Genomic DNA, 144,179 nt, shown 5'->3' on the forward strand with positions numbered 1-144,179 from the left:
CTCCACTTCTGACAGTTGTCCAGGCATCTAGGCGACCCAGGTTTCAGGAATCAGTGGTGCAAGCACCCCGCTGGCTATATAAATGCGGCTTTTAATTTGGAGTTGCCACCTAGCACCCAATATAAAAGCATTACTACAAAAGGAAAATACTGCGGATGCTGGAATTCTGAAACAAAAGCAGAAAATCCTGGAAATATTCAACAGGTCAGGCAGCATCTGTGGAGAGAAAAACAGGGTTAACTTTTCAGCTCTGTTTAGCATTTGTGGAGAGAAAAACAGAGTTAAAGTTTCAGGTCTGTGACCTTTCATCAAGAAAGGTCACAGACCTGGAACGTTAACTCTGTTTTCTGCTCCACGGATGCTGCCTGACCTGCTGAGTATTTCCAGCATTTTCTGTTTTTGTTGCAATATAAAAGCATCTTTCATTGAGGAGTTATTGTGAGTTTATTGTGGAGCCACGTAGCACCCAACTAAAAGCAGACGGCTTAGCCAAGCCCCATTTCATACAGCTCATCCAATTACCATGATGACCTATTTTCCAGTAATATATCAGTAGTTAATCAAGAACCAAAGGTGAGAATTCCAAAATACACAAAACAGCCTCCCCAGGCACTTCAGAGTAACCAGATGCTTGGTCTGTGTCAGTCAATTATTCAAACAGTAATTATCTAGAGGCCCTGCAAGGTAGATTCCTTTTGTTTGCTATTCACTTTGCAAATGCTTTCAAAATAAAGCATTGATGCTGTCTAAAGTCCAGATGTATTTGTAAAGAATTACTGTCAATTATGGAACAAGTTAGCATTACTATGGAATGTCTTGCACTTTTTTGCAGTTGCAGACCAACACACAAATTCGTCAGTGATTCAGTATTTGTTTGGCATAGTAGAAGACGTCCCATGTATTTCATCAAGTTTCTAGGGCAGGTGGCCCTATTTTTTAAAAGATAGAAAATACCAGGCTGCATTACAAACAAAAAGTAGTGTGTATAATTTACTGATTTAAAACATCAACAGAGTTTTAAATATTTTCCGTTATAACAGAAAGATGGGACAGCAAATCAATGACACTTGTGGGATGAAATCTCACTGTGACATATCAGTAACAGCTGTGTTAATATAGTCAGATGAAGTTCCTGTCTGCTATTTAAACAAAAGTATTAACTAATTTAAAATAAACAGGTTAATGCGCTGTTAAAAAGGTGGGTAATGGAATTTCATAAGTGAAAAAAGAAAACTCTTGCCTTTTACAGGCTTCAGACATCCCAAAGTGCTTCTCAGCTAATGAATTACTTTTGAAATGTAGTCACAGTTGTTATGTAGGGAAACTTGCCAATTTACAGACATTAAATTCCCGCAATTACCCCTGAAATAATCAAGAGTGCCAAGCCTGCTATACTCTCAGCACTACATGAACTGCTATGCCTGTGCTGGGACGAGGGAGCAGTACCCCAGGACATGCGCGATGCCAACATCATCACCCTCTATAAAAACAAAGGTGACCGCGGTGACTGCAACAACTACCGTGGAATCTCCCTGCTCAGCATAGTGGGGAAAGTCTTTGCTCGAGTCGCTCTGAACAGGCTCCAGAAGCTGGCCGAGCGCGTCTACCCTGAGGCACAGTGTGGCTTTCGTGCAGAGAGATCGACTATTGACATGCTGTTCTCCCTTCGTCAGATACAGGAGAAATGCCGTGAACAACAGATGCCCCTCTACATTGCTTTCATTGATCTCACCAAAGCCTTTGACCTCGTCAGCAGACGTGGTCTCTTCAGACTACTAGAAAAGATCGGATGTCCACCAAAGCTACTAAGTATCATCACCTCATTCCATGACAATATGAAAGGCACAATTCAACATGGTGGCTCCTCATCAGAGCCCTTTCCTATCCTGAGTGGTGTGAAACAGGGCTGTGTTCTCGCACCCACACTTTTTGGGATTTTCTTCTCCCTGCTGCTTTCACACGCGTTCAAATCCTCTGAAGAAGGAATTTTCCTCCACACAAGATCAGGGGGCAGGTTGTTCAACCTTGCCCGTCTAAGAGCGAAGTCCAAAGTACGGAAAGTCCTCATCAGAGAACTCCTCTTTGCTGACGATGCTGCTTTAACATCTCACACTGAAGAATGCCTGGAGAGTCTCATCGACAGGTTTGCGTCTGCCTGCAATGAATTTGGCCTAACCATCAGCCTCAAGAAAACGAACATCATGGGGCAGGATGTCAGAAATGCTCCATCCATCAATATTGGCGACCACGCTCTGGAAGTGGTTCAAGAGTTCACCTACCTAGGCTCAACTATCACCAGTAACCTGTCTCTAGATGCAGAAATCAACAAGCGCATGGGTAAGGCTTCCACTGCTATGTTCAGACTGGCCAAGAGAGTGTGGGAAAATGGCGCACTGACACGGAACACAAAAGTCCGAGTGTATCAGGCCTGTGTCCTCAGTACCTTGCTCTACGGCAGCGAGGCCTGGACAACGTATGCCAGCCAAGAGCGACGTCTCAATTCATTCCATCTTCGCTGCCTTCGGAGAATACTTGGCATCAGGTGGCAGGACTATATCTCCAACACAGAAGTCCTTGAAGCGGCCAACACCCCCAGCTTATACACACTACTGAGTCAGCGGCGCTTGAGATGGCTTGGCCATGTGAGCCGCATGGAAGATGGCAGGATCCCCAAAGACACATTGTACAGCGAGCTCGCCACTGGTATCAGACCCACCGGCCGTCCATGTCTCCGTTATAAAGACGTCTGCAAACGCGACATGAAATCGTGTGACATTGATCACAAGTCGTGGGAGTCAGTTGCCAGCATTCGCCAGAGCTGGCGGGCAGCCATAAAGACAGGGCTAAATTGTGGCGAGTCGAAGAGACTTAGTAGTTGGCAGGAAAAAAGACAGAGGCGCAAGGGGAGAGCCAACTGTGCAACAGCCCCAACCAACAAATTTCTCTGCAGCACCTGTGGAAGAGCCTGTCACTCCAGAATTGGCCTTTATAGCCACTCCAGGCGCTGCTTCACAAACCACTGACCACCTCCAGGCGCGTATCCATTGTCTCTCGAGATAAGGAGGCCCAAAAGAAAAGAAAATTCCCGCAAACAGAACTGAAGTAAAAGACCAGATAATCTGTTTCAGTGATGTTGGTTGAGGGATAAACATTCTTTCAATAGTTCTGTGAGATCTTTTACCTCAACCTGAGAGGGCAGGCAGGGCCTTGGTTTAACATCACATCTGAAAGACCGCACCTCTGTACTGTACAGAAGTCTTCTTTGGCCTCCTTATCTCGCGAGACAATGGATACGTGCCTGGAGGTGGTCAGTGGTTTGTGAAGCAGCGCCTGGAGTGGCTATAAAGGCCAATTCTAGAGTGACAGGCTCTTCCACAGGTGCTGCAGAGAAATTTGTTTGTCGGGGCTGTTGCACAGTTGGCTCTCCCCTTGCTCCTCTGTCTTTTTTCCTGCCAACTACTAAGTCTCTTCGACTCGCCACATTTTAGCCCCGTCTTTATGGCTGCCCGCCAGCTACAGAAGTGATAACCTAGATTATATGCTCACATTGTTGGAGCGAGACTTGAATCCACAATCTTCTGACTCAAAGCCAAGAGTGTTATCACTGAGCCAAGGTAACCAATAATGCAGTGTAATTTCAAACCATTGATATTCATATTCAGGTTATCAACCTTTCTCAGTGTATTGGCAATAACAAAAACCACAAATGCTGGAAATGTGAAATAACAACACAAAATGCTGCTAATGGTTGACCAGCATCTGAGACCAAAACTAACATTTTGGATGTTCTAAAAAAAATCACATATACTATCCATCACCAAGACCACTTTCTGCTTTTCCACAACATCACTCAATACCTTCATACGTTACCCCCATCACTGTTAAAACTCCAATCCATACTATTGTTACCTCCAAACTCAACTTCTTCAGTGTCATCCTAACTACCCTCTTGAGCCACACCCTACACAAATTTCAACTCATCCAAAACCACACACCAGGCACACTGTTTCAAACTAAGTCTTTTTTCACCACTATCCTCATTCACCATCACTGTTGTTCCATCCTCCAATTGATTGCATTCAAATTCTTTATTTGTCCACTGCATGGCCTCATCCCAGCCTATCTTGCAACCTTTCCTACCCTACACCTGACCTATACCCTTTAGTTCTCCAACTCTGATCTCTTGTGCATTGGCTCCTCCTATCATTTCATCATTTGTGGCAGAGCCACAAGCCATCTAACAGCCTACTTTCTGGGACTCTTTCCCGAAAACCTTCCACCTAAATTTCTCTCTTCACCCTTAAACACCTCCTCAAAACCTATTTCTTCAACCATACTTCATGTCATCTCTCCTACCTCTTCTATCACTTCCTACTGTTATTTATCTTCTGTGAAGTCCACTGGATCATTTATTACATTAAAGGCACTAAACAAATATAAGTTGTTGTTATGTCATCCTTCATCAGAACGTTTTAATAAAAGTTTCTGGTCAACACAGGTCCAAATATATGATTTGAATCTTATCTATTTGGAATTATAGCAAGTGATTCTGTAAACTTTTCTGTCAGATTCAACCCTAACCCCAACCCAAACCCTTCCTATCTTCAGACTTAGCTAGCCCCCAGAACCCTAAGATTAAACAAGCTACCACCAACCCCCAAGCCAATTTGCTCATCAGCATGAGCACAGTCATGTCAAGAAGCCTGAATGTGTTGATGCATTCCTCCCACAGGCTAAGTGCAGTTAGGATGTGTAACGACTTTATGAAATATGTATGGAAATATATGTATACCCAAATGTGCTATGGCCTCATACAATATTTATGGGAAGATGCACTAAATTGCACTTAATAGCTTTATAAAATAGATTTGTGAATGTACACCATTAGGTATTATAGTTTCATACATATAGAATACATATGGAAATGTATTTTCTGCAGATTTTCCTGAAAAATCCTCTCTGTCAACGGTAGCTTCTGAAACAAAACACTAATATCTATTGGGCTCTTAACAGTTTTACTGTGAGTCTCAGGTGGTAGATCAGTGGAAATTGGATTTATTGGTAAGCAGAGGAAAGCATGTAAACTAATGTACCTCTTTCCTGTCAGAGCAATTGTCTTCATCTTTTGAGGATTGAAGTATTATTTCCGCACACAACAAAAATGTAACAAACTTGCAATCTTACATTCAGAGAATGCAAAAAAAAATCAATAAATATTTTATGGTCAGCACATTGCTTTCCAAATTTATTTAGCTTGCTTTCCATTTTATTTACTTTGCTGCCACTTTAGATCCCCTTGTGCTCAGCATCGACCCAACCAAAAATTATTTCTGGGGCTGTTACATAAAGAAAAGGATAATTTTGAACACTTGAAAAGACTTTCAATAAATTCGAAGAATGGAAGTAAACATTGTAGCTATCATCCTCGGGTAACAGTATATACAATATTTGTTATTACTGTATTAAGATTGAGCAAACAGTCTGCATTAGTAGCTTGGTGCAATCCAACCTGGGTCCTGCTCAGACTTCCTGACTTTACCTGATTCCTGTTCTATTCCCTCCACCATCTCCTAATTTAAGCTTCTTTCCTGTGTTTCCACCTCATTTGAAACAATTAAAATGAAATACAAATCCTTGAAAACTCAAATCAAAGAAGGCATTTTCTTGGCTTGATTACATTGAGCAAAGTTTGTGATCTTTGCTTGAGAGGGGTCTGATTTATATAGAGAGTAATGATTTAGTTAATTCCAATAGTTTTACAGTGTTTGAATGATTCTGATTGCACAGCATTAAATGTAGGTTTCAGAAATTGTGGAGATTTTTTTAATGCATCTCTGATTGGTGTAAATAGTGGTCGGAACATGACCTTGGGTCACTTACCACCCCATTACACTTGATGCTGCAACAGCTGCCATCTTGGATAGGGTTCTAAGAAGGGCGGCCAGAGCACCTGCCTGTTTAAAGTGCAAAACCACTCGTAATATGATGTATTTAGCACCCCGATTGCAATTTTAAGGTACAAATAGGTAGAGTATTCGCTGTCAATCCACATGCTCCATCCATTTGCACTGGCATTGAGCAGCCTAACTACTGGTCCTTAAAGGGACTGCTGGAGGGAGCTGAAAAAAAAGCCGATGATATTTTTAACTTTTATCTTTATGAGCTAATTGGAGCAGGAGTGCAAAATAGATCATTGTGCCATTTTGGCTGTGCAGTGTCAGCATCAAGCACTCCCAAGTCAGGTATAGTGCAGTTTCACTATAAAAGTCTCTAAGCTGCAACACAGTACTTTAGCCTCAATATAAGAAGTGCAGCCAGTTCATACACCAGTTATTTTAATGGCTTTGTGAGATCGTCAATTTAGTACCAAATCAAAGACAATTTTCTGCTGTGAGCCTATGTCCACTGTGAACTGCAGTGGAAACTCCCCAATTTAGTTTAATATGAGATGCTTATCTTCAATTCAAAGATCATCCAGGAAGGCAAAGATAACACCTGGCTTCTCTTCATCACTAGCTGTCCTCTTAAACCACCCTCCCCTGACTCCTCCACCCTCACTTCCAACAACAAGTGCAATGAGCTTATGGACATTTTTGTTACAAAAATTAAGACCACCTGATACACAGCCTCTGCTGCTTCCCTCCCTTCCCTTAGCCCACCAGGCCTAACTTCCTCTAAGGTTCCCCTTGCCCTTACCCTGAATTTGCATCTTTCTCTAGTTTCTCTCCTATCCCCCTTCATGCCCTCTCTGAACTCACCTTGTCGATGAAACCCACCTCTTGCTTTCTGGACTCCATTCCCACTAAACTATTGACCACTCAACTTCCCTTCCTGGCTCCTATGTTAGCTGACATTATTAACGGTTCCCTCTCCTCAGGTTCTGTCCCCGTCTCCTTCAAATCTGCTATCATCACCACTCTCCTAAAAAAAAACAACCCTTGACCCCTCTGTCCTTGCAAAACTACCACTCTATCTCAAACCTCCCTTTCCTTTCAAACTGGTTTCTGCACTTTTATACGTACCAAGACTGCTCATACCAAAGTCACAAATAACATCCTAGTTGACTGAGACAAAGCTAACCGATTCCTCCTTGTCCTACTTGTCCCGCTTGGTTGACCATTAAATTCTACTCCAACGCCTCTTCACCATTGTCCGGCTGGGTGGGACTGCACTTACCTGGTTTCATTCATATCCATCCTGTTGTAGCACAGAATCACCTGCAATGGCTTCTCTTCTCACTCCTGTACTGTTACATCTGGTCTTCCTCAAGGATCTACCGTTGGTCCTCTCCTTTTTCTCGACATGTTCTGGGTGTTGCCCGTCAACAACATCATGTGAAATCATGACATCAGTTTCCATATGTATGCTTACGATACCCAGCTCTACCTCTCCTCTATCTCTTGGCCCCACTTTCATCTCCAACTCATCTGATTGCTTGTCCAAAATCCAGTATTAAATGAGCAGAAATTTCCTCCAATTAAGTATTGGGAAGACAGAAGCCATTTTTTTGGCCCCTGTCACAAGCTCCATGCCCTAGCCAGTGACTCCATCCCCCATCCGGCAACTGTTGGAGGCTGAACCAGACTGTTCATAACCTTAGTGTCATCTTTGACCCGGAGATGAGCTTCTTACCAAACATCTGCCATCATTAAGACTACCTATTTCCACCTTCATAACATTGCCTAACTCTGCCCTCAGTTTATCTGCTGCTGAAAACTTCATCCATGCCTTTGTTACCTTTAGACTTGATTAGTCCAATGTACTTCTGGCGTGTCTCCCTTTTCCGCTCTTCGCAAAAATGAGTTTATTCAAAACTCTGCTGCCCATGTCCTAACTTGTACCAAGTCCTGCTCACCTATGTCACTTGTGTTCGCTGACCAACATTGGCTCCCGATTAAGCAACACATCAATTTTAAAATTCTCATCCTTGTTTTCAAATCGCCGCTCCCTATCTATCTAATTTCCTTCAGTCGTACAGTGTCTGCACTGTACAAATTCTGGCCTATTGTGCATTCCTGATTTTGATCGCTCCACCATTGGCAACCATGCCTTCAGCTGCCTAGGCCCTAAGTGATGGAATTTCCTCCCTATATCTCTCTGCTTCTGTTCTCCTCTTTCCTCCTTTAAGTGGCTCCTTAAAACCTACCCTTTTGACCAAGCTTTTGTTCAACTGGTCTAATATGTCCTTATATAGCTCAATGTCTAATTTTGTTCCATAATGCTCCTGTGAAGCATCTTGGGCCGTTTTATTACACCAAAAGTGTTGGATAAATGCAAGTTGTTGTTGTTGAGATGCTTATAGGCTATAAAAGACAAGACTTTTATCCCATCAATCTGCACCGGATTCAAGCAATTCATTGTCGACCTCACTCCACCATCAGTTTCCATCATAATGTTGGTGAGGCTACCTTTCCTCTGGACTGGTACAGTGACATAAATGTCTTTCAAGTAAACGTGATTAAACATTCAGAATATGTGTTTCATAAAAAATCCAATAAATAAGCAGGAATAATACCAATGTGGTCAAAATAACTTAAGATGTTTTACTACTTTAAAGGTGCTATACAAATGCAAGTTGTTGTTGTTATCTGGAGCAAGATTTTAATTTTACCATTATTTTGATGCATAAAGCAATGTTTTATAAATCAGAACAGATGCTATTTCTATTACAACAGCTAGAGGTAGGGTAAAGTTGATTGTAAAAGCAGTGCTCAGCCTTTCTAAAATACCCGAAACTTATAACTGTTTTTCTACGATAAATTTTTGCATGATTTACGAAACACATTGATGCTTGAGCATTTAAATTGGGCATGCAATCACAATAATGAAAAATGAACCAAATAATTGCTTCTATTTGAATTCCTTCCCATAACAAATCAAGGCATTGATGCCCGGAACTACTGTCAGGTCTACATTGATATGCAGAAATTTATTACTAATGCCAAATGGACCTTTAAAAATAAATGTTACAACAGAGACATTCTGTATGCCCGCGGCTACTGTATTTATCAATGTCATTACAGGACATTGTCAGCACTGCAGTATCATACTGGCCAAAATGCTGAAATTGGGTCAAACCCAATCTAAAAGTATCAAAAATCGTGCCAAAAGAGATTTATAAAGCTGGCTTGAATGAAAGATCTTTATTACAGTTGTCCTTCAAGATTTCAATGTACTTGTACTAACCTGTGCCTGAAAATTTAAATATTAGGTGTAAAGACTTGTTGGAGCATCACTATGACTCTGTGCTTGCAGTTTAGTGAACAGGCTGTTGCCACAGGTAGATTGTAGCAGTGATGAATATTTCAAACAGGAACAACAGTATTATAAATAAGGATGAATCTCCTTCACAGGACCAGTCAGCAAAGATACCACACAGTGTGCTACAAACCTATACAGGACAGGACATTCCAGTTCGGATCTATAGTATGTATTGTGTTAGCTAAGCTCAACTTGAGTACTAAAATGGATCTCAGTATCCCTGCACTAGGAAGGGAAAACAGATCAGCGAGGGTGCCCAATTATCTTTCCAGCAGCTCCTACTATAAAGTTTATGTCTGTGGACATTAAATTAAAACAGGATTGAGGTTGGCTGCCAGGGTGCCTTCCATGGTGAATTGTCATCCAACACCTTCCATTGAAACTCACTCTGTAAGTTGGGCGGCACAGTGGCGCAGTGGTTAGCACCACAGCCTCACAGCTCCAGCGACCTGGGTTCAATTCTGGGTACTGCCGGTGTGGAGTTTGCAAGTTCTACCTGTGAATGGGTGGGTTTTTTGCCAGGTGCTCCGGTTTCCTCCCACAGCCAAAGACTTGCATATTGATAGGTAAATTGGCCATTATAAATTTCCCCTAGTGGTGGTAGGGGAAAGTGGGGATGTGGTTGGATATGGGATTAGTGCAGGATTAGTATAAATGGGTGGTTGATGGTCAGCACAGACTCGGTGGGCCAAAGGGCCTGTTACAGTGCTGTATCTCAAAAAATAAATAAAAAGTGGCCATTTGGACAATAGCCCAAATGGCTTGGACTATTGGCAATTTGAGTGTTCTTTAAAGCTGGTTCAAAGTCATTAGGACTAATGACTAGATGAGAATAACCCACTCTGTGTTGATCCCATCCTCTAGAAACTGGGATCAGGCTAATTCTGCAAGATCATGATTAGAGCTAGACACCTGTGTGGTTAAGTCAAACGTCCATGTTGTACCTGGCATACAAGAGCTTTCCAGCTGTAGATCTTAATACTGCATGAATCCAAAAGGGCTGCAATAAATACCAGCAAAGAAGGCTTACACATCAACTCACTTCAGTCTGTGGAACTATTCCAGACATTGTTGCTCACTGATATTCTTTCCTTTATATGCAGAAGTTTAAATACTGAACCAGGGTTAATGGAAAGTGCATTAAGTCACAAGTATGCTCCTGGCTTGTCTGCTAAAATAAAGAACAAGTTTTTTCAAGTTTTTCTACGCTAACAGCAGCTATCAGCATCAACATTATGAGACAGCAGCTTCTGATGGAGTTGCTTCTGGTTACATTATATTGCTATGCCATTGAATATATAAAAGAAACTGATAGTGGGACAACAGCAAAAAAAAACCCTTATAACCAATGGCAACTTCTTGCAGCATTTGAACAAATGAGGCATCAAGGAGCCCTAGCAAAATTGAAATCAATGGGAATTAGGAGGAAAATTCTCCAAAGATTTGAGCCATACCTAGCACGAAGGAAGATTGTTTTGGTTGCTGGAACCAATCATTTCAGCCCAAGGACATTGCTGCAGGAGGTGCTTAGGCTAGTATCCTAGGCCCAACCATCTCAGCTCCTTCATCCATGACCTCTTCCTTCCAACATAAGGTCAGAAGTGGGGATGTTCACTGATGATTGCAGTGTTCAGTTTCATTTGCAACTCCTCAGATAATGAAGCTGTCCATGCCTGCAAACAGCAAGACCTGGAGAACATTCAGGCTTGGGCTGATAAGTGGAAAGCAACATTCACATCACCCAAGTGCCATGCAATGACTATCTCCAACAAGAGCAAATCTAATTTTTTTTTATTCATTCATGCGATGTGGGCATCGCTGGCCAGGCCAGCATTTATTGCCCATCTCTAATTGCCCTTGAGAAGGTGGTGGTGAGCTGCCTTCTTGAACTGCTGCAGGACTTGGGATGTAGGTACACCCACAGTGCTGTTAGGAAGGGAGTTCCAGGATTTTGTCCCAGCGACAGTGAAGGAACAGCGATATAGTTCCAAGTCAGGGTGATGTGTGACTTGGAGGTGAACTTGCAGGTGGTGATGTCCCCATGCATTTGCTGCTCTTGTCCTTCTAGTTAGTAGAGGTCGCGGATTTGGAAGGTGCTGTCTCAGGAGCCTTGGTGCTTTGCTGCAATGCATCTTGTAGATGGTACACACTGCTGCCACTGTGCATCGGTGGTGGAGGAAGTGAAAGGCTTGTAGATGGGGTGCCAATAAAGCGGGCTGCTTTGTCCTGGATGGTGTCAAGCTTCTTGAGTGTTGTTGGAGCTGCACCCATCCAGGCAAGTGGAGAGTATTCCATCACACTCCTGACTTGTGCCTTGTAGATGGTGGACAGGCTTTGGAGGGTCAGGAGGCGAGTTTCTTGCCGCAGGATTCCTAGCCTCTGACCTGCTCTTGTAGCCACGGTATTTACATGGCTACTTCAGTTCAGTTTCTGGTCAATGGTAGCCCCAAGGATGTTGATAGTGGGGGATTCAGCGATGGTAATGCCATTGAATATCAAGGGGAGATGGTTAGATTCTCTCTTGTTGGAGATGGTCATTGCCTGGCACTTGTGTGGCACGAATGTTACTTGCCACTTATCAGCCCAAGCCTGGATATTGTCCAAATCTTGCTGCATTTCTACACGGATTGCTTCAGTATCTGAGGATTTACGAATGGTGCTTAACATTGTGCAATCATCTGCGCACATCGCCACTTCTGACCTTATGATTGAAGGAAGATCATTGACGAAGCAGCTGAAGATGGTTGGGCCTAGGACATCATCCCCTCTTGACATTCAACAGCATTACCATTGCTGAATCTCACCCCCCCCACCCCCCCTCATCAACATCCTGGGGGGTTACCATTAACCAGAAACTTAACTGGACCAGCAACATAAATACTGTGCCTACAAGAGGAAGTCAGAGGCTGGGTATTCTATGATGAGTAACTCACCTCCTGACTCTCCAAATCCTGTCGACCACCTACAAGGCACAAGTTAGGCTTGTGATGGAATACTCTCCACTTACCTGGATGAGTGCATCTACAACAACACAGAAGAAGTTCAACACCATCCGGGACAAAGCAGCCCACTTGATTGGCACCCCATTTACCACCTTAAACATTCACTCCTTCTACCACCAACACACAGTGGCAGCAATGTGTACCATCTACAAGATGCACTGCAGCAATTTGCCAAGCCTCCTTCAACAGTACCTTCCAAACCCACGACCTCTACCACATAGAAGAACAAGGGCAGCAGATGCATAGGAACGCCACCACCTGTAAGATCCCCCCCCAAACCATCCTGACTTAGAACTATATCACCGTTCCTGAATCCTGGAACTCCCTTCATAACAGCACTGTGGATGTACCTGCACTACATGAACTGCAGCGGGTCAAGAAGGCAGCTCACCAGCTTCTCAAGATCAATTAGGGATGGGCAATAAATGATGGCCTTGCCAGCGACACTCACATCAAATGAATGAATAAAAAAATGAACCAAGCAAAGAACACCCTATACTTGTAAAATGCCAGTACATTCTGATTATGCCACTGTAATATGGTGAGAAATGTAGAGGTCGTGTTTGCACCCCTATGAATAGATAACTCTAATGCCAAGAAAACTGAGATCATTTCAAATCCTTTGATTTCATTGATCAAAGTGGTTGTCTTTGGTCATCCTTGTCATAACAGGAAGTTGTGAGCACTGTAGCATCATTCTACCCACAGAATTGGCATGATACAAAAAAAAACTGCTTATAGTTACAAAAATTGGTCACACCAATCTAGAAATGCTAAAATGCTGCCAAAAAGAGATTAATGAATGCAGCCAGAACCCACATATGAAAGAAACATCTACATTGCCATTGTTTAAGTCTGCTTCCCCTTCTTTGTGCTATTTTATAAGCGACAGAGCCTTTGTTATAGCATATCTTTGTATGTGCTTGCACTCACAAAAAAATGTGAATTTGCATACCTCATGAGAGGGAGATAACCCCATAAACGTGAATTTCTGCAATATAAATAACCTAACAACATAAAGCAGAATCATTAAAAAATCCAGTAAAATTTACAAATATTTGTATACAATAACAATTAGAATGTATTATAAATAAATCATTATCTGAATAACTCAGGCAGATTTATTTATTCACTTGTGCTTGCAATTCCTTAATCCAAAAACTGTATCTTGACCTATTTCATTTTTCTATTTCGTAAACTATTTACTGCTTTCAGGAAGATGGTAATTTTGCTAAGCACTCAAACTAGGCGCAATGACAAAATAAATGAATAGAAATTAGGAACAAGATTTCAATTCGTCAGAGAGGGTGGGAACGGGGCAGTCGGTCACTTAAACCCGCCCCTCAGGTAGGCATGACAGTTTCCCGATGAACAGACTCCACAGTCCACTGTCAACGAAGGAAGGGCATGAGAGGAAATGGGATCATGCTTCTCCGAGCTTGACCCAACCAGCAATGAGGATCAGCAACTGCTGGAGCAAAGGCAGACCCCTGCGCAGCAGGGGCACAGGGGCGAAGAAAGAGGGGAAGGAAAGCTCCAGAACTTGCACCTAACACAAACCTCACCAGCACACTCCATTGCTCTGCCAACCCTCACTTCCTATTCTCCTGCTTTTGGCCAACATGAAATGGAAAAACACAAGTCAGCCTTAGTGCTACAACTTTCCCAGTGCTTTATTGCTTATTATTTACATCATAAACACCCAAGTGATCCACAAAGTGACATTACCAACATGGTGGCCTCTGCTAATGGTCACTCCTACGAGGTGCTCTCCCTGTGCCTGAAGTTGAGGTGGAGGCAGACTGCTCACATGTGCCTTTCGGGGACTGAGATGCCTGTGAATGTCGTTCTCATCGTGGCAGTGCCATAGGGGCCACCTCCAAAGGATGCTGCACTGGCAACGCTGCGGGTACAGCCTATGTCACAGGGCACGACTCCACAGATGCCTTGTCTATCAGAGGGACCATGGGGGTGGATGTAGATGAAGGTGCCCCATGAGAGTGGCCCTCTCATCACCATCTTCGCCTTCTGAGCCCTTTCATCACTGGAGGACAGCACCAGCTGGAGTGCAGCTGGCATCCACTCCATGCTTCTCTGCATCATTTGCACCACTGTCTGGTCAATGGCATGTATCCTGTGCATGTTAGTGTGCTGTTCCTGCATCCACTCTGAGTAATGTCACACATGGTTGTCCAAGAGGTTGGCCACTCTCTCAAGGGAGGACCTCACGCACTCAAAACACTGAGTCATTGTAGAGATCATGGGATGAATGGACTCCTCAATTCTCATCCCATGACCCCACAGAACCTCAGGTAACACCAACATGTGGGCACACATCTCACGTGTATTCTCCAGGTAGAGCTGCCAGTTTCGTGACTCTCGAGGCAATGCATCTCCACCCTGCTGAGCAAGGAGGTGACTATCCTCCATCCTATGAGGGATACTGGCCACAGACAACTCTGCCTCGCCCGAGTCCGCCTGCTCTGATGTGTGATGCGCATTATCTGTGTCATCTTCTCCAACAACAAGTGACGATCCACCGATGTGTAAGTGTCTGCGCTGATAAAGGGTGTGCTACTAAGATGTAATGTTGCAGGCTCCGAGGTCTCTTCCTCCTCTTATTTCTTGGGAACCTGCTCTCGGAGTGTGGTCTGCTGCCCCTCTGGAGCTGGCCCTGTGAGAGACGTAAGAGAAGATGGTGATGAGTGATCGGGACAGTCAACAGATGCATCTGCTGCTTAAAACAATGAGATTGCAGCTTATACATTGACAGTTGGTTGCACGGGGTACATTGCTTTGCATCCCCTGAACCTGGAGATGTTGAGATGTCTTGACCCTTGTCTGCAGCAGACTCCAGATTCTCTGTCTCCAGCGTCCCTGGGGCTGCACACTCTGACCACATCAAGGGGCCGCTCCTCAAATTGCATCAGTACCGCAAGCTGGAGTACCATGCAGGCATGTCGTCTCATTTTCTTGAGCCTTCAACTCCCTTTTGGCCTGCAAGCTGAAGATCAATCGGACAATATTAGGATAACGTTCATTAGGTCAATGCCTCCCTCCCTCTCCACTTGCAGCTTCTCATTCATAGATGATATTGCAGTCTGCACTCCAGCCTGCTGACCAGCAACACTAGGTTCTGAAATATGCCTGTGGGTCAACAAGACTGCTGAGCACACTCCTCTCCCATGGTCACGAGAACTCTATGCAGCCGGAGGATGTTCCTCTTGTTTGCACTCAGGGTCTCTTTTGGCACTCACCTTTCCAGACTTAATTGAAATGTTTCTGGCACTGCACTCAGTTCCTCCTCACCGCTCCTCTACTGCTGACCTCATGTGCCACCTTCAGCCATGCCTTCTTGCTGAGTCTCATGGGCCTTCTGTGCCACGGGCATGAAAGAGAATGTTCCTGTGTGCAGTCACCGCCTCCAGCAGCACCTTAATGAGTTGTCCGCAAAACAGGGAGTTGCCCTGGCATGGGGGACCTCCCGTCCTACTGCCCTCTGCTCAGGTTGTGCTTCCCTTTTTTGGATGAATGGCAGTCTCAGCAAAGGCTGCCAGCCGCCCTTTAAATCAGGCCTGCTGCTGCCTCAGTTCTGCTTCCTTCCTGCGTCCATTGCTGCTAATTGAGCGGCGAAGACGACTTGTCAGTGTGGGATTGGGACCCAGAGGTCATCATGACATCGGGGTTCCAACCCATGATTTGAAATCCCACCTTAGAATTCATACAACAGAAGCCTGGTGACATAGGAAAGTGATGAACTAATAAATATTGGTCATTGTGGTGTAGTAAAGGTTTAGCCCGCTGGTAGCTCAATGAGGAAAATTCCTTATCTTTGCTGGAACATATGAATTAGGAGCAGGAATAGGCCACTTGACCCTTCCAGCCTGCTCTGCCATTCAATATGTTAATGGCTGAACTGATTACTCCACATTTCCATCTACCCCTGATAACCTTCCATTAAAGGTTGATAACCTTGCTTATCAACGTGTAATGGGAAGCAATATCAAAGGTGAAAGTAGATGCACAAACACTGCTACTCTGCAATGTAATCTGAATATTATTTTGGAATTAAGTGTATTATCTGCCTCTAGGATCCAGCATCATCAACAACAACTTGCATTTACATATAATCTTTTATGTGGAAAAACATCATAATGAGCCTCACAGAGGCAAAAATGGATGTTGAAACACAAAAGGACATATTAGGAGGGGTAATGGAAAACCGGTCTAAGCAGTGGGTTTTAAGGAAGTACTTAAAGAGAAGGAAATGGACAGACAGAGGGGTTTGGTGAGCAATTCTAAAGGATGAAACAACTTCATTCCTCCCTCCCCGGAAAATGGACACATACTCAGCATTAACTTCCAGGGATCAGCTTCCTCATTCCCCAGTCAGGAATAGGGTTGCATATTTATCATTAAGCTAGTGAGGATCAGGCAGTCGCACTACACAAACATTGAACAAACTATTCTTGCTCGTTCATCAGCAATCATTACAATACATATAAACAGTGAAACATCACTAGCTGTTCATGGGAGTGAGATGGGGAGTTTCAAAAACCAAGTGGGAATTGCAAAATGAGCCAGGGAAAATGACTGAAGACATGGTTGAAAGGGTAGTTTATGTGGAGTCTTTTGAAGGTGAGAAGAGAAGCAGAAGGGTTTTGGAAGATAATTCCAAAGCACAAGGGCATGTTAGTTGATGACTCTGCTATGGTGAAGTGCAGGGAACTACTATGCACAGTAGTCAGAATAACAGATGATGAAAACTGGGACACAATGTGATCTGGGACACAATGTTGGGGAAGATAAGGTGCCATTTAAAAGATAAGGGCTCATAATAATATATTAGAATGGATCGAAGATTGGCTAACTAACAGGAAACTGAGTTGGGATAAATAGGGCATTTTAAGGTTGGCAAACTGTAACTAGTGGACTGCCGCAAGAATCAGTGCTGGGGCCTTAACTATTTACCATCTATATTAATGACTTGGATGAAGAAACAGAGTATATTGTAACCAAATTTGTTGACAATACAAAGATAGGTGGGAAAGCAAGTTATGAGAACACAAAGAGTCTGAAAAGGGATATAGATAGGTTAAGTGAAGGGGGAAAAATTTGGTAGATGGAGTATAATGTGGAAAAATGTGAGGTTGTCCACTTTGGCAGGAAGAGTAGAAAAACAGAATATTATGTAAATGGAGAGAGACTGCAGAATGTTGCAGTACAAAATGAACAGGCTGGCTATCCTTGTAGAATTATAGAAAAGTTACAGCACTGAAGGAGGCCATTCAGCCCATCGTGTCTGCACCGGCCGAAGAAACTAGCCGCCCAATCTAATCCCACCTTCCAGCACCTGGTCCATAGCCTTGTACGTGAATCACAAAAGTTAGCATGCAGGTAAAGCAAGCAAGGCAAATAGAATGTTGGCCTTTATTGCAAGGGGGGTGGAGTATAAAAGTAAGGAAGTCTTGTTACAACTGTACGGGACATTGGTGAGATGCACCTAGAGTACTGCATACAATTTTGTTCTCCTTATTTAAGGAGGGATATACTTGCATTGGAGACAGTTCAGAGAAGGTCCACTAGGCTGAATCCTGGGATTAAGGGGCTTTCTTAAGAGGAAAGGATGCGAAGGTTGGGTCTATACTCATTGGAGTTTAGAAGAATGAGAGGTGATTTTATTGAAACATATAAGATTCTGAGGGAGCTTGGCAGGGTAGATGCTGGGAGGATGTTTCCCCTCATGGGGGAATCTAGAACTAGGGGGCACAGTTTCAGAATTAGGGATCTCTCATTTAAGACAGAAATTAGAAGGAATTTCTTCTCTCGGAGGGTCGTTAATCTTTTCTAACCCAGAGAGCAGTGGAGGCTGGATCATTGTATATGTTCAAGGTTGAGTTAGACAGATTTTTGCTCTACAAAGGAATCAAGGGTTATGGGGGGAGGGGAGGGGGGCACAGGCAAGAAAGTGGAGTTGAGGCCACAATCAGATCAGCTATGATCTTATTGAATGGCAGAGCAGGCTCGATGGGCCAAATGGCCTACTCCTGTTCCTATTTCTTATGTTCTAATTATGTTCTTAAGAATGCAGAGATTGGGTTAGACAGATCTGTAGCTGAAGACAAGAACCTTTAAATCAATGCAGTATTTATGAATAGGATGTGTGTGACAGAGTTCTGGATGAGTCAGTTTGCATAAATTGGAGTTCAGGTGATTGGCAAGTAGAGATTGGAGAATTTGAGTTTTGAGGAGATAAAGGTATACATGAGGACTTAAATAGTGATAGGGATTAGGTAGTGTTGGGTGCTGTTTGGAAAATGTAGATGCCTTAGTGATGGACTACTTATCGGATTTGAAACTGAGCACCGGGTTCAGCAGAATACGGTTGTATACCATTGGATTCCGCCTAAGTAAACAACCAGGAAGAGGGAACAAATCCAAGGTAAGGTGTAGAGCTTCTGGGAGGAATTATACAGGAATGGCATCATTCTGGCCAATGTTTGATTGGAGGAAGTTCTGGCTAACCCACAATTTGATGTCAGACAGGCAGTATTCAGCATAGAAGTAGTCAAAGGGGAATCTTAATCCAACTTGTCTTGTGATCTGTTAATTCTATCACTCAGACACAAGGACTGTATTTCACAATTGAATTTTTAGTGTTTTGCCAAGAGCTGAAGCCGATGGCATAAAACCATGAGAAACAATCACCTTTCCAGGACCACATTTGTCCTTTTTCTATGTAGCATTGACTTCATAGAAAGAAAAGAAAGTTCTCTTGTCTTGCAATATCTTTTCTTCCACACTTTTTTTAATTTACAACCTACTTTCCCCATTTTCCTATTTTTTGGTCTACCTCAGTCAGGCATCACTACAGTCAGGAGGTCAGGTAGTTGATCCACTCTCAAAGCTCCATCAATGTCACCCTCAACCAACTGGCAGGAGGTGCATATGAGAAGTTCACAAATGACTTTCCTGAGACTTTTCCCTTCTTCCCTGGAGAGAATCTCCTTTGTCCCACCCATTGTAATGCACTGAAATTACAAGAATGTCATTACACTAGTGTGCTAATTTGCTGCCTTTTTTAAAAAAAATGGCATTATAGAGTTGATTTTCCAGAATACACACCATCCCAGTTACACTGTTCATAATTTTCTGTCTATTAATTTTGATGAATGGAAAATCATTGATAGTGCTCCTGCAATTTCCTGTTATGCATGGAGAGCAGGAAGGGTCCCTCCTGGTAACATGGACTGAGAAAATCTGTACATAAGTTCCTTGATTATATTGATACATAATACATTATTTAGGATAGTCATATCAGATCTGCAAGGGTAGACTGAGAGAGAGTTTGACTGGATGGTCTGAGTGTGAGAACACCACTGATAAAGTCTTCCTTTTTCATTAACTCAATCTATGTGCATGAATGCTTACTACAGATATCTATATTTTATTTTGTTTAAATATTTTGCTGAAATGAAGCAAAGAACTACCTGAAATAGGTAGGGGCTGCCGGTGGCATTGTGGTAATGTCACTAGACAAGTAACCTAAAGCCCCAGGCTTATGCTTATGTGGTGGGTTCGAATCCCACCACAGCAGAAGGTGGAATTTGAATTCAATTAATAAATCTGGAATATAAAAAAAAGCTAGTCTAATGATGGCCATGAAACGATTGTCGTAAAAACCCATTTGGTTCACTAATGATCTTTAGGGAAGGCCCAGGTATGTCCTGTACACAAAAGCCAGAATAAGTCCAACCCAACCAATTACCACCCCATCAGTCCACTCTCGATCATCAGTAAAGTGATGGGCAGTGTTGTCGACAGCGCTATCAAGCGGCACTTACTTAGCAATAACCTGCTCAGTGACGCTCTGTTTAGGTTCTGCCAAGGCCACTCAGCTCCTGACCTCATTACAGCCTTGGCTCAAACATGGACAAAACAGCTGAACTCAAGAGGTGAGGTGAGGGTGACTGCCCTTGACATCAAGGCAGCATTTGACCGAGTATGGCATCAAGGAGCCCTAACAAAACTGGAATCAATGGGAATCAGGGGGAAAATTCTCCGCTGGTTGGAGTCATACCTAGCGCAAATGAAGATGGTTGTGGTTGTTGGCGGTCAATCATCTCAGCTCAAGGACATCACTGCAGGAGTTCCTCAGAGTAGTGTCCTAGGCCCAACCATCTTCAGCTGTTTCATCAATGACCTTCCTTCAAGCATAAGGTCAGAAGTGGGGATGTTTGCTGATGATTGCACAATGTTCAGCACCACTCATGACTCCTCAGATACTGAAGCAGTCCGTGTAGAAATGCAGCAAGACCTGGACAATATCCAAGATTGGGCTGATAAGTGGCAAGTAACATTTGTGCCAGGCAATGACCATCTCCAACAAGAGAGAATCTAACCATCTCCCCTTGACATTCAATGGCATTACGATCGCTGAATCCCCCACTATCAACATCCTGCGGGTTACCATTGACCAGAAACTGAACTGGAGTAGCTACATAAATACAGTGGCTACAATAACAGGCCAGAGGCTAGGAATCCTGCAGAGAGTAACTCATCTCCTGATTCCCCAAAGCCTGTCCACCATGTACAAGGCACAAGTCAGGAGTGTGTGGAATACTCTCCACTTGCCTGGATGGGTGCAGCTCCAATAACACTCAAGAAGCTCAATAACGTCCAGGACAAAGCAGCCTGCTTAATTGGCACCCCATGCACAAACATTCACTCCCTGTACCACCGATGCACAGTGGCAGCAGTGTGTACCATGTGCATGATGCACTGCCGCAATGCACCAAGGCTCCTTAGATAGCAACTTCCAAACCCGCGACCTCTACCACCTGGAAGGACAAGGGTAGCAGACGCATGGGAACTCTATCACCTGCATGTTTCCCTCCAAGCGACACACCGGCCTGACTTGGAACTATATCGCCGTTCCTTCACTGTCGCTGGGTCAAAATCCTGGAACTCCCTTCCTAACAGCACTGTGGACGTACCTATCCCACATGGACTGCAGCAGTTGAAGAAGACAGCTCACTACCACCTTCTCAAGGGCAATTAGGGATGGGCAATAAATGCTGTCCTAGCAGCGACGCCCACATCCCATGAATGAATGAAAAAAAAATAGCTGCTGTGGGCATAAAAACCCTTTGCTCATTGGGATATGTCTGAAACTGCACTATCTTCAAATCAGGCCCTGGTGCTGGTCTGATTTACACTGTCACTGACTTGATGTGTATAAATGGCTTAAATATTCTGAATTTCAGTGAAATGGTCCACCATATTTACAGGGAGTGTAGGGAGGCTGCAATGGAGACTGAAAATGGCCAAAGAACCGAGAAAAGCCAGGGATAGGGAGAACGTGTCGAGTTTAATGGCAGAACAGTATTGTCATTATTTTAGTTCTATTCCCTTCTTGGCAATCAACCAAATTGACATTCTGGCCAGCTTCTGGGAGAGAAAACAAAGGAACAGAGGAGCAGAAATAGGCCATTCAGCCCATTGAGCCTGCTCCACCATTCAATTAGATCATGGCTGATCATCTACCTCAATGCCGCTTTCCCGCACTATTCCCATATCCTTGATGCCATTAGTATCCAGATATTTATTGATTTCTGTCTTGAACATGCTCCCAACCAAGACCAGATGTAACAGTGCAGGAGTGAGAAGAGAAGCCATTGCAGGTGATTCTGTGGCTGCAACAGGATGGATACAAATGACCCTGGATACAAATGACCCTATCAACCTGCAAGTCTTTGGCTGTGGGAGGAAACCAGAGCACCTGGCGAAAACCCACACAGTCACAGGGAGAACTTGCAAACTCCGCACAGGCAGTACCCAGAATCGAACCTGGGTCCCTGGAGCTGTGAGGCTGTGGTGTTAACCACTGCACCACTGTGCCGCCCCTACTTAGGAGAGGAAAGGGAGGTTTGAGATGGAGCAGTAGTTTGCAAGAGCAGAGGGATCAAGGGTTTTTTTTTGAGGAGAGTGGTGATGATAGCAGATTTGAAGGAGAGGGGAACAGAACTTGAGGAGAGGGAACTGTGGCTGCAGGATGACAAGGATTGGGTCCTGAATATTGAGGGGTATATGACATTCAAGAAGAATAAGAGCTAGGTAAAGGTGGAGGGGTGCACTGTTAATCAAGGATGGCATTGGTGCAATAGTTGGAGATGACCTTGGTTCAGGAGATCAGGATGTAGAATCGGTTTGGGTGGAGATGAGGAATAGTAGAGGAAAGAAGTCACTAGTGGGAGTGGTCTAAAGGCCCCCTAACAGTAATCACAATGTAGGACCAAGTATACAAGAAGAAATATTGGGTGCTTGTGATAAAGGGATAGCAATAATCATGGGTGATTTTAATCTACAAATAAACTGGAAAAATCAGATTGGCAATTACAGCCTGGATGAGGAGTTCATAGAATATTTTTGAGATAGTTTCTTAGGCAGCACGTTCTGGAACCAACCAGAGAGCAGGTTACATTAGATTTGGTATTGTGTCATGTGACAGGATTAATTAATAACCTCAGAGTAAAAGCACCCCTAGGTAGCAGAGAAAACAATATGATTGAATTTTGCATCCAGTTTGAAAGACAGAAGAGAGGTTCTAAGGCTAGTATTTTAAACTTAAATAAGGGCAACGATGTGGGCATGAAAGCTGAGCTAGCTGAAGTGAACTGGGTTATTAGGCTAGGAGATAGATCAATAGAGAAGCAGTGGCAGACATTTAAGGGATATTTCAGAATGTTCACTATATTCCTACCATAAAGAAAAATTCTAACAGGAAGACCCACCATCCGTGGTTAACTAAAGAAGTAAAAGAAAGCATCAAATTTAAAGAAAAAGCATATAATTGTGCAAAGATGAGTGGCAGGACAGATGATTTGTCAGAATATAAACAACAGCAGAGAATGACTAAAAGGTTAATCAGGAGAAAGAAATTCGAATATGAGACGAAGCTAGCTAGAATTGTAAAAACAGGTATTCAGTGTTTCTACAGATATTTAAAAAGGAAAAGTGTAAGTAAAGTGAGTGTTGGTCCTCTAGAGAGTGAGAGTGGGAATTAATAGTAGATAATAAGGAAATGGCGGATGAAATGAACAAATATTTTGCTTCTGTCTTCACTATAGAGGATACAAAAAACATTCCAGTAATAGATGTAAAACAGGAGGTGGAACGAAAAGAGGAACTTGGTGAAATTACAATCACCAGGGGAGTGGTACCTACCAAACTCATGGAGCTGCGGGCTGACAAGTCCTCGGGTCCTGATGGGCTTCGTCCTAGGGTCTTAAAAGAGGTGGTAATGAGGTAGTAGATGCGTTGGTATTAATTTTTCAAAATTTGCTTGATTCTGGAAAGGTTCCATCAGACTGGAAAGTAGCAAACATAACCCCTCTATTTAAGAAGGAGGCAGAACACAGTTATAGCCTCCTTAATAATCGATAATAACAGAGTTAGCTTGACGTCTGTCGTGGGGAAGGTGTTAGATTCGATCATTAAGGAAGCTATAGGTGGGCAGTTAGAAAAACTCAAGGTAATCGGGAATAGTCAGCATGGCTTTGTGAAACAGAAATCATGTTTAACCAATTTACTGGAGTTTTTTGAATGAAGGGGATAAAGGGGAGCCCATAGAAGTACTGTACCTGGATTTCCAGAAGGCATTTGACAAGGTGCCAAATAAAAGGTTATTGCGCAAAGTAGGAGCTCATGGTGTAGGGGGTAACACATTAGCATGGATAGAAGATTGGCAGAAAACAGAGAGTATGCATAAATGGGTCCTTTTCTGATTGGCAGAATGTGACGAGTGGAGTCCCGCCGGGGTCTGTGCTGGGGCCTCAACATTTTACAATTTATATCGATGACTTAGATGAGGGGAGCAATGGCATGGTAGCTACATTTGCAGATGACACAAAGATAGGTAGGAAAGTGTGTTGTTAAGAGGACATAAGGAGGTTGCAGACTGATAGGCAGATGGAGTATAATGTGGGAAAATGTGAAGTTGCTCACTTTGACAGGAAGAATAAAAAAGCAAAGTGTTACTTAAACGGAGAATGACTGCAGAATTCCCATGTATGGAGGGATCTAGGTGTTCTAGTGTATACGTCACAAAAAGTTAGTATGCAGGTACAGCAGGTAATAAAGAACGGTAATGGAATGCTAGCCTTTATTATGAGAGGAATTGAAAATAAAAGTCAGGATGTTATGCTTCAGTTATGCAGGGCATTGGTGAGACCACATCTCAAATACCATGTGCAGTTTTAGTCTTGTTATTTAAGGAAGGATGTAAGTGCATTGGAGGCGATTCAGAGGAGGTTTACTAGATTGATACCTGGTATGAGCGCGTTGTCTTATGAGGAAAGGTTGGACAGACTGGGCCAGGTTTCACTGGAGTTTAGAAGAGTGAGGGGAGACTTGATTGAAGCTTATAAGATCCTGAACGGTCTTTACAAGGTGGATGTGGAAAGGATGTTTCCTTTTGTGGGTGAGTCCAGAACTAGGGGCCACAGTTTTAAAATTAGGGGTCGCCCTTTTAGGACAGAGATGAGGAGAAATTTTTTCTCTCAGAGGAACATTCTGCCTCAGAAGGTGGTGGAGGCGGGGTCATCGAATATTTTTAAGGCAGAGGTAGATAAATTCTTATTAGGCAAGGGAATAAAGGGTTATCGGGGGTAGATTAGAGTGTGGAATTCGAGACACAAACAGATCAGCCATTATCTTATTGAATGGCAGAGCAGGCTCGAAGGGCCGAAAGGCCTATGTCTGCTCCTAATTTGTATGTTCGTATAATGTCAGTTAACATAGGAACCAGGAAGGGAAGTTGAGCGGTCAATACATTAGTGCAAGGGGGAGACCAAAGGATTCCTTGAAGGGCTCAGGAGACAACACTTGCTCCTCCTGGCTCACAATCAGTGCTGGAAAAGTCTATTAACTTGTGGAGCCAGCAGTTCCTGCTTCCCTTTCACCGGCAGGTTTCCTGACCCCTGGAAATCCCATGCAACAACAGTGCATTTTAAATCAGGATCCCAATTGCACTGTGGGAGCCTGATTTAAATATGATAGTGAAATATTCCATCTCTCCACGGTGGGCCACTTGGACAGCACAATAGTCGCTGCCGGTAGACTCATGTGCGCTTTCTGTTGCCCCTATTTAAGTCTTTAACTGCCTCCCTTGACCCTCTGCCACATATCGTTTCAGGGTTGGGGGGGCACGGGACGGAGGTGGTGTTGGTGTTCATACTGAGGCTAAGTTTTCAACCAATTTAAGAATCAGTATGATCTCTGAAATCCTATCAAGGGAAAAACCATTCATTGTGAGCCAACAACAGAAAGTTCAGGTTTTGACATCTCTGTCCATGTTTAATTAGAATTTATTGTTAATTGCAGTCCCAGCTTTTGCAGTTGAACTGTAATAGTGGCTGGAATTTTACCGACATGCCATGGGTTCCACCACCAGGACCAAATGCAGGTCCTGAGACCATGCAGACGAGTGGTGGGACTATGGAAGGGGTTTTACCAGCAGTGGCGAATTAAGAGGCAACTGCCAGGACCACAGTCCCATTAAGGATGGCAGCCTGCCTCTCTGAACTGCCGGCCCTGTCAGAGGGGCGTAACAGCAGCCTTGGCAGTCCCACTTATAGAGGTGGCCACTGCTGAGGCTGCAGGGAGAAGAGAGGGCGCCTCCATGTTTAGGCACCCTCGAAGGGCAGGAGAGAGTTTTTTTTTAATGTGCCAGGGCAAGGAAAGCAGGTCCAGCAATAGGAGGGGTGAACCCTCCTGTGGCAACATCAGAGCTGCAGAAGTGGCCCCTCTATGGTACATGGAGCCTCCAGGAAGGAAAGCTCCCACCATCAGGAAGCCACTGGGAAGCCACCTCGATGTACCTAGCAGTCTCCCCACACACTGTTTCAACACCAGTAAAATGCCACCAGGGGCATAAAATAGGCCAGTTAATTACCTTAATTGGCCACCCGCTGCTGTCTCCGCCTTTTGCAATATCCGGTGGCCACAGGAAGCCATATTACTAGCCCTCCCACCTCCCAGTCTGTCTCCAGAGGGCAGGTACAATCTCGACCACTCACTCTGTGTGAGAGGGACCTCCTGCAAATATTAACATTCTGCTAGAGAGTCTTCCCCTGCCCTAACTTTTAAAAGACAGTGTCAGTCATCCTTAGGAAAATAATGGTACATTGCAGAAAATATGTTTTATTCTTATATAGCAACTGAAATAACACACTCAGCATGTGACATCCTGAGGCTTTGCCTTAGAATACCGGAGGAGTGGCTGTGAACATATGCAGCCGCTGGCTTTTGCCACCAGCTACCAATTTTTAGAGTAGAGGATTCTCCACATCTGTGCAGGCCAACAATTCAGTTTCCCTATCACTGGTCAGTTTGGATTTTCCTCGGCCAATGACGGCAGCGGTTAGTGGGCTTGCAATCACAAATAAAATTCAGAATTGTAAAATTCACAACTGTACTTTGAAATTCACTACAAGATGGAGAGGGGACAGATTCCATGTCAATTTGCAGATCTACATCAAGTAGAGGCAGCTTGGCAATGCCAAGGGGATAGCAGAATGAAGTAATTTCAATAAAGACTTTGATGTTTATTCTCTTCATATTCAAAGCAGGGTTCTCGCTGTCCATGCACTCTACCTTCATTGAAACATGATGATAATTAAAAGCACAATTTTTATTGACCACATCCATTCAAGCAATGCCTTTGTTGTTAAAAATACGTTTATCTTCACAGCCTAGCCTTTATGGATGTTGATTCTGTAATTACCTCTATCCTCAAATACCCGATGTTTCGTGGTGAGAACACGTGTGGCACATAACTTGAAGATATTTTTTAAACTGGAAATATCTTAGGTTATTTATTTATTTTCTTTTAATTCAAAGAAACACACTTTTGCATTTCAACTTAAGTTAACAGAATTTAAATTTGCTTTGCCCTAGGCAGGACGTGCACTGAAAGTTCATATGGTTCTGCTGTTTGCAATCACAGCATTCAAATTATGCATAATTTAGTTGCCATAGTTTCAGTCTGGGATCACGTAAAGTCAAGCATAATTGTTACCAATGAGAGAACCTCTACGTGTACCTTGGGACATCCAGCATGTGTTTGTAACACACCAGAAAAGGACCAGAATTAGTCGGAAATTACTTAAGTACACTCTACTGTTTCCTTCAAAGGCACATGGAAGCATAATGAATGATAACAGGAACTTCTGTAAATGAACATCGGGTTTTAGGAATATTTTAAAGTGAAACAATTTACCATAATGATATGGTACATTTGAAAATATTCAGTTAATTGGTCTTTTGTCAATAAAATTCCAGAGGTATATTCCCATACTGTTTTTTGTCCTTAAATGGAACTGGAAATAAAACAAAGAATCTTGGAATCCTGCTCTCTTTTTATAAAAGGTCACCAGATATATTTAGAAAATATACAAAATCAACAAACCATGTTTTCAGGGTATTAAAGCTTCTCGAGGTCTTCTTGCACCATCAGCCCAAACAGAATTTAATCTGAAGATGTGATGTTACAATAGTAAATTTTATGTCCACATTCTGTAAATTAGAAATGCTTGCAAAAATCACCCATAGTGTTGATAGAAAAATCAGTGGAAATCATCAAACAATCTTGAGAAGTAAATACCAACATTTACATAGAATCACAGAATGTTACAGCACAGAAAGAGGCCATTCAGCCCATCATGCCTATCCTGGATCTCTGCAGGAGCAATTTACCTCGTGCCACTCCTCCACCTTCTCCCCGTAACCCTGCACATTTTTCCTTTTCAGATAACAATTCAATTCCTTCTTGAATGCCTCAATTGAACCTGCCTCCACCACACTCTCAGGCACTGCATTCCAGATCCTAATCACTCGCTGCGTGAAAGGGTTCTTCCTCATGTCACCATTGCTTCTTTTGCCAAATATCTTAAATTTGTGTCCTCTTGTTCTCGATCCTTCCACTAATGGGAACAGTTTTTCCCTATCAACTCTGTCCAGACCACTCATGATTTTGAATACCTCTATCAAATCTCCTCTCAACCTTCTCTTCTGCAAGGAAAACAGTCCCACTTCTCCAATCTATCTACCTAACTGAAGTTCTTCACCCCTGGAACCATTCTCGTGAATCTTTTCTGCACTGTTTCAAATGCCTTCATATCTTCCCTAAAGTATGGCGCCCAGAACTGGATACAATACTGGCCGAACTAATGTTCAATACAAGTTTAACGTATCTTCTAAAATAAAAGCAAAATACTGCAGCTGCTGGAAATCTGAAATAAAAACAGAAAATGGTGGAAATACTCAGCAGGTCGAGCAGCATCTGTGGAGAGAAAAGCAGAGTTAACGTTTCAGGTCTGGGACCTTCCATCAGAAAGCTGAATATTCCCAGCATTTTCTGTTTTTATTTTGAATGTAACTTCCGTGCTTTTGTACTCTTTTCCCCTATTAATAAAGCCTAGGACGCTGTATGCTGTATTAACTGCGCTCTCAACCTGTCCTGCCACCGTCAATGATTTATGCACATATACACCGAGGTCCCTCTGTTCCTGCACCCCCTTTAGAATTGTACCCATTATTTTATATTGTCTCTTCACGTTCCACCTATGAAAATGAATCACTTCACACTTCTCTGCATTAAATTTCATCTGCCACTTGTTTATTTATTTATTATTTACATCAAGCTGAAAATCTAAGCTTTTCTTGTCCAACCCTTTTCAAACTGCATGTTGAGTACTTAGTTAAATGCATACGTTGAAAGTCCCTTGTTTCAATGGAATTCCAACTTTCCATGGTGGTATGTTGTAAAAGGGTAAGTTTTAGTTCTGTAGTCACCAGCAGCTAGTTCAAGTGTCCCAGAATCTGAATTAAACAAGAGGCCACTGTTATCTTGAGTCTTTCTCGCCACTAACCTTAGTGAATAGATCAGGTTTACTCTGGAACTGTTGCTGGCAATGGAAGACAAACGTGTTGGGAACCAGCATCCCTGTCAGCTTATTAAATCCTATGTAAAAGTAACTAAACTGTGAGTTGCTTTATCTCTGTCACCTTTCCCTTCTCTCCAACAAAAGAGAAAAATGATTTTTTTCAACTTTAAGAACTAACACAAGTGTTTGAAAGATTATTATTCTAGGCATCTACCATTGTAGCTCTTCAGCAAAGGTAGAAGTATCTGGGATCTCAATGACGCAGAGATGAAGAACAGAAAGTATCTATCCTAAATCTGTGATGAGTTTGCAGGGATAGTAGTAAGGGTGGTAAAATTGGCTGCAGTTACTCAAGATCGGGGAAAGCAAGATCATGTTCTCCCTCCTGATCACGAAACAGTGATCCCTAATGAATGTGCATGGGTTTGGCAGCTAGGGCTATGGTGGATAGGATCAGATTTAACTGTGATGTCTTCCTTGGTTAGAAAACACGCAAGCACCCTTAATCTAGGGCCTAGGCTCATTGCTGAATAATCACCACTTGAGCAAGTCACTGGAGAGTGACTGTACCCCATGGAACTGAAATCTGATGAGCCTGTCAACCAGGCGAGAGGAGAAAACGGGAGCAAATATTGGGAGAAATGTTTAGGAATGTACATTGAGGCAGAAATAATCTATTATTAATCCAGCACTCCTGGCTGTTCTACCACATTCTACCCTCCATAAACCTGAGGTTATCCAAAACTCTGCTGTTGCCTGTTCATCCATCACTCCTGTGCTCGCTGAGCAACATTGGCTCCTGGTTAAACAAAGCCTTGATTTTAAAATTCTCATCCTTGTTTTCAAATTCCTTCATGGCCTCACACTTCCCTATCTCTGTAATCTCCTGCAGCCCTCTGAGATAGCTGCCTTCCTCTAATTCCAGCCTCTTGAGCATCCCCGATTTTAATCGTTTCACCATGGGTGGCCATGCCTTCAGTTGCCTAGGCCCTAAGCTCTGAAATTCCCTCCCTAAATCTCTGTGCCTCTTTTACCTTGTTTTTCTCCTTTAAGATACTCCTTAAAACCGACCTCTTTGGCCAAGCTTTTGGTCATCTGCCCTAATATCTCTTTATGTGGCTCGGTGTCGTACTTATAATGCTCCTGTGAAGTGCCTTGGGATATTTTATTAATGTAAAGGTGCTATATAAATACAAGTTGTTGTTGTTATTAAAAGCTTCACCTTATGTTGAAAAGCCATTCACGTTTCAATCCATTTTGAAACTATCTGAACCCTTTGATGTATTGCTTCTTTTTGTCATTTTTCTTTATTCTATCTAAATGTTATGAATCTAAATTGCCCTTATTTGGCACCTTAAAAGTTATAATTTCCAAGTTTTTGTTGCTTAAGGATTGGTATGATTCTTTGAAGTTACCACCTTCTAATTAGCAGAATTCTTAAAGATTACAATAATCTACAAGGTTGCTAGGAAATGGAGAGCTGATTGAGTAATATCCAAATGCCTTCTTGCAGTTATTGTTACAGGATTATATTTAAATATAGTTATGATTTTCACAAATCTTAATTCAATGTATTTTGGATAAATAAAATATACTTTATTCTTAAAACATAATTAGATTCTTTTGCTGGTTCACTAATTATGTCCTCCTTGCCAGAAGCCACTGACTCTTGATTGGGGTATGGTTCCATTGGTATTACCTGGTTCTTTGCTGGAATAGCTTTTATTCACATCTGAGCTTTAGCTGTAAGCATTGACAGGCAATTTAATTTTAATCGGGGGGAGATGGGGGGGGGCGCATCATTGTCAAGCCCAATCTGATAATCAAGTAGTGTCCACATACATACATGCACTTACAGCAGAAGTCACTGGATAGCAATCAGAAGCAGAAACCCAGGCTGATTTTTCCCTCCCAAACCCCAGAGGCCAATTGTAACACCCTTATGGCCATCCTGGTTGTCATTAGTTAACTCAGTGCAGACCTGGGATCAAACCTGGGACCTAAAGGTTGGTACGCTTCAGCTACCTTTTGGATGAATTCACTGGGCAATTAGGGCATCTTGAAAATGTTTTGTCTTAATGAGATTTATTTTATGAACTTAATTTTTAATTTGATCTTATATTTTCCATTGCATTGTTCTTATGATTCAAAGCCACTAAATAGCAAAGCAGCTTTCATACCACAGGTGTAGGCAATAACTATGGAAAATATTTTCCACAGGCAATTGACACCAGCAGCTGCAGTGATTGAATCAACTTTTTACAAGTCCCTCAGTCCCAGAAACTTCCTGTTCCCACCGTCACATTTTATTTTTCCCCATTTATCATAAAACTGTTTGAATTTCAAGCTCCTTGTCTCTAAATATTTTAAAGATGTAACACTGAAAAAATTCATCCTTCCAGCACCATTTGCTATCTCATCAGAACAGGGAAGATTACTCTGTGCAGACTGTAAGGTACACGTACACAGACTGAACAACACAGAACTGTAAAATACAGATCAGCAGCATGAATAGCACTTGTAGAACACAGTTCCACAACTCTTAACTTTTATCATATTTGGTAAAAAAAATAGAGACGACAATCAAAAATGGAACTAGATATTTAAATAAATTAGGGGTAATATATTATGTTCCATGGGCTGTATTCAGCATTTCATTCTTATTCAAATACCTGTGAAAAATCTGAATGTGGCACTTGCTTTTGGTATGAACCAGCTAACATGAAACCATGAATATTGAAGGGAAACCCATTTTAATTAATAACACACCTATTAATTAACCAGCCAACCGAACTCTTAAAAATATTAAATAACAACAGAAAATGCTGGAGCTGCACAACAGTTTAGTTAGCATCTTAAAAGGGAAAGTGAGTTAACATTTTAAGTAGGACCCTTAATCAGAACTTGTAAAATTTTTTTCTTTGGGGAATTACTGTGCGGCCTGTATATATAGAATCATCTATGTATGAATGCTGCTTTCAACTACATGACAAAAGCAGTGCCTTTTTCATCTTATGGAATAAAAAGAACAAAAATATATCACAAATATTAATTTGAAGCATTTAATATTAGATCTTACATGATATGTGACAGTGAACCGCCACGTGAGAGAAATACCCAGGCGTGGAGAAATGTAATATAGACTTTGTAAACAGATTAGTCTTTCCAAAGGAAAGGAAAGTATTCATTCAAATAATTTTACCCTACTGAGATACACTTGATGATGTACATTGTACACGAAACTAATCTTGACGTCTATATACTAGTAATAAATAACTAGTAGTAAATATTTTCATGAAGTTCCTCTGTCTGAAATGTTAGCATAGTTGTTACATCGTTCGTGTGGAAGGAAACATATGGCTTGCAGTAAATAGCATCTTACATGTGTTTCAAACATCTCTGTTGTAATGTAGGGAGGCACAACAGCTAATTTGCACACAGCAAGATCGCACAAGTATCGGATATAAATGACCAGATCATTTGGTTTTTTAGATATTGGTCTAGGGATAAATGTTGGCAGAGCAATGGGAGAACTCCCTTACTCTTCTTCAGATACTGCCATGCGATCTTTTACATCCACCTGAGAGGGCACATCACAGCCCAATCCTGAATTGTTATCTGCACATGCACACGTCCCAGCAGGGTCACTGGTTAATTTTCAAGAGTGGAAAAAATTGCATTGCTGAAGCCCTGAAGCCAACTGATTGAGGTTACAATTTGATGTAATGGTTTCTATATTTCAGTAGCATGCTTCCATTACCAACTGAACCATTAGAGAGGTGTGAGGCAGGGTTTCTAATTGACCTGAGAGTTTTATCCCTCTATCTGAGAAAATCCTGCTGAAAATTTTGGAAGTTAGTACCTTTGTACAGTAGCAAAACGGACATCTTATTCATTAATTGTTTATAAAGTGCAACAGATTGCAAACCCATAGAAATGCATTCCAATATATGGATAGAAATGTGGATCATGTACGAATAGATTACGGGAGTAATTTTAACCTAACTCGCCAGATGGAAAACCCATGGTATCAGGTGGAAAGCTGGACAGAATTTTTCTGTGGGCTTTGGGACCCCATCGTTAGGACCAAATAGGGGTCCCGAGCCCACATTTGCCAGAGGCCAGACTGGCAGAGCTATTTTCCTGAAGGAGACCTCCTAATTGGTGCTTGCCGTCCTATTAAGGATGACGAGCGGCTTCCTGATGCTGCCGGTCCAATAACGGGGCCGGCAGCTCTGGAGCCTCGGCACACCCACCAGCAGAGGTAGGCACTGTTGAGGCAAGTCTGTGAATGCAAGTGCATCTCAAAATAGAGGCTCCCTGGGAGGCATAAAAATAATTAAGTATTTTAGAGCGGAAAAGGCAGCAAGCCCCTCGGTTCGGAAAGGAACCTCCTCTGGTTGGAACATTGGAGCCGCAGGGGATGCCTTTCCTGCCCACAGCCTCCTCTTTGGGAAATGGAACCTCTGGCTTCGATGGCCCCCCCCCAGCCTGCTGCAGGGAGGCTACCTCCATGAAACTGGTGGCTTCCATACGCAGTGGTGGGGGGGGGGGGCGGGTGGGAGGTGCAATCCGCCACTGGCAAAATGCCAGCAGTGCCACATAATCGCCTCTAATTGAGGCCTTAACCATTTAAATTGCCTGCCTGTCGTTAGGCAGCAAACAGGCGACCCGTTTCCCAGGCTGCCCCTGGGAAACATCCCCGGCAGCGGGATTGCATCAGGGAACCATCCTGACATGACTCCCCTCTATTTTACCACGCCCCCACCTCCACGGGGCCAGGAAAATTTAGCCTGCTGATCTTACATCCCGCCCAATGGGGGCAATTTTAACCTTTCTTGCTAGATGGGAAACTGACCAATTTAGGTGAAATGTTGGTTTTACGCACCACCCAATTTTATGCTCCATTCAACTCCAACGCGTAATGTTGGGGCGTGTGGTAAAATCAGCGTTCCGTATGATCGCATGGGATTCCCATGCGGTGAGTTAGGTTGAAACTGCCCGATATGTTTCACAATAAAAGGTGTGTTAGGCAGTTTCTAAGGATAAAGACAAAGATATATATTCCAGTGTTTTCTTTACTTCTTATGTTTGCGGGTTTTAGCAAATAGGTGCAAACTGTTTCCTACTCACAATTATGATTCGTATGTGTTGATTGGCTTTTAATTTCCAATTTCCTCAACTCCTCTCCTGAAGGTGCTAACAGTTGCTGGGTAACAGTTCTACAAGTGACTGCTCCCTACCAGCACCAAGCAAGAGGAAGAGGTATAAAAGCAGAAAATGCTGCAAATACTCAACAGGTCTGCCAGCCCTGCCAAGTATTTCCAGCATTTTCTGTTTTTATTTCCGATTTCCAGTATTAACAGTATTTTGCTTTCGTAAGAGAAAGACGGACCGTATGAGTGTACATATATTCCAAACTACCAATTTTGCATCTATACAATCGAATAGTGTCTTTATTTAATGAATGTCTCGCACGGCGCTCACAATTCGCCACTATTAAAGACTAAGGAACTATATTTACATGTCTTGCATCCTCCTGATCAGTGCGTGCATCAGGTAACATTGGTGCATGTCAGTATATCAGATGGGCATTGCATCTCCGACAACTGCAACACGTGCCTCCTAGCGCTTTGCAAACTCAAGGCAGCAAACAACCCACAAGCAGACGCGCGCACAGCAGGCTGGGAGTTGTATTCCCAGCGATGCAAGCGCGCTGACTGCACAGAACGCCCACAAACACTCTTCTTCCTCTTTGGCCTCCTTGTCTCAAGAGACAATGGGTAAGCTGCTGGAGGTGGTCAGTGGTATGTGAAGCAGCGCCTGGGGTGGCTACAAAGGCCAATTCTAGAGTGACTGACTCTTCCACAGGCGCTGCAGATAAAATTGGCTGTCAGGGTGGTTACACAGTTGGCTCTCTCCTTGCGCTTCAGTCTTTTTTCCTGCCAACTGCTAAGTCTCTTCAACTCGCCACTCTTTAGCCCAGCCTTTATGGCTGTCTGCCAGTTCTGGCAATCACTGGCAACTGATCCCACGACTTGTGGTCAATATCACAGGACTTCATGTCGTGTTTGCAGACGTCTTTAAAGTGGAGACATAGACAGCTGGTGGGTCTGATACCAGTGACGAGCTCGCTGTACAATGTGTCCTTGGGGATCCTGCCATCTTCCATGCGGCTCACATGGCCAAGCCATCTCAAGCGCTGCTGGCTCAGTAGGCTGTATATGCTGGGGATGTTGGCCGCCTCGAGGACTTCTGCGTTGGAGATACGGTCCTGCCACCTGATACCAAGGATTCTCTGGAGGCAGCGAAGATGGAATGAATTGAGACGTCGCTCTTGACTGACATACGTTGTCCAGGCCTCGCTGCCGTAGAGCAAGGTACTGAGGACACAGGCTTGATACACTCGGACTTTTGTGTTCCGTGTCAGTGTGCCATTTTCCCACACTCTCTTGGCCAGTCTGGACATCGCAGCGAATGCCTTTCCCATGCACTTGTTGATTTCTGCATTGAGAGACAGGTTACTGGTGATAGTTGAGCCGAGGTAGGTGAACTCTTGAACCACGTCCAGAGCGTGGTCGCCGATACTGATGGATGGAGCATTTCTGACGTCCTGTCCCATGATGTTCGTCTTCTTGAGGCTGATGGTTAGGCCAAATTTTTTTTCGTTGCAGGAAGCCTCAATCCTGTCTACAATCCTCACTACTAATATTCATGGGCGGCGCAGCTCACAGTCCTCACAGCTCTAGGGACCCGGGTTCGATTCTGGGTACTGCCTGTGTGCAGTTTGCAAGTTGTCCCCGTGTCTGCGTGGGTTTTTGCTGGGTGCTCCGGTTTCCTCCCACATCCAAAGACTTGCAGGTTGATAGTTAAATTGCCCCTAGTGTAGGTAGGTGATAGGGAATATGGGATTACTGTAGGGTTAGTATAAATGGGTGGTTGTTGGTCGGCACAGAATCGGTAGGCCGAAGGGCCTGTTTCAGTGCTGTATCTCTAAATAAATGAAAATAAAAAATAAATAAACAAGTGCCAGAACACACTGCGCAGACGCTCGCCTTGTTTTGATCACGTGGGACGGGACGGTACGCTATCCAATGAGGGAGCGGGGGTGGGGAGGGCTCGAGCTGAGAGGAGATTTTTTTTTTCCCTACACAGACGGACATCGTTGTGTTTGTACCTGTGGTGAATGGAGAGAGGCGAACAGAATACAGACTTGGGATTTATCGAGAAGTTCGACAAAGAAAAGTACCAACTTTTTCCCATCACCTTCCCGATCCTTCCATCGCCGTTTGCCTCACCGTTGGCTGTGAGCACGAAGGAGAGTTGCTTGAGTTGAAGTTTGAATCGTACGGACCCCCCCCCACCCCCCATCCTCCCCTCCCACCCCCCATCCTCCCCTCCCCTCCCGGGTCTTGGTCCGGGAATCGGGGGCGAGAGAGAAAAACAAAAAAAAGGGGAAGGGAATTTATTTTTTAAAAAAAAGCAAAACATGTCTCCGATCATCAGGCGGCTGCTGAGTGCGACGCTGCTGTTGGTAAGCGGACCGCTCGCGCTGCTGTGCGCCCGGGTTCCGAACGCCGTTGCCTTGGAGCAGCCTGGCGCCTGCCCGGCCCGGTGCTCGTGCGTAGGTGAGCTGCTGGATTGCGGCCGCAGGAAACTCACCCGAGTGCCTGCTCCACTGCCCAGTTGGATCGTCCGCCTGTGAGTATTCAAAGCCATGCTTTCTCTTTTATTTTTGTTTTTTTTTTTAAAATGCAAATTGCGCTGTGCCCGGAGAAAGGAAAAAAAAAAATGCATCGTGGTATTTTTGCGAATGCATTGCAACTTTTCTGTCTTTGAGTGTTGCTTTCCAAAGTTCTAACAACTTTCTTGCTACCAATTGAACTTCTGTGCGGTGAGTAAGAAAGGTTCCACATTTGGTCCAAACTTCTTGTAAAGTTTACACAGTGCCGTTAAATCGGTAAAAGGATTTGGAATGGATTTGCTAAAGATCTGGGTAAATTCAGTCTGGGTGATAGATCGTGGTGCCAGAAGACTTAATACGTCTACTTTTGGATCTAGAAATGCACTTTGATTGCCATCCAGTTTAAAAAAAAAAGTTGGTGCCAGTATCCATAATACAAACCAGTTATATTAGCTGCAGCCCACAATAGCTTTTATGTTGTATTTGCATTGATTTACGGTTTGCGTTTATATTCTGAATACAATAACGTATCTGAACTTATTCAATGCAATCAATTGAACAATGTCCCAATCAAATTCTGCTCTAAAATTTGTGGCAATGAAGATTTTCTATTGAAGTTTATTCTCGGTGGTTTCCTTAGTTGTCTAAGGTAGGAAATATCTGGGCTCTACGCACCAAGATGCTCTCCATTTTAATCCTGCGTATGCTCTGAGCCGTCTGATCTCAGTCTGATGGAACGTAATAATTATTATCTGCCCCAGGTTTGGTGGAAGGAAGTCCACTATGGTTTATACTTCTGATCACTGTCCAGCCCCTTCTGCTGGAAGTGCATGCATGAAATGTTGGTTGAGGACAGAATTGCACTTGGTCTGTGATGCTCTCTGCAGTGGAATAGTTTAATTTATATACACTCAAACATGGACAGTGGCCCTTTGGGTGAAGTGCGAGAGTGCAGATGTGAAATTGCGTCCTAACGGAGTAAAGGTCTTTGGAAGGAAGAAGTATAGTGGAGGGGAAAAAATAAGTGAAGGATCATGTTGAAGTAATATTAGTTATTGTTCATAAAACTATTAAGGAAATCTAGGATTGGCACTCTTAATTTTTGCAATTCTCCATCCATATTCGAACATGTGCTGAGAAGGGTCTAACTGTTGAACAAAGCAGGAAGACTTACAATTAGTTGTGGCTAATTCCCTTCAAATTAGCTCATCTGGAGGTCATGCTGCCTTACTCACGATATGTGAATAGCTCTTTTAGCGCCCTTTTCAAACATTTGAGTGCTAATGGCATGTATAACTTCCAAGGATTAAATGTAATGGATTTTAAAAATAAGTTACTCGATTTGTAGAAAATGTTTCCTTTGTCAAATTAAAATGTTTAAATTTTGTATAGGTTATGCGTTATATAAGAAGTTTTAGTATATTCTATCTGGTGATTGGAAGTGAATGAATTTTTTTGGGTGAAAATACTTTATGAAGTCGTTTTTTTCCCTCGAAGTGACTTCTAACATGCCTGGACAATTTTTTGATGAGACCTGTATTTTGGAGTTTAGATGTATCAAACTTCAATTATAACCAGGCAAATTTTCTTTTAAGGAAATTGAACAAAGCATTTTATTGTGCCCTCCCTCATATTTTAGTTGCTGTAAAATACCAGCACCTTCCAAACATGAAATTGATTTTTCCATGTTTCATTAAGCGTTAAAAGCAGCTGAAATTCTACTTTATATGTGGTTGGGATTTCATTTTTCATAATATCAAGTCAATAGTTAAATAAAACATGTTCTCAATATATGTAGGAGTTTGAAATTGCTTAAAAATGTATTCTGAAAGATAATGGATAGACTTTTTTGTATAAAGTATGAACGAATGATGAAACTAATGGAGCAGCTGGATAGTCCTTCGGCGATGTTTGAAATAATGGAATAATTAATCACTTCGGGGATGTAGATTTGTACCCATACATTCCTCTTGGTTGGAAGAAAAGTGTTGATGAGAAGAGCAGCTGTGAATAGTTTCCAGTTGTGTAAACAAGCACTAGCAATGCTGTTGGTGCACATGCTGTGGAGAGTTTTGCCAGTTGTTCAAAAAAAAGTGAGCATCTCTTCTATTTAGCCATGTGTGAATGTTATCAGAGTGTAAATACTTATTAAATATATTCACTATTAATCAAATCTTTGCTGAGGAAAATAGTGGATTGAATCGGGAAAGTTTCATGTAACTCACTGACCTCATATAGTCCTGTATGTAGGTACACATGGAGTAATATAGCAACACTTTGGACAAAAGATCATTGGTCTGTTGAGTCAACAGTTCAGAATCTTCCATTGTTGTCCTTGATGTGATTCTGCAATTGTTTCTGGAAGTTTTGTATCAACTTCCTAATAACAACCAAGAATAGACTTGAATTTAGACAGTGCTTCAGAACATCCCAAAGCACTTCACAGCAATTAGTTACTTTTAAAATACAATAGACAAAAACAGTAGCCAGTTTGTACAAAACAAGGCCCTATAAAGATCAAATGAAGTAAGTATTTTCTAGACCCTGGAAGAACTCCCCTGCTCTTCTTCAGATAGTGCTGTTGGCTCTTATGTCCACCTTATCGGGCAGGCAGAATTCTTCCAGTTCTTTCTTTAAAACCTGGTATGGTTTTTTTGTTCCGTCAACCTAGCTCGTAATCTGTTATGATATTATCACCGCTTTACTAAAAAAAAGCTACTTAAATCTTTTGATACCCATTACGTTAATCCTTATCTGCTCATCCTTGAATCTTAAATGGATCTCTTTCGAGCTTTTCCCTCACTTTTTTTTCAAGAGTGACATCCCAAAGTAGACTATCTTAACTCAATCTTAAAAATCAGGGATTAGCTTCTGAACACTCTTCTGTCTTTTTTGTAATACAAAGAGTGATAGAAGATCTCCCCCCTTACTGCAGCCATGTGTGACTTCAACATCATCTCGCACACCTTTAACAACGCTCTCACCTGTAACAATTCATTTTAATGTTTCATTTGTTTACCAACAGTTTTAATCTGTTCACCAAATTCTCTATTACTTCAAACAATCCACGTTTCTGTTCTTTGGCTTAATCTCATGACTTTTTCTTCTTTGGCCTCCTTATCTCGAGAGACAATGGATAAGCGCCGGAGGTGGTCAGTGGTTTGTGAAGCAGCGCCTGGAGTGGCTATAAAGGCCAATTCTAGAGTGACAGGCTCTTCCACAGGTGCTGCAGAGAAATTTGTTTGTCGGGGCTGTTACACAGTTGGCTCTCCCCTTGCGCCTCTCTTTTTTCCTGCCAACTACTAAGTCTCTTCGACTCGCCACACTTTAGCCCCGTCTTTATGGCTGCCCGCCAGCTCTGGCGAATGCTGGCAACTGACTCCCACGACTTGTGATCAATGTCACAGGATTTCATGTCGCGTTTGCAGACGTCTTTAAAGCGGAGACATGGACGGCCGGTGGGTCTAATACCAGTGGCGAGCTCGCTGTACAATGTGTCTTTGGGGATCCTGCCATCTTCCATGCGGCTCACATGGCCAAGCCATCTCAAGCGCCGCTGACTCAGTGGTGTGTATAAGCTGGGGATGTTGGCCGCCTCGAGGACTTCTGTGTTGGAGATACGGTCCTGCCACCTGATGCCAAGTATTCTCCGGAGGCAGCGAAGATGGAATGAATTGAGACGTCACTCTTGGCTGACATACGTTGTCCAGACCTCGCTGCCATAGAGTAAGGTACTGAGGACGCAGGCCTGATACACTCGGACTTTTGTGTTCCGTATCAGTGCGCCATTTTCCCACACTCTCTTGGCCAGTCTGGACATAGGAGTGGAAGCCTTTCCCATGCGCTTGTTGATTTCTGCATCTAGAGACAGGTTACTGGTGATAGTTGAGCCTAGGTATGTGAACTCTTGAACCACTTCCAGAGCGTGGTCGCCAATATTGATGGATTGAGCATTTCTGACGTCCTGCCCCATGATGTTTTTTTTCTTGAGGCTGATGGTTAGGCCAAATTCATTGCAGGCAGCTGCAAACCTGTCGATGAGACTCTGCAGGCACTCTTCTGTGTGAGATGTTAAAGCAGCATTGTCAGCAAAGAGGAGTTCCCTGATGAGGACTTTCTGTACTTTGGACTTCGCTCTTAGACGGGCAAGGTTGAACAACCTGCCCCCGATCTTGTGTGGAGGAAAATTCCTTCAGAGGACTTGAACACATGTGAAAGCAGCAGGGAGAAGAAAATCCCAAAAAGTGTGGGTGCGAGAACACAGCCCTGTTTCACGCCACTCAGGATAGGAAAGGGCTCTGATGAGGAGCCACCATGTTGAATTGTGCCTTTCATATTGTCATGGACTTTACACTTGTTGAAATTCATCTGCCACCTCTCTGGCCATTAACTTAGCCTATCCGCATCCCTTTGAATTAATACCCATTGATTAGTATGACTGGCCAACACACCTTTGACAATATTCTATGCTTTAAACACCTAGAAAAATTACAGAAGGAGGTCATTTAGCCCGTCGTATCCCCGCCGGCCGGAAAAACTCGCCGCCCAATCTAATCCCCCCCCCCCCCCCCCTTTCAGCACCTGGTTCATAGCCTTGCCGGTTACAGCACTTCAGGTGCATGTCCGAGTACCTTTTAAAAGAATTGAGGGGTTCTGCCTCCACCATGCCTCCTGGCAGTGAATTCTAGACACCTGCCACCCTCTGGGTGAAAAAGTTTTTCCTCATGTCAATTATTATAATGACTGGCAGCCAGTTCCACTCTGACACCTCTCCATGCACCACCATCCTTTATTGTCTACCTTTCAACCAGCATAAATCCAGCCCTATATTTTGCTGGATGTCTTGTAGTTGTGTATCATAAAATTGCTTGATTTCCAACATTCCCTCATTCATGATTAAGGCTCTGTGGCATTGGAATTTGTCAGTTGAATGCTCAGTGAGAACCAAGTAATATTTATATTAAAAAAGTGGGTACAGTTTAACAAGTAAATGTTCAATTGGCAAAAAAGATAATAGTGCCAACATGTGCTTCTCTTTCCACAGATGCTGCCAGACCTGCTGAGTGGTTCCAGCATTTCTTGTTTTTATTTGTGATTAGCTAAGATGTTTTAAATGTATTGTACAAAGGTTTTAAGTTCTGATGTTATTTGGATCACTTTGTACTCCCCAAGATAGCTTAATCCAGTTTCAAATGCACAATTATTTATTTCTTTGAAGAGCAATTTGCATTGTTCTAGCTCCTTTTATAATGCAATCCCAAGGTATTTCATAGAGGAGACACAGACTGTAATAGTAGAGTTAGCAGAGATGACAAAAGAATGGTCAGAAAAATAGGTTTTGAGGAGGCTTTTAAAGACAGAGAGTCAAGTAGCAAGGGGGAGATGTTTAGGTAGTGTGTTACCAGGGACTCAGTTGCCACTACTCATCGTCTTTTCAGACAATGGAAAAAGTAAAGCTCTCCTGACCCATTATCAGCACCATTCTATGACCAATAAGCAGCTGTCTGATACCAGTATACAAGGCTAGGTATTGGGTTTCTTGAGCTGTTTAACAAGGAGCCATCACAGAAATTAGAATAAGGAAGGTTGGATAGTTTTCAGAGTTACAAGCAAAATAACTTTATACACGCAAGCAACTCTGGCAGCTATCAAACTTGGAACATGCATGCTTCTGTTGTGGTGTAGTAGAATGAGGATTTGTGCCTGAAGCTCTTGATTATAGAGGTTCCCAGCCCTTTTCAGACCCTCAGCATGAGGCACTGAACTAGTCATTTCCCCACAGTGCAAAAAGAAAAAAAGCAGTGTAGTCATTCCAGGCCAATTTCAACTTCTAACAAAAATATAGTCCTGTGAGCAGATTGCATACTAAATTGAAGTGAAGGGAAAAAAAACTAACATTTAATTAATAAACCTCTTGATGTGAGAATTTAAAAATAAAAGCATTTTTGATTAGGGATCAGGTGTTGAATCTCTTGAGCATCTGGTTGATGCTTTGTTTTTGTTTTTTTATTTCCAAAATATACTTTATTCATAAAAATCTGTAAAAATTACATTGCCAAACAGTTTCCAAACAGTACCAAAAAATACAAACATTGCAAGGGAGATCAGTTTCCTTCAATACTGTCATGAGTTTCTTCCCAACCCTTCCGTTTCACAATTGTCATGACAATTACAGTTTTACATTTACAGCAATTCAGAATATTAACGATACAGTTCGAGGGGTTTCCCATGGATCCAGCCCCTCAGTCCAGCTTGGTGGGGGAACCTTACACTGTGGTCTTTCCCCATTGAGCCTTTGCTGCGGCTGCCCCAAGCTTTAGTGCGTCCCTCAGCACGTAGTCCTGGACCTTGGAATGTGCCAGTCTGCAACATTCGGCGGTGGACAACTCTTTGCGCTGGAAGACCAGCAAGTTTCGGGCAGACCAAAGGGCGTCTTTCACCGAATTGATAGCCCTCCAGCAGCAGTTGATGTTTGTCTCGGTGTGCGTCCCTGGGAACAGCCCGTAGAGCACAGACTCCTGTGTTACAGAGCTGCTTGGGATGAACCTTGACAAAAACCACTGCATCTCTTTCCACACCTGCTTTGCAAAGGCACATTCCAGGAGGAGGTGGGCGACCGTCTCTTCCCCACCACAGCCAACGCGGGGGCACTGTGCGGAGGGGGCGAGACTTCGGGTGTGCATGAAGGATCTGACGGGGAGGGCCCTTCTCACCACCAGCCAAGCTACGTCTTGGTGCTTGTTTGAAAGTTCTGGTGATGAGGCATTCCGCCAAATGACTTTGACGGTCTGCTCGGGGAACCATCCGACAGGATCCACCGTTTCCTTTTCCCGTAGGGCCTTGAGGACATTCCGTGCTGACCACTGCCTGATGGACCGGTGGTCAAAGGTGTTTTTCCGCAGAAACTGCTCCACGAAGGATAGGTGGTACGGCGCCTCCCAACTGCACGGTGCGTTCCACGGCAATGTGACCAGGCCCATCTGTGTGTAAATCACTCATACACATTTTCATGTCAGTTTCATCAATGTACTAAGTCTCTACTTGAACTACAACAAGCACTTTACACCAATGCTAAGTGGTTGCATGTAACTCCCCAGAGTTGGTGGAGTCAGACTCTTGCCCAGAGGAGGGAATTTCATTCAAATTGCCATATAGAGTGAGAAGGCTCAGTCTGATGAGTTGCATGATCTTCGCTGATAGTCTGTAGTTGGTTCAGTGTACCTATTCTAGGGAAGGGGAAAATCAGTGTGTTTCAATTCCTGATTGGTATTCATCAAGTCCTACTAAAAGTGCAAATGCTTGTTAAATAATTCACAGAAACCTATTACCCAGCCTTGTATATTGGTACCAGACAGCTGGTGCCAGCCATAGAACTACTTCAGTGTGATTTGCTACCTTCAGGATAGGAGGGGTAAAAGAAGAAAACCATAGGGGAAGTAGAGAGAAATTAAATTTGGGAGCCAAAAAATTCACTCTGTCGTCATTAGTTTATTTTCAGAGCACACTCCGAAGACTGAGCTGTTCAACTTGTGTTGGCATTTGAGTAACTTTCAGTGAATTGAATTAGCTCTTTGTTGTCAGTGGATTGCTGTTTGACTGGTTTATTTGTTCTTTTGAAGCTGTGGTCACAGTCATAGTTGCTTTAAATACTTCAGCACCTGTCAATTGCAGTGTAAATACAAACGTGGAGAAAATTAACTTCTGCTTGGAGAAATACTTCCAAATGAAACCATAATTAAGACCTAAACTAACCAAATAAAGGGTTGATTGGTTATTTTTTAATGGTGGCTTTACTTGTAAATTAGCATAAAGTGTTATTAGCTGATCTTTTAGAAAGGTTTGTTTGGTTGGTGACTTTGGAATATGTTGAGCACTTTCCATACTTTGGCAGCCACCTTTCAAAAGGCCGCCATTGAAGAAGAGGATCCAACACCGGATCACCTGCACCAGCTCAGCCTTCTACAAAACTATGGCAGTGAGTGTTTGACAACAAAGACCTCTACAAGTCAACAAATGTCATAGTGTATGGAGCAGTTGTTGTCACCACACTCCGGATTCAGTGGGAGGACCGTCAAACAAAGACAAGTGTCCTTCTTGAAGCTGCTCCACAAGCATTCAGGCAAAATTCCTGCAAAACCAACTTTGGACTGGATACTGTGTCCGATGGCTGAAAACCACCTCCCCTGCCAGGTCCCGTTTTCTCAACTCTCAAGTGGCCAGCATTCCAGGGGAGGACAAGGAAAACACTTCAAAGACACTCTGAAGCTCTCTTTGAAGCGCGGCAGCATTGACATTGATGACTGGGAGGAACTTGCAACCAATCATTCAAAATGACGACAGCTTGTCCATCGAGCTGCATCATGCTTTGAGTCCAAAAGCCTTAATATGAGGCAGAGTAGGAAAGAAAAGGAAGCACATCTTGCACTCCGGATCCCACTATTTGTGGAACATCCTGCCCCATGTGCCCAGAGATCTGCGGGTTGAGAATTGGCCTGTTCAGTCAGCTGAAGACTGAAGAAACTTGCGACCTTGAGTAGACATAATCCTCGAATCGAGGGAGCGAGCCACTGCCGACATTTGGTTGGTTGGCATCCTTCCGTCTACAAAAGATGATGGATGTGCATCAAATAATCCATGTAGATGGGGTGTCTTCTCCTGGTGTACCTTTGCTGATAGCTGTGATGATCCTTGAGAGGCTGTTTCTGCCACAAGTGCTGCACGTGAACCTGCCAAGTGACGCTGTGAGTTGTTTTTGACGTTGGCTCCCATCGCCAAGCTGTTATAGCAACTGCTCGTCGTGGTAGTGCACACCAGACCACAGGATATGTTGTCATTTCCCTCTTTTGCCAGCTAGTGACTCCCAGTTGCAATAGTTGACTCTTAGGGTCTTCATGTCACGCTTGCAAGCATCCTTGAAGCGGAGCTTTGGGCGCTCCACTGGTTGTCTGGTCCCGGCTACCTCGCCATACAGAAGGTCCTTGGGTATACGACTGACTTCCATCCTTTGGACGCGTCTGATCTGCCGATACCATCTCTGTTTGATTAGTGCCAACACACTTGGGAGCTCTGCCTTTGAGAGGACTCCTGCATTTGTAATTCTGAAAGGTTTGTTTAGGCAAAGATGTATAATGTAAATGGCTACGGAGCTGGGTGGGGGTGGCTGGTCAGCAAAGTAGTTCTTTGGATAGTTGTCTGTTATAAACTTGCTTTTTAGCTACCATATATCAGGGTCCATACTGTGTAAGTTTACGAACACCCAGTGGATACATAAATAGCAAAATGCAAAGCAATAATGTAGTAATGCCTCATGCCATTTTTATTTTTATTGTTTATTTATCCTCGATTCACATTCCATGAAAGGTTCTTAAATGGCTCTACTTGGTGACAAAATAGGTTGAAGCAAATGTACAAAGTTACTTGTTTGATGAAATAACCATGCAATACAGTATGCCAACAGGCCTGTCTTGTTTGGGGTTTTAAAAAAGGACATTCCTAGCGCCTATCTGGTAAGTTTACTTTGGGATTGCCAATGGTTGTGGAAGAGCCATGTCAAGATTCAGTACTAGCATGGCACATAGCCCAGCATAAAAGCAGCTTCACACTAGATAATGAGGGAAATGCTGAAGGAACAAGTGATAGAAATGTGTACAAGCAGTAAGACAAAAGAATTAGTTGTAACAGAAATAAATCACTTCTCAGACCACACATGGTTATAAATGGAACTAATGGTTATCTGGGACTGACTAAGGCAATAATCTAATCAGGGGTTTAGATGACAGAAATTTATCAACAGCTTGATCATTTGCTAAGATTAGATCTTAGCTTTGAAATCAATCTGTACCAGTAATTATTTATAATCTATGTACTACTTCTTGGAAGTTGGAGAGGGAGAGAGAAAATTCAACCTTTTGGGTTGGTGTCTGGCTTTTTACTTACTGTCTTCTATGCTGTAGTTACTCAACACACCAAGACCTAAGATTATGGGATCACTACTGCAGTATCAAGAAATAATATCATCAGCTATGTTTGGAATTTCTTCTAAATGTGTTTGTTAATTTACAGAGCAACTGACATGACCTTTTTCAGAATATTCTACCAGTTGTTTGACTTTCATTCGCAAGTAGTATTAATTTGCTTTGTAGTATACATTTCTCTACCAATAATCAAATAAATCCATGGCCCACTATGAAACTCTTCAGCAAAATTCTGTCCAAACAGGGTAAATTATGCTTGGAATGCTAATCTTATACTTCTGTTTTCTGGGTGCAACAGTAAATAAGTATACCATGTGGAAAGAAAAAGTTTGGTATAAACATCCATCCTTTTCCTGAAATTAGTGCAAGACTTGATTTTATTGTCATGGCAGCCAGGAAAACACATGGCAATGAGCTGTTCTCCACAGCTGCTTTTCTGTAAAAATCCAGACCAAAAACTTTTAACATACCAGGCTGATTTATGAGTCATTCAGTATTGGTGTCTTAAAGTAGTTAAAGCTTTGCTTTCCCTTCCCAGCATTTTTTTTTTTTGCTGAATTAGCAGATGTACACCACACCATGGTATTGATTAAAATCTATTTAGCTTTGCTTATGCAGAACCTTTAACTATGGGATTAAACTTTTTGCAATACAGGAATGGCTCTTGATACCTGTGACTAAATGGCAAAAAGTCTGCTGTCCTCTAACACAAATGCAGTTTGCAATTCTCTTAAGTTTATGAAATTAGCCCCTTACAGTCTTTTAGCCTCCAGTATTTACCCCAGGTGCAGACTGTTTGCTGTATTGCAGTGTAGTCTTTGTTCCCTGCAGGAAGAATATGTAGCGGTATTAATTTCCAAGTGACGGCTGTTTTGTTCTATATGGTTTGGGGCTCTTTCCTCACTTTCTTTGTTAACACCTTTTCAAACAGACATGAGGAATAGGATTTTTGAAAAGGGAGAGCGTAAGAACTTGCCTTAGCAAATTGAGGTGGGAAACTATGAGCTGTTGGCTGTGGGCTTAACTGTTCATTGTTCTTAAATGCACGAGACTCCTTTTTTATGTAATGATAAATATCTCAAAGTACTTTTTTGTGAAGATTTACAAAGCACTTTTGAATTTAAGCACTAGGTTCTTGGATCCTACTTTGGGAGATTTGCATTCTGTGCACTGCTCCCCACTATTTCATTCCAGGTTGGGAAGGAATTTATATATGCCATGCTGGGTTCTGCTGTTAATATGGAGACACATTGAATGCATATACTGGTTTGGCTCTCTTCATTTATTGCAAGAGCTAGCCTTAACCCAGTGGTTTAGTTGTAGACTATGGGTTGTGTACACTGTGGAGCTTTGCAGATGGGGACCTCTCTGTCTGCAGTCAGCTGCATTTGTATTTTGTACAAGCAGCTGAAAGTTGCCTTAAAAAAACACCTTTTTAATGCAGATTATTAACAAATTCATAGTAATATTTGGATTATTCAATTAATAGGCAATTTGTTTTGGGTTAACTACACAAGTTATTGATAAAATAAACCTAGGCCCACATCCTGCGATTGAGTAATTCCACATCCTTAGTTTGCATTTAAGTTCCAAATTGCCTAATGCTTTATTTCTATTTTCCTACTAACTTTCTCTCCTTCCTTTCCCTCCTTTTTTGGTACAGTTCCACGTGATGGGTAATCCTTTGGTATCTTAATCAATCATATTCATAAATAAGTGCTGATAATGACTGTTGGTAGATGGTTAGTCCACAAAGGCAACATAACTAAACATGATCTTGTCTTTGCCAGATGTTCATATATATAGCAGATGCTGCTGGATAGACATCCGTAACGGGAACCCTGACCAAACCCAGTTGTAGTACCTGAGTTGAGATCAAGTAATTTGACGCTGAGCAGGGATTAAATATGGGTTCTTAATCTTCTCTCTGGCTCAGTTGTTATCAGACAGTATCTCGGAGCTGTCTTGGGAGTCAAATCAGTTATTTTTGATGTCCTGTCATGTTTGTGTATTCATTGTAGCAGTAGTTTTGCCACTTTTGTTTTGGATTGTGATTAATCTAGGAGCTGGATGGTATGAGTAGGAATCTACTTGTAAAAGAAATGAACAGCAAATGTTAATAAGTAAGTCATTGTGTGATGTGTTTAAATGTCTCAAACCACATGAAGAGTTGCTACATGAATTCAAGTGTTTTATTTGTTAGCTGCCTCACAAATTACTTTTTTAACCCCAGATTTCTCCTGTACTCCTAAAAGGGATGACCCATGCTTTCAAGTTGTCAGCTACCCTTAAATACCTCACCCAAATGGCTTTTCTTTCTGTGTGGGTTTAGTAAGTATTCTTTGTTGCAGAGATGTCCAAACTTTATGGGTGTCATGGTTGCATACAGTGTAAAGTTGTAATCTGTGTTTCTATTAAATTATTTATTTGTTTATATCTTAGGTTCTTGGGAATAGGGACGTTGTGATGAATTTGTACAAAATTATTAAATCACTAAGTACTTAGCAAATTTTAATCTGCCATTATAGAAAGGACATTTAAAACCTTTGCAAATGTACATAATAGATTTATCAGAATGATATCAAAAGTAGAAAACTGTCGTCATAAGGAGAAAGTTGAGATACAGGGATGATTTCTACTGGAATTGCAAGCGAAAAGAGGTGATTTAATTACGGTTTTGAAAATTGTGGAAGAGTTTATTAGAAAATAGTTTTTCTCGAGTCACTATGATTGTAGAGTAGTGAAAAGAGGTCATCAATTTATAATTCTCACTGAGTGAATATGGGAGAAAGTTTAGGATAAATTTCTTTTATGTAGAGTATTGTAAGAGTATAAAATACTTTTATTATAGGGATTAGTTGAGGCAGAGACCATTGCATCTTTTACAGGAAGAGTAGATAAACATTTTGAAGAAGAGGGAAGATACACGGTTATGGAGAAAGATCTGGGCAGTGGGTTTAGTTTTGGATTGCTTCAGCAAAGAGCTAGTACTCACTGCACATGAGGATTCCCTATGTGGACAAGGTATCAGAAGTGTCCTGCTGTCTGTGGAACAGTACCATGGTAACAGATCGGCACCTTCAGAAGAGAAAGGACAATTTGTATAAATAAAATCTACAATGAATTATAGCTTTTAGCATGAGCAAACAAATGGCAGGAAATCCCTGTTGATTTATAGTTTGCTTTTCTCAGCCATGCATCTCTGACAAAATTGCAAGTTTTTGGACTTCTTGATCCTGTTGTCTACTGACTCCACATTCTCATTTTTCAGCTGGATACCAATTGGGAGTGTAAATTGCTGCAGTGATTTAAAAAGCAAATCCTCTCTAGCCTAGGATCACAACAATCAAATGCAGTGCCCACCCCAACCCCAGAATGGAAAGTGGCATCTGCTGATCTGTACATTTTAGTGCCATGCTGAGCAATGACTGGTATTTGTTTCCTTGAACCTATTTGCAAATACTTTCTTTTTGTAAGCGTTATTTTTCCCTCTCCTAAAGGTGGTGGTGATTGTTTGGGTGCAATTTCTCCAACTTTATGGTAGTTGAGTGGCCATTCTATGTATTTTTTGTGTGGGAGTGGGGGAGAGAGGGGCATTATAGAGGAGCTATGGGTTGCCTTCACCCAAAGTCCATGTGCACACTTCACATCAGGGCTCAGTGGATAAAGAAAGGAAGCAGGAACCGCGACTTTTTTTCTCTGCCCCTTGTTCTTTAGCCAGTGATACTCCACTGTAGCTGTTGTGAAATCACTCAACCAAACCTAGATCAGCAATAAACTCTTGGACCATTTTGACCTATATGGCTCAGTTCCACTTCTCACAATGAAATTACCAACTGAGCAACAGGAACAGGACTGATGAGTTTTAATTATACTTTGTGTGAATTACCTAATTTTCTTTTTAGCAGTCCTAAAATAAATTCAGATATCATTTTAAAATTTAATTTGTAAAACTAGTTCAGCCACTTTTGTATCAAAAGAAGTTAACAAAATCAGTAACTTCGAGGCTTAGTTTCTTTGGTCAAAACAACTGTGTCTAGAATCTAATTCCATAAATGGTTATGTCTTGGCTTTGGATTTTTGTATGTGTGTGTATAAAGAAATTTATATGTGAAGTGGGACACAGCACTTTTCAAGGGCAAGTTGCCATATGTAGAAAATTCCTTAGCTGAAAATAATCCTTTACTAAAACAAGCTGTTCTTCTAGTAGAGACTTGCACCTATGTTGCTTCTAGACTATAGTGTCTGCATTTTCTAAAACCCATTGCATAAAAGTAGTAAAAAGGAAGGCTTTTCCACAAATGGAAAAAGTGCAGTTTGAGTCCTAGTTTTTTTTTCTATCTGGCATTTTGGAGAGAAAAGTTAATTCAGAATTCAACTGTATTATTTTTCTTTGCATATGCAATAGTGTGCCAGTTTCGTTCAAATGCTTGAATGGTTCCAAAAAAGTGATCAATAATTTAAATTGTCTTTCTTAAACTTATGTGCACAAGATTGTTGTAAAGTGAACTTGAGTATGGTTCCGGGTTTCTCAGAAATCTGTTGACCAGCTTGCACTCTAGTGTCTAATTTCTGCTACAGTTTTTTTGACATTTTGTAACCCTCTGCAGAAAGTGGTTGGAACAACTTTACTTAAAATGGGTTGAATTCTGTTTTCACAGTCACTGATAGATTACAGATGGGATGGAGCTTGAACTCCAAGTGAAAGTGTCTGGCTCCAGTGTGGCGATTTTGCACAGCAGTCTTAGTAATTGGAGGATTTTGTAGTTTAAATCCTTTGCCAGCTCAGTACATGTTGCAACTGCAGTAGAACAGATCTGCTCGTGTCTCTAGCTGTCTGGTGGGTCCCTTTACGAACATGCTTCAAATAATTTCTTTTGCAGGGTTTTGTTTTAAGTTTAAAAACTACTGATCATTGGACGCCACCAGATTAGTTCATGATTATGTTGTGCGCAACTGTTGATGCAAAACAACTGATTTCAACTAGAGTAACATTTTTTATAATGGGTTCTTTTAACCAAATATTAAACCAAAAACCTAATTCTTTCCTGTGAACAGCATGCAGTATAAGTTTAGGCAGAAACTTTCAGCCTTTGACTCCTGTGTATACTTTTATATTGTACAATATTGTAAACTTGCTAAATCAGTATTCTTGTGTTTCAGTGATGTATATCCAGACTTTCACTTGTATGTTTGAGAAATTTGAGAGTTGTTTTAAAAAAAAATGTTTTGTATTTTGTTTTTCTTCTCCTTCCTTTGCTTTCCCTCCAGCGTGCTTCTAATGCTTAGAGGTTTGCTGATCAATCCTTTAATCAGATCAAGCATGGTGCAGTATTTTACACTTTTTGATTAGTTGTTCAGATCCTGTCCGAAAGTATGGTAACAGTTTGAACACTTATCCCTAATTGGCTGGAAAATGTAATTTTAAATGTTTGAGATTCAGCACAGTGTAAATATCTCACACCACATAATTCGAAGTATGTGAAGCAACTAGGTTATGTTTTTAAAAAAAAATCTTTATCTCCATATTCTTCGAGGCAGTTCTTCATACATATTGGGGTACAGTTACTTTGGCCCCAGCAGCTCTGACATATTGTCAAAATAATCATTCAAGTTAGCCTGGACAGCCACTATTTGGCACACTATTTTGCCCCAAAGGATGTCACAGTTGATCCTGTTTTCACCTTGATTATTTATAAACCATAACTTCCCGATGGCTTACTGAATCAGTTCTAGTCATGAGAAAGCAGAGCAGGAAACCTGGTCCTATTGCTCTCTGTTCAAGCTTGGGGGCATGGAGTACAATTGTAGTTCCACCACTGCTGGCGTAGTTTAGAAGAACAAGAATTAAACCTGTGACCTTCTTGGTTTGTATATCTCAGAACCCTACCACTAAGTACATTTACCTACTGTGCTATCAGGGAGCTACTTTTTGTAGTTTAAAACTTAGTGGCTTATTTACAATTTTAACTTGTTTAAAAACTCAGCATAAAATGTGCGTACAGATTTATCTCTAATTTTCCCATGACCCCAACATTGTAGGTTGTGTAGGTGGTTTTATCTGATTATTCTATTATTTTGTTGTAAATTACATACATTGAAATGACGTTGCACATTAATATGTATTATGTGTCTCATTTTACAGGGATTTGAGCCACAATCGAATTACTTCTATCAATGGCAGCTTATTTAACAATCTTCATAGCCTACGTGAAGTGTAAGTTACATTTTTTCCTGTTTGAGATAAATCTGATTTAAGTTGTAAGATTCTGATGATCAATTTACTATTCATTTATAACTGTTTTACATTTTGTGACTTTCAGAAAAATAACCCACAATGAATTAACTGCAGTACCGAGCTTTGGAATTGTCGCCTCAAACATTACCCTCCTTTCACTGTAAGTTCCAATTTTTATATTGGGTTTTCTCGCTTTGTTTGAAATTTAGAATACCATCATGCGATGGTGTCCTGAATTTCCATGGAAGCTGGACAGTTCAGAAAAAAACAGATCAATGCACTTTACACTTATGGCGTGATCTGTTATTCCAGGAATGTGTCAGCTTGGCGCCATTGCTGGCATTGTTGCCTCTGGGTCAGAAGATTGTGGAAATGAAAATTATACATACCATAGTTAAATTAATAAACTAAGCCCACAATCTAGTGTAGTCCCCAGTGGTGCTGCATTGTTGGAGGTGCTGCCCTTTGGATGAAATGTTAAAACAGTGGTATCAACCACCCGTTTTGGTTGTTCAGGCGACAAAATGAATCTGTGCATTATTCGGAAAAGAGCAGTTTTCTGGTATCCTGACTCCTACAACCAGAAACACATTAACTGATCAATCATGCTACTAGTCTGTAGAAGTAGCTGGTACAGAATGGTTGCTGTACTTGCCTACATAACAGCCACAGTACTGCAAAAGTAATACATCGTGTGAAATGTGATATAAATGCAAGTATTATGAGTTGGACTAGCATTATTGGAAAACTTTGGTAGCTTTTACACTGCCTGTTGTTTGAACAATTGATTTTGTGAGATAGGCATCCATGAACTTAGACTGGGTGAATTACTACCACCAGGATAAGGGAAGTATAAATACTGGGATAGTGTTTGAGCTGGACTCACAAGCTTAAACCTAAATATGTTAGTATCAAGGCTTTTAATACAGCATTTGTGTGTACTATGTCCATTTGCTGATGGTGTATGACTCTGAAGCCGATATAGCAATGCTGCACTACTTGACCACTAACTTTGATGATTTTACCGGAAGTGACGTGGGCAGAATAGTTTGATTTCAGTAACTTCATACTGGATTTTTCACACTGCCTTTACAACAGTAACAGTATGAATATGATAAAAAGTCATATCTGACTGGGGAATTGTTATATATGAGCCAAATAGTAGTCTCTATGGTCAGAATCAAAGGTATAGGGGAGGAAAGGAGAGGTGTGCATATCTATTGGAACTCCGATTCTCTGTAGTAATCCTGGTTACATGGAAACATCGGAGCATTGCTGCTGCAGAACCCATTTGTCTGTCCATTACTCCATCCAATACCTGCAGGAACCAATTTTTTAGTTCCCAACAAACACTCGAAGTAGAAGAAACAAAAAAGGTAAGGAATCCCATAGTATTGTAAACTGAACTCCAGATGCATTTTAAACCTTTAGAAATAGCCAGAAACAGTTTAGTGTTTACTGTGCATAATCTTGCTGATAATGCAAAAGATTCATTTTAGCACTGATTGTTATTGAGAAGGTGTTGACCCAATTCCCTGCTTCAGTCCATTTTTTAGAATTGCATTCAATATCAATGTTGACAGCATCTGTATTTTGCTACAAAGACAAGAATCCTGTTAATGCTGCTGTTGAAAACAGTACAATCTTAATAAGACATCTCTAACTAGCATTCAAGGGCTGAATTTTCTCTCTGGGGGCAGGAAACAGGAGTCTGGACTGTTTCTGGAACTCAAAACCGTCCCCAGGGATTTTCATGGAGCTGCCCCTTTAATTGGCATGGAGATAGGTTCCCTGCCCAATTAAGGGCAGCAGGCAGGCTCTCATAGATGGAGGCCCAATCAGGGGTCTTCCAGCTTGAGAGGAGCAGCTGGCTGCAGTGGAGGATAAGTAACTGAGAGAGCACTTCAACATGGAGGCACCCTCTCACCAACTTTTTTTTAAAGCCTTATATAAAAAATAGATTCAGCATCCAGCCAGCCCACCGCTGTGGGAGAAGTAGGGAGGAGGAAGGGGTTGGGTTTGTGCGGGGTGAAGTGCACCTGCAGGCAGGCAGGGAGGGCCTGTAGGCCTGCTGGGAGTTGTGCACCCCCCCCTGCCCCCTCTCCCCCCCGCCCCCTCTCCCCCCCCCCATCCCATCTGCTGGGTGCTCATGTGCAGGCACTTAAACTGTTCCCCCGTCAGGCCGGGAAACTGGAGGCCAACTGGAAAATTTCCTTTCATCATCTTCTGAAAGCATTGTTTTATATTTGGAGTATAGTTCCATCAAATGTGCAAAAACCCATCTGGTTCACTAATGTCCTTTAGGAAAGGAAATCTGCCATCCTTATCTGGTCTGGCCTGTCTGTGATTCCAGACCCACAACAATATGGTTGACTCTGAACTGCCCTCTGAAATGACCTGGCAAGCCACTCATTTGTCAAGGGCAATTAGGGATAGGCAACAAAATCTGGCTTGCCAGTGACACCCATATCCCATGAAAGAATACCAAAAAAAATGCACGGCATCCTCCAGTACCCACTGGGAATTTCCAGGTGGCCTCCTTGAACTGTTGTTAACAAGGCTCTTAATGAAGTTACTATATGTTGTAATATTTTAACATGGGTCACATTGATATAAAGAAACACTTGCATTTATATAGCTCCTTTCACAACCTCAGGGCATACCAAAGCAGTTTCTAGCCAATGAAGTACTTTTTGTAGCGTAGTCACTGTTGTAATGTAGGAATTGCAATAGCCAGTTTTCTCACAGCAGGGTCCAACAAACAGCAATTAGATAATGACCTGCTGCTCTTTGAAATAGTGCTATGGGATCTTTACGTCAACCTGAGAGAGCAGATGGGGATTAGATTTAACTTTTCATCCGAAAGATGGCACCTCTGACAGTATAGCACTCCCCCAGTACTGCATTAGGAGTGTCGGCCTATATTTTGTTCTCCAGTCTCTGGAGTGGGACTTGAATCTACAACTTCTGATAGAGAGTAAAGTTCTCTCACTAAGCCACATCTGACACATACCATATAATTATATCTTTCAGCATTGTCTGAGTGGAATTAGATGACCTTGTTTTTTTTTTAAAGTTTCCTTTCATCGTCTTCTGAAAGTATTGTTTGATGTTTGGAATATAGTTCCATCAAATGCATGGCATCCTCCAAAACCACGCTAAAATAACCATTCCTTGTGTGAGCCTAGACCGTGAGTGTTGGTAGGCTGGAGCAGGACTTCGGAGCCAAGCTCAATCCTGTCCTTTACCTCCACCCCCAGATTTGCAAATGAGTACTTTCCAGCAGGGACACTGAGCCAAATTTTTGTGTCCTTGGAACTTGGAGACCCGATTAATGAATCTGTACAGCTCAGCTGCATAGTGCCTTTTCTACCACCTGGAGTGCTTGCTTCTGTTTCTATACAAAATGCTTCAGTTAGGATTGTGTAAGTTAAATAGCGATTCATGTAGAAAATGGACTATAAAGTTGACCTTAAGATGAGCAATGTGGTGTCAGTGGTTGAGTATGCAAGAAGACCACATTGCACACAATGCTTGAATTAAATCAACGATGGGTGAAGATTGTTTCACCTCAAATGTGTAACAGACCATAAAACCAGTGGTTTTGGGCTTCAACTGACAATTTTCTTCTGTCACATGCATAGTCACTCAAACTTATGTAAATGACAAAAAAACTAAGGCGATCTAAATTATTTTTAAACCTATCTGTTATGTCCATACTGTCGATCACCTCTTTATGTGGCTCTTGCACAGGTTTTGACATAAATATTTAAGATTAATGTTAGCTATGGGGGAAAAAATTCCTATAGTTCTTTCCTCCTTTCCTGCAGTTGGTGACTCTGCAAGGTTGCAGTTTCAATGGTGTCAGCAGTACTTGGTTGTTAATTGTATATCAATTGGGTGTTAATTGTATTCAGGTGGTATGCCATTTTCTATATGAATGAAAGATTGATTTGGGGACTCACCTGTGCACATATTGGAACAGGCTGAAAGAGGGTTAGTTTGTTTGAGGTGCACAGTGTGCAAATATATCTCTAAATAAAAGCTTGTAAGTGAGAAAAAGACTAGCCTCCAGTATTCTATCCTTCACCGTCTGGCTATCTGAGTTTTCACATTGGCACCTCTAAATAGTGAGAGTTGACAGCCTTGGCAGGGTTTTCAACTGCTTGGGAAGGGATAACTTTTTTTGTTAGTGCAAATGTGACAATTTATGTGTGTCCCTGTTTTGAAGATGTATTTTGCAGAATCGCATCATTATTTGCAACTTTGGCACAACCTACGCTGCATGTGTGGCATTTCCTATTGGAGAAGGAACACACATTTGTAAGCCATAATATGAAATATTTTATTCCGTGGTCCCTTTAATGAAAAACAGAATAATTCTACACTTTGAAGGACTTCGACTCATAAAATGAAATGAAACTTGGGAACTAGTACTGTTTGTTACCAGATAAACATGGAGTGCTGGCTAATCAGACATTATTCAGGCAGAAACTATACCACCACCATATGTTCATTTATAGCAAGATTCCCAATTTCAGCCAAATCAAACTTTAATTATAGAAAGTGACATACCACAGTCTCTAACCTCTAATTAACATGTAGAATAATTAACTCAACTCATTTTGAAGTTTGAGAGTTGTGTAACACAATAAATTCCCCGGAAACTGTTCAATTAATTAATCTGATCACAGCTCAATTACTTACATCTGGTGATTTATTGGGGTTTGTTTTTACTAGGCCCAGGTCAGCTGGTGCAGTCAGTATGTCTGCTGTACTGCTTGAATAAGAGTTAAGTGACATATGATATGAATGTGAGTTTTCCAGGAGTGAAATGGAAAACCACATGGCACATGAGAAATATGCCACTGAATATGCAAACTTCTTATGTACTAATTTTTAAGGATAGGAGGTGAAATCTTAAAGTTTTCTTGGAAAAAGATGTCAAAGGAAGCATGATTGTCTGTCTGTGGTCCACAGTGTGGAATTCTTACAGGAAAACCAAAAAGTCTGATTTTCAAAGTTAAATTGACATCCTACATTTATGCATGTTGCATAACAAAGATGGCTTTTATATTGCACAAGGCCTTTGTTAATGCAGCCAGATCCTGGTGTGCGGGTTTCGTGCAGCAAGCAGCAACACCAAAACTTGCCAGGTTTTCACTTAACCAGCAAAGTAAACTTGCCAGATTTGTTATGTGAGACCTGTGGGTCATGAGCCAACAGAACTATTGTGGGACTCTAAAGGCAGCTAAATACTTTTGGTTTAGCAAAGGACAGAATTAACAGACTGCTGTATGAGTTTTTAATCCCTTCTATCTGCCATATGAGGCTGCAAGTAGATTAAGGTGGCCTTTTGTAAGAAGCAAGTTGATTTGTGCTTTAAAATGTAAATGTTAAAATTACAAACAAATGACAAAGCTAACAAAAGAGTAACTGTATATAGCTTGGGATGGACATAGCTTTGAAGTGCATAAACACATGCTGGGTCATAATAAAATTAGTTGATTTTAGATTGTAGAAATGCAAGAAAGGAAGAGAAGAATGTTGTGTTCAAGGTACATGTGACAGTAGATTGATGGCTGTTTATTGATCTGAGATTTGTAAACTGAGACTGACATGGTTTAAAGATACTGGAGTAATGCTATCTGTGGCTTGAGCAGTGACCCAGAATGAAGCTCCTCTAAAGGAATGGAAAGCTGTTTTTTGTAGTTTTATTTAATCTTTTTTGAAAAATCTTCCCAAAGGACTTTTGTACTAAGCTGGCATTGTCCATTACTAAAAACTGCAACTTCATTGTAATGCAGTGATGTATGCATCAGAACTGAAATTCTAGTTCATACTGTTCTAAGAACATAAGAAATAGGAGCAGGAATAGGCCATTTGGTCCCTTGGGCCTGCTCCGCCATTCAATAAGATCATGGATGATCTGATTGGGGCCTTAACTCCACTTTCCTGCCTGCCCCCCATAACCCTTGACTCACTTGCAGATGAAAAATCTGTCTAATTCAGCCTTGAATATATTCAATGACCCAGCCTCCACTGCTCTTTGGGGAAGAGAATTCGTAAGATTATCAATGCTTTGAGAGAAGAGATTCCTCCTCTTCACCGTCTTAAAAAGGGAGACGCTTTATTTTGAAATTGTGCCCCCTAGTTCTAGATTCCCCCTTGAGGAGAAACATCATCTCAGCATCTACCTTGTCAACCCCCTTCAGAATCTTCTAAGTTTCAATAAAATCAATTCTCATTTTTCTAAACTCCAATGAATATAGGCCCAACCTGCTCAACCTTTCCTCATAAGACAACCCTTATATTCTCAGGAATCAGCCTAGTGAACCTTCTCTGAACTGCTTCCAATGCAGGTATGTCCCTCCTTAAATAAGGTGACCAAAACTGTCTGCAGTACTCTAGGTGCGGTCTCCCCAATGTCCTGTATAGCTGTAGCAAGACTTCCCTTCTTTTATACTCCATCCCCCTTGCAATAAATGCCAACATTCCATTTGCCTTCCTGATTACTTGCTGTGCCTGCATGCTAACATTTTGTGATTCATGTACAAGGACGCCCAGATCCATTTATACTGCAGCATTCTGCGTTCTCTCTCCATTTAAATAATCTGCTATTCTATTCTTACTGCCAAAGTGGACAACCTCACATTTTCCCACATTATATTCCATCTGCCAAATTTTTGGCCACTCACTTAACCCATCTCTCTCCCTTTGCAGACTCTTTGTGTCCTCCTCACAACTTGCTTTCCTACCGATCGTACACAAATTTTGCTACAATACACTCTGACCCTTCATCCAAGACATTAATATGGATTATAAGTAGTTGAGGCCCCAACATTGATCCCTGTGGCACTTCACTAGTTACAGTTAGCCAACATGAAAATGCCCCATTTATCCCAACTGTTCCTTGTTAGTTAGCCAATCCTCTATCCATGCTAATATATTACCCCCAACACCATGAGCTCTTGTATTGTGCAGTAACCTTTGATGTGGCACCTTTTATCGAATGCCTTTTGGAAATCCAAATACGCTACATCTACTGGTTTCCCTTTATCCACACTGCGTGATACTTTCTCAAAGGTCTCTAATAAATTTGTTAAACACTATATTTCCCTTGGCTCCTAGCCAAGCTGTTCCAGTACAGCTATAAAGTTGGCTTCTACCCAGCAATGTGGAAAATTGCTGAGGTATGTCCTGTAAATAAAAAGCAGAACAAGTCCAACCCGGCCAGTTACTGCCCTATCAGTCTACTCTCAATCATCAGTAAAGTGATGGAAGGTGTCATCGACAGTGCTATCAAGTGGCACTTGCTTAGCGGTAACTTTCTCAGTTACGCACAGTTTGGGTTCCACCAGAGACACCCAGCTCCTGACCTCATTACAGCCTTGGTTCAAACATGGACAGAAGAGCTGAAATCAAGAGGTGGGTTCAGAGTGATTGCCCTTGACATCAGGGCAGCATTTGACCGAGTATGGCATCAAGGAGCCCGAGCAAAACTGAAGTCAATGGGAATCGAGGGAAAACTCTCCGCTGGTGGAATCATACCTAGCGCAAAGGAAGATGGTTGTGGTTGTTGGCGGTCAGTCATCTCAGCTCCAGAACATCACTGCAGGAGTTGCTCTGGGTAGTGTCCTGGGCCCAACCATCTTCAGCTGCTTCATCAGTGGTCTTCCTTTTATAAGGTCAGAAGTGGGGATGTTCACCGATGATTGTACAATGTTCAGCACCATTCGTGACTCCTCAGATACTGAAGCAGTCCGTGTAGAAATGCAACAAGACTTGGACAATGTCTAGGCTTGAGCTGATAAGTGGCAAGTAACATTCGTGCCACACAAGTGCCAGGTAATGACCATCTCCAACAAGAGAGAATCTAACCATCTCCCCATGACATTCAATGGCATTACGATCGCTGAATCTCCCACTATCAACATCCTAGAGGTTACCATTGACCAGAAACTGAACTGGAGTAGCTGTATAAATACCGTGGCTACCAGAGCAGGTCAGAGGCTAGGAATACTGTGGCGAGTAACATCTCCTGACTGCCCAAAGCCTGTCCACCATTTACAAGGCATATGTCAGGAGTGTGATGGAATACTCTCCACTTGCCTGGAAGGGAAAGCTCCAACAATACTCAAGAATCTTGACACCATACAGGACAAAGCAGCCAGCTTGATTGGCACCCCAGCCATAAACATTCACTCCCTCCACCACCAATGGCCAGTGGCAGCAGTGTGTACCATCTACAAGATGCACTGCAGCAACGCACCAGGGCTCCTTCGACAGCACCTTCCAAACCCGCGACCTCTACCAACTAGAAGGACAAGGGCAGCAGGTGTGTGGGAACACCACCACCTGCAAGTTTCCCTCCAAGTCTCTCACCATCCTGACTTGGAACTATAGCGCTGTTCCTTCACTGTTGCTGGGTCAAAATCCTGAAACTCCCTTCCTAACACATCTGTGGGTGCACCTATCTCACATGGACTGCAGCCGTTCAAGAAGGCAGCTCATGACCACCTTCTCAAGGGCAATTAGGGATGGGCAATAAATGCTGTCCTAGCCAGCGACACCCACATCCCTTGAATGAAATAAAAATAAGACCATGTAACCATGTTGTCTCTGCTTGATTGTATTATGACACTCTAAATGCCCTGCTAATCCTTCCTTAATAGATTCTAGCATTTTCCCATTGACAGATGTTAGATTAACTGGCCTATAGTTTTCCACTTTCTGTTGCATTTGCAGTTTTCCAATCTGCTGGGACCTTTCCAGAATCTAGGGAATTTTGGAAGATTACAACCAATGCATCCACTATCTCTGCAGCCACTTCTTTTAAGACTTTAGGATGCAGGCTATTAGGTCCAAAGGACTTGTTGGCCTTTAGTCCCATTTGTTTTCCTAGTACCTTTTCTCTAGTGACCGTGATTGTTTTAAGTTCCTCTTTCACTTTTGATTTTCTGCTGTTCTTGTTTTTTGTGTTTCCTACTGTGAAGACAGATACAAAATACTTGCTCAATGTCTCTGCCATTTTTTTGTTTCCCATTATTAATTCCCCGGCCTCATCCTCTAAGGGACCAACACTTACTTTAGCTATTCTTTTCCTTTTTATGTCTTTGTAGAAGCTTTTCCTGTCTGTTTTTATATTTCTCCCTAGTTTACTCTCATACACTAATTTCTCCCTTTTCTTTTTAGTCATCCTCTACTGGTTTTTAAAATTTTCGCAATCTTCTGGTGCACCACTAATCTTTGCAGCATTGTACGCCATTTCTTTCAATTTGATACCATCCTTCCCTTCTTCAGTTAGTCACGGATGGTGCATCCTTCAGAGTCCTTTCTTCCTTTTTTTCTTTTTTCTTTTCCTTTTTCTTTTTTTCTTTTATTTTCTTCCTCGTATATATCTTTGAGAGTTATAAATTATCTCAAATATCTGCCACTGCTTCTCTACTGTCTTACCTTTTAACTTATTTTCCCAGTCCACTTTAGCTAACTCTGTCTTCAGTTGTTCCTGCCAGCAGCCTCCTGCTCCCACGTCCGTTGTTCGATGTCAGCCAAGGAGAGTTGTTTCTTCAGCTGGTTCTTGAAGCGTTTTCGCGGAGCACCTCAATTCTGCTTCCTGAGGCACGGTTCTCCATACAGCACTGCTTTTGGCATTCTGGTCTTCTCCATGTGTGCCACGTGCCGGGTCGGTGCAGCTGTCATTGTAGGAAAATACTCTCAATTCTGGATAAATTCACTCTTCAGAGGACTTCAATATTTGTAATGTAGTCCTGCCATTTGATATTCATGATGGTGCACCAACAGCATGATGGAAACATTAGAGCAGCCTAATTTGTTTACTCTACGGGACCCAAGATTCTGAGCCATCTTTATTGTGTTTTATTTAACTAATTATATTTCAAGGATAGAAATATTACTCATAATTTGTAGTTATATTAAGTAATTTAACTAGTTAAGCTACAAACTTAAGACAATGCTTTCACCTCCCCAGTACCAGTTTAAACCACTGTTCCAGCTTAGAAAGGGAATAAAAACCTACCAATCACTCACCTGCTCACCTAATTAATGCCTCTGGGCTTCAGCTCTCAAGTCTCGCAGTCTCTGGCTCCCTCTCTCAGATCACTGCTTGTTCTGTAAAAGATCAGAACAGCACCTCCTCCCTCACAGCACTGAATTCCCACATTTAACAAATTCCCGAGTTAAGCACTCTGTCGTGCAGGGCTCAGTCGAGCAGAACTTTGAGCTACTTTGTGCTTCTGTATAAAATGTTTTCATAAATTAATATAAATAATGTTTGGTATTCTTAAAATGTCTGTGCCCTGGTTTGAAAATTCTTAACAATAACAAATGAAAAATAGTTTAAGCATTGAGTGTGGGTAGGAATAGGAAATAACAGTGTCAATCTTCATTATATAGCCTGAGGTATAAAGGGGTATAGTAAATGTAGCACTTAAAATATCAGCTGTCTATAATGTATTGAATTACAGATGATTTACTAAAAGTTTAATTTAGTAAATACTGCCCTGTAAGTTGAGAACATAAATAAAAATAACCACTTCATGTGACAGAGTTGCTTTTCACTTCAGAAAGATTAAATTCAACATAAAATATGGAGCAATTTTAAACTTTGTGATCGTAGGTCATGCATCAATAAATCCAGAAAGGCTGTCTTTTGTTTAAATTTAGCTTTAAAGCTGTTCCAGTGGCAAGAGCCACCACTTTGCCTGCAACTTAGGAAGGTAAACTAATTGGCACTACTAAATCTAGATGTACTTTGTCCTATTTGAAGTGTTTTTTTGTTTATGCCTGTAGGGGCAGCAACATTAGAGCAGCGGTGTAAATTGGTGTTTTTTGGCCATTTGTTTTCTTGCTGTTTGATGTGGGCTGAGATCTCAGCCTGTCCTTATAGGTCTGCATTGTGGTTTGTCTCTTGTTGGCATGTATTGCCAGACATGGGAGCAGGTTCAGTGGCCAAAAATGAAAATTGTAATTTGCTACTTTTCAAATAGTTTCCAGTACCAGGTGTTGGTGCTGTGGAATCTGCCCAGCAATGTAATTGTAGCAGATATCCGACACCGCGGTTCTAACGTATTGCAGAAATAAACACACTATTTTTCTCTCTGTTGCTCCTCCCTTTTGTTCCAATTCAGTGTTTCAAGAAGATACATGGTGCTATTGAGTAAGTATTACCAGTATTAGTCCAAGTTTGAATTGCATTCTTCAACGTACCTTTTACACACTTGGAATGTGTGAAACTCTGTATCTGATCTATATTTGCGCTGTCTAAATCCAAAGCACTTGGAATTCCTTTCAAATAGTGTTAAGTAGATCTTGTACAAGATAAATCCTGAGCTGGAATCAGTCCTCACTGTGCTTCCCCCAAAAGGTAAGCAAACTATACAGTTCACTTCAGTCTGTGACCTCTGACTGATTAAGGTTATTTGAGCTTATTTGTATAGTACTAACCATTTTGGATTCTGAAGATGATAGGTCAGAAAGCTGATGAGGTAACAGCCGCATTTGTCTCACTCAGGTAGTAACTTCATGCATAAGTGATTATAATGCCTCTACCTTCCCCATCATTCTCTTATCTATCTTGTGAAACAAGTGAAATATCAATTGCACAAAAAATCATATTGTTACATTAGAAGCATCCTTTTTAAGAGTTTTTGTACTGTGCACAGTGTTTCCAATCTCCAGAAATCAAGTCATGGTATTGGAATGTAAAATTTAAAAAAAAAACCCTGCATGCTGGGGACTAGAGTCTTTGAATCTAATTTTGTTCCTCTATTTGTAGATGAAATATGATTCTAAAGGAATTATGTGCTGAAATAAAATTTCATATTCTTTGCTGCTTTGTACTGTGCCAAGAGTGCCAGTTTATGGCTGTGATTTATCTCAGTGAGTCCCCTTAACCTCTGCCAAGCAGCTCTGTTGTGAGGTGGAGGAGGAATATGAGCAGAAGTTGGCGATGTCAGCTGCTGCGGACCTCCCAGTAGCAAGCTGTGAAGTGGTATCGTCAAAGACCTCAGTACAGGTGGCTTGCCCTGGGGAAACAAAATAGAACACCCAACTTGGTAAAACTGGAAAAAAGTAAACTATTAAAAGTGGAACCTGTTTTAATGTATCTATGATTTCGCAATTTAACCTGGTTTAAGGAAAAAGCTCAAGAAAATGTGATACTGTTTTAAAAAGAATCTCCAGTTTTTTTTCATTCCCTTCTAAACACATTGACTCCCTTACTGGAGTAGTTGCATGAGCAGCAGTCACCCTCTAGTGCCTCATGTAAGTGTCTGTTTTTATGTGAGAACCTTGATGATGGGTCTTCATTGACTATCCAACTGTGAAGGGCATCGCAACTGAGCCTCCTCCTGTCTTGTACTGGCCTAACACTTGCAATCAAGGTTGTTATATAGTGGTCTAGAGCAGAAGAATTAAATGGCAATTAACAAATAAAAGCTTCACACAGATTGGTTTGGTCTCCTGCTGCTACAAAGTGCTGTTGAAGCAGAGTCCATAAATTCTTCTAAATTGGAATTCAGTAGATACACGGATGCAGGATGTAGGTCAAAGAGTGTGGGAAGTGAGCAGGGGAATGGAATTGGAGAAAAACATCAGTGCAGACTTGATCAGCTGAATGGCTTGTTTTTGTACCATGATGCCCTTGGAATCACCCTTCGCCCAATCTTGTCTCTTCTGCTATACCACAGAAGCAACAGTTAGTTACATTACCCCTATACTGTCCTTGCTGAGGTTAGCTAACACAGCATAATCTATTGATTTGAATTTGGGACCTTCCTAATCAGTGTGAGTCAGGAACTGCTCTTGTTTTTCTGCCCCATTAGTGCTGTTGGTTCTTGATATGCAGGTCTTGCGCAGGAGGTGGCAGCACCAAAGTAAACTTGGTAGAGGGAAGCTGGGAAGAATTGGACGTTTCCTGCTGCTAGCCTTAAAAATGTGGCAAGTTTGTTTTTGTAAAATTTATTGAAGCTACTGACTCATTCGTTGCAGAGTGGCAGTGATCCTCCAGTACCACTGTTGGCAGGCTTTTCAACCACACAGCACATCAAAGCAGAATCCAGTACTGTCTTCAACCAACACCTTTTTTTATTCATGGGATAGGAGCATCACAAGCAAAGACAGCATTTATTGCCCATCCCTAATTGCCTTTGAGAAGCCAGGCTATTTCAGATGGCAGTTAAGAGTCAACCATATTGCTGTGGGTCTGAGCCATACAGGCCAGTCCAGGAAAGGATGGCAGATTTCCTTCCTTACAGGACATTAGTGAACCAGACAGGTTTTTATGACAGTCTGGTAGTTTCATGGTCACCATTTCTCCAGATCATTTACTAGTCCAGTAACATAACCACTATGCTACTTTACCCTGTGTTTACAAATACACACCTCCAGTAGGACTGTACAACACTCTAACACAAATACAACAATATCAAAGCAGGTAGAAATATAAACTTTCCTTCTTAAGATGTATTTTGGGCTCCCCTGATGGTTCAGGAGTAAAGGTTTTGATGGCCATTGCAGTTCTAATCTGAAAATCCTAAAGCAAAATTGTGTGTGTGAAGCTGTTTGAATGTGCTGACAGTTTTGTACAAGCAGGCCGAAGCTTGAATGGTTGGGTTCACATCCAAATTCAAACTGGATATTCAGGTTTTATTCTTTGCAAACACTCTGTTTTTAGTACCTACTCAAGTTTCAGTTTACAATGTGCATTTCTGTTGCTTGAAAAAGATTAACTAATCACCATTTCAAGTCCGTTGGAACACCAAGTCCAAAAGGTACCTTGTTATGAGCAGTTGGTTATATGTGGTGGTTTCTGTTAAGCACCCAGGTAAAAATTTGTTCTATCTACCTATCTAGTTCAAATAGACAAATAACAATTGTACTGGTATCATGTAATACAGTGTAATTGTTGTATAGTCCATTTTTTTTTGCTGCTTTTTCCTTTGCAGCTTCTGCAGTGTCATAATAGGGTGTAGGCCATTTAGGACTGAGATGAGGAGAAATTTCTCCACTCAGAGGGTTGTGAATCCTTGGAATTCTGTATCCCAGAGAGCTGTGGATGCTCAGTCGTTGAGTATATTGAACACTGAGGTCAACAGATTTTTGGGTACTAAGGGAATTAAGGAATATGGGGGCAGTGAGGGAAGATGGAGTTGAATGGCAGAGCAGCCAGATGGCCTACTCCAGCTCCTATTTCTTAGTTGGTATGTCAAACTGACTCCTCTCTATAATATATTATTACATTTGTAATGTCAGTGCAGTATTTTAATGGAATAAAATGACTTTTCTTGCAGTGAAATAAGTCTGAATATGTGGCATCATCTCTCTATACTGATCAGGCTTGATCTTTATACTGGCAGAGGGTATACCAAGGCCAAACAACAACTTGCATTTGTATAACTGCTCAAGTAAACAAATATCTCCAGGACAGTAAGCAAGAGGTGACAGGATTTTGGATTGAAGATGTATAATGATGAATTTTCTAGAAGGCTTTAGGAGGTTTTATGTGGTAGTAAGGCAGAATTGTTTTGGAAGAGAATTTCCAGTGAGCAGAAATGTAATGTTTGAAAGATTAGTTTCCAGTGGTGGAGTGGAGGGCTTAGTTTATAACCTAGTGTTGGAAGAGCAAAAGGTATGGCTGAGAGATATAGTTTGGAAAACATGTCTGAAGTAATATAATTGTGGGGATTTAAAAAATAACAATTTTGCAAGGACATGGGTGGTGGTGCTGGACAAAAATGAGGGCTGTGAATAAAATGTGGGGAGGGAATAGAAAAGCTCTCATCTTTCTGTTGGTACATTATTTATTTCTGATTTAGATAAGGTTATTACTTCATTGTGTGTGCTTCATGAGTTCTTCTGTAACTTTACTAGTGTTTTGAGCATTTGGGACCATAACTGATATGCAACTGTTGGTCCAATCTGAGTAAGTTAAAGGGGTTTTTGAGACCAGAGGATGGTAGACAGTGGTGTTCCCCAAGGGTCAGTGCTGGGACCACTTTTTTTGTTCTATATAAAGGAATTGGATCTTGGAATACCGAGTAGAATTTCAAAATTTTGCCAATGACACCAAACTTGGAGGTGCAGCAATCAGTGAGGATGATACGAACTGCCTGCAACATGACATAGGCTAGTAAAATGGGCAGACAAGTTACAGATGGAATTTAATACTGACAAGTGTGAGCTGATGCATTTTGGCAGAAGGAATAGGGAGAGGCAATATATACTTAATGGCGCAGTTGCAAAGAGGTTTCAGGAACATAGAGACCTAGGGGTGCATGTGTATCGATCTTTGAAGGTGGCAGGACATATTGAGAGTGTGGTCTGCAAAGCATTTGGGATGTTGGGCTTCATAAATAGAGGCATTGAGTACAAAAGCAGGGAAGTTATGCTTAACCTTTATAAAGCAATGGTTTGGTTCCAATTGGAACAGTTCTGGTCACCACACTTTAGGAAGGATGTGAGGGTCCTTGAGAGGGTGCAGAGGAGATTTACCAGAATGATTCCAGGGATAGGGGATTTTAGTTACAAGGTTAAATTGGAAAAGCTGGGGTTGTCCGAAGGAGTTTGAGGGAAGATTTGATAGAGGTGTTCAAGGTTATGACAGGCTTTGATAGGTTAGACAAGGACAAACTATTCCCATTAACCGATGGTACAAGGACTAGTGGACACAGATTGAAGGTTTTGGGCAAGGGATGCAGGGGGAGTGTGAGGAAGAACTTTTTACACTGTAGGTGGTAATGACCTGGAACCCGCTGGCCATAAGGGTGGTGGAAGCGGAGACAAACAGTGACTTCAAAGGAAATTGGATGGGCACTTGAAGGAAATAAACTTGCAGGACTACGAGGATTGGGTGGGCCAGTGGGACTTAGTGGATTGCTCTGCAGAGAGCCGGTATGGACTTGATGGGCTGAATGGCTGCCTCCTGTGCTGTAGATGACTCTATCTATGACTGTTCAAATCAAAATTAAAATGAATAATTTGCTGGTGGTTATAGGCATATGCACTCAAGGGTTTAGTACGGCGAGCTTTAAAAATTCAGCCCATCGTCTCTCACTCAGCTGTGGGAAAGAATTCTTTTGGTTATAAGTTGTAGCAAATTCATAAATGATTTTATAAATAACCTTCCTGCAAAATTTTATACAGCATTTTGCAGACAACTTGTTTCTCAAACTAATATACTTTGTGTAAAAATATTCCACCTGACTCTTTTTTTGGTCCAAAGCACTTAATTTACATGTGAGCTTAAACATTGACTAATGCTAAGTTACATGGTAATGAAAGAAGCTTCACAACTGAGCGATATTCTACCTTTTTCTGCACCCATGCATACGCTTTACAGTCAGTGTTATTTGCTGGTTTGTAGCAGAAACCCTGCTCTGGTGTACCAAACCCATTTGTACTGGCCTTGCAGTCACTTTGTCCAGGGCTAGCACTAAACATATTCGAAAGAGTCTGTTTCTTGTTCTAGAGTCAATTTTTAGTGCTGCTCTCCAATTCTCAATTTCCCAAGTTCAGTGAACAAGCTTGTAAAATTTCACTTATTTGAATCTCCCCTTATTTCTAAAATTTGAGCTCCATGTTGTCTTGATTAGGTACCTCGCCCTTTTTGAAGTGCATCTAGCCTTTTCACACGCATGTCTTCTGAAAATAGTGTTTAGATTTAACTACACACAGGCTGATGAATGTGTGGAGTGAACTGTGAAGTTAAGGAAGTGGCTCAGTACCTGGTGAAAATTTGGATAGAGGAGTATGAAAGGTATCCTATGATATGTAATTTATTAGCATGGCTGGCTAGATGAACCACAGCAGTCTTTTCCAGTCCTATGTTCCTAGTTGGGTAGTATCTGACTCCCTGGAGATCTGACTCGTCCACCTTTTTTTTTGCCCACCCATATCATTATTGATCAATGTAAAATTACTATTTGATCATCAGTTTTCCACCATTGTAAACATAGAAAATAGGAGCAGGAGTAGGCCATTCGGCCCTTCTAGCCTGCTCCGCCATTCATTATGATCATGGCTGATCATCCAACTCAGTAATCTGTTCCCACTTTCGCCCCATACCCTTTGATCCCTTTAAACCCAAGAGCTATATCTAACTCCTTCTTGAAAACATACAAATTTTTGGCCTCAACTGATTTCTGTGGTAGCGAATTCCACAGGCTCACCACTCTCTGGGTGAAGAAATTTCTCCTCATCTCAGTCCTGAAAGGTTTACCCCGTATCCTTTAGACTATGACCCCTGGTTCTGGACTCCCCTACCATTGGGAACATCCTTCCTGCATCTATGCTGTCTAGTCCTGTTAGAATTTTATCGGTTTCTGTGAGATCCTCCCTCACTCTTCTGAACTCCAGCGAATATAATCCTAACCAACTCAATCTCTCCTCATATGTCAGTCCTGCCATCCCAGGAATCAGTCTGGTAAACCTTCGCTGCACTCCCTCTATAGCAAGAACATCTTTCCTCAGATAGGAGACCAAAACTGCACACAATATTCCAGTTGTGGCCTCACCAAGGCCCTGTATAATTGCAGCAAGACATCCCTGCTCCTTTATTTGAATTCTCTCGCTATGAAGGCCAACATACCATTTGCCTTTTTTTACTGCCTGTTGTACCTGCATGCTTACCTTCAGCAACTGGTTTACGAGAACACCCAGGTCTCCCTGCATATTTCCCTCTCTGTTTATAGCCGTTCAGATAATAATCTGCCTTCCTCTTTTTTTCGACCGAACTGGATGACCTCACAGTTATCCACATTATACTGCGTCTGCCAAGAATTAGCCCACTCGCTCAACTTGTCCAAATCAACCTGAAGCCTCTCTGTATCCTCCTCACAACTCACCGTCCCACCCAGTTTTGTGTCATCTGCAAATTTGGAGATATTACATTTAGCTCCCTCAACTAAATCCATTAATATATATTGTGAATAGCTGGGGTCCTAGCACTGATCTCTGCGGTACCCCACTAGTCACTGCCTGCCATTTGGAAAAAGACCCACTTATCCCTACTCTTTGTTTCCTGTCTGCCAACCAATTTCCTATCCATCGCAATACACTACCCCCAATCCCATGCGCTTTAATTTTACATGCCAATCTCTTACGTGGGACTTTGTTGAAAGCCTTCTGAAAGTCCAAATAAACCACATCCGCTGGCTCCCCCTCATCAATTTTGCAAGTTACATCCTCGAAGAATTCTCGTAGATTTGTCGAGCATGATTTCCCTTTCGCTGACTGGTCTATAATTCCCTGCTTTCTCTCTACCTCCCTTTTTAAATAGTGAGGATACATTAGCTACCCTTCAATCTGTAGGAACTGTTCCAGAGTCTATAGAATCTTGGAAGATGACCACCAATGCATCCACTATTTCTAGGGCCACTTCCTTAAGTACCTTGGGATGCATGCCATCAGGCCCTGGGGTTTTATCGGCCTTCAATCCATCAATTTCCCCAACACCATTTCTCTAATGCTGATTTCCTTCAGTTCCTCTCTCTCACCAAGCCTTGTGCTCCCCAACATTTCTGGTATGATATTTGTGTCCTCCTTTGTGAAGACAGAACCAAAGTATGCATTTAGTTGGTCAGCCATTTCTTTGTTCCTCATAATAAATTCCCCTATTTCTGACAGTAAAAGGACCTACATTTGTCTTCACCAATCTTTTTCTCTTCACATACTTATAAAAACTTTTACGGTCAGGTTTTATGTTCCCCGCCAGCTTGCTCTCGTATACTATTTTCCCCTTCTTAATCCCTTGGTCCTCCTTTGCTGAATTCTAAACTGGTCCCAATCCTCAGATCTGTTGTTTTTTTCTGGCAAATTTATATGCCTCTTCCTTGGATCTAATGCTATCTCTAATTTCCCTTGTATGCCGTAGTTTGGCTACCTTTCCCGTTTTACTTTTGCGCCAGATAGGAATAAACAATTGTTGTAGTTTATCCATGCGCTGTTTAAATGTTTGCCATTGCCTATCCTTTGTCTCTCGAGAGACAAGGAGGGCAATGGGTAAGCGCCTGGAGGTGGTCAGTGGTTTGTGAAGCAGTGCCTGGAGTGACTACAAAGGCCAATTCTAGAGTAACAGACTCTTCCACAGACGCTGCAGATAAAATTGATTGTCGGGGCTGTTAAACAGTTGGCTCTCTCCTTGCGCTTCTGTCTTTTTTCATGCCAACAGCTAAGTCTCTTTGACTTGCCACTCTTTAGCCCTGCCTTTATGGCTGTCCACCAGCTCTGGCGATAACTGGCAACTGACTCCCACGACTTGTAGCGTTTGCAGACGTCTTTAAAGCGGAGACATGAACGGCCGGTGGGTCTGATACCAGTGACTAGCTCGCTGTACAATGCGTCCTTGGGGATCCTGCCATCTTCCATGTGGCTCACATGGCCAAGCCATCTCAAGCGCCGCTGGCTCAGTAGGGTGTTTATGCTGGGGATGTTGGCCGCCTCGAGGACTTCTGCGTTGGAGATACTGTCCTGCGACCTGTTGCCAAGGATTCTCCGGAGGCAGCGAAGATGGAATGAATTGAGACATCGCTCTTGGCTGACATACGTTGTCCAGGCCTCGCTGATGTAGAGCAAGGTACTGAGGACACAGGTTTGATACACTCGGACTTTTGTGTTCCGTGTCAGTGTGCCATTTTCCCACACTCTCTTGGCCAGTCTGGACATAGCAGCGGACGCCTTTCCCATGCGCTTGTTGATTTCTGCATCGAAAGACAGGTTACTGGTGATAGTTGAGCCCAGCTGGGTGAACTCTTGAACCACTTCCAGAGCGTGGTCGCCGATATTGATTGTTGGAGCATTTTTGACGTCCTGTCCCATGATGTTCGTTTTCTTGAGGCTGATGGTTAGGCCAAATTCGTTGCAGGCGCCGCAATCCTGTCGATGAGTCTCTGCAGACACTCTTCAGTGTGGGATGTTAATGCAGCATCGTCAGCAGAGAGGAGTTCCTTGATGAGGACCTTCCATACTTTGGTCTTCGCTCTAAGATGGGCAAGGTTGAACAACTTGCCATCTGATCTTGTGTGGAGGAAAATTCCTTCTTCAGACTTGAATGCATGTGAGAGCAGCAGTGAGAAGAAGATCCCAAATAGTGTAGGTGCGAGAACACAGCCCTGTTTTCACGACATTCAGGATAGGAAAGGAGTCTGATGAGGCACCGCTATGCTGAATTGTGCCTTTCATATTGTCATGGAATGAGGTGATGATACCTAGTAGCTTTGGTGGACATCTGATTTTTGCTCGTAGTCTGAAGAGACCACGTCTGCTGACGAGGTCAAAGGCATTGGTGAGATCTATGAAAGCAACGTAGAGGGGCATCTGTTGTTCGCGGCATTTCTCCTGTAGCTGGCGAAGGGAGAACAGCATGTCAATGGTGGTTCTCTCTGCTCGAAAGCCACACTGTGCTTCAGGGTAGACACGCCCAGCCAGCTTCTGGAGTCTGTTTAAAACGACTCGAGCGAAGGCTTTCCCCACTATGCTGAGCAGGGAGATTCCACGGTAGTTGTTGCAGTCACCGCGGTCACCCTTGTTCTTATAGAGGGTGATGATATTGGCATCGCGCATGTCCTATGGTACTGCTCCCTCGTCCCAGCACAGGCAAAGTAGTTCATACAGTGCTGAAAGTATAGCAGGCTTAGCACTCTTGATTATTTCAGGGGTAATGACATCCTTGCCAGGGGCTTTTCCACTAGTTAGAGAATCAATGGCAGCACTGAGTTCCGATTTTGTTGGCTGTTCGTCCAGCTCATCCATGACTAGCAGAGACTGGGCTGCATTGAGGGCAGTCTCAGTGACAACATTTTCCCTGAAGTACAGTTCTAGGTAGTGTTCTACCCAGTGGTCCATTTGCTTGTGTTGGTCAGTGATCGTGCCCCCAGATATAGACTTGAGGGGGGCACGATAGTAAAAGGAAAGAAGGTAGCAGTCCATCGTTTTGCAAGCTGGAACGTCAGAACTATGTGTCCTGGCCTGTTGGAAGAACTTACACAAATCAACGATTCTCGGAAGACCACCATCACTAACAACGAGTGCAGTAATCTCAATGTGGACATTGCAGCACTTCAGGAGACACTCCTCCCTGCGAGCGGATCTCTAAAAGAGCAAGACTACACCTTCTTCTGGCAGGGTAGGGATTCTGAAGAACCAAGACAGCATGGAGTGGGCTTCACCATCAGAAACTCTTTGTTCAGCGTGATAGAGCTACCTTCAAATGGCTGAGAACGCATACAGTCCATTCGACTGCTCACCGCCTCTGGTCCAGTACACCTACTCAGCATCAATGCTCCAACACTCTGCTCCCCACCTGAAGTTAAAGACCAGTTCTACGAGGAACTCCATAATATCATTAGTAGCATTCCCAATACGTATCATTTGTTCCTGCTGGGGGACTTTAACGCCAGGGTTGGGGCCGACCATGACTCATGGCCCTCCTGTCTTGGGCGCTATGGCATTGGAAGGATGAATGAGAATGGACAGAAACTGCTGGAGTTGTGTGCCTATCACAAGCTCTGCATCACCAACTCATTCTTTCATGCTAAACCCTGTCACCAGGTTTCATGGAGGCACCCAAGATCACACAGCTGGACCTCATCGTCACAAGGCAAGCCTTTATAAACAGTGTCCAGATCACACGCAGCTTCCACAGTGTGGACTGCGACACCGACCTCTCCCTGGTGTGCAACAAAGTTAGACTCAAACCAAAGAAGCTACATCACTCCAAGCAGAAGGGCCGCCCGCGCATCAAAACTAACAGAATTTCTTATCCACAGCTGTTACATAAGTTTCTAAATTCACTTGAAAAAGCCCTTCAAAACGCTCCTGCAGGGGATGCAGAGACGAAGTGGGCCCACATCAGAGGCGCCATCTATGACTCCGCAATGACCACCTATGGCAAACGTGAGAAGCAGAAAGCAGACTGGTTTCAATCTCACTCCGAAGAGCTGGAACCTGTCATAGCCGCTAAGCGCATTGCACTGTTGAACTACAAGAAAGCCCCCAGCGAGTTAACATCCGTAGCACTTGAAGTAGCCAGAAGCCCTGCACAAAGAACAGCCAGGCGCTGCGCAAATGACTACTGGCAACACCTATGCTGTCGTATTCAGCTGGTCTCCGACACTGGAAATATTAGAGGAATGTATGATGGCATTAAGAGAGCTTTTGGGCCAACCATCAAGAAGATCGTCCCCCTCAAGTCTAAATCAGGGGACACGATCATTGCCTATCCACCGTCATCCTTTTAAGTAACATTTCCCAATCCGTCATTGCCAACTCACGCCTCATACCTTCGTAGTTTCCTTTACTAAGATTCAGGACCCTAGTCTTCGAATCAACGACATCACACTCCATCTTGATGAAGAATTCTATCATATTATGGTCGCTCATCCCAAAGGGGTCTCGCACCACTAGATGGTCAATTATTCCCCTCTCATTACACAATACCCAGTCTAGGATGGCCTGTTCTCTAGTTGGTTCCTGAACATATTGGTCCAGAAAACCATCCCTATACACTCCAAGAATTCCTCCTCTATGATATTGTGACTAATTTGATTTGCCCAATCTATATGCAGATTAAGGTCACCCATAATTAGATGTTTCTTTATCGCATGCGTCTCTAATTTCCTGTTTAATGACATTTCCAACATCACTACAGTTTGGGGTCTGTATACAACTCCCACTAACGTTTTTTTGCTCCTTTAGCGTTTCTCAGCTCCACCCATACAGATTCCACATCGTTGGAGCTAATATCTTTCCTCACTATTGTGTTGATTTCCTCTTTAACCAGCAATGTAAAATCAGGGCTCCCTCTTGTTCAATGTTTAGTACAAAATTAGCAGTAAAGTAAAAGTGATTCAGTAGTAAAGTAATGTTATGTTTTTTATTTGTTCATGAGATGTGGGCGTTGCTGGCTAGGTCAGCATTATTGCCCATCCCTAATTCCCCTTGTACAACTGAGTGGCTTGCTAGGGCATTTAAGAGTCAACCACATTGCTGTGGGTCTAGAGTCATGTAGCCCAGATCAAGTAAGGATGGCACATTTCCTATTGCACATTAGTGAACCAGATGGCTTTTTACAACAATTGACAACGGTTTCATGATCACCATTAGACTAGCTTTTATTTTCAAATTTATCAATTGAATTCACATTTCACCATCTGCTCTGGTGGGATTCGAACCCATGTCCCCAGAGCATTAGCTGAGGCCTCTAGATTATTACTGTAGTGACATTCCCACTTCGCCACCGCCTCCCCTTCTGGAGCAGATAAAAGAAACCGCATAGCATACTGGGCAGATGATCATGAAACATGGAAAATAGTCTTAGGATGAGTTGTTCAGAGCCCATAGTAAATTCAGAATTAGATTACCTTGAGTTAGGTACCTTTTATTGAATTATTTGTACTATAGCCTTGCTTCTTGCAGAATATATATTGTAAAACTATTGAAAGTACTAACCCTTCCCCTTCTCTCCTTTAGGGACTGTTTGTAATTAAATCTCTTGGTTTGCTATGTATAATGAGTAGTGAGTATGTTGGTTCTGAAATGTAGTTTCTAAATTGGCAAGGAACAGGCACCAGCATATAGAACTAGAAAAGAGGAATAAGGTGCATAAAGGAGTGAGAGTGTTGTATATTACTAAAGAAGGAAGTAGTACCATATTACATAGCATATGATAATGACCTGGAACTCACTGCCTACAAGAGTGGTGGAAGGGAAGATGATGAATTATTTCAAAAAGAAATTGGATGGGAACTTGAGTAAAATAAACACGCGGGGCTACGGGAATAGAGCGAGGGAATGGAACTGATTGGATTGCTGTAGAGAGAGCCAGCATGGACTTGACGGGCCTCCATCTGTGCTGTAATGATCCTGAGTGCTGCTGTGTGATATGTTTGAACTTTTTGAATATTTTATTTTTGTTCCTTCTGTTACTCATTCCATCACTGTAGTCTCAGGCCTTGAGACAGCGACCCATGAGTGCTGCTGTTTCAATTTCACTAGGCTGTGCTGACTTCCTCCTAGAATCCGTAGCCATGGTTGTTTCAAGCAGAAACAGTTGCACGGAACAGTCGTGAAATTTGATTGCTTTATACTTGCAATGCGATTATGTCAACAGTGTTAAGAAACAGTAGCGTTATTTGTTAAAATGTGTATTAGGTTGGGGTATATACACAATGACGTCATGAGGGCCTCATTACGGGTGCATACACGTACGTAGTGAAGGTTGGGTTGTTCCCAGCGCACTGTTTTTATCGGACAGAGGCTTGGAGGCAAGACTGAGACTCTGCGAAGTGTCACATCGGATTTTTAAAAAAAACTAAGGTGTCTGTGTGCCTTTTAAGAGCTGGGAAAAGGGGATTTTTCTGAACACTGAATGCTGACATTTGGTGTTTGAAGCGTGCAGGCTGTATCCAAGCAATAGGAAGACTTATGACTGTCTTGTAACATGGTTGTTGCAAGGTTTCAGTTTTCATTTTTGGCAGAGTGAAACAGCCCAGGGTGCTAGGAGCCGCTAGTAGTGAGCTGGCTGGAACCTGTGTTTGTAGACCAGAAGAAAAGACCTCGGGCTGAATTTTACCCTTGGCGGACGGGAGGTGTCCACTGACTGAAAAGTCGGTGGCGAACGCGCCTCTGCCTGGCCTGGGGATCTGGCCGGCATTTTACGGTCCCCAGGCCTTTAATTGGTCTGAGACGGGAGCGGCGGCCACTGCTGGGACTGCAACCAGCTATCGGAAGGAAGATTTTGGGGAGCCCTGGAACGAAGTTTTTGGGACCTTGTCTCGGTGATCGGTCGGGCCCCGGCAAGGCAAGAGTGGTCGATTGGTGAGACGGGGGACATATTGGGGGTGGTTGGGGTATCGGGGGCGCCCCTCCCTCGGGCACAGGACTCCTGATCCATGACACCCCCCCCCCCCCCCCCCAGGCCTTCAGAAATCTGCCTGCTTTTGTCAGGCGGCTTTACTCAGGCCTGGGCCGCCCGACCGGCCACGGGTAAAATCCTCGTGGCGGTGGATGAAGGCTCTTAAGTAGCTGTTAACTGGCCACTTAAGGGCCTGGATTGGCCTGGGGTGGGTGGGCTGTTTTTCGCCGCTGCCACCCTGTGTAAAGTGGCAGTGGGAGCAGGTTGGGAAGGACCCCTGGAGCCTTCCGCTCAATTTTATGCCCTTCCTCCTTCTCCCATCTTCCTGCTCTTTTTGGGGGCGCAGGGGGTGTAAAATTTGGCCCCTACACTCTGAAAAATAAGCCTTGCATCTCTTCAAAAGAAATTTACGTTTAAAGTGTGGTTTCTGAAGAGAGAGAAAAGACCCAGGAGAAGAGCAGTTGCTACACTCTGGAGGAACACTGCTTTGGAGAAAGGAAGCCTTGTGTTTCGGGTGTGGCAGATGGCTGTTGCCTCCACTCTCAAGAATCCCTGCCTCAAGAGTGTGTTTTTGAAAGATCCTGAAATCTCAAAGTTTTTACTGTTCGACTGTTAATTTAAAATTTAAGTAGACCTGTTGCTACAATCGTTTGCTGAGAGATCTGTGTGACGCCTGCTGCAGATGAATTGCCTTGAACGCCTACCCATAACAGACCCATCATCAGTCTCACTTGGAGCCACTTCGAGTGGCCTCTGACTATTCAACTCTGGACACCTCACCGATCTGGAAATATCCTACCAGAAGTTACCCAGTTATTTTATTATTCCTAAGAAACCATTCTAATTCAAAACATCCTTTCAAAAACCGGTTAACCGTTGGTTAAGGGGGTTAGAAAGAATAAGAAGTTATAAAATCTCTTCATACATATAGGGCCGAATTTTAAAGGGTCCCCGACGCTGTGAACGGGGGTGCGGGGGATGAAGATCGCAATGGATGAGGCCTGCAACCGACGCCGGCAGGGCCTGTCCTGATCTCAACGGAGGTGGAGAGGCGACGTGGCAGCCCGCTCGGCGATGGGACCATGATTTCCATATGTAAATAAATTAAACTGTCTGAATTAATGAAGGTCCCATTGTGTTCTTATTTGCCGCACCGATCTTCGTACTGGCGGCTGGCAATACCGCGCCTTCAAATCCCTGTTCGGGGAAGCGTGGTGCAACTCTGTGGGGAGCAGGGAGGAGGTACTCTTCTCAGTGTGGGAGGTGGGGAGCGGGGTCAAATTGTTTGGATTGGTTGGGGGCGGGCAGTGATAGGAAGGGATAAAGGACAAAGGTTCTGAACATTTGGGGTGGGGGAAAGGTCATATATTCTCAGGTGTTCTGGAGGGGAAGGGCAGGAATGATGTGTAATGCCATGGGGGGGGTGGGGCGCGTGGCGGTGATGGTGGGAAAGGGCATGGAAAGATTTTTCTCATTCATTAATATTAACTCTAAAATGACTGTCACTTTAAAAAAAAAATTAAATGGTCATTTAGGGCTGTAAGCCCTTTAAAAATGGCACCGACACCAGCACCAGTGCATTGGCACCAGACGGTGTTGTCGGGGACGGCTTGCCTGCCCTCTCCACGTCATCGGAGGGGGTGGGGGGCAGCTGCCCCGGCCATGCTAATGAGCCGCCACATTTGGAATCGCCCCTTGTGTGAGGGCTGCCATATTTATCCTTATCGTTTAAAACTTTATTACTAAATAGTTAATTTTGTTGTTGTTTAAAGAAACCTGGTTTGGCGTACTTTATTTGGGGGGATAAATAAAGCATTTAATTTGGCAATTTTTCAGTAGTTGGGAAACTTTACTAATATGCTGTGTCCTTTGGAGTAGTGGGACTGAATTAACAGTGCATGATTCCTGCCTTGGTCATACCAGAAGCAATGTTTAATAAGACAGCCAGCACGGATTTGTTAATGGCAAACCTAACCTGATTGAGTACTTTCAGGTAACAGCAAGGGTTGATAAAAGGAGTGCAGTAGATATTGTATATATGAACTTTCAAAATGCATTTGATAACAGACCTATTCGGAAATGCAAAAGTGCATAGCAACTTGGGTAAATGATTGCCCAGGGAATAGGAGATGAAGTGTAGTGGTGAATAGATGCTTTTTTAGCTGGAGAGAAGTATGTAGTGGGGTTCCCCAAGGGTTGATGCAATGACCATTGCTTTTCTTGTTATATATAAATGATGTGGACTTGGGTATAGAGAGTGCAATTTTGAAGATTGCAGAAAATACAAAACTTGGCAATATAATAAATAGTGAACATGAGAGTAGCATATTTCAGGAGGGCGAATACTGTCTGGTGAGTTAGCCAGACACTTGGCAAATGCAATTTCATGTAGGTAAATGTGAAGTGATGCACTTAAGGAGAAATAACATGAAGAAACAATATAATCAAAATGTTACTATTTTGAGGGAGGTGCAAGAATAGGGATAGCTGGGGTGCATATTCACAAATCATGAAGGTGACAGGCGAAATTGATAAAGTGATACATGGGACTTTTGTTGTAAACAGTGGCATTGAAGCAAAAACAAGGGCCATAATTTTACGTTGTGGCGGTAACCCTGCCCATTGGCTGAAAAGTCGGGGGAGAGCCCGCCTCCGTTGGGCCTGGAAGCCATGCTGCAATTTTACATGTCCCAGGCCTTTAATTGGCCTCTGTCAGGACTCCTGCCCCTCTGAGGCAGGAAGTCCCATTTCCAGGAGCTGCCAGCCAATCAGAGGGCCAGAAGCTCTTTGGTCCCAGCAGCGCCACTGGGAGCGGTGGCTGCTACTTCTGCGACACCACCCAGCAAGAAGAGGACAATGGATATCACCCTTCATAAAGGTAAGTGGAGTTCAAGCCTCACCAGGGGCAATCAGCTGGGCGCCAGCGAGATGGATGGGAGTCTGAGAGCAGGGCAAGGGGTGTAGTTTTAACGAGGACAGCTCGTGCTGCTGGAGGGACCCTCTGTGGCTGGGGTGGGGGGTGTCTGCTGATTGGGCATCCTGTGCCCCACAATCAGCAGACACCCCCCCCACCCCAGCCACAGAGGGCCCCTCCATGCCCTGCTTCCCACTCGATTTTACGCCCCTTGCCTGCTCCCGGAAGTCATGCTGCACCTTTTCAAATCTCTCATTTAAGCCTTAGCTGGAGTATTATGTACAGTTGTGGGCACCACACTTTAGGAAAGGTGTCAAGGTCCCAGCGAGGGTACAGAGGAGGTTTACCAGGAGTGAGGGACTTCAATTACATGGAGAGATTGGAGAAGCTGGGATTGCTCTCCTTAGAACAGAGAGGGTAAGGGGAGACCGAACAGAGCGATTCAAAATTCTGAGTAGTTTTGATAGAGTAAGGAGGGAAAAGCTATGGGCTGAATTTCATCAGCGTGCTGCGCTCCATGTCGGCATGCTGTGAAAGCGGCGGCCTTCCAACAGAAGTGCCGCTGTGATATTAGTTGCGGGGGCTGATTTAAACGGAGGGGATTGAGCAGCCGTCCCCGATGCCGTCAAGGAGGCGGCTGCTGAGTTCCTGGCAACAGCATCAGGGGCCATCACCGTTTTTAACGGGCTCCAAGCCCTTCAGGTAAATTTAAATATTTAAAGCGGTGTAGGAAAATTTTTATTTCAAATAAAAATGTAAATAATGCAGGCCCTTTCCCAGCCGCCACAATGGTATATTTACAGTCTTTTGTGTTTGTAATGTATTTTACTCCCAGCAAGGACTCTTTTTTTTTTCCTCTCCACTTTTGCCCTTCAACCCCTTCCCACCATCCCCACAACATACTGTTCCCCGCTCCCTCACCCCTCCAGCCCTGACAATTTTATTCCTCCCCCCATCCACCAGTTTCTTGCCTCGGAAGTCTGTACGGAATTCCAAAGGCACGCGAGTTGTGATCGGCGGCCGTAAAATTGGCATGGGACGAGTGCCGCCAGCAGGTAAGTTCATTTGCATCTTATTAATAATCATTGAAATATTTAGATGACGGCTCTGCCGCCAAGTGGCGGGGGGCTGCACCGAGATCCCCCCGCCACTGGTAGTGTGCAGCGGGCCCTTCTTGACGTCGGGGGTCGAGGCGGGACTCTCGTGGCAGAATTTTACGGACCTCGTGACCCACAGTGTCAAGGGTCTGGTAAAATTCAGCCCTATTTCCTCTGGTAAGTGGGTCAGTAATCAGAGGTCATAGATTTAAAATAATTGAGCGTTATTAAGGTCTGGAATGCACTACCTGAAAGGGTAGTGGAAACAGATTCTACAGAAACATTTAATAGACAAGTGGACTAGTACTTGAAGATAACTAATTTGCCTGGTTATGGGGAAAAGGCTGGGGTGTAGGACTAAATTGAGCAGCTTGTTCAAAGAGACAGCACAGACATGTCAGGTTAAATATTAGTATAAATCAAGTCCCTTTATAAACACTCAGAGAGAGCTGGTGAGTTCCAGCCTGCCACAAGTAAGTTGTCAAACGTTTTCAATATTCTACCGTTTTTATGGCCTTCTGAACTTGTACTGCTATGTTATGAATAACGAAGATAAATTTTTTTTCTTAGCGCTACATCAATCTGGATTTTCTTTTCCCAATTTCTTGTCTACAGCTATAATCTACGCTATTGTGTTGCACCACCCTTCTGACAACTTCAGTACTGACACTAAACGACTGTTTAATTTACATTTAGTATTTAAAAAATTAATTGTAAGAATTTCTTTATTTAAAAAGGTTGCATCTCTAAAATTAGTTTTTGTTCATCGATATTATTTTCTCTGCAGATCTAATAACAAAATTGTTGAGGTACAGTCTGAACAACTGACACCATTTCAGTCCATGGAAACACTGGACCTCAGTAACAATCACATTTTTGAATTGAATACATTCCCTCCTCTACAGCTTCGATATCTGTAAGTATATTGGATAGTTTCAAATGTATTTCTGATAGTCGTGCTGAAGGAATGTGCTTTAGTAGACAGGTAGCAGTTCAAATTGAGCAGAAAGATCTAAATATTACAGGAACCTTTTGACCTGACTTTGTTCAAAATGTAGGACCTTATTTATTTTACAGGGCTGCCTTTCATCCTACAATTCCTGTTGAATGTATTAAATCTCCCTTGGAAGAATGCTTCCTGAGATTTCCCCAAGCCCCGTGCTATTAATGGCAAATACAAAAAGTAGCCACGACGACAGCTTGAACGTATTCATTTGTCTATTTAATATAGAGTAGTACCCCAAGTCTTTTCACTGAGTTGCAGTCAGAAAAAAATGGACTTTGAGCCAATGGAGGAGATATTGGAAGGAATGGTTTTTAAGGAGGGTAATGATGGTAGAGAGGCCAGAGGAGATGACATGACTGAGAGGATGGCTGTGAATATTGTGGGGACAGAGCTGAGACAGAGGTTTTGGCAGGTTAGGAGAGCAGTGAATTTAGAGGAGAGGGGACAGTGGGGAACTGAGTCATGGCTAAACATGACCTTCCAGTTACACTGGAGAGCTTCTAAGACTTTCCCCTAGTTATCCACAGCAGCAATTCTGTGAGATATGGAGGTTATTCAGCCACAGACCTGCTGAAGTTTGTATTACAAGGAAGTTTAAGTAGCATCTTCTGGTTTGCTGATGAAGGAATTATCAACATTGAGAATTAGTGTAGGTTTTATATTTGTTACATCAGTATAAATGTCATGCATGCGACCTTTCTACCAGGAAGACGTTCCAGGAGTTTATAATTCACAGATGTCTTTCTGAAGATGAAACCTATATGCTGGATTATAGTGAAATATGATTGCCTAGATCCTGCACAATTAGAGTTGCCACAATGCAGGTTGATTTTTGTACAGTAGCATTGTTAACCAAGTTATTGTGTAGCCAACTCATAACTTGAATTAAGCAACTTATTTTCCTTGACTAAAATTGTCTTTAACAAGAGCAGACTGTATCTCGATGTTTTACAATATCACAATGGACAGTACTTCATGTATAATATAAATGCTTGTGAATGATGGGAAGAGAGATATTTTATCGTGAGGGTATTGCTATATATGCATTCATTTCCTGAAGTGGTTTTCCCATTGAGTAAAATGTAGTGATAAAACAGACCTTTTTGATAAGTTTAATATATTTACGTCCATTAAGCACAATATGTGCTTTTTTCTTTCTTGCTAAAATTACCCCTCGTTTGAGGGGGATGCTTCTGCTGGGGTGCATTTTGGGTGCTGGTTACCATTCTAACCTTTGCTTAAATAACCACGTTTCATATGTTGGCAAGCAGTTTGATTTTGGGCAGCCACAGTTGAGGTCAGTCTTCTCATTTTCTAGCAGGGGTCACTTGATGGAGATAATCTGGTGTGAGAATGCTGTCTGATTTTCCGCTTTCTAACCAAAGGCACCTAAGTCAATTGTCGTGACCTTGCTGTCGTCTGGGCAGGAATTGGCTAATTCAGCACAGACTAGGAATCGAAGCTAAGATTTTGGATTTGTATCTTATGAATGGAATGACATCTGTTTTTTGATACTTTTGGAAGAGGGAGGGGGGAGAACCTATGACTAGCCTGAGAAATCTGATTACATTTGTTCAGTAAATGCTCTTACAAGTGTCTGTGGAATAATTTTACAGATATCTAATCATCAGTATGTTATTGCTTAGGTACATCAACAATAACAAGATACCTTCTCTGGATCCTGGTTGTTTTGACAATCTTTCCAACACACTTCAAGTCCTAAAATTAAACCGGAACAAAATTTCAGCTATTCCTTCCAAGATGTTTAAGCTGTCACATCTTCAGCACTTGTAAGTTCATTTTATATCTCAATTAGAAAAAAGTATCAAATTTGAGTTGCAACTATACATGCGAATTTCTGATTTAAATACTCATTCTGCTTTCCCTTTTTCAGTTTTGTTTAAAGCAGAAAAATTTGTTGCTTTTCAAAACCAGTCGTTTTTTTATTTTGTTGCAGGGAACTCAGCCGCAACAAGATTAAAAAAGTGGATGGCCTTACATTTCAGGGACTTAATGCTTTGAAATCTCTTAGATTACAAAGAAATGGCATTAATAAACTCATGGATGGAGCTTTCTGGGGACTGAGTAACATCGAGACCTTGTGAGAACTGTTTTTAATTATTTATTATTTAGCATGGTTTTTGCATGAAAAATTAGTAAGCTCAAAATAGAATGGATTTGTGAATCTTGGATGCAATAAAATATTTTATTTTCAGATGTTCACAAGTTATAGAACTGCTTCATTTGAGTTTTAACCAAAAAGTTTTTTTTAACAAAGTACTTGGTTCAGCAAAATATGTTTTAAAAAATTGTTTGTAACATGAGCTGCTTTCTACCTTCTTGGCCTGGCAGCTTTGGCAATGGACTCTCATTCCAGAGAATCCAGCCACATGGCCTCAATCTTTTAAATTGCCTTTGCCAAGCTTTTTAACTGTGTAACAAGCAGGTAAAAGTAATACTAAAACCCTATTTTTCAGGATAATGCAAGTTAATATTTTTGTTAAATTTTTTTTTCAGACAACTAGATTTTAACAATTTAACAGAAATAACGAAAGGATGGTTGTATGGCTTGCTGATGTTGCAGCAACTTAACCTCAGCCAGAATGCCATCAACAGGATCAACCCAGATGCCTGGGAGTTCTGCCAGAAACTCAGTGAGCTGTGAGTAGCTTTTATTCCAGTCCAGTTTCAGTGTAGACATCAAGCCAAAATGTTTGCTTTGTGTTTGAGAGTATTTTTCATTACAAAGTTTTTATGAAGATGACCAAAGCAATGTTTCTTATGAGAGGTAAGATGTAAGATTTCTTTTCAAACCACTTGTTTGTTGTGCTGTGGGTGAGATTTGTTTTTCTTTTTAACTCTTGAGATTTGTAGTAATCTAATACCCTGTAAAATGTAAAAATGATAAACAACTAGGCATCTTGGTGAAAATCTTATACCAGTTATGGAATGGTTTATATCTTGCACTTAATGAGGTCCTACCTGCCTGTTCACATGGATATAAAGACCCCAAAGGCACCATTAGAAGAAAAGCGAGGAGGTTTGCTGAATTCATGGCCAACATTCATTCCTCCCTCAACCATCAAAAACAAATTAACTGGCCATTCGTCTCATTTTACTTTTTGTGGTATTTTGCTGTGTGCAGTTGGTTGTGCATTTGTCTATAAAGCAACAGTGACTGCACTTCAAAAGTTATCCATTGGCTGTGAAGCTTTTTGGGGTATCCCAATGATTTGGTGATGGGATGTATAAAGCTATTTTTTCGTAAAGTTACTTAACTTATAATGATCTTTGCTTAGAATTGTCTAGAAATTAGTTACTTGGATAATAATTAATTGCAATGACAATAATCCCCACATTCCAGCATGGAAGCTGTGCCCAAAGGAAGCACTGGGTGAAGAATCAGGGCGATGAATTGTTGAATGCTGACTGGCAAGTGGCTTGGACCTCTAATGATGGATATTTTTAAATTCCTTTATCAGGGGATTTTTGGAGTCTGGGGAGAGGGTCCTGGGAAATTCTCACTCCCTTACAGGCAGTGGCCTGACAAATAGATGCCAAAGAAGTACCCCAAGTGATCCTTTCACCCACCAGCCCCATGTACTCCTAATGACCATGCATCCCTGTTGGGAATGTCTGTGTTGGAGGGTAGGTAGACACAAGGACTTACCACCTGTGGTATTTTGGGGCTGTTCACTTTAAACAAGCATTCTAATGAGAGCACTATCCATTAACCAGTATATATTGTGGCACGTCCAACAGTAGCTTAGTTTATGAAGTTTGTGCAAAATTACATCCCTAGTTACACCAAGTTTCACAAAGCCTGTATAAGTTGCTTTAGTTTAAATGGAGACTGTTGCTAGTGTGAAGATCATAGCAACAGCTCAAGGCAGGAAAAGATCTTTGGCCTATCTAGCTAGCCCACCTGTCCACAGTATTCCCTTGGTGCATATCTGTTAATCCTGAGTCCCATGTTAATACTTAGGTTGTTTCTTTACATCTCTGCCTGCAAATGACCTGTCATCGTAAGATGCGTATACATTTTAATTTGGTTTCCAGGAGCTGGTAAAACTGGGTTTGCTGCCGTGCTACAGAGTATTGATTTAACAGTATAATATCAGGAGCTGGATTAGAATTAAAAGAACAATATAAAAGCAACTTTCCAATTCTACTAAGCAGGAATTAATGAAACTCTTAGGTCTCCCGTGGGACAATTTAGAATGTATCTAGCAATGAGCCTTGAAGCAAAAGCCTCCTATTAGCTTTCTGGCTCACTGCTACTACAATGCAAAACAGACTCAAGTGTATAACTGACTGCTTAAACTTGAACAGTTGCAGTTGTGCTGAGATTTAAAGAAATCAATTCTACTTAATTTTGTCAATTAAACACTGCTAGATATCTGCTGGGATAGCTAAACTTTTAAGGTTTTTTTTTCCTTTCTCCCTTCAATTTTTTTTTACAAGTTCTCTCCTGAAAGCATTCCACTGTTTGTCATTATTTGGCTTGAGTTGAGGAACAGAGGAGGGAAAGGGGGGTGGGGGGGGGTGTTGTTACATTGTTGGGAGTTTTTTTTAATAGAGCTCCAAACAGCGAGGAGATAGGTGAGCACATTTGTCGGCAAGTTTCAAAGGTGTGTAACAAAAATAGAGTAGTAATGTTAGGAGACTTTAATTACCCTAATGTAGACTGGGAAAAACGTATTGCTAAGGTTAGAGAAGGAGATGAATTTATGATATGTGCACAAAAAAACTTTCTGGATACAATATGTCTGCACTTTAACAAGGAAGGAAGCTTGTTAGATCTGGATCTGGGAAATGAAATAGGGCAAATGGAGGGTGTTACAGTAGGAAATCATCTAACTAACAATGACCACAACATAATTTGTTTTGGAGTAATTATGAAAAGAGATCAGAGGTAAAAATGCTCAACTGGAGAAGAACTAATCTCTGTGATTTAAGAATGGACCTAGCACAAGTAGATTGGAAAAGGGCGGCGCAGTGGTTAGCACCACAGCCTCACCGCTCCAGCGACCCGGGTTCAGTTCTGTGTCCTGCCTGTGCGGAGTTTGCAAGTTCTCCCTGTGACTGCGTGGGTTTTCGCCGGGTGCTCCAGTTTCCTCCCACAGCCAAAGACTTGCAGGTTGATAGGTAAATTGGCCATTGTAAATTGCCCCTAGTGTAGGTAGGTGGTAGGAGAATGGTGGGGATGTGGTAGGGAATATGGGATTAATGTAGGATTAGTATAAATGGGTGGTTGTTGGTCGGCACAGTCCGAAGGGCCTGTTTCAGTGCTGTAACTCTTATTAAAAAAAAAAAATGAATACAGGTTAAGGCAGTAACACATCAGTGGGGGGCATTCAGGGAAGAGAGTTCAAGTGCAAACTACAAACTAGGTATATTCCCTTGAAGGAAAAAAGACGACGGTGCATTACAGCACTGAGGGTATGGCATCAAGGAGTCCAGTTTGGGTTCCATCAAGACGATTTGGCTCTAGACCTCGTTGCAGCCTTGATCCAAACATGGGCAAAAGAGCTGAATTCCAGAGGTGAGAGTAACTGCTCATGACACCAAGGCAGCATTTGACAGAGTGTAGTATCAAGGATCCCTAATAACATTTAACTCATTGGGAATCCGATGGAAAACTCCTCACTGGTTGGAGCCCTAACTAGCACAAAGGGATATGGTTGTGGTACTTGGAGGCCAATCAACTCGGCATTAGCATGTCGCTGCAGAAATTCCTCAGGGCAGTGTCCTATGCCTAACCATCTTCAGCTGCTTCATCAATGACCTGCCCTCTATCCTAAGGTCAGAAACGGGAATGTTTGCTGATGATTGCACAGTGTTCAGTTGCAGTTGCAACTCCTCCAGTAGCAAAACAGTTTGTGTCTGCATGCAGCAAGACTGGATGACATTTAGGCTGATAAGTGGCAAGCAACATTCACATCTCACAAGTGCTAGGCAATGACTATCTTCAACAAGAGAGATTGTCCAACCACCTCCCCTTGACATTCAGTGACATTACCATTGTTGAATCCCCCACCCATCACATCTTAGAGGTCACCATTGACCAGAAATTTAACTGAACCAGCCACAGAAATACTGTGGCTATAAGAGGAGGTCAGAGACTAGGTATTCTGAATTGAGTAACTCCTGACTCCCCAAAGTTTTTCCCCATCTGCATAGCACGAGTCAGGAGTGTGTTAAATACTCTTCACTTGCCTGGATGAGTGCAGCACCAACAACACTCAAGAAGCTCAACACCATCCATCACCTTAAGCATCACTCTGTCCACCACCAGCAAGTCGTGGCTGCAGTGTGTATCTTCTACAAGATGCACTGCAGCAACTTGCCCATGCTTCTTAGCACCTTCCAAACCTACAACCTCTACTGCTTAGAAGATCAAGGGCAGCAGGTGCATGGGAACACCACCACCTGCACGTTCCCTCCAAGTTGCACATTATCCTAACTTGGAAATATATTGCCTTTCCATCACTGTTGCTGGGTCAAAATCCTGGGACTCCCTACCTCACAGCATTGTGAACTACCTAAACATACGGACAGCAGTAGTTCAAGAAGGAGGCTGACTGCCACATTCTGAGGCACAATTAGGGATGGGCAATAATGTTGGCCTTGCTTATTTCCATGCCTACTTCCCATAAATGAATTCCAAAAAAAAAGTCCAAAGCTAATGTGCCCTTGATGACAAAGGATATAAAAATTAAAATAAAACCCAGAAAGGAGGCTTACGAAAATTGTCAGAAGATTCAATTAATAACCAGGAAGTTCTGGAAAGTACAGGAGGGAATTGAAAAAGTTAATGCAGGAGACAAAAAGGTGTTGTAAGAAAAGATTAGCAGGCAACAATAAATTGAGTTTTAGAATATTTTATAAACATACAGGGGTGGAAATTTGTCTCAGGTGATGGTGCAAAATGGCGGCATCAGATAAGGTGGTTAAAAAAGCATATTGGTTACTTTGGTTTATGAATAGAATGTAAAAGCAAAAAGATCACGCTGGAACTTTATAAATCACTGGTTCAGCCTCAGCTGGCATATTGTGGCTAATTTTGGGCACCACGCTTCAGGAAAGATGTAAGGCATGAGAAAGGGTACAGAGGATGTTACTAGGCATGAGAGACTTCAGTTATGAGGAGAGGTTGGAAAGGTTAGGACTGTTCTCTTAGAACAGATAACATTATAGAGGCTTACAGAATGATGAGATGTTTGTTAGAGATAAAAGACTCCTTCTGGTGAGTGGTTCAGTAACCAGAGATCATAGATTCAAAATCATTTGCAAAAGATCTAGAGCAGAGATGAGATTTTTTTTTCGAGTTTATTTGATCTGAAATGCTCTACCTGAAAAGGAGATGGAAGCTGACTCCATAAATAATTTTAAGCGGGCGGTAGACGGCTATTTGAAGATGAAGAATTTACAGGGTTACGGACAAAGAGTGGATGTGGGACTAAGCATGACTGCTCTTTTAAAGAGCTAGCACAAGCCGACTGGCCAAATGGCCTCCTTCCATGCTGTAAGTTTCTTTGGTTCTGTGATTATCCTGTGTGACCCTAGACAATACCTGTGGGCTATCTGACTGTTGGGGTGGAGTGGAGAGAAGGGAAGCCTCCACAGCTAAGCTTGAAATAGATGAGGATACATCCTCCAGCAAGGGCAATGAGAGGTTTAGGGTGGGAATTCAAGAGCTTTCCACTCTCTCCCAACCCAGGGATGCTGAAACTAATTGTAAAACGCTGCTGCCACATCATATAAGTTTCTACGGTCCTGTTTCTACGGTCCAGCTGGCCACTAGGTAAACTTGTTGAACCATAGGAAAGATATCAAATTTGAGATTACTTAACTGCAACAGGTATGAATCTATATACATTTATTTTCTGTTTACAGTGTTAAATTTATTTTTCCCATTGACAGAGATGTTTCATTCAATGAGTTAACGCGTCTAGAAGATTCTAGCTTTGTTGGACTGAGTCTCCTTGGACAGCTGTATATCGGAAACAATCAAGTGAGCTACATTGCTGATGGTGCCTTTGGAGGACTTTCCAGCTTGTACAGCCTGTAAGTTTTGTATATCTGTGCTCTGTTTGTTTTTGTGGGAAAACCAAAGTGGTGTATGTGTTAAACATATTCAGTCTACATTTAAAGACATCTGAAGAAGGGTCACTGACCTGAAACATTAACTCTGCTTCTCTCTCCACAGATGCTGCCAGACCTGCTTAGTATTTCCAGCATTTCTTGTTATTTTATATTTCCAGCATCCGCAGTATTTTGCTTTTATTCAATCTACATTTGCCAGGCTTTTTTCTTGTGCTTGCGCACCAGTCAGATTTCTGCCCCTGCTACCATACTGACACGGCTCTTATCAGTGTCGCAAATGATATCCTGTGTGACTGTGGTAACATATGCCTCATTGTCCTTCTCAACCTATCTACATGATTGACCACACCATCCTCTGTCATCCAGCTGGGTTGGACTGCATTTGCCTGGTTTCATTCTGATCTATCCGGTCATAGGTAGAAAATCACCTTCGATGGTTTCTCTTGTCACACTTGCACTGTTATGTCTGGAGTCCCCATGGATTTACCCTTGGTCCCCTCTGATTTCTTATCTTGGTGCTGCCCTCAGTGACTGCATTCAAAAGCACAACTTTAGTTTCCACATGTACACAGAGGACACACAGCACTACCCCACCACCACCTCTCTTGATCCTGCCATTGTCTCTAAATTGTTAGGTTGCTTGTCCAACATCCAGTCGGCACTGAAAATGACACACCCTGCCCAGTCAACCCTGCAAAGTCCTCCTCACTAACACTTGGGGTCTTGCGCCAAAATTGGGCGAGCGGCCCCACAGACTAGTCAAGCCTGTCATAGTCATACCCACCGAACCATACCTTAAAACCAATGCCCCAGACTCCTCCATCACGATCCCTGGGTATGCCCTATCCCGCTGACAGGACAGATCCACCAGAGGTGGCAGTACAGTGGAAAAAATTGTAAGGAAATGGCCAGGGAGTCCTCAACATTGACTCCAGACCCCTTGAAACTTCATGGCATCAGGTCAAACATAGGCAAGGAAACCTCCTACTTACGGTCCTCCCTCAACTGATGAATCAGTGCTCCTCCATGTTGAACACCAGTTGGAAGAAGCACTGAGGGTAGCAAGTACACAGAATGTACTCTGGGTGGGGGACTTTAATATCCATCATCAAGAGTGGCTCAATAGCACCACTACTGACTGAGGTGGCCAAGTCCTGAAGGACATGTCTGCCAGATTGGTCCTGCGGCAGGGGGTGAGAACCAATGTGAGGGAAAATCCTACATGACCTCTTCATCACCAATTTACCTGTCGCAGATGCATCTCGCCATAACATCACTGGTAAGAGTGACCGTGGCATAGTCCTTGTGGAGGCAAAGTCCCGCCTTCACATTGAGGACACGGTCCATCGTGTTGTGTGGCACTACCACAGTACTAAATGGGATAGAATAAGGGACAGGCCATTTAAGACAGATGAGGAGGAACTTTTTTTACTCGGAGGGTGGTAAATCTTTGGAATTCCCTATTCCAGAGTGCTGTGGACGCTTAATCATTGAGTGTATTCAAGACAGAAATCTCCAGATTTCTGGATACCAATGACATCAAGGGATTTGGGGATAGTGAGGAAAAATGGCATAGAGGTAGATGATCAGACGTGATCTGTCTGAGTGGCGGAGCAGGCTCGACAGGCCAGATGGCTTACTCTTGCTCCTCTTTCCTATGTTCCTAATCAGAATAGATGTAGCTGTTCAAGCTGGGCATCCACAAAGAACTGTGGGCCAATTGCTGCAGCAAAATTGCATTCACCCACAACCTGTAACCCCATGGCCTGGCTTATCTCTCACTCTGCCATTACCATCAAGCCAGAGGACCAACCGCAGTTCAATGAGACGTGTAGGAGAGCGTGTCAGGAGCAGCACCAGGCATACCTAAAAATGCAGTGCCAACCTAGTGAAGCTACAACATAGGACTACATGCATGCTGAACAGCAGAAGTAGTATATTGTAGGCAGACCCAAGTGATCCCATAACCAATTGATCAGATCAATGCTTTGCCACATTTTATCATGAAGGGTGATGGACAATTAGACAACTAACTGGAGGAGGAGGCTCCAAAAACATAGCCATCTTCAATGATGGGGGAGCCCAGCACATCAGTGCAAAAGACGTGGCTGAAGCATTTGCAACCATTGTCAGTCAGAAGTGCTGAGTGGATGACTCATCTCTGCCTCCTGCTGAGGTCCCCAATATCACAGATGCCAGTCTTCAGACAATTCGATTAACTCTACATGATATCAAGAAATGGCTGAAGGCACCGGATATAGCAAAGGCTATGGGCCCTGACAACATCCTGGCTGTAGTACTGAAGACTAGTACTCCAGAACTAGCTAAGCTGTTCCAGTACAGCTGCAACACTGGAATCTACCTGCCAATGTGGGAAATTGCCCAGGTATGTCCTGTCTACAAAAAGCAGGACAAATCCAATCCAGCCAGTTATCACCCCATCAGTCTCAATCATCAGCAAAGTGATGGAAGCTGCTATCAAGAGGCAGTTATTCAGCAGCAACCTGTTCACTGCTGCTCAGTTTGGGTTCTGCCAAGGCCACTCGGCTCTAGACCTTATTATAACCGTGGTCCAAATATGGACAGAAGAGCTGAATTCCAGCGGTGAGAATGACTGCCCTTCACATCAAGGCAGCATTTGACAGTGTGTGGACTCGTAAATTGAAGTCAACAGGAATTAGGGGGAAAGCTCTCCACTACTTGGAGTCATACTGAGCACGAAGGAAGATGGTTGTCGTTGTAGCGACCAATCAGCTGAGCCCCAGGACACTGCTGCAGGAGTTCCTCAGGGTAGTGTCCTAGGCCTAACCATCTTCAGATGCTTCATCATTGACCTTCCTTCCAACAGTACGTCAGAAGTGGGGATGTTCGCTGATGATTGTGCAATGTTCAGATACTGAAGCAGTCCATGCCTGCAGCAAGACCTGGACAACATTCAGGCTTGGGCTGATAAGTGGCAAGCAAGATTTGTATCACACAAGTGCTAGGCAGTGACCATCTCCAACAAGAATAAATCTAGCCATCACCCCTTGACATTCAGTGGCATTACCGTTGCTGAAACCTCCTCATTAACATCCTGGGTGGGGGTGGGGGGGTGCAGGAAGTGGAGGGTTAGTTACCATTGACCAGAAACTTAACTGGAGCAACCATGTAAATACTGTAGCCACTAGTACAGGTCAGAGGCTAGGAATTCTGTGTTGAGTAACTCGCCTTCTGCCTTCCCAAAGTCTGTCCACCATCTACAAGGCACAAGTCAGGAATGTGATGGAATACTCTCCACTTACCTGGGTGAGTGCAACTCCAACAAGATTCAAGAAGCTCAAGCCATCCAAGAAAAAGCAGCTCATTTGATCGGCACCCCATCCACCACCTTAAACATTCCCTGCCATCTCCATTGACGCACAGTGGCAGCAGTTTGTACCATTTACAAGATGCAATGCAGCAGTTCTCCAAGGCTCCTTCAACAGCACCTTCCAAACCCGTGACCTTTACCATGTAGAAGGGCATGGGAATATCAAGTTCCCCTCCAAGTCACACGCCATCCTGACTTGGAACTATATCGCTGTTCCTTCACTGTCACCGGGTCAAAACCTGGAACAGCACTGTGAGTATATGTGCCTACACCACATGGACTGCAGCAGTGCAAGAAGGCAGCTCACCACCACCTGCTCAAGGGCATATAGGAATGGGCAATAAATGGTGGCCTTGCCAGCGACACATCCCAAGAACGAATATTAAAAAAAAGCTAATGAAACTAATTTTCCTCCAACTAAATATTGGGAAGACTGAAACATTTTCTCTGGTCATTGCCACAAACTCTGTTCCCTAGCCACCCAATTTTCCCCTCTCTCCCTGGCAACTGTTTAGTGCTGAACCTGACTGTTGGAACTCGATGATGTTTTTGACCCTGAGATGAGCTTGCGACCACATATCCGCGCCATCACCAAGACCTTCAATTTCCAACTCCGTAACGTTGCCCGACTCTGCCCCTGCCTTGTCTCATCTGCTGCTAAAATCCTCATTCATGCCTTTGTTACCTCCTAAACTTGGCTATTCCAGTATATTCCTGGCCAGCCTCCCATCTTCCAAACTCTAAATTTGAGGTCATCCAAAACTCTGCTGCCTGTGTCCTAACTCTCATGAAGCCTTACTCGCCCATCATGTCTGATCTACAGTGTCTCCTGGTCAAGCAATGCTGTGATTTTCAGATATCTGCACTCCTCCCATTCTTGTGCACCCCCGACTTTTAATCATTTCACCATTGGCGGGTGTGCCTTCAGCTGTCAAGTCCTTAAGCTCTGGAATTCCCTCCCTAAGTCTCTCCCCCCTCTTTTTTCCTCTTTTAAGGTGCTCCTTTAAATCTACCTCTTTAACCAAGCTTTTGGTCACCTGCCCTAATTATCTCCTTATGTGGCTCGGTGTCAAATTTTGTTTGGTAATGCTGCTGTGAAGCTTAGGATGTTTTGCTATATTAAAAATGCAATATAAATATAAGTTATTGTGGTGGTTGATTCTATAAGTCTGGCACATCTTTATATACAGTTTTCTTCGAGATAATGGCAACTGTTTTCAAGCAGAAAAGTTGTTCAGTGCCAAGAAGTAGACTTTCTGTTTGTAAGCTTTCTTTGTATATGTACTTGGAATTTTCATTGTGTGTGCTGCCAGTTCATTATTCTGTACAACTCCGATCTTGTCTTCTGATGCACTATTTACAGGATTTCCTCTGACAGCATTTTTGCCATTGAGGGCAACTCTGTAAAATACACAACCCATGCCAGGGTAGCCAGGATTTGGGGTGGGGTACTAAATCATTCCTTGGAAAGTATTGTTACTGGCTGCTTCCAGCTGTTGGGTGCTGGTAGTGGAAAAGTATAAAGAGCTGACACCTGGCTTAGGTGAACTGCACTGGCCACCATTGTTAGTGCACAAAGGTGAATGTTGAAACTTGTTGGTTGTCAAGTCCACCCGACAGTAGAAATGGAGCAAAGAAATTGAGTTGTGTCACAAGACCCTTTTTAGAATTGTATTTTTTTTTTAACACTAGGTTCAGTCCTTGGCTGCAGGAAAATGTCTGCTCAGATGATTTTGTGTAGCTAGCTTTATCTAATCAAATTTCCCATCTGTTCTCCTTGCACAGTAGTTGGAAGTCCTTATTTCTCACTGTTACCTGCAAGTCTGTACCTTGAGTAGGTTTGAAAAGAGCCAAGTGAAACTTAATTAAGTGGTAATGTTCTGAAAGCTTAATGTATCTTGTAATGGATATAAAATCCAAAGAAACCCATAAAAGATGCTTGTAGGGTCATTAAAGGGCAGGTGTATAGCTGGAGATGATGATTACTAAGGCCCCAGGTCATTCAGCTGGCCAGCCATGCAGAAAAGGATAGTTGGATCTGCTGTCAATTGAAATTCAAGTCCGTGCAATTCCATGTGGGCCCTTGTTTTGTACAAAGATTAATAAGAACCTATTCAATCTAGCTGTTCTTTAATAAAAATTGATGATGCAGCTTTAACCACTGGCTATGGATTATTGGTGACTTTCAAAATGCCTTCTAGCTAATAAAACCTTTTTATGCAGTTTATTTTTAAAGTTTTTAGACAATTATTTTCTGGTCAGTGATTTAGTTAGTAGTTGGCTTTACCACCTTGGCGATGATAAAGACTTGTGGGTGAACAAACTAAAGGTCTTCAATATAAACTTTTTATGCATGTGGACATGAATTTATTTGTACACAACATCAAAGGTGGCTTACAGTTTAATTGAAGCAAATATGACTTCTCAGATTCATGTTTTTGTTCATGTTTAAAACATTATTGTGTCCCGCTGTCTTCTGCTAAAACTGCTCACTATTCCAGAACCATCCTGGAATGCAAAGATAACCCCCCCCCCACTTCTTTTCTCTACTGCAAACAGTCTTCTTAAACCTCTCTCTCCTGTTTCCTCCACCCATTCATCTCCAACAATAAGTGTAGCTTATGCACTTTTTTGTCACTAAAGATCAAGACCATCCAATCAGCTGTCTCTGCTACGTCCCTCCTTTCCACTAGCTCAGCTGGCCAAACTTCCAATAATGCTGTCCCCCGCCCTTGCCCTGAACTCTCACATTTCTCTAGTTTCTCTCATGCCTTCTCTGAACTCATCTTGTCGCAGAAACCTGCCTCCTGTTCCCTTGATTCTATTCTGACTAAACTGCTGGACACCCAACCTCTCCTCCTGGTCCCCATGTTAACCGATATTGTAAACGGTTCTCTCTCTTCAGATGTTACCTCTTTTTCTTTTAAATCTGCTGTCATTAACCCTCCTCTCAAAAAAAAAACCCTTGACCCGACTGACTTGCAAACTACCGTCCTATCTTCAACCTCTCTTTCCGCTCCAAAGTCCTTGATCGTGTTACCTTTCAAACCTGTTCCCATCCTTCCCAGAACTCCATGTTTGAATCCCTTCAATCAGGTGTCCGCCCTTGTACTCTGTACAGTACTGAAACAGCTCTTAGCAAAGTCACAAATGACATCCTATGTGACTGACAAAGGTAAACTTTCCCACCTCGTCCTTCTCGACCTGTCTGCAGCCTTTGACACAGTGGACCACACCATCCTCCTCCTCCAGCTGGGTGGGACTACTCTCAACTGGTTCCATTCTTATCTCATGTAGCCAGAGAATTACTTGCAACGGCTTCTCTTCCTGCTCCCGCACCTTTACTTCTGGTATCCCACAAGGATCTATCCTTAGCCCCGTCCTATTTCTCATCTACATGCTACCCCTCGATGGCATCTGAAAGCACAGCTTTAGTTTTCATATGTATGTTGACGACACCCAGTTCTACCTTACCACCAGTTCTCTCGACTCCTCCACTGTTGCTAAATTATCAGACTGATTATCTGACACCCAGTACTGGATGAGCAGAAATCTCCTCTAATAGTGGAAAGACTGAAGCCATTATTATCGGTCCCCACTCAAAACTCCATTCCCTAGCTACCGACTCCATCCCTCTCCCTGGCAACAAAGTGAGATTAAGCCAGTCTGTTTGCAACCTTCATGTCACATTTGACCCCGAGATGAGCTTTTTCTGATCTCCTTCGTGCTATCTTTAAGACTGTCTATTTCCACCTCTTAACATTGCCAGACTTTAGCCCGTCTCAGCTTATCTGCTGCTGAAATCCTCATACAGGCCTTTGTTACCTCTAGACTTGACCATTTCAACATACCTCTGGCTTGTCTGTCACATTCTACTCTCCATAAACTGGAGGTCATCCAAAATTCTGCTGCCCAAGTCCTGTTCCCCTATCATCCCTGTGCTCGCTGACTTACATTGGCTCCCAGTCGAGCAACATCTTGATTTTAAAATTCTCATCTTTCTTTTCAAATTCCTCTGTGATCTCATCCCTCCCTTTCTCTGTAATCTCCTACAGCCCCACAACCCTCCAATATATTTACGCTCCTCTAATTCTGGCCTCTTGTGCATCCCTGATTTTAGTAATTCCAGCATTGGTGGCCACACCTTCAGTTGGCTAGACCCCAAGTTCTGGAATACCCTCCCTCTACCTCTCCACCTCACTTTCTTCCTTTAAGACAGTTCTAAAAACACACCACTTTGACCAAGCTTTTGCTCATCTGATTTAATATCTCCTTTTGGGGCTCAGTGTCATACTTTGTTTTATAATGCTCCTATGAAGTACCTTGGAATGTTTTATTACATGAAAGGCACTATATAAATGTAAGTTGTTATGTACAGGGTTGAGCCAGATTGAAATGAAAAACCCATATTTTGCAAAACATTTGCTTATCATTCCTCTTTCTTAATCCACCCCAATAGAGACCTGAAAAACAATGAAATCTCATGGACTATTGAGGATATGAACGGGGCTTTCTCTGAATTGAGCAAACTTAAGAAATTGTAAGTGCTGTTTATTGTTTTGTGATGGAATGAGCACTGAAACCATCCTAGTTAGTTAGTGTGCATGTGACCTGAATTTAGGTGCAAAGATAAATCAGAGGTGACTTCAAAACATTGAAGCAAACCATTTCAAGCTCAATGAGCCCTGTGGTATGGAATGTAATGTGGGTCCTATACTCTAGGGTGAGGAAATAAGCATGTCTGAGGATAAGGGGTCACCCATTTAAGACAGAGATGAGAATTTATTTTTCTCTGAGGGTCATGAGTCTTTGGAACTGTCTTCAAAAGGCAGTGGAAGCAGAGTCTTTAAATATTTTTAAGGCAGAGGTAGATAGATTCTTCATAAGCAAGGGGGTGAAAGGTTAGCGGGGGTAGGCAGCAATGTGGAGTTGAGGTTACAATCAGATCAGTCATGTACTTATTGAATGGCGGAGCAGGCTCGAGGGGCTGAGTGGCCTACTCCTGCTCCTAATTCGTATGTTTATATGTATGTTGTTCAGGGCAGCTTGATACAGTCATGCAACTGGAGATGCAGGTGGAACTTGAGAACCCTGAGCATCATTTTGAAAACTAAAACCAAAAAAAAAAATGTGAAGTAATTCATTTGGTAGGAAGAACATGGAGAGACAATGTAGAATAGAGGGTACAATTCTAAAGGGGGTGCAGGAGCGGAGGGACCTAGGTGTATGCGTACATGAGCCATTGAAGGTGGCAGGACAGATTGAGAGAGCGGTTAACAAAGCATACAGTATCCTGGGCTTTATTAATAGGGGCATAGAGTACAAGAGCAAGGAAGTTATGTTGAACTTGTATAGGACACTAGTTTGGCCTCAGCTGGAGTATTGTGTCCAGTTCTGGGCGCTGCACTGTAGGAAAGACGTGAGGGCATTGGAGAGTACAGAAAAGATTCATGAGAATGGTTCTCGGACTGAGGAATTTCAGTTACAGAGATAGATTGGAGAAGTTAGGACTGTTTTCCTTGGAGAAGAGAAGGCTGAGAGGTGATTTGATAGAGGTGTTCAAAATCATGAGGGGTCTGGACAGAATAGATAGAGAGAAACTGTTCCCACTCATGAAAGGATCGAGAACGAGAGGGCACAGATTTAAAGTATTTGGTAAGAGAAGCAAAAGTGACATGAGGAAAATCTTTTTCACGCAGCGAGTGGTTAAGGTCTGGAATGCGCTGCCTGAGAATGTGGTGGAGGCAGGTTCAGTTGAGGCATTCAAAAGGGAATTAGACAGTTTATATGAAAAGGAAGAATGTGCAGGGTTATGGGGAGAAAACAGGGGAATGGAACTGAGGGATTGCTCTTTCAGAGAGCCAGTGCGGACACGATGGGCTGAATGGTCTCCTGCACTGTAACAATTGTGTGATTCTGTCGTGATTGTACTTGAAAACAAAAATTAGGCAAAAATTACCGAGTATTTCATACAGCAGAGAAAACAGGACAAGCAAAGCAACAGAATTGGATTTCTTGTTAAATAGAGTGGATTTGTGTGAGACCGCAGATTTTAGTTTCAGAATTGAAAATCTGAACTAAGAGTTAGCAAAAATTATGCTGCAGTGGTTACTTTTTGAAGGATCCATGTGATCTCTTTAGAATATAGAAAGGAGTTTTTTTTTATATGAAGTGAAAGCTTGATTCATCTATCTTTTTTACAGGCACTTCTGAACCACATTAATACTCCTGATTGTATTCAAATGTGAACATTTTTGTTTCCCTATAATTAAAATTTAAATGCTTGTTCTCTAGGGGACTACAGGGAAACCGTATTAGATCAATCACAAGAAAAGCATTTTCTGGCCTGGATGCACTTGAACACCTGTAAGTATCCTATAATTCCAGCACAGATGGTGCTGAATGCTTCAGCCAGTTAAATCATTAGTATGTACTTGCTGATAGTGGTAAATGATAATTTTCATACTGAGTGTATATTGATTGTAGTGTATAAATGTAGAGATGAACACTCAGCACTGTGCCAGAAACCTATGGATTTTAATTGTTTTTGCTTATCACCTAAGTTGGTTGTAAAGTGATTGTTTAAAGACTGCTAATCATGAAAGTTTACTAGTCCACTGAGCGCAGTCACTCTTTAATCGATGCTTTTAATCGAATATTTTAAATTGGGCATAGCTGGAGCAGCAATACGGAGTAAAAAGTTACTGACTGTAGAAGAGGTGTTAGTAGTGGGTGTTGTATTTCATTAGTACTCCTTTTTTGGGGTTTTTTTTTGCAGAGATCTGAGCAATAATGCAATTATGTCTGTCCAAAGCAATACCTTTTCTCAGATGAAGAAACTTCACGAATTGTAAGTATGACATGATTGTGAATGTTAAGTAACATGAAGGGCTGAAACTAAATGTTGGACTCATCTTGATAAATTAATCACTATACCCAGTTACACCATTGCAGCTTAATATTTACTATTAGTCCTATTTGTGCAGTTCAGTTATATACCTCAAGAAACTTTAACTTTCCTTTTTTACTTTCTTTTGTGACTTATTTTATTTGCATAATATTGAGCATTTGTTCCGCTTAGGCATTTGAACACTACAAGCCTTCTTTGTGATTGCCAACTAAAATGGCTGCACCAGTGGGTGACAGACAATGGATTTCAACCATTCATTAATGCAAGCTGTGCCCATCCTCAGTGGCTAAAAGGAAAAAGTATATTTGCCACCAAACCAGAAGACTTTGTGTGTGGTAAGTGGTGAGCTTTTTTTAAATGCAAATTAAAATCTTCTGTCACTAGTACAGGTAGGTGGTAGGGAAATATAGGGACAGGTGGGGATGTTTGGTAGGAATATGGGATTAGTGTAGGATTAGTATAAATGGGTGGTTGATGTTCGGCACAGACTCAGTGAGCCGAAGGGCCTGTTTCAGTGCTGTATCTAATCTAAACACAATCTAAACAGATCATGTAAGAGCACAAATGTTAAATATTTGGCCAACGTGAATAATTCTCAAGTATTTTTATCTGAACATGGAATAAAGCATTTAAGTATATATGAATTATTGCAGCTAATTAGCACACCTAGATATCCAACAGTTATAAGTTTTCTTTTTTGCCTAATTTATCTTCTTGAAAAATGATTCCTCACAGATGACTTCCCTAAACCTGAGATTATTGAACAGCCTGAAACCCAAGCAGCCGTAAAGGATTCCAATGTCAGTTTCATCTGTTCGGCAGCGAGCAGCAGTGACTCACCAATGACATTTGCCTGGAAGAAGGATAACGAAGTGCTTCATAATGGCGAGATTGAGAACTACGCACATCTTCGGTCTCAAGGTGGCGAAGTAATGGAGTATACTACCATCTTACGCCTTCGACATGTAAATTTCAGCAGTGAAGGAAAATACCAGTGTGTCATTTCCAACCACTTCGGTTCATCCTACTCCAACAAAGCCAAGCTGACTGTGAATAGTATGTATCCATAGTTTTTCAGTGATTGAACAGCTGAAAGTTAATCTTAGTATACTGGTTGTTTTAAATGTATTTAATTTAAGTTTTCCACCTGGACATTTCATGTTAGACAAAAGCCAGTATGAAAATGTTCTTTAACACCTCTTAGACATCTGAAACATTTCACATACAATTAATTACTTTGAAATATGAGAACTGTTTTCTGTAGATACACAAGGCAGTCATTTTGTGCACAGGTTCCCTCAAACAGCTTGATAGATGAATGCGCAATTAATTTTTTCAGTGATGTTTCATGGAGGAATGATGGCCATGATATCTGTTCTTTGAACCTTCATTTTTAATGTCTGATCTAAAGAGACATTTCTAACCATGCAGCATGCCCTCCAGTATTGCGCTAGAATGTCAGCTAGGATTGTGTGCTGAAGTCTGAGGGTGGCTTCAATTCATAACCTTCTGACTCTGGCATGAGAATGCTACCAACTGAGCCAAGCTGATACTTGTAGTGCAGTGAAATCCCTGCCAACAAGTGCTGGTTATTTCTAAGCCTTTTTTCCTTCTCAGTAGGAATTTCAAAAACGTGCGTGTTTTCATATATCACAATGGCAGCAATGCATTTGGTTTATGTACATTTCAATCCCCCCCTGCCCCACCCAATATTCTTGAGGTAACTGTCCTTGGTACATTATGTGTGTTTTTTTTTTTAAAGAGTGTGCTCATATGCTGTTCATATTGATTTGGAAAGTTGTGTTCATGGATCTGTATTCTCAGATCACAATTAGTTTTTTTTCCTCTGTCTTTGTCCTCTATTCTTGTAAGTCTTTCACTATTATAGTGTGTGATTATACACCCAAGCATAGACGCAAGGGAAAGTATGAAAACAGCAGCATTAACCATGTGCTAAATTTCTTTTAAAAATACCATGACTTTACAGCTGGCAATCATTGTATAATGGTGTAATCCTGTGTCCTGGTTTACATTGGGGTAATTTCCTTCTATTAATTTTGATTTTTTATCTATTTTAGCTAAAATTGAACTATTCTTTATACAGTACTCTTACATTATATTGCCATTTTCTTAATGTCATAAAATTGGATGATAATTTGCTGCTTTATTGATTCCATTGTAGCAACACATGCTGTGTTCTGCCAACTATTTAATCTGAGAAACAAACTGGCATTGCTCCATGTTTATTCCTTATTATCCTACTACCTGTATGCCACAAACTGCAATCACTTGTAGTGGAACAAGTAGCAGAATTGGATGAATCACAGTGGAATGAAGATGTGGAGAAATTGAGCGAGAGCACCACACTAGTTCACGTATAAAAACAAATGCTGGAAATCTGAAATAAAAGCAGAAAATGCCAGAAGTACGCAGCTGGCGATCAGTGATACTCCCATCTTAACTTGGAGTGAACTAACGAAATGGCAAATGCAGAAAATACACCATTCACAAGGAGAAATCACAGGTAAATGAGATTTCAGTGCATATCTTTCAGCAGCTGAATCATCACTACCTGTCTTGCTTCTCTCAGGTGACTGCTGTGTGTTTCCTGCAGGTCAGTCAGCACCTGTAAGGAGAAAGATGGATAGTAACACTTTGTCTGCTCTGTTGAAAGCTATACACCTGAAACATCATTCCCTGTCTTTTCTCCCTATGGATGCAGTGCATTTCTGGCATTTTCTATTTCATTATTTCGCTTGTAGTTAAGATGTGAGTAGAGTTAGAATCAAGGTGTCCATGAGACATGCAAACAGTATCTTCCATTGTGTTTTGCAGTGTTGCCATCATTTACAAAATCACCAACAGACCTTACTATTCGAGCAGGGGCTATGGCCCGTTTAGAATGTGCCGCAGTTGGTCATCCAACACCACAGATAGCCTGGCAAAAAGATGGTGGCACCGATTTCCCTGCTGCACGAGAGAGAAGGATGCATGTTATGCCAGAGGATGATGTATTTTTTATTGTAGATGTGAAAATAGAGGATATTGGAATCTATAGTTGCACAGCTCAAAATAGTGCTGGAGCCATTTCAGCCAATGCAACGCTAATTGTACTAGGTGAGTGCTAACAGTGTTACGTTTAACCAATGTAAACAAGTTTCAGAAATAAATGTGTAGTTTTCATTATGTAGTGTAAAAACAGGGAAAGTCTTTTGTTTTCTTTTCCTTTAAAATATTGAGCTCAACGTAATTGAGAGATTATCTTTTGTAGCTTGTGTGATCTTCATTACCATTTAGCCACTGCATTCTTCGTTAATGCCGTTTAAAAATCAACTATATAAGAAATAAGAAACTTGCATGTAAAACTTAGACTCTCAACTTCTTTTAATCCAGAAACACCTTCATTTGTGCGTCCTTTGGTCGACAAAACAGTAGCAAAAGGTGAAACTGCAGTACTGCAATGCATAGCTGCTGGGAGTCCCCCTCCGAGGTTAAACTGGACCAAAGATGATAGCCCTTTAACGGTGACAGAAAGACACTTTTTTGCTGCTGGAAATCAGCTGCTGATTATTGTAGACTCCAACCTGGAGGATGCTGGGAAGTATACTTGTGAAATGTCAAATACCCTTGGAACTGAACGTGGCCACATTCGTCTAAATGTCATTCCTGCACCGAGCTGCGATTCTACACAGAGTGCTGCACCATTTGAAGAGGATGGATGGTCTACCATTGGAATTGTAATCATAGCAGTGGTTTGCTGTGTGGTTGGCACTTCTTTAGTCTGGGTGGTTATTATTTACCATACAAGAAGAAAGAGTGAGGACTGCAGTATAACAAACACAGGTGTGAACATATTTTGTGGTTGTAAGATTACAATTACTTAACACTCAAAAACACACACATTCTATTGTTATTTTCTCCTTCCTCTCTCCTTATTTTGAGAAGAGGTAGAATTAAGAATACTAGAAAGCATGCTTTTTTAAAATTAAAGTTCTCACTACTTTTCTCCCCTCCGTTCTTCCACATTCCTGATTGCATTGACTCATGCTGGGGTACAATTCCATCAATACAGATCATCCTAGCAAAGCGGTTGTCATTTGTGACTGGGTCCTACCCTATAAGTATTGACAGGGTATTCAACTATGGAGAGGGATCACAACCTAGCTTAATCTTGTCCTCATTTCACATCAAGACTTGCATACATATCAGGCCACTGGCTAACAATCGGGAGAGAATCTTTGCTGATATTTTTTTTTCTCCCTCTCATGTGAGCATCCTGGGACCAGTACTCTGACTGCTGCTCCCAGTGAGATCATTTAAGTCAACACAGGTTGGGGATGTTACTAACGTGTGTGGCTCAGCTATTCACTTGGTTAAATTACAGAGCCGTCAAGGGAGCTGGTAAATTTTTCCAATAAGCCCTTCTTTTAAACCTGTTGTTCCATCCCACCCACCCTTTTTGGTCCCAAGATAATTAACTCATCATTTGCACCTGTATTCCCATTTTTGCATTATAACACAGAGCAGCATTTTAAAAGCATCAGAGACAAAATGTTCAGCATTTATTCCCAAGTGTAAAGCATATTGTTTCTCTTCTAATAGCTCCTTCAGTAGTACAGTCTGCTTTAAAGTAGCTTTCTTCCCATGTCTTCTGAGTTTTTATTGTAAAAGTAATAGGTGAATTTGGAAGAAAAATGGGAAAAAACATGTACTTTGAAATTTTAAAAAGTTGAAATTTTTAATATTTAACATTTTGTTTGACTTAAAAAGACAAAAAAAACAATTTAGTTCTTTCAGATTGATTGCCAATCACAGGAGACTTATCTGTAGAATATTGTACATACGAACATAGGAATTAGGAGCAGGGATAGGCCACTCGGCTCTTCGAGCCTGCTCCACCATTCAGTAAGTTCATGGATGAACTGATTACTCCACATTCCCACCTACCCCGATAACCTTTCACCCCCTTGCTTATCAAGAATCTGTCTACCTCTGCGTTAAAAATATTCAAAGACTCTGCTTCCACTGCCTTTTGAAGAAGAGAATTCCAAAGACTCTCAACCCTCAGAGAAAAAATTTCTCCTCATCTCTTGTTTTGAAACAGTGACCCCTAGTTCTAGATTCTCCCACAACGGGAACATCCTTTCCCCATCCACCCTGTTCAGACCCCTCAGGATCTTATATGTTTCAATCAAGTCGCCTCTTACTCTTCTAAATTCCAGCGGATACAAGCCTTCCTTGTAAGTCAGCCCGCCCATTCCAGGTATTGGTCTAGTAAACCTTCTTTGTACTGCCTCCAACGCATTTGCATCCTTCCTTAAATAAGTAGACCAATACTGTACACAGTACTCCAGATGTGGTCTCACCAATGCCCTATATGGCTGCAGCATAACCTCCCTACTTCTGTATTCCTTTCCCCTCGCGATAAACGATAACATTCTATTAGCTTTCCTATTTACATGGTGTACCTGCATACTAACCTTTTACGATTCATGCACTAGGACACCCAGATCCCTCTGCATCTCAGAGCTCTGCAATCTCTCACCATTTAGATAATATGCTTTTTTATTCTTCCTGCCAAAGTGGACAATTTCCCACATTATACTCCATTTCCCAGGTGTTTGCCCACTCACAACCTATCTATATCCCTTTGTAGCCCCCTTATGTCCTCTTCACAAGTTACTTTCCTACCTGTCTTTGTGTCATCAGCAAATTTAGCAACCAGACCATTGTCCCTTCCTCTAAGCCATTTATATAAATTGTAAAAAGTTGAGGCCCCAGCACAGATCCGTGCGGCACACCATTCGTTACATCTTGCCAACCAGAAAATGACCTATTTATGCCTACTGTCTGTTTCCTGTTAGGTATCCAATCTTCTATCCATGCCAATATGTTACGCCCTACGCCATGAGCTTTTCTTTTCTGCAATAACCTATGATGCAGCACCTTATGAAATGCCTTCTGGAAATCTAAGTACAATAGATCCACCGGTTCCCCTTTATCTACAGCACATGTAACTCCCTCAAAGAACTCCAATAACTTGGTTAAACATGATTTCCTCACAAAACCATGTAGATTCACTGGATATCATTTCTAATCAGTGTAAGGAGCCAGCATCTTTGCTTACTTTTTCCTATTCCTCCCTGCCATCCTTTCTCTCTATCTGAAGGCTGTGACTTGTGCTGTTGTAGCCTTGCACTGTTTGACTGTGGGGAGAATAACAGTCACCCTGATCCTGCCTTTCATTGATCTGCATAATGTCTTCCAGTAGGAGTCACTGAGTAGTGATCAGAAACGAGAACCCTCCCACTCTAACAATGGACCTCTGAGGCCAATTGTTTTATTCCCATCATTGCCCTCAGTGAGTTGGACTAACCTAACATAAGTGCTAGTGTCTTGTCCAGAGCGCCGTGGACTGCAGAGATCAATACCACATCACATAGAGCAGTTACACACTGAATCTTAGAACTTCTTAACTTGCTGCTACTTCATTTTCCTTAATGGAAGAAATACATGCTTTTGTTGCCTTACTCGTGAATCTCAAATATACTAGGCTGGATTTTATAGCACCCCCCGCCCCAATCGGTGTCGGGGGTCGTGGCAGGGGGAACTGGAAAATGCCTCTGGGAGAGGCCTGGACTCCAGGAAGGACCAGCCCGATGTTGCCAGGGCGGCCACCGCCACCCCACCACCCCCCCTCCCCCTGCCACTCGGCGATGGGAGCCAACTCTAAATATTTTAATAAATGTAAATTAATGAATAAATGACTTAACTGATAGGGCTGTCCATTCCGGTGCCATATTGGTGCCGGTGGCCGGCACTCCCATGCCTTCGGATCTCTATTCGGAGATCCGAGGCAGAACACTGGTGGGGGTGGAGGGGGGAGCAGGTAGGTTTCTCTGTGCAGGAGATGGGGTGGGGACGGAGTGGGGTAAAACTAATTTCATTGGTCTAAGGGGTGGTGGGAAGGGTTAAAGTTTAAAGTTTATGAACTTTGTTGGGGGGGGGAAGCACAAGGTAAGTGTTCTTGAGGAGGGAAGGAAGGGGGAGGGCAAGTTTTTATTTCCATTGATATTGGGGGGGGGGGGGGAATGAGAAAAGGTCAGACTAAATTTATTTCAATTTTTACAAACACTATCTTAAAAAATTTAAATTGTAATGTAGGGCTCGAAGCCCTTTAAAAATGGCGTCAGTACCTGACTCTGTTGCAGGAGAAGGAACGCTCGCCCCCTCCACTTCATTGGTGGGGGTGGGGGATGCAGTCCACCCTGACCATTTAATATCATGGCTCTGCGAAGCTCTGCCCGCACAGCGGCGGCAACTTAAATTTCAGTCCACTATATTACAAAAAGTGCTTTTTCAGAGTTATGTTATTTTATAGTTAATACAAGAGTAGGACTATAGAAGAGATTATTATAATTGCATACAACACACCAGAGTGTTGTTTGGAAAGGAGATTACAGAGTAACTTCCAAAGTACAAATCCATCATGTTATGACTAGGTGTGAAAGATGTCTAGGGGTCCCTCTCAGCCTTCACCTGGTCGTACCGTAACAGGGTTTAATTTTAAACACACCGTGTTTTTAGCTCTCCCTTGGTGAATCCTTGTTCACCGCTTTCCAATTATAAGGCAAAGAAACCAGCACAAATAGGCTTTCTTGGGTTTAAAAAAGAAAAGCTGAAATTTATTAAACTTGAACTTAAACTCTAATTCGTTTAACGCCTACGGATACATAACACGTCCACGCTACCATGCATATGCGTTGCACAAATGCAAATAGAGACAGAAAAGAGCAGAAGAAATAAAGTGGAAAAGTTTGAGGCAATATCTCTGAAGAGTTTTTGTTACGGGTCTTCAAGCTCACTGTAGAGTCCTTGATTGTAGGTAGATCTTGCTTTTTGTTGGGGCCCAGTATTCTTCTTAAACCTTGTTCACTGTAGGAGACTTTTCTCTTTTGAGGTTCATGTGTCTTCAGTGGATTCATAGGCTTGTGAGAAAGAGATGGGAGCAGACAGGAGAGATCTTCTCAGTCCAGGAGCAAACAGGCACTCTGCCTTCAAACTTTCTGTGGCCAGTTCAAAAGAAAACCCTGGAACAGCCAGGTAGTCATGTGACCAACTGGTCTAACCAGTCCTGGCCCTTGTGGATTGTATCCTCCTTAGCAGGCCCTGGAATATGCTTCCTCACCTTTTGATGTCTGTTAGTATGCAAACGTCTTTTCCAGCCACAGCTGATCTGTTTAACAAGTCATTTCTTCACTCCAGTAACAGTGTAAAATCAATGTTCATGACAAAATTAATGTGTCTCATTCTAGGCAGGTGGGGGCTTAGCATGACAATCACTGTTGCTGTGTTCAAAAAGTGGCTGCATTTTTCATAAATATATTGAACCAAAATACTTTTGATGCATCTGTTATAAAGAAACTAAAGAAACTTTAAGAAATTTTAGTTGTTAGGTTTTTTTAAATTGATGAGTTAATGATTAAAACTGAGATGTTCTTATTATCATTTATGTTATTTTACAGATGAGACAAATTTACCTGCAGATATCCCAAGCTACTTATCATCACAGGGAACACTATCAGATCACCAGGAAGGGTATGGACGATCGGAAGCTGGAAGTCACCATCAGCTTATGACTGCTTCCATGAATGGATATTTACTTCAGCACAGAGGAAGTGATGGTAAGCATTCAAAACTCATTTGCACGGGGAAAATCCTCAAAGTACCACAAAAATCTGGCTGCCTTCATTTGCACTAGTAATTTGTTCTGGTGAGTGTTGACAACTTGTATGCACACCAGTCCAGATTGCTAACAAAACTGCTAAAGCAAAATTATATTCTGTGTGTATTGACATTCATGTACAAGCATCTCCAAGGGAGTCAGTTGGCTGTCTGTTGGAGGGAAGATGAGGAAACTATTCCCATATTCTACAACAACACTTCCTAACAGTTTGATAATGAGCAGCAGGAGGGGATTTGAGATATTTCTGAGAGACATGATAGGCACTTATATAAATATGTCTTTCTATTTTGAAGTTTTTGTTAAAGATAATGAGTTACAGAAAAGGAGATTTCTTTAGAAAAAAGTAAAGTAAATTTGTATGGATCAGCTTGATTAGAATTTTTTTTTTGTTTAAGATCTTTGTCACATTGACAATGGAAGTGACACTGATACAGAAGGCATGGCTGAGCCACTAGTTTTCCATGACCCAGATCGAGCAGGTTCAGTATACATGGGAGGAATTGTGTATGATTCCGAAATGCTGGAAGGAATCCATCAACAAGGTAAATACAAGTTGGATACATGAGTATGAAACCACAAAATACTACAGATGCTGAAAATCTGAAATAAAAATAGAGAATGCTATGGAAAGAAGCAGCCTTTATGGTACTATCATAACTTAATGCCAAGCAAGAAAACTGTGCCATTTTTCATGTTCTGATGTTTTGCTAAAATTTTCTATACTCACTGGTATTTTCCACTCACCATTCCTAACATTTCTTTTGGTTTGGAGAAATTGAATGTGGGCTTTTTTTTTGAGTTTATGTGGATTTATATAACATTATAACAGATTTCATTGCTGCAAGTGGAATTTTGGCTGGTTTCTTCAGTGATTACAGGCTCATGGAGACCAAGAGCCCTTTATTGAAGCAGTGAGGGCACTGTACAGTCACTGTTAAACTGTTTTGTGAAAACAGTATGCAAGTGTGGAGGTTATGTGCAAACAAATAACACAAAACCCAAATAATTAAAGCAATAGGATAAAGTACGCATATTTCTAGTCAGATCTGAAATGTTTTCTAAACAATCATTCTTTTTTTGAGATTTTAGTCCATTTTTGATGCTAGCAAATATCAGTGGTGAGTCCATATTCTCAATCAATACTGTAGTGTCTTTTCACGTTTTAGCTTCTTTGTTACTTGCAACGCACCCCCCCCCCCCCCCCCCCCACCACCACCATCCCCAATTGTTCTGGCTCATCAAGGTGAAGAGTATTAATGCTAGCAACAAAACACTTTCAGGCATCCCCTGTTAGCATTAGCCCTCCTAGGTCAGATATAGCACATCATGCCTATTTTAGAATTTTTTTTTTGTGGTTATTCCACCAACTGGTAATTTTGGGGAATTGTTAAAAATCCTTTCAACAATAAACTCTTCCGAGTGTGTAAATGAACATAAGTGAAGTATTCTTTAAAAAAAAAAAATTTGTTGACTGTGCAAAACGTCTCAGTTTCTCACTAATATTTGTTACAGATGGAAGCTCCAATCAGGTGGGGGTTTGTGCAGGTGCCTACGATGATTCCAGCATACATTCGAAGAAGAAAGAGTATTGTCAATATACCCAAGTGCCCCCACAAGACCCCTTTGACCAAGCTATTGCAAAGATAATGGTACAGCTCCCAAATTCGAACTTACTTAATTCTATTCAAACTCTTCACAACGGGACTACTGTCGGCATTCCAGTTTCAAACAGGAATCCAGAAAAATTACCAGCAACCATGTATGGTGGTAGGTATTTATTTTAATCATACAGTGAAACGATTAGGAAAAAGTTATATGCTCAAGTCAGTTGACCAAATTTTATCTTTTTAAACCATTGCAATGTTCCTTTTTACGTGTCAATTTTGCCATAAGTAGAATTGTTTGTTTCAGGTGATATTCAAATAATGATCTATCACTGATTTTCAATTTTGAAATATATTGATTTGTTTTGATAGCTAAACCACGGAGCTTTAATTTCACGACAGTCTTTCACCCAACTTTATCTTTATTTAGTATCCAAATACACGTGCGTACACAGGCAAAATCAGGAAATTTACCCAATTTATTTTTAATTTCCTCCATAACTCACAGCATTTAAAACAAACTGTAGTCCTCTTACCAGACTGATGAAAATCAGTCATGTCATTACAAACTGATGATGTAATTTGGTATCTTAGCAGCCTGTGTGGTTCAGCTACTTACCGATTAAACTGGCATCAGAGGAGCTGTCAGTAACACATTCAGAATCTTGTTTTTGAGAAGTATGGTCGCATTTCTATAGTAAAGTATATTAACCTGAAATTGGACTATTAGTTTTAATTGAAAGTGCAAAAGTCCTTTTAGTTGCAGGATCAATTCCGTGTCCCTTTTTGTTCTTTTTCTCATTAGCTTTTTTTTTAGCCTGGGGGGACTTGTGTTGAAAAAGGAACAAAGATTTGTGTCAAAACTAGACTGGAAACTTGAGTACTGTTCAAAGAACGCTATGATTTTTGTGGTTCAGTGCATCTCCTAATTCTACTTTTGTTCAGGATTAAAAATTTACAGATCCTTTCTGCTTCACTGGATATGAAGGGGAAGGAATTTATCTTATGGCTCCATCTTTCACTGGACACTATTATGTCGCCAACTTAAAAATCCTTCAGTAGATTTAAAAGTAACTTCATGTGTGACTTTTATTTTCTTTTTGCAAAACCACCATACTTAGAACTATTGTGGCCCATTCACATATCTGTAAGATATGTTAACACAAAATTGAACTGCTTCATTATTTTTTTCAGATTACACTAAGTATATTACAAACAGGCCTCTCATAATCCAGTTACCAGCAAAAGCTTTTGCTGTAATATTTTTAATCTTAATAGTTATTAAGCTTATACAAGACAAACAATAAATAGTGTGCAAGCATCTAGTGCATAAGTTGGATCCTGTAAAATTTGAGGTCCATTTGTATTTCTGCGAACAAAAGAACATAAGAAATGGGAGCAGGAGTAAACCGTATGGTCCCTCGAACCTCCTTCGCCATTCAGTACAATGATGGCTGATCTGCCTCAACCCCACTTTCCTGCCCGCTCCCCGTATTCCATGATTCCCTGAGCTACAGTACTTCATTCTTGATATTTCATACTATGTTCTGATATGGGTAGTGTAAACATACCTTTTTCTCACATTTTTGTTTATACATGTTGCATAACTGCAGAAATGTTTTTCAGAAACTACATTTGATATTCAGAACTTGTCGGTTAAAGCAAAATTGTATTGTGTAGATTAGCAGTTTGAAAATTGTTGCAACTAACTTGGAAAATTTCATGCTTCCTTGACATTTGTTTCCAGGGACATTTGGAAAGCCTTTGTGGAGAACGCTCCAAGATTATTCCCAACCAGCTGCCTCTCCGTCATTAACGCTTCATCATAATCCTCAAGCCTCATTGGACACTGACTCTGAGGCTGAAGAAGAATTGGAGAGTCCCTCAGTTTCTGTCACTGGGCAACACAATAGTACATATGAACGCACCATTGATAAATGTAGGACTCCAAAATTTCAACCTTAATACGTAGACACCAGCAGCATGAACTACCACACTGAAATTTATTGTACCAAAGAAAGACTTGAACAAACTACCTCATAAAGCCGTGTTGCTTCAGTTCTTCAGAAAAGCGATTCTTTCATTTAGGAAATCCTTGTATCTTGAATTGGTTGTAGATCGGTGTAAACTAATGATTGATGGACCAAGAGGAAGCGTTGCCAATGTATGCTTTTATTTTGAGAGCACTATCCTTCTGAAGTATGATGAATTTGCTATATTTTTTATTATTTTATACTTTTTTTTACTGAATATTATAAGTTTTTCACCTGTAAATTATGTAAATAATTAACAAGTATTTTACCTATGTTTGTATAATAGGGGATACTTTTTTTAAACTGAACTTCTTGTTGGTATGCTAGAATTTATCATTGGCGGTACAGCATATTAGTTATGTGGTGCTAAGTCCGACTGTAGGTCCGAATTTTAGTGCCTTGTTTGCACACTTACATTGACAATAAAATGGCATTTAGCTTTGAACTATATTTTAAAACGAGCTCATTGTTTTTGTGTTCTGACTTGAATATGTTCAGTATGTAATCTTTCTAACATGCGTTATACTCTTAAGGACCCAGCACAGCTACTACCGAGATGAGTAAGTGACCTTGATAACATGCAGAAGATGAAAATTTGTAATTACTGATGTGATGCTTTGTGTTGAGCCTAAACAGATGAATATTGTCGTTAGACTGCAATATATGTGCCTTGTGACAGAACTGTAGCAGTATAGAAATTTCCTAATTTATTGAAATTTGCTGTGTTTTTTCTCTCCATTGGAATAAGTTTCGCAATCTAAATAGGCACGTGCATTTCTATGGTTTGTATTGTGTATCTTTACTATATACTGTAGTGCACCATAATCGATATAAGTAAAGATCACCTCTGGTTTTACTTTAGGAATGCATAATTGATCAGGTCCTACATTATGTATTGTAATTTATGGATCTTATAAGATAAGATTCTGTTTACTGAGTACTATGATAAGTTGTTTTTAATGTTGCTATTCAATCCTCAAGTTGTATACAGAGGAAAATACCACTAAAGGTAACTTGTTATTTTCTGTCCATAATTGTTCAGTCAAGGAAATAAACTTATTCTTACTCATACCCATTACACTTTCAGGCTTCTGATGGTGCCATGCTACCCAGTCAGTAGGATATACATACGGATTGTCTGGAGTAGATTGCACTTTCTTTAGAGAAAAATATGTATTTTTAATTCTTTCTGTGAGGAAAATGCCTTTCCTGCTTCACCATAACACTTTCGACAGCCTGGATTAGATCAAAAATATATATGGCTAATTGCAGATGCAAATCCTTATCCTGCATTCACAGTATATATGGTAGTGTGTCTAAAATAAAAGCAAAATACTGCGGATGCTGGAAATCTGAAATAAAAACAGGAAGTGCTGGAAATACTGAGCAGTTCTGGCAGCATCTGTGGAGAGAGACTCAGAGTTGATGTTTCGGATTGAAACCGGTTCTGAAAAAGAATCATATCTGACTCGAAATGTCAACTCTGTTTCCTTCTCCACAAATGCTGCCAGACTTGCTGTATATTTTCAGCATTTTCTGTTTTTATTAAAATAGTATATTTTGCTGTTGGGATTTAAATTTTTTTCTTAAAATAAAATCTATGTGCTTTCAAAAAAATCTCAGGTTAGTGTGTAAGATTTATATGGTTAGACAATATGTAAGAACATTGCAGTTAATCTTGTTAACTATTAACTTCTGTAATTTTGACAGATTCAACCTATTTGTATTGTAAAATTTATTGAATGGTACTGCTGAAGAACTTCAGCTGATTATCATGTTACACTTTGCACATGCAGTACATGAAAAGGAAACAATGACTCATTTTCTCCCCACCCAACATTTTCCAAAAAAATTAGGAATTACAATTTGGATTTCTCTATGTTGTGTGATTCAGAGAACTTAAAGCGTTGTAATTGAAATTAAACATTTTTTCCTTATTGAGTGTCAAAACCAGGAAATGGAATACAATATAATTTTGACCATCCAAGCTTTCAGGCCTGACATCTCATGACTTGATAACAGAGTAAAGCACCCTTTACTTCAACAAATTAATACTAAGTTAATCCTGTCGATCGTTGTAAAAACCCATCTGGTTCAGTAATGTCCTTTAGGGAAGGAAATCTTCCATCCTTACCTGGTCTGGCCTACATGTGACTCCAGACCCACAGCAATGTGGTTGACTCTTAAGTGCCTTCAGTGGGCAGTTGGGGATAGGCAATAAATGCTGGCCTAGCCAGCAATGCCCACATCCCATGAACGAATAATAAAAAAACATTATGTGCTGTGGGCCTACTTTTTACTGGGAACTGGATTGAAACTGGCCAAACATATTCCACTTAGGATCCTTGTAGCTATCATAGAAAAAAGATTTGATTCCACTGCACCTATAATGCTATCAGAAAGGGGGAAAAAAATAATCAGTTGATTTTGGATTAAAAACCAAATCCTACATTTGGAAGGCACTTGTTATATTAAGGGCCAACTTTTTAAATGCCTTCATTGACCTCTGTGCCCTTCATAAGCTCTAATTAATCAAAAATTTTCAGCCTGTGTGCTTTTGTGCACTATATTGTGCATTCCCAATACTCCTTCCCTTGCTAGGCTCCACTGACTCCCTATCTCAAAACACGTTGGGCTGGATTCTTTAGAGGCGTTGATGTCAGGATCTGTGGTGGCAGGGGCATGAAGATGGCCCCGCATGAAGCCCACCACGGACCTGGACGCTGGCAGGGCCTGGCCCGATCATGCCGGTGGCGGCAAGGCCTCATGGCGGCCTCCCGGCCGCTCGGTGACTGGACCGCCATTTTAATATTTAAATAAATTACCTGAATTAATGGGTCTCTGTTGCCTCCTGAACTCACGCTGTGATCTTCACCCCGGCGGCTGGCGCTGCCGCGCCTTCGGATCCCTGTCTGGGGAATTGAGGTGCAACACTGGTGGGGAGGTGGGAGGAGGTAAGTTTCTCAGTGCGGGGTGGGGGGGATGGTTGTGGGGGAATGGGGTAAAATGAATGTCATGGGTGTAGGGGATGGTGGGAAGGGTTATAGTTTAAAGTGTGTGCAGGTTTGGGGTGGTGGAAGGTCAGATTGTGAAGGTAAGTGTTTTGGGGGATGGAAGAGGGGTAAAAGAAATGTATTTATTTTAATTCCATTTCACTTTAAATAGTTAAATGTCCTAGTAGAGCTGGCAGACTTTAAAACAGCTGACGCCATTACTGAGGATTGACAGTCCTGCCCCTCCATGTGATTAAGGTGGGGGGGGAGGGGTCCTGCCCCGGCTATTTAAATGAGCTGTCGCACTTGGAATCGCAGCGACTCTTTGGCGTGCAGCCCACATGGGTGGGTCACCATTATTTTCGGCAGCGGGCTTATAGAATTCAGCCCATTGATTTCAAGATTCTTGGCATCCATTCCATGCCTTGCCTATCTCCAACTGATGTTTTCCAACTGCACCCTCCATTCCTCTAACTCTTATTGCTTATCCTTCACTTGATTTATTGGTGATGAATTCTTCAGTAATTACAAATATGCCCTCTAAAACTATCTTCCTAAACATTGCACTTCACTACTTTCAAAAACCTACTATAAACTTCTCTTGACTTTGCAACCCTTACTTATTCCCAACCCTTCTCAGTGCTTTCATATAGTTAACCATCCTGAACTATTTGATATGAAAGGGGTGCTGTACAAGTATAAGCTGTTGTTGAAAGTGTGGTAATCTACTGCACTAGCCGGTTGTTGCCTACCCACAGCTCAATCTTCCCTCCTTTCCTGAAGGCATGTTGGGATGTGATTATGCCAGCAATGACAATGCTACCATGCCTCCTGCTAGCATGAGCCTAAACAATGAGTGCCGGACACTCAACTGGAGATACCACCACAGCTGATCACCAATTCAATTCTCATCTGATTGATTGACATGCACACTTCCAGAAATGGTCACTGAATAGCTATCCGAAATCCTGCTAAGTATTTTCCTTTGGCATCTCCCTCTCCAGTCCAGGGAAGCTGAAGCTTAACTATATAGATTTTCACTACCACCTGGGTATCAACTAACTCAGCACAGACTTGGATTTAATTTAGAATTTTCAATTGACGCAACATCCAGTCTCTTGGGCTAGAGTTCCAGATTTAAATTACTCTGTGTAAATGGTGCTTCCTGATTTCACTCCTAAATGGCCTAGCTCGTCTTTTAAGATACGACCTCTTAATCTGGATTATCTCCCCTATGGAATCCTATTATTGTTTTAAACTCCTATTAAATTTACGCTCAAAGTGCCAAGTTTATGCAACCTGTCATAATTTAATCCTTTCTCTGAGGTAAGCAGTATATTTAATATCTATTTGCTGAGCCATGGTTGGTGGTGGGTGGGGGGGGGGGGTTGCGGCAGGGTTGTGGGGGCACTTCAAATAGATAAAAAAGGTTTGTACTTTGTTTGATGATTCATTTAATAACTGCACACCTGCTCTCTCAAACTTTCTTCCTGAACTACTGCACCTCACTACTTTTATTTCCCCATTACTTAACATTTATACCACCAATTTATATTTTCAGTTGGATGTAGAGTTCTCCAAACAGTGAAGTCAACACGATTTGTTTACACATTCAGTGCAGTTCAGATTTACTCCAAGTATTTTACCCAGAAGGTATTTTTGGGATTGAAAGGTGATCTACAATAAATCAGAAAACATTTGTGGCCCTTGTTCATAGTTAAGGTGAGTGTCATACATAAGACAAAGTAAAGTACTTTGTTTCTTTGCAGTGCCATCATCTGAATTGCTTAGCTACGGGAGTGGTCAGAGGCTGTGCAGTAATGCAGTATAACTTGTGCCATAAATGTAAAATTTCTTAAACAAGTTATGTACCAAATTCAGATAGTCCCATCTACATAATGAAGAGCCCAAGATTATCTTTAAAGAGCTTCAAGTGTTGCACTGAGTCACCGCAAGAATGATATCAAATGTTATAATTTCCAAAATATGAGATGGTGATTAAAGTATACCCTGGTTACTCACTTATATTGACCTGTTGGGCCAAATGGCCAGTTTCTGTGCTGTAATTATTTTGTAATAGATTTCTTTTTAAGTTTCAGTGAGAATTATTTTCCTCGCTTTATCCCATCACCTCCAACAAGCCTCTGTCCTTAACTCTTATTTAACTTCCTAATAGTTATGTCGGGTTAAATCTGATGGAGTGAAAGCTGGTGGCGCTGCTTGATCCTGAGCAGGTTTCTTTCCCCACATTTACCCCACCACCAAGACCATCCTGTTCTATTTTTGCAATTCTGCCTGCCTTCACTTGAATTGCAGCTAAGACTAGTGCTTTTACTACCTCAAGGCTTGACTTCTGTCATGCTCTCCTAGCCAGTCCCATGCTTCCATCTTCCATGAACCAATTCTTTCAGCATGCCACTGCCTGTATTCTTGCCCACTTACAGCTCTTCACGTCCATTAACCGAGCTACATCCTAGCAGCATCCTAATAAATTAATTTCAAGATTCTTGCTCAAATTTAAATGTCTCTATAGTCTTGCCACATCTCAGTCACTTTCTTACCTATAGACCTGCTTGGATTTTTTGCTCTCTGACACTGGTCTAGTCCATGTTGTTCTTCATCTTTGCTCCACGGTGGGTGGTCACTCCCTAAATTCTCTCCCTTTACCTACTTTCCAAAGCCTAGTAAAGGTCTTGCTTTGTTTGCCTGGCCCCTTTTATTTTGTTCTACCTATCCTTTAATCAACTACTTAAAATCTATTACATTCTCCAACCTGTAACACACTCTGGGAATTCTTTCCACTGTGAGGAGTACTGTAGATGCAAGTTTTTGTTATGTCTCTCTCAATTGCTTTGTCTTTTTTGCTGTCTCTCCTTTCTCTTTCACTCCCCCATTTGAATCAAGTTTCATACTAGGAACACTGTTAATATTCTTTCAAAGAGCTAGCCCAGGCACGACAGGCCAAATGGCAGACTCGTGCTTTAGTTTCTATGATTTCTATGAAGGTATGAAAAAAGCTTTGCAGGAAGATATTTTTAACTGATCCAGTTTTTCCTATTGATACTGAATTTTCACCATAAATTGTTGTGCATATGTATAGTATAAATTAGCATTTGTATATATAAAAATATACAATATACTGTATAATCTTTTTGATGTGAACTGATAACTCAGTGAAATCCTTCATTGTTAATAGCTTTCCTAACATAAACATTCAGATTACAATGGAATCCACACAGTGAACACCATAGTCTTTTGAAGCAACTGGTACTAAATACAAAATGAAAACTGGAGAAACTGGTGTGGGAAATGTCACTTTTTCAGAAAGTAAGGAAGAAAGTATCATAAGTTGAAGATTTGCATTTCTGCATGACAACTGGACAACATATAGGTCTTCATGGTGAGCAATCCAGTATAATGAACTAGAATAATTACATTTATTTTTAAGTAAACACGGAATATGTTACAAATGATTGATTAAAAGTTAAATTCTGTACCATAATATCAGATAGTTCCAATGGATACAGAGGAACGGAACAGACATCTTATTTTGCTCCTTTTCTTACGCTGGATCCATTAACAATCTTGTTTTAACAGCTGCTCTTAGGTGTGAGAAATGATTGACAGGAAAAGAGAAAGTGTATTGGGTGAACCATTGATTGATTTTCTCTCTGATATTCACAACATCAGCATGAACAAAAGAGCAGTGTAAGGATATCAAGGTCTCCCAGGTTAGAATAGGCAAGGACAAAGGCATGGAAAACACATACAGGCTACAAAAATAGAGGTATTGCATGCTGCCATGAATGGAATTAATTATCGTACATCAAAAAAGCTGCCTTGTATAAAATATTAATTAGGCTGCCAGTTGCGTTTTCACTGTGCTTTTAAATCTCATTTTCAAGGCAAAAATGTTGGTATTTGTTTCCAATGAGAATAGTCATTGCGGCACAAAAGGAGGCCATTCAGCCCATCGAGTCCATACCAGCTGTCTGTAGAACAATCTAATCAGTCCCGTTCTTCTGCTCTATACCTGTTGCCCTGCAGGTTTATTTCCCTCAAGTGCCCATCCAATTTCCTTTTGAAATCATTCATAGTCTTCCCTTCCGCCACCCTTGTAGACAGCGAGTTCCAGGTCATTACCACTTGCTGCATAACAAGGTTTCTTCCTCACATTCCCCTCTGCATCTCTTGCCCAAAATCTTAAATCTGTGTTCCCTAATCCTTGACCCATTAGCTAATAAGAACAGCTTTTCTTTGTCTACCTTATCTAAACTTCTCAATCTTGTATAACGCTATCAAATTTCCCCTCAACCTCCTTTGCTCCGAGGAGAACAACCCCAGCTTTTCCAACCTAACATTGTAGCTAAAATCCCTGGAACCATTCTGGAAATTCTGCACCCTCAAGGATCCACACATCCTTCCTAAAGTGTGATGAGCAGAACTGGATGCAATACTCCAGTTGTGACCTAACCGGAGCTTTATACAGATTCAGCATAACATCGCTGCTTTTGTACCTAATCTGTTTAGACAAAGGTTGCAAATCTTTAAGTCGAAACTCAAAACAGTAATGCACTAAAAAGCTGTTCAAATTTACAGTAGGTTTTAAGATTAATAGCATTTCAATTTATTATTACTAAAGCATTAATTGCCTACTGGTAAGTTCTTAAATTATCATCTTCATCAGGAATATGTTAAATACAGAGGGAAAACCAGTTGTGTATTTTGAAATATTTATTGCGAACAGTGCTGTCAAATATATAAGAAAAATACTTTTCAGTTAGAAAATGAGTTCTAACAAGAAATGCAAAGTACTCAACTGGTATAGCACAAGGCTATTAATTGGAATACCGCATTTGGTGTCAATGGGATGTTCTCTTCATCCAGCTGTTTTTATTATGGGGGTGTTTCAGCAGGCTTAATTCTTGGAGTAAGAAACACCTGCTCTGAACACCATGCTGGCAGTTGAAAGAAGTTGGGAAATAAAATCCTTGTCACCACTGCCCCCTGGCATTCTTGTCTGTTGCCCTTTATCTGCTTGCTAGAAAATCAACTGTTGCATAATGATCAGCTTGCTGGCTGTTGGCGCCCAGTTTTGGGCCTGGTGCTCCTGGCATGTCATAAACAAATGCTGGAACATCAATAAATAATGTGCATAAGGTGCCCTTTTGCGACAAAGCATTTTGATGCAAGGTGTATTATTAGCCCCCCACTTGTTAATTGTATGGTTATAACATAAGCTCTTTCAAAATCTACTTAAATTTTACCAGCTTTACATTACAGTATTCTATGCTCAACTAGAATTTCTCCAGCCACATACAATCTGGCACAAAGTCCTACTTCTCCATCACCCATCCTTGATATACTCCATGGGCTCAGAGCATGGATTTCAAAATCATTATTCTTGTTTATTTGACTTTACTCCACCCTACCTTCCCCAGCCGTCATGTAGTCTCTGCTCTTCCAACTCTGGTCTGCAGCTATCTTGCCCCCACACTCCTTAACACTCCACTTTGCAGTGTCCTAAACCTTGCTTTTTCAATCTTGCGTCATCCTCTTCCCCTAATTTCACTCCTACTCCTTAGGGTCTGATCCTAAGAATTGCTTTGAGATGTTTTGCCAGCTTGAAGGTATTAGATAAATGTATGTGCTTTTGAAACACCTAATTAAGATCCAAGAATTTTATTAACTATGTAGCAAGAAACATTACCTGTATTAAAAATACTTACATCTGCTAGTCCAATAATAAATGAGTTACAACACTCGGTAGGAATCCTATCTATAAAACAGCAACTGATGCCTAAACTATTCCCATCAACTGGGAGACTTTCCTATTAGCATATATGGAAAGTAAATTGGTGCCTGAATAAATGTTCCCTTTAAGCAAACATTCTAAGGTTGCCAAAACCAGAACACTGGACTCTTAACTATGAAACCACAACTTGCATCCCAGTCTTTCCATTCCCAGATTTCTCCCCTCTACTGCTGAAGGTGGTGACTCATTGGGTGCAATTCTACAGTTGTTAGCAGTCCTCTACAGAAATGGACATTTATCAAATGTTGGCTACCATTCAAATGAACTAACTTGTTTTCAGCCAATGCACATTTCCCAACAATTGTCAAGGGAGAGAAGTCTCCCAAGCTGATTTTACTCCTCCCTTGTCAAGAGTACTTGGACTAAGTTGCGCTGCTGCAACCACTAATCTAGCTAATCCAGCAACAAACTAGGTATTGAATTTATGACCTTCCCAATCTGTATAGCCAAGCACCATACTAAATAGTACATTTACCCACTAAACTATTGCTGTAGTCCTGCATCCCAGTCTTTACTGACGCTTTCTCACTTTGGGAAGCTGTTCTTTTTATGCAGCTATTGAATACATCTTATGGTCATTTGACACTTAATGGAGGTGGTTTTGGATAAAGGCTTACTAAAACAAGAGGAATACCATGGATAGAGAGGCCGATAAGTATGATAGTGTAGTGGTTTTATTACTGGGCTAATACCCCAGAGGTCTTGAGTTTGCACCTCACTATGCCAAGTTATGAAAGTGAATTTAATAAAGATAGTAATTTGTGGGCTGGCACCAAAATTTCCATTAAAACTGCTGAGCTGTTGTAAATATTAAGGAAACATGGCAAGTTCTGTTATACTCCTAAGTATCTAATTGAAACTTCTTGTAAATTAAATTGTTAAAATAAGGTTATAATTAAGTTTCTTTTTATAAAAGAAAATTTTCAAATCATTCTGATTGCTCCATGTTAGTAGAATGCCCCCACAATAACCTTTTGATCAGGCAAATATCAATTAATTATATTGCTGAAAACAGAGACATTTTGTCAAAACTTTTCATCTTGCACTCATCAGGACAACCAGCAAGAATACTAACGTAAGGGAAAGCAACAAATTTATACTATATGAGAAGAGAGTACTGATTGGTTGGCAAGTGGACTCTGAATGGTAGAGGCATTATTGCCATGGAGAATGCGCCAGTTTATGATGACTGACAGTTAACTGCCAAGCTTTGTTTGACATTTAAACCAGGCAGCAGGACTCTGGTCAAGGCATTCTCCATGGCAATGCCTCTACCATTCAGAGTCCACTTGCCAACCAGTCAGCACTCTCTTCTGATATAGCATAAATTTGTTGCTTTCCCTTACATTGGTATTCTTGCAATTTGTCCTGATGAGTGCAAGACGAAAAGCTTCGACAAAGGGCAGCACAGTGGCGCAGTGGTTAGCACCGCAGCCTCACAGCTCTAAGGACCCGGGTTCAATTCTGGGTACTGCCTGTGCGGATTTTGCAAGTTCTCTCTGTGACCGCGTGGGTTTTCGCCAGGTGCTCTGGTTCCCTCCCACCGCCAAAGACTTGCAGGTGATAGGTAAATTGGCCATTGTAAATTGCCCCTAGTGTAGGTAGGTGGTAGGGGATATGGGATTACTGTAGGATTAGTATAAATGGGTGGTTCTTGGTCGGCACAGACTCGGTGGGCCGAAGGGCCTGTTTCATCTCTAAATAAAATAAAATAAAGTTTCTCTGTTTTCAGCAATACTCAATTTGAGCAATACTCCAATTCTGTACTACCAAACGACTAATTAATTATATACTCACTGCATCTCAAAACAGTAACATTTGGTGAAAGCATTAAAAAAAAATTCTGAATTACCTTTTATTTTTCCTGATAGCAAAATCAATTATATCACTTCACATTGCTAGCTCTGTATGGACATAATCCCACATTTTTTGCAGTTTCTAATAAATTATATTCGTTCAGAAAATTTATCTATTTTCATTGGGTTTTCATATTAGCAGAATATGCTAAACTCTTCATAAAATCTGCATAATTGATGAATTCTTTTAAAAATTGGCGTGATTAGAAATATAAACTCCAGCATCGTAAGATTCAGTTATCTGCCTTGTATTGTTTTACCTGGGAACAGATTCACTCTCTCCCAGCTTCTCCCAGTAGCAACTAGAAATGAGTCACATGCTGTTTAACATGTAATCGAATATCATATAGAAACCAAGAGCACCTTTTAAATGATGTTTATTCGATGGATAGGCCCAGCTAAATAATACACGAGCAGCAAATTCATAATTTTGTTACGAAATTGAGTCCAGCCTTTGTATAAATGTCATGTGTGAAGAAGGTAAGAGGGAGGGAAGGCAACAGTAGAAGTAGTTGGTCAGGTTTGTCAGCTAATATATTGAAACAATAAGTGATCTCAGGATCGCGTATTGCACTGACACCATGATATTTCACAAATTACATTTTTTATTAACATTTCGAAGGTTAAAAATGACAATTAACCTCAATAGTGCTGAGATCCAGTCTGACAAACATCAAAGGGCAGAAATTATAACCATGTTGAGCCTATTTTCTAGATGGAAAAGACGGGCAAAAAGAACCAGTTTTGCAGGGCTGTGTTCTGCACCCCAAAGACCCCTGAAAGACAGGTGGAATGCTTTTTCAGGCATCCCTGGCGGCCATCTAAAACAGGCGTTAGGCACTTTGTATTTGTTAGTGAGGGGGCTAACGCTTGTTTCAAGGCTCATTTTGGAAATTTGTCAGTACAGAGAGGAGCAGGCATTGGTTAGTTGAAGCTAAACAGCCGTCTTTACAGGGCCTGCTGGAGGCCACTGCCAAAAAGAGAAGTTTGCTTCCCTTAATGTAGAGTTGGGAAGAGCATGAATGCTCCTGGCTCCTTAGCACTATTGCAGACCACAGTTGGTCTATGTTTTACCCACTTCCCGCCACCCCCCCCACTCCTGTCCTCCCACCCACTCCACAATGAGTGCCCGCTGGGTGGCTGCTGAGCAAGGCAGCGGGCCCAAATTCGAAGGCACCAAAATGGCATGTTGCATTTGGAAGTTTAACAGGGACTTACAGGAATTACTAAGGTAATGCCCAGTGACAAATTTTCAGTGGTCCTCAGGCTGCCCTCTTTTGACATGAGCAACGTGTGCACCTCCTCATTCGTACTTGGAAACGGCCCAGAATTAATCTTTTCCCTCGTAGTTGATTGAGATTATCAACTCTATATTTTATAGCCAAATGAAATTTATTGCTGTTTTGTGCTGCCTCACTAAGCACAGAATATAAAAACAAAGAAGTTGCATTTATATAGCACCTTTCACAATCTCAGTACATCCCAAAGCATTTCACGGCCAATGAAATATTTTTTGAGGTGTGATTGCTGTTGTAATGTAGGGAATCAGCCAATTTTGCACAAAGTAAAGTCCTACAAACAGCCAATAGATGAATATACAGAATATTTTTTACTGGTGTTGGCCAGGAGAATTCTTCTGCTCTTAATCAAATATTGTTACAGAATCTTTTTCATTGTCATGGAGAGTCCATATTTTTTGCGAAAACTTGGAATCTTTTTTTTAATTTCGTGGTCATTGAAACATCTGGAGATAGCTGAACTTTATGGATGCTTAAAAAAAAAACAAGGTCAACAAGAGGTTCCTGATTTTGATCAGTAAACAAATATTGGAAACCAGGTAATTTCAAGGAAACCAGCAGGGAGTTTTGACCTAAGCACTACCTTCTGTTCTGACAAGAGACTTTATGATTCCATGGGAGTTGCTTGGAAAATTTTTGTTTCATTTTGAACTTGAAAAGCCAGTGGATTTGGACAAAAGCAGGCAGTTGGAATTTGAGATGGACCTGCCAGGAGATCAGAAAAAGACCCAGACAAGTATTACTTCTCTGTAAAGAATCTTTTCTCTTGAAAAGCAAAAGCTTGTATGAAGAGGTACTGTTGCCTCCTGCATTTTTAAGAAACCCTGAAAGCTTGCAGAAATCTTGTCTCTTTTATATAAACAAAGGACTTTTGCATTGAATGTGAGAACTCACCTGTTGCTGCACACCTGATGGAAGACCTATGTGAAGCCTTCTACAGCTGAATTTCTTTGAACGCCTACCCAACACAGACTGTTGAACCTCGCCTGGAAAGCCTTTGAGTGGCATCCAACTATTTGACTTTGGGACACCTCGCCAAACCAAAGGACTTCCTTCCAGATCATTGCCGTCGAAGTTTTTTTTTATTCCTTTGAAACAGCTGTAAACAAAAATCCCTTTTTTCCTGGTTAACCAGTTTTTGGATGTATTTGAGTGTGTGTGATGACTAGGATAAATTATATGGGGCTTTAATATTTCAATTCACGAATATATTTACTTCATTAAAATAAAAGCAAAATACTGCAGATGCAGGAAATCTAAAATAAAAACAAGAAACGCTGGAAATACTCAGCAGGTCTGGCAGCATCTGTGGAGAGAAGCAGAGTTAACGTTTCAGGTCAGTGACCCTTCATCAGAACGAGTTAACTCTAGTGCTACCACTGAGCCAAGGCTGACACTGAGTTATAACTATGATTGCTAGTTTTCAGGTTAACAAATGAAATATGACCAGATGATCATATTTGGATCCGGCTTTTAATTTGGCAGAACAAATAAAAACCAGCAAACTAAAAATCGGAAACACGAAATTTAGTAAATTGCCTTGCTAAGAATGTGCCGCAGTGGGTCTCAATGGAACACTTTTTTCGATGGTAATGATACCTCCTTCCATTTGGATCTTTCCCTTGGTTGAATTAATCAGTGTCCCTACCTTTCCCACAAGAAGAAATTGAATTGAGGGGAGCAGAAGGGGATCGAGCCTTCTGCCTCTCAACTATACGTTAAGACACCACTTAAATTGGGCATAAAAGGTGAGGTTTATGAACAGCACAATATTTGAGAAGCAAATCTAGATCTTGCCAGTTGAAGAGGGCACAGGTAAGGAATAGGTAAGAGGCAATTATTTAAGCATAAATAGTACAATCAATCCATATTTACTGCAAGGAAACTAAAAACACCAGCAAAACACCAAACTTTGTACAAATAATTTTAAAAGTCAGTAAAAAAAAAAAAATAGACACCAAAATTAGATTAGATTAGATTAGATTAGAGATACAGCACTGAAACAGGCCCTTCGGCCCACCGAGTCTGTGCCGACCATCAACCACCCATTTATACTAATCCTACACTAATCCCATATTCCTACCAAACATCCCCATCTGTCCCTATATTTCCCTACCACCTACCTATACTAGTGACAATTTATAATGGCCAATTTACCTACCAACCTGCAAGTCTTTTGGCTTGTGGGAGGAAACCGGAGCACCCGGAGAAAACCCACGCAGACACAGGGAGAACTTGCAAACTCCACACAGGCAGTGCCCAGAATCGAACCCGGGTCCCTGGAGCTGTGAGGCTGCAGTGCTAACCACTCATGAATGCCAGGAAGCTTAGCCATTATTGTTAGCAAGTAGCCACTATTCATATATGTGTCTTATAAGTGCTGGCAGGCTATTCAACTGTGAGGGAATCACAGCCAAAACTGGGGGTTGAGTTTCCATGGGGATTCTTGCAATTCTCTGCCATAACTCCTTCCGAAACCCCAGAGTAAACTGTATTTTTAGTTGTTATGATTCTGTCAACATTGATGTCTGCTCATATGCAGTTCCATCAGGGATGACTGGAGAATGAACACGGGTGGAAATTCCGGTCTAATTCCCTTTCTCTAACCCAAGGACACTAAAGCCAAAAATAACAGTACTAGTCCTGCTGTGGCTGAGATCAGCTAATTCGCTGTGTCATTAGGGGATGCATGATCGTCCATAATTAAAGAATAAAATCTTACTTTCCTTAGGAACAAACTAAAGAGCAGATGTCGATCCCATCATGTTAGCAACAAGCTCCAAAACTCTGCCAAGAGTATATAATTGTGCGCAATGGACAGGTATAAACCGGATTTAATGGCAAAACAGTGATGGCAATTTAAATGTGCTGTACCTTCCCTCAACATCCAACATACATTTCAGGAACAGAGATCTTTGATTAACATTCAGACAGATCTGGACAAACGCCTTTCCAACACACTAAAAAAAACTTAATTTTATGAAACTTCATTGTGTAATTGTGAGTAAGCATGACAAATAAATCACTTATGTTTACGATTAGCAATTTGAAAGTTGCTTAAACTTCCGCAATGAGGAAATGGGTGGCCCAGTCGCTTCAACCCCAACTGTGATTAACCCAGGAATTTCACCTTTTGTACAAAAGTTTACATCATATATTCATACCTATTTCAGAGATCATTACTTAGGATGCCAAATGAAATATTTCTCCAAATGAACAAGTGGATCTACAACCTTCTGTGAAAAGGAAGTCCATTTATTATTTCTTTCCAAATATTTCCTTCTGATTTGTTCCATTTGCTGCTCCCATAGGGATGGACTTGTGCTGAATTATGTTTTCGCAGATTCATAGCTGTCCTCCAGTACCCTGTTCAAGTGATAATTCTTCGGTGTGAATCTGAACAGCCTGTGCAAGTTGACCATATAACATTGAAGTGATCAAACTGTGCCCAATTCTGTGTTTGCTATGAGTTCTGACATGCACTCCTCTAGCAGAGGCCATTCAATAGCAATGTGAAATGACCCTTCCTCTTCCTGGCTGATTTTTCCTTTCCCTTGGCTAGAACACAAGGAAAAAAGTTGCTGTGATGGCCTGGCAAAGCTGATCTAATGTGGATCTGTCAGTTTGTACCACTTTGTGCCACACTATGCAGTGTATTTATCTACACGATTGATTTTTTGTACCTCCACTTAATGGTAGATGAGGGATTTTTTTCTTGTCACTACTGGGCTCTCCAGCTGAAAACCATTGCAAGTAGGAATATTGCTTCTCCAGATGTTGCTCCTGCAGACGTTGCTTGGTAAGATATGGAGAATGTGTTGTGCTGGCATTTATTATATCCATTGGACAAGTGTAATACATGGAAATTACTAAGTTCCCAAAGACTGCCAGGTTCACCCATGCTATCATTGTTGGTAAAAAAAAAAACTTTTGATACTTTTCTTCCTTTGGCAACACTCAAGTCTGCTTATGCCATTTTAGTGAAATATATTTTAAACTTGGCAGCAGATGGTTGTTAGGGAATTTGCAGAGGAGTTATAGAAGTTACCTTAAAAAAAAAATTTCACTGGTTTATGGACTATTGTCTTTGGGGAAAGGATTTTTTAAAAATAACTCTTGATTCAACACTTCATCCAAAGCAAATGTAGTGTTCTCCAGTGTATGGACAACAAAGCGGAAACCACACAGGAAGCCAGTACTATTACTGAACATCATTTTTATTTATGTTTCTATTTTTGAAGACATGACTTCTTTCAAGCAGGCTTAGGAAAAGGACATACGCTGGCCTATTGTTACGATAAAAAATAGGAGGCATTGTGGAGGACTAGTTATGCCATCTCCGTTATAGAATTTTTTAAAAAAAGACATTAATGGCCAGTTAATCTGTTCTTGTGATGCTGACCAGGCACACCTCCCCTATTCTTTATCAGATTAGTGCTGGGAGATCATCTATATCCACCTAAGAAGAAGGTCAGGCTTTGTTGACAGCTGGTACCTCCAACAGTGTAGCATTCCCTTAGTACTGTACTAGAGCATCTGTTTATATTTATGTGTACAAGTCCTGGAATGGGGCTTGAACCCACGACCTTCTAACTCTGATACAAGAGTACTACTAACTGAGCCACATCAAACACATTTAGTCAGCTAAAGGACAAACTAACAAGTTGTGTATAGTGCTGTAAACGAAACTGTTAATACCAATATTCCTGGAGCTGTGAAATTGACATCTGAGTAGAGAGGTACTAATCCTGAGATAAGAGGTGCCTCTGGAATACTTCAGTATATTTGGAATGGCCTACCTACCTGCATTGCTACATTTTTCCAACATTGATTTTCACCAGGACTTCGATATTTTAAGAAATGGAAGAAATTGTGCAAGGCTACGGGGAGAAGGCGGAGGAATGGCACTAGGTGAATTGCTCATTCGGAGAGCCGGTGCAGAAACACTGGGCTTAATGGCCTCCTTCTGTTTTTTTTCATTCGTTTATGGGATGTGGGAGTCGCTGGCTAGGCTAGCATTTATTGCCCATCCCTAATTGCTCTTGAGAAGGTGGTGGTGAGCTGCCTTCTTGAACCCCTGCAGTCCATGTGGGGTAGGTACACTCACAGTGCGTTAAGAAGGGAGTTCCAGGATTTTGACCCAGCGACAGTGAAGGAATGGCGATGTAGTTCCAAGTCAGGATGGTGTATGGCTTAGAGGGGAACTTGCAGGAGGTGGTGTTCCTGTGTATCTGCTGCCCTTCTCCGTCTAGGTGGTGGAGGTCATGGGTTTGGAAGGTGCTGTTGAAGGAGCCTTGATGAGTTGCTGCAGTGTATCTTGTAGATGGTACACACTGCTGCCACTGTCAGTTGGTGGTGGAGGGAGTGAATGTTGAAGGTGGTGGATGGGGTGCCAATCAAGCGGGCTGCTTTATCCTGGATGGTGTCAAGCTTCTTGAGTGTTGTTGGAGCTGCACCCATCCAGGCAAGTGGAGAGTATTCCATTACACTCCTTACTTGTGCCTTGTAGATGGTGGACAGGCATTAGGGAGTGAGGATGTGAGTTACTCGCTGCAGAATTCCCAGCCTCTGACCTGTTCTTGTAGCCATAGTATTTATGTGGCTAACCCAATTCAGTTTCTGGTCAATGGTAACCCACAGGATGTTGATAGTGGGAGATTTAGCGATCGTAATGCCATTGAACATTAAGGGGAGTTGGTTAGATTCTCTCTTGTTTGAGATGGTCATTGCCTGGCACTTGTGTGGCACAAATGTTACTTGCCACTTATCAGCCCAAGCCTGAATCTTGCTGCATATGGACATGATCTGCTTCATTATCTGAGGAGTCACAAATGGTGCTGAACATTGTCCAATCATCAGTGGACATCCCCACTTCTGACCTCATGATGGAGGGAAGGTCATTAATGAAGCAGCTGAAGATGGTTGGGCCTAAGACACTACCCTGAGGATCTCCTGCAGTGATGTCCTGGGACTGAGATGATTGACCTCCAACAACCACAACTATCTTCCTTTGTGATAGGTATGACTCCAACCAGTGGAGACTTTTCTCCCTGGTGCCCATTTACTCCAGTATTGCTCGGGCTCAATTGATGCCATATTCGGTCAAATGCTGCCTTGATGTCAAGGGCAGTCACTCTCACCACACCTCTGGAGTTCAGCTCTTTTTTGTCCATGTTTGGACCAAGGCTGTAAAGAGGTCAGCAGCTGAGTGGTCCTGGTGGAACCCAAACAGAGCATCAGTGAGCAGTTTATTGCTGAGTAGGTACCGCTTGATAGCACAGTCGACAACCCCTTCCATCATTTTGCTGATGTTCGGGAGTAGACTGATAGGGCGGTAATTGGATTTGTCCTGCTTTTTGTGTACAGGACATACTTGGGCAATGTTCCACATTTCCGGGTAGGTGCCAGTGTTGTAGTTGCACTGGAGCAGCTTGGCTCGGGGCGCGGCTAGTTCTGGAGCAGAGTACTATTACTGGAATGTAGTCAGGGCCCAGAGCCTGGATGGATCATTTGGCTGAAGATGGATGCAAATGCTTCAGCCTTGCCTTTTGTACTGATGTGCTGGACTCCCCCATCATTGCGGATGGGGATATTTGTGGAGCCTCCTCCTCCTGTTAGTTGTTTAATTGTCCACCACTATTCATGACTGAATGTGGCAGAACTGCAGAGCCTGAGATCTGATACATTGGTTGTGTGATTGCTTAGCTCTATCTATCACATGCTGCTTCCGCTGTTTGGCATGCAAATAGTCCTGTGTTGTAGCTTTATCAGGCTGACACCTCATTTTTAGGTATGCCTGGTGTTGCTCCTGGCATGCTCTCATGCACACCTCATTGAACCAGGGTGGGTCCTCCTGGCTTGATGGTAATGGTAGAGTGGGGGATATGCTGGACCATGAGGTTACAGATTGTGGTTGAATACAATTCTGTGATATGATAATACTGTGATTCTGTGAAATTCTAGGAAAGCCAAGAAACATAAAGAACCCTGAGCCTTTTTTGTTCAAAATATTCAATAAAAGCATTAAAAATAAATTGCTAGCATATCATCTTTTTAACAAAAGCTAAATGATGTAGATGCTGGAACATTCTGACAAAAGATCATCAAGCTGAAACATTGGCCGGAATTTTATGCCGCCCCAGCGAGTTGGATGGTGGCGTGGGGGCGGCATAAAATTGAGCGGCAGGCTCCGGGAGGCCTAACCGCCCCAATTCTGCCTCCGACCAAGTTTACGGAGGTCCGGTGGGGGGGGGGGGGGGGGCGAGAAGCGGCCTGCCCGCCCAAGGCCAATCAAGACCCTTAAGTGGCCACTTAAGGGCCCTCGCTCGCCTCCACGGGTATTTTACCCATGGCAAGTGGGTGTGCCGGGGACGTGAAAAGCCACCCAGCCGTAGCTGTCGGCCTTTCTGCACCCCGGGGGTGGGGGGGCGGGGGTGCGCCTGGCAATCAGGCACAGGGTGCCCGATTGAGGGCTGCCCCCGCCTCCCAACCCAACCCCGGGATCCAAGACGTCCCCTCCCCCCAGACGACCACCCTAGCCTCACCAGGGCATAACCGATTCCCCTGGTGAGGCTGCTCAAACTTACCTTCAGTCCCAGCTCCTTGGTATCCTCCTCAGTCGGTTGGGCTGCAGTCTCAGCAGTGGCCACCACTCCCGGTGGCGCTGCAGAGACTAAAAGCTGCCGGCCCGCTGATTGGCCGGCAGCTCACTGAGACGGGACCTCCTCCCTCAAGTGGGTGCAAGTCCCGCCTCAGGCCAGTTGAAGCTTGGGGCTCTGTAAAATACAGGACGGATCCCCAGGCTGGGCGGGATCGGCACCGACATTTACGTCGGAGTCCAGCTCCCGTCCACCCAGTGTAAAGTTCCGGCCATTAACTCTGTTTCTCTCTCCACAGATGCTGCCTGGCCTGCTGAATGTTTCCAATATTTTCTGTCTTTTTAACATTAAAATGATCAGATAAGCCCATATTCCACGTAATAGGGATGGATTTAGTTATAGGCTCCAGCACAATCTCAGGGGGCCTGCCATTTGTGATGTCAATACAGCCCCAATGAAAACCCACCACTTGATTTTATTCCATTCCTCATCAAGCTAATGAGCGGACCAGTTCTGTTTGTGGAAAATGTTTTCTAAAATATACAGTATAACTTTATAATACTTAAGTGTGGAATTTTGTGGAGGGTTCATGTGGCTTAGCCTTGATCTGGAACTAAGGGCCTGGTTCTAACTAGCACACATGCATGCCTACTTTGAAGACTGCCAGTAGTATGTCTCCCAGACTTCCTAACTTCACAGTTAGAAAAACTAAGGCAGAGGTCACAGCAGAAAAGTTTAAAAAGAGTACCTTTTACTCCTCTGAATAACATATAATGTTTTTAATATTCCGAGCAGCTGCCTTTATACCCATGCTAACTGCAAAGGTGTAGAAGTCAATGAAATAAGTATTAGACGGGTTCTATAAAAGGACAAGCAGTCCGCTCCACCAGATTACAGAAGAGGAAAATCGACCCCAAATTGTATTGGACCGGTAACTAATAGAGTCTTTTCCTGTTAATTCAAAGTCACTTTTACATAGAATATACAGCATAGAAACAGGCCATTTGTCCCAACTTGTCTGAACTGGTGTTAATAATCCACATATGTCTCCTCCCATTCCATCAACCAAATCTCAGCCTTTCAGCAGATGTTTCTATTCCCTTTTCTCACATGTACTCATCTAATTTCTTTTCACTATGGTAGTGAGTTCCATTCTCTGAGTAAAAAACTTTCTCCTTATTTCCCTATTGGATTTATCAGTAACTATCCTGTATTTATAACCTCTAGTTTTGGATTCTCCAGCAAGTGGAGACATTCTGTCCACACCTATCCTGTCCAACCCATTCATAATTTCAAAGGCCTCTGTCAGTTTCCATTTTTCTAAAGAAAAAGATCCAACCTGTTCAATCTTTCACGAAAACTATAATCTACGTTACTGAATAATTGGAATTTTTTAGGCTAAGAGCGTTTCTTGTGTTGTGCTATTTACACTGCTAAATTTGAATTACTGAATAATCAGTTTTAAAATGTAAAATTGGTGGAATTATTTGTTAGGCTTATACAGATGAAGAACTAATTTTGCATGAATTGTACTGAGGATATGCTGATTGGATGTATCACTAAATATTTCTTTAGCATTGACACAGATCTTTTAAAATGTGTGGGGCCTGTTCCTGGATTGAGCAATTGGAATGCAGGTAAGGTCCTGTGTAAGACCCCCTAAGGACAAAGCAGTGATTAAAGTAAGAGGAGGTACGAAACCACCAAAATCTTAGGTATTGAATCAAGACTGTCAGCAGCAGAGATGGAAAAATGTGTAGCTCATAACAGAATATTAATATAACCACTTGAATTTGAAGGTATTTTCCCTGGAATTTTCTGATGGCCAGGAAGTAGGCATCTTTGAGTCTTGTGGCGAGTAGCCCATCTCTTTGACGTGTTGTCTGCATAACAAAGATCAGTATAGGCATCCTATGTGATTCCTTTGGGAGGAATTAGTTCCCCAGGTAAAATATGGGCCTGAAGTATCCTGTCTGTTTGGGGAAACTATGAAGAATAGAAATATAACTCGGGTCTCTTCTGACTTTGAAAACCTGCTTAGTAGTTTGGATTTGCAATGCATTTCTCACTTCTTGTGCTTTTACATCCCTGTGTTGCCCTTTGAACTAACAATCACATCAAGTTTGAGAGACACCCCTTGAAGTGTAGAGAGTAACATGTGACTTTGATACTGCACATCAGTTATTATCTCTTCCAGTTGCATGCGTCTTCTCTAAATTCAACATCCTGGCATGAGCACAGAGGAAGCCAAAGCATCACTGCACAGGGATAACAGGATACTTATTTCTGAAAAGTATATGTTGCCTGATCAGAATTTTTGGGGGAGGGGAGTTCTCATTTTTGCAGGATGTCTTTACTATTATCTCCAAACATACTCAATTTTCCTCTGCTCTATTTTCAAACAAATCTCTGGATATTATCTGACATTAAAGTGGTGCATTTGCCTTTGGCCACTGGTTAGTGACAATAATTAATGCTTGTGGATTGTTAGTGCTTTGTCCTCTTGGGATCAATAACAGAATGGAAATGTAACATTTGACTCTCCTAATAGCGACAATCCTTAATAAGGAAAAAGAAAGACTTGGATTTATATACCACCTTTCACAACCTCAGGCCATCTCAATGAGGTATTATTTTGCAATGTCGTCACTATTGCTATGTAGGCAGCCAACTTGCACACAGCAAGCTCCCATAAACAGCAATGCAATAATGAGCAGATAATTTTTTTTGATAATTTTTTTTATTGTTAATTGAGGAATAAATATTGGGGCAGGACACTAGGGATAACTCCCCTTCTCTTCGAAATAATACCACGGAATCTTTTAAATACTGCACTGGAATGTCAGCCGAGAATTTTATGCTTGAGTCCCTGGAGTGGGACCTGAACCCACAACCTTCTACTGTAAGCCACAGCTGACACTAAATATTAGATAAAGTATGTGTGCTAGGAATGGTTGCTTTACAATTCAGGGCAAGTGCTATTTGTAGGGAACACTGTATCTAATGCATTTGATGGTATAAAGATAGGATTTGTGTTTGCCCTTGCTTTTATTGCAAATTTTAGAGGATTTTCCCTCATCTTGCCCAAGGGCATGGTGCATATCACAGCACCACGATACTAGCCCAGTTGGTATCAGTTAACTAAGCACAGATCAGGTATTGAACGAGGGATTGTATGGCTCTCAGTTGTGACTTTTTTAAAGTCAATAGACGTCAAGCATAGTTTAATATATTTTTAAAATTCATTCTCAGCATGTGGGAGTTACTGGCAAGGTTGGTATTTATTGCCCATTTCTAATTTCCATGAGAAGGTAGTGACGGGCCTTCTTCTTGAATAGCAGCTGTCTAGCAGTTGAATACAACTGAATGGCTTGTTAGGCCACTTCAGAGGGCAGTTAAGAGTCAACTGCAGCGTTGGATTGGAGTGAGATATAGGTCAGACCGGGTAAGGAATTCAGGTTTCCTTCACTACAGGACATTAGTGAAACACTTGGGTTTTTAATGACAATCTGACAGCTTCATGGTCACTCTTACCGATAGAAGAAAAATTTGCATTTATATAGCGCCTTTCATGTCCCAAAGCGCTTTACAGCCAACAAAGTACTTTTGAAGTGTAGTCACTGTAGGAAACGTGGCAGCCAATTTGCACACAGCAAGCTCCCACAAAGAGCGATCTGATAATGACCAGATAATCTGTTTTTTTTGATAATCTGTTTTTTTTAATATTGATTGAGGGATAAATATTGGGTGGGACACCAGGGATAATTCCTCTGCTCTTCTTCGAAATAGTGCCATGGGATCATTTACATCCATCTGAGAGGGCATTCAGGGTGTTGGTTTAACCTCCCATCCAAAAGATGGATACCAGATTTTTACTTCCAGAACTTTCAAACTGAATTCTACTTCTCAAACTACCATTGTTACAGTTACCAGGTCTGGTTGGACATATTCCCGGAGGTTTTATCACATAATCTCCTGCCGCAAACTGCCACACTTAGTAATACAGTGCTTTTCCCCAAATCCAATATTGTTATAACTCATAAATGAAAGTGTTCACAGAAGTTGGAACAAAAACGCACAAATCTTTTTATGCCCCTATGAAATTTCTCCTGGATTGCCTGCAGCACTGTCCAGGAGATTAATCGTCAATTCCTGAAGACTCCAGGGCAATCCTCATGTTTTCTGGGATATTAGTCCAGGCCTCTGGAAAGGAGAAAGAAAGACTGGCATTTATAGAGCAACTTTCACAACCTCAGGACAGCCCAAAACACTTTACAGCCAATGAAGTAGTTTTTGAATTGTGGTCACTGTTGTAATGTGAGAAAAGTGGCAGCCAATTTGCACATAGCAAGCTCCCAGAGACAGCAATGTGATAACAACCAGATAATCTTTTTTTAGTGACAGTGGTTGAGGGATAACCATCAGCTAGGGCACCAGGGAGAACTCCCCTGTTCTTCGTCAAATAGCGCCATAGGATCTTTTATGCCCAGCTGAGAGGACGGACTGGGCCTTGGTTTTAATATCTCATCCGAAAGTGCAGCAGTCTCACAGTACTGGACTGGAGTATTAGCATAGATTGTGTGTTCAAGACTCTGGAGTGGGGCTTGAATCCACAACCTTCTGACTCAGTGTGCTATGAACTGAGCCACAGCTGACACCACGAGTCCAGTAACATGACCACATTTCTGCAACAGTTGAAGATATCTAGATTCAAATAAAATGTAACTCTTACAGCGGTGTGCAATTGTACATTGCCACAAATATCTTTTTCTCTATCTGCAGACACAAAGAAAATAAAACACCAGCTGTTTTTTTTTCCATGTGCCTGGAAAACCTGTTCACAGGCCTGCCCGGAAAACCTTCTGGCTCCCGACCAATTTTACTGCATTGCGAAATCCCATTTAGGGTGATTTCTATTGAGAATAGAGCAGCATCCTTGCTGAAGGATTTAGGTAATTTTTTCCATGTACAGCTTAGGAAACTGTGCCAACAGCTGCTTTCACCGTTAGATGTAGTTTCAAAAGCTGAAAAAAGTCAAAACCAGATGAGGCAGAGTTGGACTGTGGAGACTTTGGAGAGCATATGCCTGACATGAAACCAAGTAAGACAGTCTGGAGACATGTCTATACAAAAATTCAAACGCTTGCCAGTATTGAATTTATAGCAATGTGGTAAAGTAATTTCCCAAGTGACTTCTATGACTTGGCTCCATATCCCTAATGTTTTGTATTTCATCAGAAAGTCTTATTCTGCCAGTTGAGTGCACATGAGGAATACATTTGTTTCTCTCAGACAAAAAGATCTAGTGAGAAAAAAAAAACACAAATTTGGACAGCGGCCAGGCGCAACCATGTGATGTTATAAAGATGAGACGTGTGAGGATGTGATGTCTGTGTACATTATCACATTGCTGGTCTGAGTGCCTCGGTCATGTATGGGTTCATTTTGCTAATCATCATGGGGAGGGCAAGGCAACTTGGAACAGCCTAAAAAGTCCATTCATAACATTAAACAGCTCTTTCAGTAATTCACTTATTTTAGCCCAGCATTTCATTATGAAAAGTAAATTAGCGGTTCAAGTGAAAAAAGACTATCAGGGATGTATGAGTAATTTTGTGGGTTAAAGCCCCAGCCCAGAGACTTGAGCGCGTATTTCAATCTGACACTCCAACACAGCACTAAGGGAGCGCCACAATGTCAGATATGTCATGTTTTGAATGAGACATTTAAACCAAAAGCCTGTTTTTACCTCAGGTGGATGCACAATATCCTATGCATAACTTAAAGCAGAGCAGGGGAGTTCTCCTGATGTCCTGGCCAATAATCCTCTCTCAAACAACATCATTAAAAGCAGATTATCTGGTTGTTTTTTGTCACTGTTTGTGGGATGTTGCTGTGCATTGGTTACCTTGCTTGCCTACATTATAACAGTGACTGAAATTCACAAGTACTTCACTGGCTGTGAAATGCTTCTGGTCATTCTGGGATTACAAAAGGTTCTATATAAATCCAAGTTCTAACAGCAACAACCGGATTTTTTTGTAGCATCTTTCATTCAATGAGAGGGCCAAAGATAAAAAAAAAAATGAATACTAGTGGTCGAGGAGACCAAAGGCATTTCAGAAGAGATAGAACGTGGAAAAGCTTCTGAAAGTGGGAAGGGAGGTAACAAGACTTGGAGAGTTCCAGAGTGTAGGGTCAAGATAGTTGAGGACTCTGCCACTGAAAGGGGAGTGGAGTGCAGGGAATATGTAGGATGCCAGAGTTGGAAGAGTGAAAGGTTGATGCTGGCATGTAGGGCTGGAGGAGATTGCAAAGATAGGGTAAGGGGAGGCTGTGGATGGATTTGTAAATGAGGACCAGGATTTTGAATTTAGTGTGCTATAGGTCAATGGGTGGACAGGTGAGCTGGACTTGGTGTGAGGCAGGGTGCAGTTAGCTCAGCTTTGGATAATGTTTAGTATATATAGGGTGGGGCTTGAGAGGCCAGCAAGGAAGCATTGGAGAAAATACATCTGGAAATGACTAAGATTAAAGAGAAGGCAGTGAAGGGGGTAAGACTGTTGGTGGAAATTGGACATGTTGTTGATGCATAGGATATGGGCTTTGAAGCTCAGCTCAGGGTCAGATAAAGCACAGAGGTTGCATTCCATAGCATCTAAGCTATGCAAGCAATCAGGGAGATGCACAGATTTGCTGGATAGAGCGTGGGCTTTGTGATGGAAACTGAACAGGATTGCTTCAGCCTTGCCAACTTCAAGTTGAACAAAATTTTGTCTCTTGGTATGTTTGTTGTCCTGTGAATAAGACTGAAACTGTTACTGTAGAAATGGCAGTTGTGATTGCTATTATTTGTCAACATGTAGATCACACAATACAATTAGGCAAAGCTCAGTAATGTTGGAGAGACTGGACTTGTTGTATGAAGTCTCTTCAATGTGACTTATCCAGAAAGTTCATTTTACTAATAAATGAAAAGAGAATGTATGGGTAGAGCAGGAAAGAGTAACAGAGTCCTGGATTTTACCAGCACTCTGGAGGCAGGCTGGGAGGTGGGAGGGCTGGTAAAATGGTGGCAGAAGGCATTGGGAGGGGAGCCTGACATCTTCCTGCCGCCACCAATATTACCAGTGGCGGGAACCTCAGCTGCGCAGCCGCCCATTGGGTGGCCAATTATACCAATTAAGTACCCAATTAAGGGCCACTTCCCACCCCTGCTGACATCAGGAGGCACTGGCATTGGGAGACACCGCCGCTGCTTGGGAAGACTGCCATGTAAACACTGGCGGGTTCCCAGGGGGCTATTTAACCCAGCGGGTTCCCAGGGGGCCCTCCTTTATGGCTGCTCTGTTGCCCAAGGAGGTGCTCCCTGGCGGCAATGGCTGCCCCCGCAGCTACAGTGCTGCTGCCGGAAGGTCCAGCACCCCCATTGCCAAGCCCTGGCAAGGTTAGAGGAAAAACCTACCTTGTCTTCGAGGGCGCCTCCACAGAGACACCCTCTCCTTCATCCTGCAGCCCCAACTGTGGCCACCTCTAACAGTGGCACTGCTGAGGCTGCCTGCCCTCTGATTGGGTTGGCCGCTCTGGGAGGCGGGCCCTATTGGCTGCCACTGGTAAAATGCTGGCCAGGGTCCTGCCACCTGCCCGCACAGTCTTGGATCCTGCTTTTGGCCCTGGTGGCCGGGCAACCTAGCTTCTCAGAAAATCCGGCCCAGGGAGAGAGAAACAGAACAAAAATAAAAGCAGAAATAAAATAAAATAGCGTGAATCTCAAAAGAAATAACCAGAAATAAAAGAAAATCAGGGACTATGAAAAGAAACAATAATAGCAAAAAGCCTAAGGAAAGAAATACAGAATCAGGAATGGAAAGAAGAATTAAAGCATTGAGAAAAAGTAAAAATATAAATTTTATAATATACTTTTTGAACAAGAACAGGAAGCTGTCCCATTATCCTGGTCAACATTTATCCCTCAACCAACATAATGAAAATAGATGTTTTTGGGCTGGATTTTACGGACCCCATAAAGTGGGGATCCATGGCGAGGGTGGGGGCCTGACGATGGCCCTGGATGAGGCCTGCCACGGACCTTGAAGCCGACAGGACCCAGCCTGATATTACTGGCAGCACCACCGCGCCCCCCCACCCCCCACTACCCGCCCACTGCTCGGCGACTGGACTGCAATTTAAATATTTAAATAAATTAAAATAAGTGAATTAATTAATCTCATGTCGCCTGCTGATGTTCTGCCGCGATCTTCAGCTTGACGGTCGGCACTACTGTGCCTTCGGATCCCCATCCAGAGAAACAAGGTGGAACACTTGTGGGGAGTGGAGAGGAGGGGGGAGTTAAGTTTATCAGTGCGGGATGGGGGTGGGAATGGAGTCAAATTAGCATCATGGGTGTAGGGGATGGTAGGAAGGGTTAGAGTTGAAAGTTTGTACGGTTTGGCGGGGGTGGGGATGGTCAGATAGTAAAAGTCAGTGTTTTGTGTAGGGAGGGCAAATAATTAATTTACTTGTTATTGGGGGTGGGAGAGGGCCAAAAGAGATGTATTTATTTATTTTCATTTCATTTCCCTTTAAATATTTAAAGTTCCTGTTAGGGCTGAAAGCCCTTTAAAAATGGTGTCAGTGCCCGACACCATTGCCGGGACAGACAGATAGCCCCCTCCACGTGATGGGGAGGGTGGGTGCGGCCCGCCCCGGCTATTTAAATGAGCCGCCACGCTTGGAATAGCGGTGGCCCTTTGGCGCGCGGGCAGGCCGCCATTTTCACAGCGGCGGGCTTATAAAAGTCAGCCCTTTATCATTTATCTAATTTCTGTTTACGGGATCTTGCTGTGCACAAATTGGCTGCTGCATTTACTTGCATGACTAAACATGTACATCATTATCTGTGAGCATTCTGGGACAACTTGAGGTTGTGAATGCAAGTGCTTCTTTTATTCTATACTATAACCTGGGATCAAAATCTTCCCTGGCCATCCGTCAAATGAAGAAGAGCAGGTTATTCACCCATAGCAGCTTTTTAATCCCAATTGCTTGTACTTCATTGGGGGTAAAACATTCTGAGACATGTGAAAGGTGCTATAGAAATGTATGTTTCTTTTGCTATCTTTCTTTCTTTCCTTTTTCCACATCCCACAAAGCCCTTATTACCTAAATAAATAAAGCTTACACACCTTTTTCTCCCATAAATGAGAATACACCACGATGGTGTTTGGTCTTGTGTATATAGGGGGAAATATACTTGAAAATTACATATATATTTCGGTCTTCCTTTAGTTTTGTTAAAATAAGTGGTGTACTTGTAGCTAACAAAAATGTGCAGCTTAATCTGTAGTGTTACACAGCTCTTGTCCAGAAGAAATTTACTCTGAATGCCTTAATTAATCACATGGAATATTGTAACGTTGCAGATTCTATTAAGGAAGAAGCAGGTCTGAAGTACAGGACAAAATGACATTATTGTACAGCTGCCAGGTCAGATTTCAACCTCAAGTCTCCTGACACTACAAGTCTGATGGTTCTGTATCCTAAACCAGTTTCTCTAGGCCAAGAGTTCTCAAAGCACGGGAGGTGCCTCCCTTGTGGAGTGCAGGGAGGTAACAGCGGAGACATTAGAAAATTGTGCTTTCCCACTGAAGCGTGAGACGATTACATGCTTGGATATAAGCAGTGGGCACCAGGAGAACAAAACAAAAGTTGGAAAATTGAGAGCAGCCCCAAGCTGCAAGCCATCAATCATCTGGCACACAGATCCAGATCCTGAGTGGGCCTATGTGCCAAGCTGCTTCAAACTGTACTAGCTGATCTCTCATAACATTTCTCAGAGGTAAACTGGGGTCTGGAGAACAGTGGTGATGTTTATCTTCCAAACTGGATCTGTGGTTATCTTGCCTATCACATTAGGACCACTACTCATCAACTCCCTGTGGGGAAGAGGTCTAAATAGTAACAAAATTAGAGGTTAACTGTCAAGGGAAGTTTATGCAGATTGGCAGTTGTTTGTAAAACTCCGAGTCCTTCCCATTCAAGGTCACAGAAAAAACTGCCTTCTCTCCTTTTTGTTACTATTTTTGACATTCTGAGGCTAATTTTAACTGAACCTCCCTAATGGGAATCTGAGGGACTGTCTCTTTTACTCTCCGCCTGATTTTACTTCTCACTGAAGTCAAATGGAAAGTGAAATCAGGTGAAAAGTAATATGGACGTCAAACTGATCCAGTTGGCTTCCGGCTGGCCAGGTTGGGTTACAATTAGCCCCACCTTTGAACTGTGACATCTAAAGCATAGTATCTTAAATGTAATAAATGCACATCAGATGCAAGAGGTTAAATCACATAGATTTTAGGATCTGTCCTAAAGGTGCTATATAAATGCAAGTCGTTGTTGTTATGAGAGAGAGGGAGAGTCACACACACACGTCTCCCGCTGTAACCCTGGGCAAATGTGCAGTTAAGCTGCAATCCTATCATGTGCTAGTGGGCCAATCTAAGTTCCAAAAAAAAAAAATACTGGGGGCTTTAATCAGTGATCTAGGCAATTCCCCTGGCTTGGACCACTAGAGCCCATATATTTCTCGAGGTGAAGGCCAGTACACCTGACCTCACTGACCATACTTTTCTCCATTGATATGCTGGAACCTGACTGAAGCATAGCACTCTTTGTCTTGTATTGGATAGTCGGAGGTTCTGCTCATTACAAGGTAAAGAGGAAACTCTGGGAAACAGAAGACATCTGGAACTACCTCTACTTGAGGTTGAATTGAGTAGAGCTATGGCTGACTCCTACTTTCCCACTCACACCTCTTCCTGCTCTTTGACGTCACTCTGTAATATCCCCTCTAATTAAATGCTCTTGAGTGGG

The 144,179-nt window shown here is 42.0% G+C and overlaps 1 protein-coding gene across 2 annotated transcripts; it reads left to right on the top strand.

Moving 5' to 3' along the window:
- Positions 1–36,336: 36,336 nt before the first annotated feature.
- On the top strand, positions 36,337–114,587 carry LOC137379805 (leucine-rich repeats and immunoglobulin-like domains protein 3). 2 transcript variants are annotated; one of them, XM_068051182.1, is made up of 19 exons: positions 36,337–36,910; positions 53,013–53,084; positions 53,191–53,265; positions 82,775–82,903; positions 84,640–84,783; positions 84,951–85,094; positions 85,511–85,654; positions 90,920–91,063; positions 98,914–98,994; positions 100,749–100,820; positions 101,233–101,304; positions 101,536–101,699; positions 102,100–102,420; positions 104,200–104,481; positions 104,758–105,207; positions 109,890–110,048; positions 110,506–110,652; positions 111,623–111,877; positions 113,462–114,587. In XM_068051182.1, exons 1-19 carry the CDS (start codon positions 36,699–36,701, stop codon positions 113,677–113,679), a joined length of 3,285 nt encoding a protein of 1,094 aa, XP_067907283.1. In that variant the 5' UTR covers positions 36,337–36,698; the 3' UTR covers positions 113,680–114,587. The 2 variants fall into 2 exon arrangements, with proteins under 2 accessions (XP_067907283.1, XP_067907284.1); XM_068051183.1 differs by lacking the exon at positions 84,951–85,094.
- Positions 114,588–144,179: the final 29,592 nt, after the last annotated feature.

Source organism: Heterodontus francisci, chromosome 18 (assembly GCF_036365525.1).
Source record: "Heterodontus francisci isolate sHetFra1 chromosome 18, sHetFra1.hap1, whole genome shotgun sequence".
In the NCBI taxonomy this organism is placed as follows: Eukaryota; Metazoa; Chordata; class Chondrichthyes; order Heterodontiformes; family Heterodontidae; genus Heterodontus; species Heterodontus francisci.

Bases quoted from the DNA above. Each gene is read 5' to 3' on its own strand.
- LOC137379805 (XM_068051182.1), top strand. From the start codon at position 36,699: ATGTCTCCGATCATCAGGCGGCTGCTGAGTGCGACGCTGCTGTTGGTA. The intron at 82,904-84,639 runs GTAAGTATATTG...GTTATTGCTTAG, and splicing joins CCTCTACAGCTTCGATATCT to GTACATCAACAATAACAAGA. The intron at 100,821-101,232 runs GTAAGTATCCTA...TTTTTTTTGCAG, and splicing joins CTGGATGCACTTGAACACCT to AGATCTGAGCAATAATGCAA.